Source organism: Mya arenaria, chromosome 12, assembly GCF_026914265.1.
Source record: "Mya arenaria isolate MELC-2E11 chromosome 12, ASM2691426v1".
In the NCBI taxonomy this organism is placed as follows: domain Eukaryota; kingdom Metazoa; phylum Mollusca; class Bivalvia; order Myida; family Myidae; genus Mya; species Mya arenaria.
Window position 1 is genome coordinate 40592644 of NC_069133.1, and position 144179 is coordinate 40736822.

Here is a 144179-nt window from a genome sequence, read left to right on the forward strand (position 1 = left end):
ATAATCACCTTATGAGTGTAAGGTTCAAGCCCTTGCTTTGATAATCACCTTATGAGTGTAAGGTTCAAGCCCTTGCTTTGATAATCACCTTATGAGTGTAAGGTTCAAGCACTTGCTTTGATAATCACTTCATGAGTCTAAGGTTCAAGCCCTTACTTCGATAATCACCTTATGAGTGTAAGGTTCAAGCCCTTGCTTTGATAATCACCTTATGAGTGTAAGGTTCAAGCCCTTGCTTTGATAATCACTTCATGAGTGTAAGGTTCAAGCCCTTGCTTCGATAATCACCTTATGAGTGTAAGGTTCAAGCCCTTGCTTTGATAATCACTTCATGAGTGTAAGGTTCAAGCCCTTGCTTTGATAATCACCTTATGAGTGTAAGGTTCAAGCCCTTGCTTCGATAATCACCTTATGAGTGTAAGGTTCAAGCACTTGCTTTGATAATCACTTCATGAGTGTAAGGTTCAAGCACTTGCTTTGATAATCACCTTATGAGTGTAAGGTTCAAGCCCTTGCTTTGATAATCACCTTATGAGTGTAAGGTTCAAGCACTTGCTTTGATAATCACCTCATGAGTGTAAGGTTCAAGCCCTTGCTTTGATAATCACCTTATGAGTGTAAGGTTCAAGCACTTGCTTTGTTAATCACCTTATGAGTGTAAGGTTCAAGCCCTTGCTTTGATAATCACTTCATGAGTGTAAGGTTCAAGCACTTGCTTTGATAATCACCTTATGAGTGTAAGGTTCAAGCCCTTGCTTCGATAATCACCTTATGAGTGTAAGGTTCAAGCCCTTGCTTTGATAATCACCTTATGAGTGTAAGGTTCAAGCCCTTGCTTCGATAATCACCTTATGAGTGTAAGGTTCAAGCCCTTGCTTTGATAATCACTTCATGAGTGTAAGGTTCAAGCCCTTGCTTCGATAATCACCTTATGAGTGTAAGGTTCAAGCCCTTGCTTTGATAATCACCTTATGAGTGTAAGGTTCAAGCCCTTGCTTTGATAATCACTTCATGAGTGTAAGGTTCAAGCCCTTGCTTTGATAATCACCTTATGAGTGTAAGGTTCAAGCACTTGCTTTGTTAATCACCTTATGAGTGTAAGGTTCAAGCCCTTGCTTTGATAATCACTTCATGAGTGTAAGGTTCAAGCCCTTGCTTTGTTAATCACCTTATGAGTGTAAGGTTCAAGCCCTTGCTTCGATAATCACCTTATGAGTGTAAGGTTCAAGCCCTTGCTTCGATAATCACTTCATGAGTGTAAGGTTCAAGCCCTTGCTTTGATAATCACCTTATGAGTGTAAGGTTCAAGCCCTTGCTTTGATAATCACCTTATGAGTGTAAGGTTCAAGCCCTTGCTTTGATAATCACCTTATGAGTGTAAGGTTCAAGCCCTTGCTTTGATAATCACCTCATGAGTGTAAGGTTCAAGCCCTTGCTTTGATAATCACTTCATGAGTGTAAGGTTCAAGCCCTTGCTTTGTTAATCACCTTATGAGTGTAAGGTTCAAGCCCTTGCTTTGATAATCACCTCATGATTGTAAGGTTCAAGCCCTTGCTTTGATAATCACTTCATGATTGTAAGGTTCAAGCCCTTGCTTTGTTAATCACCTCATGATTGTAAGGTTCAAGCCCTTGCTTTGTTAATCACCTTATGAGTGTAAGGTTCAAGCCCTTGCTTTGATAATCACTTCATGATTGTAAGGTTTAATCACTTGCTTTGATAATCACTTCATGAGTGTAAGGTTCAAGCCCTTGCTTTGATAATCACTTCATGATTGTAAGGTTCAAGCCCTTGCTTTGATAATCACCTTATGAGTGTAAGGTTCAAGCACTTGCTTTGATAATCACTTCATGAGTCTAAGGTTCAAGCCCTTGCTTCGATAATCACCTTATGAGTGTAAGGTTCAAGCCCTTGCTTTGATAATCACTTCATGAGTGTAAGGTTCAAGCACTTGCTTTGATAATCACCTTATGAGTGTAAGGTTCAAGCACTTGCTTTGATAATCACTTCATGATTGTAAGGTTCAAGCCCTTGCTTTGATAATCACCTTATGAGTGTAAGGTTCAAGCACTTGCTTTGATAATCACCTTATGAGTCTGAGGTTCAAGCCCTTGCTTTGATAATCACCTTATGAGTGTAAGGTTCAAGCCCTTGCTTTGATAATCACTTCATGAGTGTAAGGTTCAAGCCCTTACTTCGATAATCACCTTATGAGTGTAAGGTTCAAGCCCTTGCTTTGATAATCACCTTATGAGTGTAAGGTTCAAGCACTTGCTTTGTTAATCACCTTATGAGTGTAAGGTTCAAGCCCTTGCTTTGATAATCACTTCATGAGTGTAAGGTTCAAGCACTTGCTTCAATAATCACCTCATGAGTGTAAGGTTCAAGCCCTTGCTTTGATAATCACCTTATGAGTGTAAGGTTCAAGCCCTTGCTTTGATAATCACCTTATGAGTGCAAAAATTAATCACTTGCTTTGATAATCACTTCATGAGTGTAAGGTTCAAGCCCTTGCTTTGATAATCACCTTATGAGTGTAAGGTTCAAGCCCTTGCTTCGATAATCACTTCATGAGTCTGAGGTTCAAGCCCTTGCTTTGATAATCACCTTATGAGTGTAAGGTTCAAGCACTTGCTTTGATAATCACCTTATGAGTGTAAGGTTCAAGCACTTGCTTTGATAATCACCTTATGAGTGTAAGGTTCAAGCACTTGCTTTGATAATCACCTTATGAGTGTAAGGTTCAAGCACTTGCTTTGATAATCACCTTATGAGTGTAAGGTTCAAGCACTTGCTTTGATAATCACCTTATGAGGGCTATTTATACTTTGCGGAACGGAACGAAACGGAACGGAACAAACATTGAGGCACCACACGGGGAACAGCATTTTTTTACTAATATGTAAATATATTAAATAATAATAATGATATATTGAAACTGCCTAGCGAACAGTCGATCAAGGGCTTTTTCGAACTGAACCGTCTGAAAACCCACTTCTAAATGGATATTAAAATCTTCGGGACTGCAAACAGTTGTTCCGTTTCGTTCCGCAAAGTATAAATATCCCATAGAATAATGATATTTAGCGGAACGGAACGGAACAAGATTTATTTTTTCTTGTCAATGGAATTTTTCATCCTGATATATTACAGGTACACGAATTTATTACATGCAACCTAGCTGTTTTAAAAAAACTATGTTCTTGACTTAGTCAATATAGGAAATCCTATCGCCATAAAATTTATATATTTAAATGTTTTGCACTTGTTGCAGTAATTTAATATTTATTATTCATATAAACTGACGAATGAAAAAAAAATGAGTAGACAATCTAAATATTTTTTGGCGATATCAGGACCTCTTTAATATGTATCGAATGGCCGTCATATCCAGTACACTCATTTTGTATTATATAAAATTCTAAAAAATATTAATAATCATCGTAAACAAATTAAATTTGAAAACATGCTTGCCATATATAAATTGATATTAATAATTAATATTAATAAAGTTGAAATATCACTATTACAGTCGGCATTGTGTACAAACCATGTCTTCAACTTTATAAATTGTGATTCCGTTTCGTTCCGCAAAGTATAAATATCCCCTAGGATAATGATATTTAGCGGAACGGAACGGAACAAGATTTGTAGCTGCCAACTTCCCTACATGAATCAGAGGTGGAGGACAAATGATGTCAGACTAAATGTCTTATCAAATCGGCACGGAGAACATTGCCCGCCCAAGGATCGAACTTAGTCACCGACGCTCCTACTTATTGATCTAAGCGGGCGGGTTGGAAACTTCTATAATTATCGTAAACAAATTCAATTTAAAAACATATAATTTGAATGTGCATGCAGTAATAAAGCTGAAATACATGTATCACTATTACAGTCAGCATTGTGTACAAACCATGTCTTCAACTCTATAAATTGTGATTCCGTTTCGTTCCGCAAAGTATAAATATCCCCTAGGATAATGATATTTAGCGGAACGGAACGGAACAAGATTTGTAGCTGCCAACTTCCCTACATGATTCAGAGGTGGAGGACAAATGATGTCAGACTAAATGTCTTATCAAATCGGCACGGAGAACATTGCCCGCCCAAGGATCGAACTTAGACACCGACGCTCCTACTTATTGATCTAAGCGGGCGGGTTGGAAACTTCTATAATTATCGTAAACAAATTCAATTTAAAAACATATAATTTGAATGTGCATGCAGTAATAAAGCTGAAATACATGTATCACTATTACAGTCAGCATTGTGTACAAACCATGTCTTCAACTCTATAAATTGTGATTCCGTTTCGTTCCGCAAAGTATAAATATCCCCTAGGATAATGATATTTAGCGGAACGGAACGGAACAAGATTTGTAGCTGCCAACTTCCCTACATGAATCAGAGGTGGAGGACAAATGATGTCAGACTAAATGTCTTATCAAATCGGCACGGAGAACATTGCCCGCCCAAGGATCGAACTTAGACACCGACGCTCCTACTTATTGATCTAAGCGGGCGGGTTGGAAACTTCTATAATTATCGTAAACAAATTCAATTTAAAAACATATAATTTGAATGTGCATGCACTAATAAAGCTGAAATACATGTATCACTATTACAGTCAGCATTGTGTACAAACCATGTCTTCAACTCTATAAATTGTGATTCCGTTTCGTTCCGCAAAGTATAAATATCCCCTAGGATAATGATATTTAGCGGAACGGAACGGAACAAGATTTGTAGCTGCCAACTTCCCTACATGAATCAGAGGTGGAGGACAAATGATGTCAGACTAAATGTCTTATCAAATCGGCACGGAGAACATTGCCCGCCCAAGGATCGAACTTAGACACCGATGCTCCTACTTATTGATCTAACCGGGCGGATTGGAAACTTCTATAATTATCGTAAACAAATTCAATTTAAAAACATATAATTTGAATGTGCATGCACTAATAAAGCTGAAATACATGTATCACTATTACAGTCAGCATTGTGTACAAACCATGTCTTCAACTCTATAAATTGTGATTCCGTTTCGTTCCGCAAAGTATAAATATCCCCTAGGATAATGATATTTAGCGGAACGGAACGGAACAAGATTTGTAGCTGCCAACTTCCCTACATGAATCAGAGGTGGAGGAAAAATGATGTCAGACTAAATGTCTTATCAAATCGGCACGGAGAACATTGCCCGCCCAAGGATCGAACTTAGACACCGACGCTCCTACTTATTGATCTAAGCGGGCGGGTTGGAAACTTCTATAATTATCGTAAACAAATTCAATTTAAAAACATATAATTTGAATGTGCATGCACTAATAAAGCTGAAATACATGTATCACTATTGCAGTCAGCATTGTGTACAAACCATGTCTTCAACTCTATAAATTGTGATTCCGTTTCGTTCCGCAAAGTATAAATATCCCCTAGGATAATGATATTTAGCGGAACGGAACGGAACAAGATTTGTAGCTGCCAACTTCCCTACATGAATCAGAGGTGGAGGACAAATGATGTCAGACTAAATGTCTTATCAAATCGGTACGGAGAACATTGCCCGCCCAAGGATCGAACTTAGACACCGATGCTCCTACTTATTGATCTAAGCGGGCGGGTTGGAAACTTCTATAATTATCGTAAACAAATTCAATTTAAAAACATATAATTTGAATGTGCATGCAGTAATAAAGCTGAAATACATGTATCACTATTACAGTCAGCATTGTGTACAAACCATGTCTTCAACTCTATAAATTGTGATTCCGTTTCGTTCCGCAAAGTATAAATATCCCCTAGGATAATGATATTTAGCGGAACGGAACGGAACAAGATTTGTAGCTGCCAACTTCCCTACATGAATCAGAGGTGGAGGACAAATGATGTCAGACTAAATGTCTTATCAAATCGGCACGGAGAACATTGCCCGCCCAAGGATCGAACTTAGACACCGACGCTCCTACTTATTGATCTAAGCGGGCGGGTTGGAAACTTCTATAATAATCGTAAACAAATTCAATTTAAAAACATATAATTTGAATGTGCATGCAGTAATAAAGCTGAAATACATGTATCACTATTACAGTCAGCATTGTGTACAAACCATGTCTTCAACTCTATAAATTGTGATTCCGTTTCGTTCCGCAAAGTATAAATATCCCCTAGGATAATGATATTTAGCGGAACGGAACGGAACAAGATTTTCGTTTAAAATGCTTAGTGTTAATACAATATCGTACTTGAAATGGACTGACGATCTTTGGACAGTAGTGGCAGTATCAGCATTAACAACCGTAGCAGAAATTGTATCAATTTTAAAAAAAATGTGACTTGTTATTCGCGTGAATCATGGTGGAAAACTGAACAAGACAAGCTTTTAGTATTTACAAAACAAAACTGACACCGTTTAATTTGTTAAAACCATGAAAACGCCTATTTCCAAACACGACATATTCAGTGGAGTTATACATAACATAAAAAATTGCAACATTACTTACTATTCAAACAGTCCTGATCTACCCCATTACATAGGGCTGTTATACCAAGATTGCAGAATACTGCATTTAGAAGTTCAACACCCCACCCCACATGGTTAAAGTTAAAATGATATTACGTTGATACATTTACAGCTTCCACATTTCTGCATACTTTGCGGAACGAAACGGAATCACAATTTATAGAGTTGAAGACGTGGTTTGTACACAACGCTGACTTTAATAGTGATATTTCAGATTTATTAGTGCATGCACAATCAAATTATGTATGGCAAACATGTTTTTAAATTAAATTTGTTTACGATAATGATATAGTTTCCAACACGCACACTTAGGTCTGTAGGTAAGAGCGTCGGTCTTCGGGTCGTAGAGTCGCAAGTTCGATCCGGGAAGTTGGCAGTTACTTGCGGAGAACAGGTAAGTACGGGTACAGAATCCAGGAACACCGTTTAGGTTAACTGCCCATCGTTACATGACTGAAATACTGTTGAAAACGGTGTTATATAAGTTCCACATTTCTGTATTTTATTTAAATGTTGTGATTTATAAAAGTGACGAGTCTTCATTAGCAGGATATGTAGCCTGCGATTTTGTTTATGCATCATAAATGATTATTTATATGTGAAGTTTATACAAGCATTATAAAGGAGGAAATGGATATTAAATAACAAATCTTGTTCCGTTCCGTTCCGCTAAATATCATTATCCTAGGGGATATTTATACTTTGCGGAACGAAACGGAATCACAATTTATAGAGTTGAAGACATGGTTTGTACACAATGCTGACTGTAATAGTGATACATGTATTTCAGCTTTATTACTGCATGCACATTCAAATTATATGTTTTTAAATTGAATTTGTTTACGATAATTATAGAAGTTTCCAACCCGCCCGCTTAGATCAATAAGTAGGAGCATCGGTGTCTAAGTTCGATCCTTGGGCGGGCAATGTTCTCCGTGCCGATTTGATAAGACATTTAGTCTGACATCATTTGTCCTCCACCTCTGATTCATGTAGGGAAGTTGGCAGCTACAAATCTTGTTCCGTTCCGTTCCGCTAAATATCATTATCCTAGGGGATATTTATACTTTGCGGAACGAAACGGAATCACAATTTATAGAGTTGAAGACATGGTTTGTACACAATGCTGACTGTAATAGTGATACATGTATTTCAGCTTTATTAGTGCATGCACATTCAAATTATATGTTTTTAAATTGAATTTGTTTACGATAATTATAGAAGTTTCCAACCCGCCCGCTTAGATCAATAAGTAGGAGCGTCGGTGTCTAAGTTCGATCCTTGGGCGGGCAATGTTCTCCGTGCCGATTTGATAAGACATTTAGTCTGACATCATTTGTCCTCCACCTCTGATTCATGTAGGGAAGTTGGCAGCTACAAATCTTGTTCCGTTCCGTTCCGCTAAATATCATTATCCTAGGGGATATTTATACTTTGCGGAACGAAACGGAATCACAATTTATAGAGTTGAAGACATGGTTTGTACACAATGCTGACTGTAATAGTGATACATGTATTTCAGCTTTATTACTGCATGCACATTCAAATTATATGTTTTTAAATTGAATTTGTTTACGATAATTATAGAAGTTTCCAACCCGCCCGCTTAGATCAATAAGTAGGAGCATCGGTGTCTAAGTTCGATCCTTGGGCGGGCAATGTTCTCCGTGCCGATTTGATAAGACATTTAGTCTGACATCATTTGTCCTCCACCTCTGATTCATGTAGGGAAGTTGGCAGCTACAAATCTTGTTCCGTTCCGTTCCGCTAAATATCATTATCCTAGGGGATATTTATACTTTGCGGAACGAAACGGAATCACAATTTATAGAGTTGAAGACATGGTTTGTACACAATGCTGACTGTAATAGTGATACATGTATTTCAGCTTTATAAGTGCATGCACATTCAAATTATATGTTTTTAAATTGAATTTGTTTACGATAATTATAGAAGTTTCCAACCCGCCCGCTTAGATCAATAAGTAGGAGCGTCGGTGTCTAAGTTCGATCCTTGGGCGGGCAATGTTCTCCGTGCCGATTTGATAAGACATTTAGTCTGACATCATTTGTCCTCCACCTCTGATTCATGTAGGGAAGTTGGCAGCTACAAATCTTGTTCCGTTCCGTTCCGCTAAATATCATTATCCTAGGGGATATTTATACTTTGCGGAACGAAACGGAATCACAATTTATAGAGTTGAAGACATGGTTTGTACACAATGCTGACTGTAATAGTGATACATGTATTTCAGCTTTATAAGTGCATGCACATTCAAATTATATGTTTTTAAATTGAATTTGTTTACGATAATTATAGAAGTTTCCAACCCGCCCGCTTAGATCAATAAGTAGGAGCATCGGTGTCTAAGTTCGATCCTTGGGCGGGCAATGTTCTCCGTGCCGATTTGATAAGACATTTAGTCTGACATCATTTGTCCTCCACCTCTGATTCATGTAGGGAAGTTGGCAGCTACAAATCTTGTTCCGTTCCGTTCCGCTAAATATCATTATCCTAGGGGATATTTATACTTTGCGGAACGAAACGGAATCACAATTTATAGAGTTGAAGACATGGTTTGTACACAATGCTGACTGTAATAGTGATACATGTATTTCAGCTTTATTAGTACATGCACATTCAAATTATATGTTTTTAAATTGAATTTGTTTACCATAATTATAGAAGTTTCCAACCCGCCCGCTTAGATCAATAAGTAGGAGCGTCGGTGTCTAAGTTCGATCCTTGGGCGGGCAATGTTCTCCGTGCCGATTTGATAAGACATTTAGTCTGACATCATTTGTCCTCCACCTCTGATTCATGTAGGGAAGTTGGCAGCTACAAATCTTGTTCCGTTCCGTTCCGCTAAATATCATTATCCTAGGGGATATTTATACTTTGCGGAACGAAACGGAATCACAATTTATAGAGTTGAAGACATGGTTTGTACACAATGCTGACTGTAATAGTGATACATGTATTTCAGCTTTATTACTGCATGCACATTCAAATTATATGTTTTTAAATTGAATTTGTTTACGATAATTATAGAAGTTTCCAACCCGCCCGCTTAGATCAATAAGTAGGAGCGTCGGTGTCTAAGTTCGATCCTTGGGCGGGCAATGTTCTCCGTGCCGATTTGATAAGACATTTAGTCTGACATCATTTGTCCTCCACCTCTGATTCATGTAGGGAAGTTGGCAGCTACAAATCTTGTTCCGTTCCGTTCCGCTAAATATCATTATCCTAGTGGATATTTATACTTTGCGGAACGAAACGGAATCACAATTTATAGAGTTGAAGACATGGTTTGTACACAATGCTGACTGTAATAGTGATACATGTATTTCAGCTTTATTACTGCATGCACATTCAAATTATATGTTTTTTAAATTGAATTTGTTTACGATAATTATAGAAGTTTCCAACCCGCCCGCTTAGATCAATAAGTAGGAGCGTCGGTGTCTAAGTTCGATCCTTGGGCGGGCAATGTTCTCCGTGCCGATTTGATAAGACATATAGTCTGACATCATTTGTCCTCCACCTCTGATTCATGTAGGGAAGTTGGCAGCTACAAATCTTGTTCCGTTCCGTTCCGCTAAATATCATTATCTTATGGGATATTTATACTTTGCGGAACGAAACGGAATCACAATTTATAAAGTTGAAGACATGGTTTGTACACAATGCCGACTGTAATAGTGATATTTCAACTTTATTAATATTAATTATTAATATCAATTTATATATGGCAAGCATGTTTTCAAATTTAATTTGTTTACGATGATTATTAATATTTTTTAGAATTTTATATAATACAAAATGAGTGTACTGGATATGACGGCCATTCGATACATATTAAAGAGGTCCTGATATCGCCAAAAAATATTTAGATTGTCTACTCATTTTTTTTTCATTCGTCAGTTTATATGAATAATAAATATTAAATTACTGCAACAAGTGCAAAACATTTAAATATATAAATTTTATGGCGATAGGATTTCCTATATTGACTAAGTCAAGAACATAGTTTTTTAAAACAGCTAGGTTGCATGTAATAAATTCGTGTACCTGTAATATATCAGGATGAAAAATTCCATTGACAAGAAAAAATAAATCTTGTTCCGTTCCGTTCCGCTAAATATCATTATTCTATGGGATATTTATACTTTGCGGAACGAAACGGAACAACTGTTTGCAGTCCCGAAGATTTTAATATCCATTTAGAAGTTGGTTTTCAGATGGTTCAGTTCGAAAAAGCCCTTGATCGACTGTTCGCTAGGCAGTTTCAATATATCATTATTATTATTTAATATATTTACATATTAGTAAAAAAATGCTGTTCCCCGTGTGGTGCCTCAATGTTTGTTCCGTTCCGTTTCGTTCCGTTCCGCAAAGTATAAATAGCCCCTTATGAGTGTAAGGTTCAAGCACTTGCTTTGATAATCACCTTATGAGTGTAAGGTTCAAGCACTTGCTTTGATAATCACCTTATGAGTGTAAGGTTCAAGCACTTGCTTTGATAATCACCTTATGAGTGTAAGGTTCAAGCACTTGCTTTGATAATCACCTTATGAGTGTAAGGTTCAAGCACTTGCTTTGATAATCACCTTATGAGTGTAAGGTTCAAGCCCTTGCTTTGATAATCACCGTATGAGTCTTATGAGTGCAAAAATTAAGCACTTGCTTTGATAATCACTTCATGAGTGTAAGGTCCGAGCCCCTGATTTGATAATAACCTCATGATTGTAAGTATTAAGCCCATGATTGCTGAGTGAGTTTAAGAGTCCTTTTCTGTATTCACTTCATGACTGTAAGACTAAAGTGTTCGCTTTGATAATCACCTCATGATTGTAAGGTTTAAGTCATTGCTTTGATAATCACTGTATATGTGTAAGAATTAAGTCCTTTTTGTTGAATCACCTCATTCGTGTTAGAATTAAGTCCTTTCTTGGTTTATCAGGTCATAAACCATCCAGAATAAAACAACCATAACGTGAATTTCAAATCTTTAATAAAGAAAAAATCTTACACATTTATTTACTACAGTGTACAACATACACCATTCGTACATGGAAAAGTTCTTCAAACAGCTTTGACATAGAGAAATACTACAACTACAATGATAAAAATGATGATGACAAATTATGGTAATACCAAGAACAATATAAAATCTCTTGTGCAAATCGAGCACTCAAAATTCATTAATCATACATATAGCATGAATGAAATGCCCGTCATTTCCGCTTCACTGTCAATTGTTATGACAGTTGCTACAATGTATACACTTAACCACAAAAAAACAATCAGTTACATAATACAGCTTTTCATACAAAATATCAGTACATTGTGGATGTTGCACTCGACAAAAAGGACATGAAAGGCAAAATGTGTTTGTTTACCATTTCATTGGCAAAAAATATATAGTGCAAATATCAGGAGATGTAAAAATGAATTTTATAAAGTTGTCTGAATATTAAGTTCACAATGAAAACTGGCAACAGTTGGTCTACATTCGTTCACACATCATTCCGTGCAATAAACTACCAAGAATTTATTGCAAAATGAGACGAAAAAAAGTAGTGGTGAGTTACAGCTAAGTTCAAATATAAAAGGTGTTTATAATACTGTTCATCCCCTATTATTGCACCCTGTCCAATATTGTCAACAGCTTCATAACTACATAGCATGTTTAAAACAGCAAATAACTGAGTAAACACCTGAATCAGAAACCGGTTTGATTACCGATTAATTTTGTTTGTGATTTAAATAAACCTGCACAAAGAGTACCATTGCATATATGATCACAATCACTTCAATAGCTTTCATATCTTGCACTGTACAGTGTTAATCATAAGGTCACCAATTTGCTAGAGCTCTAGAACTGCTTCTTTTTCTATTCTTTATGCACTTACAGGGTTCTTGCACCAAATTGACAATATTTATCAACCACTCAGTGTCTTGCCAACTTCTGACGTAAATCAACATTCATAAATGGCAAAAGAATTTATTTCTGGCGCTATTTTTATTCTTAAAAGATCAACTTAACCTTTTGTCATGATTAAGTGTTTGATGTTGGGTAAACAAAATGTAAAATATCATTTACTAGGATAGTCTGAAACTGAATTAAACAGTAGTACAATGCAATGATTAAAACCATAACCATTTTAAGACTTTAGCAAAACCTCTACATGACAAAAACATGTTGTATGGTGAGTAACATTTCTCTAGAGATTCATATTATAATGAAGGTTGAGGCCAAGAAGTAATAGGGTGCTGTAAACTTCCCATGTTGAAGCACCCTTCTGCCTTCAAAGAATTAAATGAGTTGGTCAAAAAATATCATTATTATAATAATAACGGTTCAAACCAAATATTATTTTAATTAGACACAATTCTTGACATTTTCTGCCAAACTCACTATGTTCGCTTTTTTTAAAACTTGACCACCGTAATAGCACCCTGTCCCTCTTCCGCAGCACCCTGTCCTTTTTAAATCCTGCATAAACCCTACATAATGAGAGTAACATTTCTCTAGAGATTCATATTATATATCAAACAAAATGAATAAAGACAAGGTTGTGACGAACAAATGAACGTGGCTCGCGACACTTATATTGTACAGGTACATATGGTAATAAAAAGTGATCTGAATAAAAATGCATGGCCTTGTTAACCTCCCGTTAATTGCCATCCTTTATGGACAAAAAAGTATATATTCTCCCTACTGTTCATTCGTCTTTTGCAAATTTGGCAAAATTACCTGTCCGACTCACTATTGACCACATTTGTGGCTCTGGTCACCAAGGTCAGTCAGGTATTATGAACTTGGATCTTAGCTTAGTTGAATATTTTGACCATTATATGCACTTTAGCCAAAATTTCAGATTAATTGGACCAGCATCAGGACCATCAGTGACATGCATGACATGGGCAGTCAGTAGGGTTTAGGCCATGTTTTAACAGGACAGGGTGCTAAGGATTAAAGTCACTTTGTATCAGGCTGTGAAGAAGTATTAAAAATCTGACAATAATGTTACAATGTTTTAAGCTGTAAGATTACAACTGCCAGGTATAATTATATGGTTTGTATGCATTTTTAATCATATAATCAGCTTTCAAAAAAACAACATACAAACTAACTAAAGACAGGGTCCAGCACCCTTTTATAACCCTTAAGCTAAAACCCTTACACAGTTAAATGACCTCACAATGATAAGAGTTCAAGAGTTCAAGCCCAAAGTTTGAACCAGTTATCAGTCCAAGGTCATGATACACCACAAAAGCATGGTAAGACTGGCAACAATGTTTACAACATTTACAGGTGTCCGCAAACTGGGCTTCTAATAATAGTAGCTTTATCATTGAACCAGTCGACTTACAAATCGTTTATAGACTATTTACAAAATGTTTGAACGTCATTTAATAGGACACATTTATTTTAAGCCAACTTATTCAAGGTTACTGATCTGCTGAGGTAGCTTAAATTGACGAGTGAAATGTTGCGTTTTCATCTATTATTAAAATCATTCTATAAATTACATGAATAAATGATGTACAAATTTTACATGAACAATAGTGAAAACACAAAAAAGGAGACTTCTGTGGACTATTGATGACATACGCTTTAAATAAAATGAAATCAAAATTCACATATATACATTGTTTGAATCGTCATCTTGATGTAACACAATTATCAAAAACTTTTGGTGGTGTGTTCCAAAAAAACACAATGTACATGAACATGTTCATGAATAATTATGAACAATATCAAATAACACAAAATATGTCTTCTACAGGAAGATAAAATACATATTCAAAAAATATAATCATCAGTTCACAATCAATAAAGACCTCTTTGTCTTTCATACCAATTTCAATGCCGCACACCAAGGCAATAAATGTATCGTACACAATCAAGGTTTTTTGTAACTCGTCCAGCAATACCCAGTATTGTAGTTTAACATGACGCATACAACTAATTCATTATTGGCTGATACAGGTCTAGTACAAACTGGCTCAGACCGGTCTATAAGAAACTTAATTCATACATGTCGTGTGTAACATACCAGTACTGCATTTAACAGCCAGTGGCAAGTACAATGTACATGTAAATAACCGTTGAGTTCATACATATAAATTTTGTCATGATGTGGCATGATATTACTAGCAAAATCTGGAAAAGGCCAATGAACTTTCCTAGTTTAATGGCCACCAGTAACCATGATTATATTGATATGAACCGGGCCGCTAAGGCCAAGGTCTTTAAACTTTGAGAAATAACCTTGCATAATGGCAAATTTTGATAAAGGTTTTTAAGTGGAACAGTTGAAGTAGCATTATTCAATTTACAATGTCAAAAATTCTACCAAAAACCTTCTTTTGATTAGTGGATTAAACAAATAATTAAACAAGGGCACATTTTATCGGACTGTCAAAAAATTGGTCTGTCAAAAAATTGTATAAACTGTATAAATTTGACACAAGGAATTGTGTTTAATTGAGTTACATAAAGTTTCAAATGCCCAAAATATGTAAAGTGGGATTGTTTTTATAATTGAATAAGTTAAAATCAAAACAAAAGATACATTTGGCATTTATAGCGCTCAAGTCTATGAACACAGAATGTAGGGTTTAAACTAGAGGGTTCGGGTAGGGTGCTGCACGGTGCACCCTATCCTTTTTTAGAAACACCCTTCCACCCTCGTGGAGACCAGAATGGGCATCCTTTTGGCTTCTAAGAATCAAATGCAAAAGATCATCAAATGATTCCTTTGGTTGATTAAAACTTAAAATGTGAATATGAATTCAAACAAACTTTACATATTTGGTAGTTGAAACCTAATGCTACTTCTAACAAGCACATTTTTTTTTAACCTTTCCCATGAAATTCATAATGCTTTAATCATTCACTGCCCGATACAATGTGCCTTTGAAGTTTTGCCCTTCAGCACCCTGTCCATTTTCTGCAGCACCCTGCCCTTTTTAAAACCTGGGTTTAACCCTAAAATGTATCCACATGGGCAGAAGGGTGCTACCGAAAAAGGATAGGGTGTAAAAACTGCCATAGTTTTTCTAACTATAACCCTACAATTTTTATACATCTTGAAACACAACATATAACCACAATAAGCACAAAAAAAGAATTTCATAAAAATACAGATATGGTCATTTTTTTCACAACTGAAAAATAAAACAGCTGTATCCATGTCATCATGAGATATATTTTGAAGATAATGAATATATATAAAAAAACAATATTAAAATTTGCAAGATGTAAAGAAAACACTTAAAAGACTCCTGTATGCCAAACTTATTACCAAACATGTACTAACATAACTGCTCTAGAAAGATGTCGGTGACCACATATTACTTTCCTTCCGAGAAACATCTACCTGCTTTTGTGTGCTCCAATTCATTACATTTGTCAAAAATGATTTCTTCGGGGGACTTTTAGATTGAGTTTCATTGACTTTTTCTGACATGTTTGAATTTAATAAAGTATCAACTGTAGCAGTTTTAGAGCTTGTTGAAGCCCCAGCCATCACAACTTGATTTTCTTGACGTGGGACAATAAGCCCTGCTTGGTCACTTACTACTTTTTTGTCATGTTGTTTCTTTTTCTCTATTAAACGTTGCTCTGCATCTTTCCTTTGCTGTTCTTGTTTCGCTTTGGTGACACGCAACCCACCTATGACACTAGCAAGGAACGAATAACCTGCTCCATGATTTTGCGAATCTGATGGACTTTCTAGCTCATTTGAGGTCCGATTTTTGCGTAATAGTTTTGGCGACACCCTAGGCGTCGTTGGCAGAGATTTAGATTTCCCTAAAGCATAATTCTCAAACAAATCTTCACTATTGTTATCACCATTGCCTTTCAAGTTATCTTGAGCCATCAATTCCAGTTCATCCAATTCTGGATGACTACTTATGCGGCGCAATCCACTTTTTTCCACATGGTCAAGCAACGTGACTGGCATTTTATCTGTTTCAGGCTCACTTTCATATCCTCGATCCAGATTTGGGGGATTTTTATTCATCACCGTACTCATTTTCAGTTTTCCATAATCATTCTTTCTAGTCAGCCGTCGCATCGTCTTACTGATCCCCATGAGCGGATCTACAAGAACATTTTTGCTTTGGGGTTCATCATCTGAAAATGTATAAATAAAAATTACTATAAAATGACATTAAGTTCTATAAATTTGATTTCAGATTTTCAAGCGAATTAGGTCAAATTGGCCAGAATCAATAAATGTAAATAAACGTGCACATGCTCAAACGAGCAACTGCAAGAACAGGGAATTTCTCGTTGGTTGTCAGTGTGCAACATTAAGGGTAGCCCGATCGCCCGTGGCGACGAAAAAATGACCCAGGCTACAAAAATTCCTGTAAGATCACCCTACTGGCAATGAAACCATCGGGCTTGACGGTTAAAAAACAATTTTCAGACTCAATATTTTTTTGATATAGTGAGATATTTAAGTTTGGGTGTTGTCTTTTTTTTTTAATAAACTTGGTTTATTCAGGCGGCAATTGACGACTGAAAAATTATCAATCTTAATTTGAAGGACGAGTCGAGTCATACCCGTTCTGAAAATCTTAAAAAAAAGATTAACACTTTTTAGAAAAACGACCCCTCGAGACCAGGAATATCCGGCATATATGCCAAAACACTTTCACCCATGTAAATTTACTAATAACTGAATCTCAACAAAAGTATATTTAATACTTGCATGAAGGGGCTTTCATGATTGAAAGGGGAGTGGCTAATAGAGAAATTGCAATGAATCCTGTAAAATATACAATAATTAATGATGTTCACATTTTGAACTAGATTATTATCAAACTTTCTATATACTCTAAACTGTTATTCCGTTGATTGAGACCCAAGCTGGCATCCAAAAACTCTAAAACATTCCTTTGTGTCTCTACTGCAATCTTGTCAATCAGCTGTGTAAAGTTTACCTGCAAATTTTGGTCGATTACTGCCATAGTCCATTTCATCATCGTCCTCCATCAGAGTGAAGAACTGACGACTTCGACGTTGAACTGACAAGACATCGGATCGCATTGGGACAAGCTCTGTTTCAATTTCACGTTTGCTCGTCCCTGCCTCATTTTTCCAAAATTCTGCCCCTCCGCGAGAAACAATCTCCGACAATTTATAATCACTGTTAACAGTCACTGTGGACGTAGCCATTGTTGAGGTATGGGAAATCGACACAGGTAGTGAGTTTGTGGTTGATACAATCACCATTTCGATACCACCCGCACTGCTAGAGGAATGTTTACCAGGAATGCTTGTTGTCATGGTGTCACACAGCGACGAAAACTGGGCTCCGGACATGGATACGAACACCATACTTGAAGCGGGCTGATGCATGCTTATGGAAACAGATGTATGAGTCATAGTTGTGATGGGATCCGGCATCTGATGCATCGTCAGACCCTCGGTTATTGGGAATCCCTGTGGCATTGTGACAGGTTTTATGGTGCAAACAGGAGAATACAGCACTCTAACAACAGAATCTGAAAAAAGACAAATAATCTTGTACATCTTAAAGTGTTTAGAATTTCAATGTACAAGGGCTTTAAATTTAATTCGGCCTAAAAAGAAAAATGTCTGTTTCCTGTAACCCGACAGACCGTAATTTTTTACCGCTGACCGCAATTTTTTTAGGCCCCAAAATTCGAAAAGTCAGATTTTTAGCGATCTCTGGTCTGTGGTGACAACGATAATTTAGTCGCCTCCGAACTTGTCGCATAGTAACAAACGTTTCCGGTTTGGCAAGTTGAAACAATGGCAAAAAGCTTATTGGCTTATTCTGACAGGGCTTTCAATTGAACCGAGCTCCTGGGTTTAACGCACAGAAATCGTAAAATACATGAAATTGACGTTTCATACATTTGTAGTATGCATCAGTTTTGACCCGGGAGAATTTTAGTGTGAGAGTCATTATCATCTGAAAGGAGCCTCAATGCATGACCTGAATGTTTGTTTAACACGCAAGAGCAATTAACACCCGAAGTAACAAGTGAGTTTTTAGTGAGTTAACAGAAGCACATGGTCTAAAAAGCGCAGGGAAACAGGTGCACGCTAACTTCCTGTCAATTTGAATGAAAGTGAAAGGAAAACTGCGTAAATCGTTGTCAATGTTACAGTTAAGTTCTATAACAAAACAGTATTGTATAACAGTTATGGTTATACCATTTATCAGTCAATGCGAATGTCCGTCGGACAGTCGGTCATGTCCGGTAATTTTCGGTGATGACCGGCTGAAATTTCTGTTTTTGTCGCACAAAATGTCCGACAAAAATATTTCCAGTGAAAAAAATGCAGTGAAAAGAAATCAAAATCGGACATTTATTGTCAGGAAATTTTATAAGTACTGATGAAAAAACCCACTTTTATTTCAGTGAGATTTGCATTTTACCTATTTTTTCACTCTGACACATGTTTACATTTGCGATAAAGCTAGCTCTGTTTAAATTACGCTCACATTCGGTTAAGACTAGCTCAGCATGAAAGCGAAAGCGTCGCTGTATTTCATTGGTTCACGGACATTTCCTTGGCCAATCGTTATTTTTATTACATATGCGTTCCGCTCTGTTTGTCCTTGTCAAAAACAACGAGGTCACATCAAGTGAAGTAAAAGGTTGTATTTTTAGACCTGTTATTAGTCATTTTATATTGGGTTTGTTTTGATTTGTATTAATAAGCAATTATTATTTGTCATTAACTTGTCTTAATAGAAACAATCACGTTTTAGACGCAAGTGACAATTTCTCCAGACAAACTTTTTGACAGTTCTGAAATAATTATATTTTAGTATTTTCTCAAACTACGATTACAATTAAGCATTCCAGATGAATTTTTTATTTTTTTTATAAAAGATGCTCAGCCAGATTGCAAATTTCATCTGCAGAGCAAAAGAAAAGACCCCTTGTAGACAGAAAGTTTGTTTCATCTTGGAAAGAAGGCAGGCCATGGCAGATCTGTTGGAGGATGAAATCAGTGACATGTTTGGGGAAACAGACTCAGAGGATAAGATTGCGGACTATCAATGTGTTGAAGAAAATCGTAGGAACATTGAGTTTCTTTGTCGGGACATTTGAAATTATGTGTATATGAAATAAATGAAATAATTTAGAATAGTCTATTTTTCTTTGTCACTGTAACTGCTACAAGTGTAAGCAATGCATTCAGTATTGTAAGAATTAATTGTATTGGGTAGAAGTTGTCGGACCGGGTAAAAAATGCCGCGATAGGTTAAAAATGTTGCGACAGGTAAAAAGCTGTTGCGACAGGTAAAAATTTGGTCCTTGTCTGTCGCAATGTCCTATGAGCTAGAAAAAGTTTTCGCATTGACTGCATTTTTGAGAAATACAATGTTGCAATATGGCAATAGGAATGTAGAATGTTTTGTTTACTTCCGGAAAAAAAGAAAATGTGAAAGTGAAACTGAAAGTTAAAGTAAGAATGATATCGTTGCAACTAAACAATCACTGGTGCATATTGGATTTTGACAAAGATGCATTGGGTTACATAACGATCATGCATTAAATAAAAAATATGTTTGCCAGAGTCAGAACATATTTTTCCAAGTTTTGACTCTGGGAAATTTTTTAACCACCTAAAAAAATGAAATAAGACAAGGTATTCTATTAAAAGTTATATTGATTCTTTTTCGTCACGCTTGAGATTTTTACAGAATGTACAGTGGATCTAATACAGCAGATCTTTATAAAACGCTGGAAAATGTTATTATTTTTTTAAGATTTGGAAACTAATGAAGTATAAATTATTATGTACCTCGCAATGCCATCTTATGACAGATGAGACTTACTATTTACAAAGAAAGACAACGAAATTAAAAAAAACAACAACAAACAAACAGACAATGACTCTTGAAAAACTGATTTTGACTCTTGAAAATCAGACCTCAAGAGTCATTGACTCTTGGGTTTCAGACCCTGTTGAAAGCCCTGAAACAGTAATTATAAATTCAACATTGCTTTCAGCTCATTCAATTAAGGAATGAATTGCGGGGTTGATGTCATTATCGGGGTATGAACGCAATTGGGTTGGTCAATGTGTGACGCGTACTTTGACCAACTCAACTCAAGGAATGAATTGCAGGGTTGATGTCATTATCGGGGTATGAACGCAATTGGGTTGGTCAATGTGTGTGGAGTCCGAAGGACTCCACCCGTACTTTGACCAACTCAATTGCGTTCATATCCCCGATAATGACATCAACCCCGTAATTCATTCCTTATATTTACACCAATAGTTCATTATTTCATTCAAGAATTGTTAAAAAAATTCTTCATTTCATTTAAGAAAACCTTTAAGTAATCCGTTCTTACCCATTTTGTAAATAGAACGACCCGACTATAACCGGAAACATTTTTTTCAAATGAAGTCACAATAACGCGGGAAAGATCAACCACTTGAAATCACTTTAAAACGTAAAATTGAAACATTTCTGGTACCATTATATTTAAAATATAATAAACTAACACTTTTTAAAATGTTGATCTATATTTTACTGGACCTTGTGGACAGACACAATACAACCATTAACAAGATCAATAGCTTTCATATATTTTGTTATGCAATGAATTACGATCCGAATATATCCGAAGATGTTGCTTTCATCGATTGATGAACGCAATTGCCGAAAAGCAGTTCATTTAAGGAATGGAAGTTGAGGTGTAAATATTAACAACTTCGCACATCTTAAACCTTGCCAAATTGGCTTACCAACAAAGCTCTAAAAGAAGGAACTGACAAAATAGGTTTAACAAATTTAATTTTTCAGAAATTTTAACCAATCCACAGTAAGAACTGCAAAAACAATTACTCCAGTACATTTTTTGCTCTAAAATTAGTGTTGAAATACTGGTAAAATACTTTTATCAACACATTCATGAGAAAATGCTTTTTTAATTTTCAACAGGATTAAACAAGAGCTGTCAAAGTATGTGACGAATGCCCCCGAATGTGACATTGACCTACGAACAAGGTCAGTACATGAAAAGTTTATCTTGCCTTTATGTGTCAAATACATATGGCAAGTTATTTTAAATTGCCTCTGAACATAAAAAAATACCACCCATACTTCACAACCTACACTGTTATGTCCTTATATTCAGAATTCCCTTGTGAATAAACACTAAGTGTATCTTTCACCTTAGAGGTAGGGACATGGGTCTTGCACACGACACGTTGTCTTCGTATGTGGAACACATGTAGCAAGTGATTTTAAAATCTGTCCATACAAGGGAAAGTAACAGCCCTGACACGACAACCTATACTCTATGTCCTTATATGTAGCACTCCATTGTGAATTAACACTAAGTGTGACCTTGACCTTGACCTTTGAGGTAGGAACACGGGTCTTGCACGCGACACGCCGTCTTGGTATGTGGAACACATGTGTCAAGTTTTTTTAAAATCTGTCCATACAAGGGAAAGTTACAGCCCGGACACGGCAACCTATACTCTTATGTCCTTATATGCAGCACTCCATTGTGAATAAACACTATGTGTGACCTTGACCTTTGAGGCAGGGACACGGGTCTTGCACACGACACGTCGTCTTGGTATGTGGAACACATGTGGCAAGTTATTTTAAAATCTGTCCATACAAGAGAAAGTTACAGCCCGGACACGACAACCTATACTCTATGTCCTTATATGCAGCACTCCATTGTAAATAAAAACTAAGTGTGACCTTGACCTTTGAGGAAGGGACACGGGTCTTGCACGCGACACGTTGTCTTGGTATGTGGAACACATGTGGCAAGTTATTTTAAAAACTGTCCATACAAGGGAAAGTTACAGCCCGGACACAACAACCTATACACTATGTCCTAATATGCAGCACTCCATTGTGAATAAACACTAAGTGTGACCTTGACCTTTGAGGTAGGGACATGGGTCTTGCACGCGACACGTCGTCTTGGTATGTGGTACACATGTGGCAAGTAATTTTAAAATCTGTCCATACAAGAGAAAGTTACAGCCCGGACACGACAACCTATACTCTATGTCCTTATATGCAGCACTCCATTGTGAATAAACACTAAGTGTGACCTTGACCTTTGAGGTAGGGACACGGGTCTTGCACGCCACACGTCGTCTTGGTATGTGGAACACATGTGACAAGTTATTTTAAAATCTGTCCATACAAGGGAAAGTTACAGAGCTGGACGGACGGTGCGATTTTAATATGCCCACCTTCGGGGGCATAAAAATAAGATTATAAGCGTATAACAATATCAAATAAGACAAAAAGCCTTCACCAGGGAAAACAAAGTGTTTTCCGTACCTACCTAACCTATCCTGTTGCTGTTGTTTTTTTAGCATGTACCGTAAATGACTGGGTATTAGACACACTTTTTCCCCCTCAGAATTTGGTGTAAAAAAAGGCCTGCGTATAATACCCAGTAACCATTTTTTTTTTAACTTTTTTCTGAGGTCAATTTCAAGCCGAGAGTTTGTTTAGTTTTATGTAGAAAGGGATGTTACTCGCGTCATATTGATCGAGTATATACGGGTTAAAACGGCAGTTGAAGATCGGAATACGGTATATCGTAAGACGTTAATAATTTAAACAAAAATATTTTCCGATTAAAGTTATTTAATATTTTTTTGAATAATAAATTGAATTGAACATGCATATAAAAAGCAAAGTTTCGCACTGTCAAAATATTTTTTTGTCAGTTGTATGATAAGGTGTGAAACTCGCATTGCCTTTTGTTCTGTTTAACATACCAATACTACAAATTGATGTGATAATGGTCTTGTTTTTTTTCACACATTTATGTGAACTTTATTCTTTTCTGTAGGTGTTGACATTTTGAGAACAAACCTGTACAATATAAGGTTTATGCATAACTTAACTTCATTCTCGACAGGTTATCGTTTACGACATACTATTCATAACAGGCACCTTTCAGTGCCATCTAGAAACAAATGGTCACAATCAGTTCTTTTAAGTGCATTTCCTAACAAAACAAATTAAAATGAAACGCATTTAGCATTATCATTGTATGGTTTTAAAGATAACCATGGCCATTTTCACGAAAAAAATATTTTTCTTTACTGTCAACAAACATGGTGGCCGAAATTGACAGACGTTTTTGACATATTTTCTATGCGTCCTTTAACCCAAAACATAGATTAAATGTTTTTTCCTCAGATTTTTCATGGATTTTTTTGTCTGCGTCTAATTCCCCCTGTCGTCTTTTACCCAGTCATTTACGGTACCAGGAACCACAAAATTATACAATTGGCCTATTAAAAACATTGCTTTTATGGGGGAGTAAATCATGATGAAATAGGTAAAGATGTAAAATCACATCTGTTTGAAACCTCTTACTCAGAACAGGCAGTTTCAGCATGCAAGCATGAAATTATGGATTATTATGGACTTTGGTTGATTGTTCAGAACTTAGTTAAAGTAAACAGCGTTGTTCAGTGTTCATGTCATTGTTATTTTTCAATTTTTTACTGTTTAAAGTCAGGGATGTAATTGACCTGGCAACTGGAGGGCTGAAACCATTTTGGCCCTGTGTTGATGGGACACTTTTGGGGTCAAAAGCACACTGCCGTAGAAGATAAACTTTTTAGAAGCTCTTTTGAGGGTTCTTCTGACTTTTAATTTGAAGCAAACTGGAATATCAACTCTAACAAGCGAAAGCTCTCTAGTAACTTTTAAAATCAGCTTTTTGGGGGGGGAGCGGGGTCCCTGGGGCCATTAGATCCGTGGACAAATCACATCCCTGAAAGTGTAATGGATACACTTGAGATCTGCAGATTTTCTTATAAAATTTAAGACATATTTTGGATGAATTTGTTTTTATTTAAATTGATGAACACATGTCAAATATTTCAAAACTTTTAAAATTCGCTTGTTAATCATGAAGTTAACTTTAAAAAGTTCTGAACAATCAGCCCAATGTGGATTAGTTGAATAAATTAGCGTTAGTTGTTCGAACATTTTTGTGAGCAAAACAAATGGGTGATGTAAACAGTTCTACCTGCTTTAAACCTCTTTTTCAAAAGTGGCAAAGAATTGAAGAGTTTCATGTTTGATAATTGTGTTTCAGGGAAATCTTTACTCTGCTCTCAGCTTGTTTCTAACATGATATGAGGGTGCTGTCTGAAGTTGAAATAAAACAAAGCTGTGAAAGTCCATGGTTATCTAATCTTCACATTATGATTATGAATTGAAAAAGTGATCAAAATAAGTACAAGCCCAAATAGAGCCAGGATTTGTCGTCTTAAGGCAATCTGCTTACATAACAAGAAACATAAAAGGGTGTCACAAACACTTTTGTTACAAAAAAACAATGAAAACACTTTGTTTTCTAATAGATGGTGTTTTTTGCCGTATATTATATTGATAACTTTTGTTGAACTATTTTTTTTAACTGAAATCATATAATGGTGAATCAATTGATCCAAAGATTAACTTTAAGTATACTGCAGTAATTTTTTAAAAGAAAATCATTGTGTGCACTCAATAAAAGATGACTAGGTGAAGTTAATTTCATTAAAAGCAATAATGAATTGTGCGCACACAAAACAATGAAGCCTTTTACATAAAATATTGAGTTTTGTGATTCAAATGAAGTTGGCTCAGAAAGCACAAATACAAGAAAGGTCCACTTTGAAATTAAAGAAAACACCTATTTGTTTTGGAGCGGTTTGTGTCTTTAATGAGTTGATAATGATAATAATTATAATGTTCAACTACTCATTACTTTTTTGCCTTTGTTGTTTTATTAAGTTTTGTTAGGTAACGATAAATAATATTATTTAGTTATTACATGACACTCTAAATTGAGTAAAATGTGCAGTAAGTGTATTAACCAAAAATGTTACCAAAAATAGAAAAACGTTTGAAAGTATTTTTTATTCTACCTAGATGCATAATATATATCCCAATAAATGTATATTTTAATCAGGGCCTTTTCTATAGTACCCATGAGTCCGACTATCGGACCCATTCCCAAAGCAAAATATATTTTTACCCTATTTTTTGAAAAAAATCCCAATCAAAAGTAAAAAAAATGAGTTTTTTTTACCTGTACTGGTTCATTCAACATACAAATAAATTGTGATGTTAAATTTTTGGGTTGATTGAATTCAGAAATCGTCGATTTTAATCATTTCAGAGATAAGTATGAAATATTAACCATCATGATTTATTGCAACAGATATTTACAACCCAAGGATTGATATTTCTGACGTTTTAGGAAGGGAAAAGAAACTAATATTGAATAATTTCCTCATTTGCTGGACTCTTAAAAGCTTGTTCTTTAAACTGTAAAATTTCTCAATTTAGGCATATTTCGCGACGCAAATTTTCCCAAAATGGGCAGAAAAGGCCCTGTTAATCAAAGCTGCACTCTCACAGGTTGACCGTTTGGACAACTTATTTATCTCTGATTGAGCCAATTTTTGCATAAATGTCTGAAAATCAGTGATACAAGACTGCTGACAAAAGATCTGATCACAGTTTTTCATATAAAGGTTCAAAAATTGATATTTATGGCTAAAAGCGTTACTATCGCTTTAGAAGAAATGAGTTTTTCGGCAGTTTTCCTAACAATTGAGAACTGTTTCATTGTGAATCATCTTATATGACTAAATTGAATGCATTGATACCAAAAATCAGCTGATTCCGAGACAAAACTGAAAAAAGTCATAAGTGTCATTCTGTGAGAGTCCAGTTTTAAGTAACAAGTTTCATACCAACGATTGTGCATTTTAACGATTACTAAAAAACATCTGTCAAAGACAGTCATTAGAATTGGACCTGGTATTTGAGTTTCTTCAAAAGACTAGACTAAGAGTATGACTAGTCCATATAAACAGCCGCTTCAGAGTCTTTGACAATTTTTTATTTGGGGACTTTACGCGTCCATATCCCACTTGTTGTTTTCCTAGCCAAGAATGACAAATCCCAGCGCTAAGTATATTGAGTGGAAAGATAATGAGCACCTGCTAGATGGTTTCAAAATGGCGATTCTTTATTGACAGAAGTCGGTCTAAATTAAACTAATTATTTGTGTTTCATTAAAAACTTATGTGTAATAAGTAAAAGGTATTGGCTAAAATAATTAGTGTAACTTTTGTGTTTTTATTTAACAGTGAAGTGTTTAGTTTTGTGGAGTAGCAGTTGAAGTCGACTTGTGGCGTTTAGGGAACAAAATGAATATCCAACTGTTAAAAAAGTTCCCTAAACGCGCATTATTGTGGCTAGAGTATGACGTCCAAGCTAAGCGAGTTCGACTTCGAGTGACACCAGAATTTTAAAGACAAGCGATTAAAAAGTTGTTATTTATAACAATTCTATGAAAGGTCTCCGCAATAACTTGACGGCAACTTTTGTCTAATCAATGATTGTTGAAATCATCTTTACGATGACCTCAACCATTTTCCGACCGCCATTTTCTGAATTTCGTTGAACCGGTTTACAGACAGCAAATGTTTTAGCTTTAGAAACATGAAAATGTTGTACATACCTTAGCACGGTTTTCTTTCCTCTATAGCATGTGATAAGAAATAGGAACATTGTGTCCTTCATAAATTTTTAGAGCCATTTTGTTGTGAGTTGTTCTGAAATATGTCTTGCCTCTCTAAGCAGCTGGCATAAAATAATATCTTCGTAAAAGCGATAGCCAATCAAATTTCAAGAATGTCGTGCACCCAATTTTACCGAAGACAAACGGTGGGGTTTGATTGGTTACGGGGATGAAAGTTGAACACCGGAAAATACCGAGATAAACAGCTAACAAATCTATATTTAGAAACAGGCGTAAACAATAACAAACTTAGTTACCACGTGGTAATGTGGCAATCAGCTGTTAGTTTACTAAGGTCATGATATGTCGGGCGAAAAATACATTATTATCACGAAGGGAATTGGGGCGGCTGTAGTTGCATATGTCGTGTACAAACTAGTTAAAAGATGTTTATCTAAGGAAGATGATGACGAGTATTTCAAGTACATAAAATGGAAGGTGAGTGGTGTGCACGGGAACACTGATTGCACGGAACATGCATGAAAACACATTAAGCATTGGACCGATATGAATAAGTTTTTGATAATACCAAAGACAGTTTAGCTGTACGTACGATTAAGCTTATGAGCAACGAAATTGATGCCCACAGCATCTTATGATAAGATCAGATAAGATTTTTAAAGATTTTTTTACATCACATCTATGACGACAATCATATATTCAGTTTTTATGATCTGCTATGTATGTACAATGAAGATGTTATTTAATTAAGGACATGAAACCTACTCAATATTATCATAATAAACCAGGTTTTCACATAACTTCTGTTATGGTTGACATATATATATATATATATATATATATATATATATATATATATATATATATATATATATATATATATATATATATATATATAGGAAGAGTTTATGAAGACCTTTAATGGGATTGCTTTTGGGACCTCCGGGGTCAGGGTCACTGTTACCAAAAATAGAAAAACGTTTGAAAGTGAATAACTTTAGTTAGAGTTGACATATCTTCACTAAACTTGGTATTTAGGAAGGGTGTATGGAGACCTTTCATGGGATTGCATTTAGGGCCCTTAGGTCAAGGCCAAGGTCACTGATTCTTAAAATAAAAAAAAAATGGTTAAAACTGAATAACTTCAGTTAGGTTTGGCATGGGATTGCGTTTGGGGCCTCTGGGGTCAAGATCAAGGTCACTGTTACTAAAAATAGAAAAATGGTTAAAACTGGATAGCTTTAGTTAGACCTATCTTGACTAAACTTGGTATTTAGGAAGAGTTTATGGATACCTTTCATGGAAATGCATTTGGGATCCTTAGGTCAAGGCCAAGGCCACTGTTACTAAAATAGAAAAACGGTTGAAACTGAATAACTTTAGTTAGGGTTGACATATCTTGACTAAACTTAGTATTTAGGAAGAGTTTATTGAGACCTTTCATGAGGATGCATTTGGGGATAAAGTCAAGGTCATTTTTTCTAAAAATATAAAACAGTTGAAACTGAATAACTTTAGTTAAGTTTGAGTTGACATATCTTGACCAACCTTCATATATAGGAAGAGATTTAGGAGATATTTCATGAGATTACGTAAGGGGCACCTAGGGTCAAGGTCAATGTCACTGTTACTCAAAATAGAAAAACGTTTAGTACTGAATAATTTAAGGTTGACATATTATGACTCAACTTTGTATTAAGGAAGAGTTTATAGGGACGCTTCATGGGGTTGCATTTGGGGCCCCTTGGGTCAAGGTCAAGGTCACTGTTACTTATTATAGAAAAACGGTTGAACCCAAATTTTTTTTATTGGGGTTGACATATCTTGACTTAATTTGGTCTTAAGGAAGAGTTTATTGAGACCTTTCATTGGATTGCGTTTGAGGCCCCTGGAGTCAAGCTCACTGCTACTGAAAGTAGAAAAACGGTTGAAACTGAATCTCACAACGAAAGCTGAAGTTCTTCTGTCAATCATTGAAAACCTGATTTCATTGCATTGCGGCGTTTCTTGTTTATATAGTGTGTTCACTTAAATACCACATAAAAATAAATTTTACTATTTTCTCCTTTTTGTATACAAGGGTGGCGAAAAAGAAAGGCATATTCTTGTCCTGGGATTGCCGAATGCAGGAAAATCCCGGCTTATCCACTGTTTCCAACCAAACCTATGCCCTAATGACCTACTTCCACAACCATCACCAACACTCGGTTTTTGTGTCAAGACTGTGGGTATTGCTGGAGTAAACTATCACTTCTATGAAGGTTAGACCGAGTCTATTTCTTAAACAAGAATATAAAGCAAGAAAAACTACAGAGACAATAACCTAACTAACATTTCAAGAGACAATCATATTTAAAATCAATACATAAGTATGTAAAAAAAAACCACATAAGTTTTGATTGATAAACATTTAACTTCTTTCGAAATAATGCCTTTATGGAAAATGATAATTACTTATAACAGGATTAAAACCGTAAACTAGTATATATATATATATATAAAATAGCTGATTACCGGTACGCCCACATATTTAAATGACTGGTGGGTCCAAAGAGTTTTACAGTGATGATCTATCGTCTTATAAGGTAGAAATACAGTGTTTTCTGCACCTTTCTTTCAAATTTAACACGGTATCTTTCATAAGAACGATTGATTTCAATATTAATTCATCTTTTTCGGTAAATTAAAACAATTGTATTAATTGTGGTACTGCTTATTTGGGAGTAAGAGTGCATCTGCAGGGGATATTTTTTTAAAATACAGTATATTATACTAGTATGTAAACATTTATCATCTCAATGTAATTTTCTGTCATTTCAACATTGTTGTTATTAACATTTTTTCAGGCAGCTATAGCAGCATGTGGCACATATCTGCAGACATTATTCTATGGGTAGTAGACAGTTCTGACCATGCCGCTATTTCACAATCAACGGAGGCCCTGCATCAATGGATTGTCAAGGTTGATTTTGTTAGCAGGTTGAAATCAGAGGATGGTCTAGCAAAGAGTTTGTATGGAGTTCCTGTAGTCATTGTTGCAGCCAAGCAGGTACATGTAGATACGAAATTCTTACGTAATGCAAACAAATGTGTGTTTCCAGTTTTCTGGCCTAACCTTACTTTTTCAACCTAACCCTTATTTTAGTAATTGTAAAGTTTCTTAATTAGAAAAGATGTATTGTTTATATAACGCACTCTTGTAAATGTTAATCCAAGCCCAAAAAAGAGACTCTGGGGCAGTATTCATAAAACTTCTTAAGTCATTTTCTAACTGAAGTCATTTTCCTAATTTTTTTATCTCTTTAAATCATGTGAAATAAAAAATAAAGAATTTCTAAAATACATTATTTCTATTAAACTTGTTTCAAAAAAGCATTCGTTAATGTTAAAAACACTCATACTTTTCTTTTCATTTGACTTTGCAAGTTAAGAAATTGACTTAAGTTAGGAAATTACTTCTATGAATACCACCCCAGACCTGCCTACCCTATGATTTTGGAGCGATGAAATTGGAAACAGTGTATTGTTTTGCCTTATGGCTTCAGCTTATTTAACTTTTTAATAAATGTGTAACCGGGTATATCATTTATGGATATTGCAGCACTTGCACTGTCTGTCTCATGTGTAACCGGGTATATCATTTATGGATATTGCAGCACTTGCACTGTCTGTCTCATGTGTAACCGGGTATATCATTTATGGATATTGCAGCACTTGCACTGTCTGTCTCATGTGTAACCAGGTATATCATTTATGGATATTGCAGCACTTGCACAGTCTGTCTCATGTGTAACCGGGTATATCATTTATGGATATTGCAGCACTTGCACTGTCTGTCTCATGTGTAACCGGGTATATCATTTATGGATATTGCAGCACTTGCACTGTCTGTCTCATGTGTAACCAGGTATATCATTTATGGATATTGCAGCACTTGCACTGTCTGTCTCATGTGTAACCGGGTATATCATTTATGGATATTGCAGCACTTGCACTGTCTGTCTCATGTGTAACCGGGTATATCATTTATGGATATTTTAGCACTTGCACTGTCTGTCTCATGTGTAACCGGGTATATCATTTATGGATATTGCAGCACTTGCACTGTCTGTCTCATGTGTAACCGGGTATATCATTTATGGATATTGCAGCACTTGCAGTCTGTCTCATGTGTAACCAGGTATATCATTTATGGATATTGCAGCACTTGCACTGTCTGTCTCATGTGTAACCGGGTATATCATTTATGGATATTGCAGCACTTGCACTGTATGTCTCATGTGTAACCAGGTATATCATTTATGGATATTGCAGCACTTGCACTGTATGTCTCATGTGTAACCGGGTATATCATTTATGGATATTGCAGCACTTGCACTGTCTGTCTCATGTGTAACCGGGTATATCATTTATGGATATTGCAGCACTTGCACTGTCTGTCTTATGTGTAACCGGGTATATCATTTATGGATATTGCAGCACTTGCACTGTCTGTCTCATGTGTAACCGGGTATATCATTTATGGATATTGCAGCACTTGCACTGTCTGTCTCATGTGTAACCGGGTATATCATTTATGGATATTGCAGCACTTGCACTGTCTGTCTCATGTGTAACCGGGTATATCATTTATGGATATTGCAGCACTTGCACTGTCTGTCTCATGTGTAACCAGGTATATCATTTATGGATATTGCAGCACTTGCACTGTCTGTCTCATGTGTAACCGGGTATATCATTTATGGATATTGCAGCACTTGCACTGTCTGTCTCATGTGTAACCGGGTATATCATTTATGGATATTGCAGCACTTGCACTGTCTGTCTCATGTGTAACCGGGTATATCATTTATGGATATTGCAGCACTTGCACTGTCTGTCTCATGTGTAAACGGGTATATCATTTATGGATATTGCAGCACTTGCACAGTATGTCTCATGTGTAACCAGGTATATCATTTATGGATATTGCAGCACTTGCACAGTCTGTCTCATGTGTAACCAGGTATATCGTTTATGGATATTGCAGCACTTGCACAGTCTGTCTCATGTGTAACCAGGTATATCGTTTATGGATATTGCAGCACTTGCACAGTCTGTCTCATGTGTAACAGGGTATATCATTTATGGATATTGCAGCACTTGCAGTCTGTCTCATGTGTAACCAGGTATATCGTTTATGGATATTGCAGCACTTGCACAGTCTGTCTCATGTGTAACCAGGTATATCGTTTATGGATATTGCAGCACTTGCACAGTCTGTCTCATGTGTAACCGGGTATATCGTTTACGGATATTGCAGCACTTGCACTGTCTGTCTCATGTGTAACCGGGTATATCATTTATGGATATTGCAGCACTTGCACTGTCTGTCTCATGTGTAACCGGGTATATCATTTATGGATATTGCAGCACTTGCACTGTCTGTCTCATGTGTAACTGTGTATATCATTTATGGATATTGCAGCACTTGCAGTCTGTCTCATGTGTAACCAGGTATATCATTTATGGATATTGCAGCACTTGCACAGTCTGTCTCATGTGTAGGTATGACGTCACCATTGCGTCATATGTACTTCCGTTGTGTGGAAAATTCTCAATAAAAAAAATAATGTTTTTATGACTGATAGACATGTTTTCACATGCTCAATACACTGTAAATCAAAAATATCATTATTCCTGAAACTTTTATACCTTGAGTATCTATTATTGCTTGATTTATCATTTAGAATAGAGATTTAAGCATAAACTGCTGCCCTATAGTTGAAAGGTCATTCTGGAAGAACTGTCATGGCGGACTGTGCAATTTATAGAGTTTGTTTTTTTAAGTGGAGAGATTTTTCTTAGGAATAACTTGACCCCCCTTTTTTATTGGCTTGACCTGTACAAAGAGTGAATGAGTCGCTTAAAGCTGCACTCTTACAGATCCAACATTTTGACAATTTTTAAAAAAAATTGTCTTGCAAGGAGACATTTTTTGAGAAAAATGCATGGAAACCAGTGAAACCAGTGATATAAGAAAGCGGACAAAAAATTAGATCGCTGGTTTTCATATTTATGATATTTATTATATACATACAGCCATGAAACAGCAGCGGAAATATAAAAAAATGTGATCTGATCTTTTGTCAGCAGTCTTATATCACTGGATTTCAGATTTTAAGGCAAAAATTGGCTCATTCCAAAACAAAAAATAAAAAAGTTGTCAAAACGTTTCATCTGTGAGAGTGCAGCTTTAAACATAAATTATTGTTTTAATTCCAGGACATTTCAGACAGCATTTCCCCCGACGATGTTTTACGTGAGCTCAATGTGGAAAAACTGAGGCTCAAACACAGGGTATACATTGTGGGCACCCGCATACCTGATAAGGGACATCGACAGGGCCTCTGGAGGCTGTATGAATTAATTACTTACATGGAAAAAGAACGCTTTTTTGAGAAAAATTAAAAAGGCAGACAACTTCCTCTCATCTTAAAAAAATTTGTCATCAATTTAAACAATAGAAGTTTAGCATATTTTAAGCATTTGTTTGCAGTTGTTTTTTTATATTTTAATAATTACATGACTTCTATACAGGTAAAAATAAAAAGCTGAATTATATTGCTTATTTATAAAAGAAAGCACTAATTCATTTTTATGAAGGATTTTTATTCGTAGTTTGTTTTTCATACCTCACACAATAAATAATATACATGTAATATTTACAAATCCAAACAGTTAACAAAGCATATATTTAGAAAGTGAAGATTTTTCGTACAAATACGTACCGTAATTCACAACGGTCAACTATATATTTATAACAGTCCACGACCAGTTTCAATAAAGATGTCTAGACGTAACTTCATTTATTATCTAACCTGAAATAAGTATATATGTCACAAATGGCAATACATAATTATTATATTGTTTCAACTTTGTGTTTACTTTCAATGCTGACTAAAGTTCAATTCGCACAAATATGCATCGTCGGCAACCACAGTACTTTCTACCATTATACTTCATGCATACCGTGGGACAATAGACTGATAAAATCTCGTTTTCATGAATATGCATGAGGCAGGAGAGACAACTCTTCTTCCAATGAATTCGCATGTTACACTGAAATATTATTCAATAACTTTAAATTATCAGTAGCCTCCGTGGTCGTGTGGTCTTGACTACTGCCAAATATTATTGTGCTGAGAAGGCGGACCCAGTTCAACTCTGGCATTCGCCAGAATATTTTCCAACCGTTAAGCAACTGGTAGTTTGTGGAACCAATGAAACTGCCTCATTAATTATTCATGAATACGAGATTTTCCTTGCCAAATTGCCCACGGTACACAACGAAGCATAGCATTGTGTGTATCAGGGGTATCCAATGATGACAAATACGTAGCGAAATAATAAAATTACTACACTAAGATCATTTCAATATACAACTTAAAGCGACAAAGATCTTTATTGAAACAGCCCTAAGTAAGGCATAGCAATTTACAGAAACCAGATTGAACAGTACTTATAATTCTTATATAGATGAATAGGAGCACAGCAAACACACGCAATAGCTTGTCCATTTTCTCTTGTGACCAAGGGGCATTACTTGCCCATAATTGAAGCCAGAGTTATCTATAATCATTGCTTCATATGTGCGTAGAGTCAATAGTAACATGTGCAATAAGTCTTTAGCAGATATTTTTATTTAAATACATTAAATTACCATAGGTCACTATCGTACAGGCACACTTTTTGAATTGATACAAGTATGGTAGGGTCCTTTCCAAAATCATGTAATGACAGAAGAAACTTGACAACATATAGCCACAGAAAATAACGTTATAAGAAATAGCCATTTCATTTCTTTCAACTCAGCATGCATGAATGTTTGTAAACAAGCAGTCGCATCATCATGATCAGTTGTCAGCTGAAATTCTGAGGTATTTCAAAGTTGTTTGTGATTTTATAAAAAACTGACAGTATAGATAGAACACTAGAAGTGCCGTGGATGGGGAAAATTTATTTGGCAGGGCTGACCTGATAAATTCCTCCGCCTTGCCAGATAACCTCTCCATACACTAACCTGTATACACAGGCACTAACCTAGTAATCCCTTTGACTACAACATCAGTGAAATCAGACAAAAAGGGTCATAATTCAACAATTAAACAATCCAGATTTATGGCCCTTGCAAAACATGTGTAATGAACAGTTTTTTGAAGAAAAAAAAGGCCTATGTTTAAGTGTTTTCATGACCAAGACTATGACAGCTCCTCAGCCCTTTTCTTAAAATAAAACCAGACAAGCTAAGAAAAATATGGTACATGTTCTCAGTAACTGTACAAACAGGCATTTATGACACATTAAAAAATGATGAAAATTTATTCACATCCTGAATAATTTAATAACAAGTCCCTGTGATAAAACTCAAAGCTCAACAAATTACTGTACATAACAACAAATATTTACACATTTTTTGCACAAAGTCCACTATGTTTACCTCTATTCTAAATATAGAGTGCTCGATGCCACAAATGTAACACTATTTAATCTTTACGTGAATTTCTTAATGATTTTTGTTGAAGCGTTTAGATTGTTCAGAACTTCGTTAAAGTTAACAACAATGTGAACATCATCATTGTTAACTTTCAAACCTTTAATGCTCTTAAGGTTTAATCAATACATTTGTAACTTGCAGAATTTTTTATAAGATTTTAGTCAACTGTTTTAGGTTTCCTTGTTTAATTTCAATATATCAGCACATCCTCAAATATTTCACATTTAAAAATTCTTTTGTAAATCACTCTATTAACTTTAACAAAGTTCCAAACAATCGCCCAATATGTCTACACCAGCTTCCAAGCTTGACCAGCAAGCCTGAATCATATACACCTAGCAAAACATCACTGTGTGTCTCCTCTTTAGAGGCCTGCCCCAGGAGACACATCCACTGTTCGCATTCTTGACCTCCACTGATTAGAAGGTCAAAACGTGACTATTTTAGCTTCCTCAGGATTTTGTTCGACTGGGCAGTAGGGGCACTTGACCCTGAAAAATAGACATGCATATTGCAATCCATGCAAACAATAGACAAATTATGTTTATTGACATAATATGACAAATTTAAGGACTTTTTATCCAGCTACCTAAAATTAAAGTCTTTTTTAAGTCTGTTCAAACTCTGTAAATACTCTAGAAGGTTTGAACTTTGCATGGCCTTTATTCCAGATTGTAGGCCCGTGATATTTTGACCCAAATACAATTTTGACCCAAATATAATTATCAGCAATTCTGAATTGAGAAACCACTAAATTCTTCTTGTTTTAACCCAAATAATATCATCCATACTTGTTTGCGGAGGAGAGTTTATGCAGGGCGTCTCGCGAGATCACATGACCACAAATAAGCCGAACGGGAGGGTTGTGTTCCGTGCTCTGTTGTCGCAATATAGGGCACGCGAATATCGAGTGGTAGCGATGCTCACTGCCAAGGTCAATCTCAACCTGTTGAATAGGTATAATAAATGAAATACAGTTCAATAGTTTCAAATGGGTAATTTCAAGGCCATAGGCAAACTTCGATGAAATACATAGATATTGTATACACTATAAAGTCATTCAAACTATCACTACATAGATGCAACTGGATTGAAACACATGAAGTTTAAACATATTTAAAAGATATGAGTCATCCAAATATCATTGAAAATTGCAAAATAATTTAATATTTACAAGGTCTTAATCAAAATATCTCAAATTTAGTGTGCATAGCAGCGTTTCATCACTTGTATTTTTGTACATTATAATCTACAATACCGCTATGTGTTTAAAATGCATAGTATCATGCATTAAACTAAATGCATATTATCATGTGTTTAAAATGCATATTATCATGCATGAAACTATATGAATCGAGAAGATTCACTTCAAACATGTTTGATGAGTTGACTGAACTGTTTAAATGACATGCTTAAAAGTACACTATTGGATAAAATTATTCATTTTTTACATATCTTTACTGCATGACAAGTACATCAATGCAATAAAATGCAAAACCGCACAAGTAAGCATGCTCCAAATAAACTGTAAATATTGTGTTTTTCTGTCTTTTATCATTCAAAATCATGTAAATAACACAGTGTACTTGCAGTTTACTTTCAATGTATTTTCTTTTTAATAGTCTTATAATAAAAAAAGGACTTATGCATCAGAGTTTAACATTCAAAATGCCTGCATAGAAAATAAATAATGTTCAATTGTATTTTTTTGTACAAAGAACAAATTCTCAATCTGATTAAAAATTTTTTATAAAAATCTGAAATGACTAATTTGTGCAGTTTTTTTGTTTAAATAACATCTGCATATGTTATTTAAAAGACGCATAAATGAACCAAGACAAAACGGCAACAATCTTACATGTGGAAAATCCCAACCTTTATACCCTATAATTATGGGCCAAAGAAATCAGAAACAAGATATGTTTATCAAAATTATTACACCTACAGGTAATTCATCCTTGTTTGTCCAAACTCCGGCAACCTGTCTCTGCTGCATCACTTGCCGGATATTCAAAAGCGGGGGAAGGGCCTTGCATCCAGCACGAATACTGCAAAGAAAAAAACATATAGGAAACTTTAACATACAGGCATAAATTTTACACCATGAAGTTATTCCATGTTCTGGCAACTTCTCTTTCTTACATAGCGTGCCTTATTACCGGTATGTTAAAACCTTTTGGTTAGGTCTTACATATGGCAAAGCCAAATTATACTGCACAGGATAAACATACAAAAACGTTAAAAATAAGGGCAGTTAATCTTTGTTTTGTCCGACTCTGGCAACCAGTCTATGCAGCATTGTTCGCCTGATGTTAAGAAGAGGAGGAGCCTTGAATCTGGCAAGAATACTGCAAGAAGCAGGTATATATGTATTATGTGATCGTCTAACATGTACCACCGATGCAGCCCCGTCCAAAACTCAATACCAGTGTGCAAGAAATTATCTTTGAAGCACACGCTAGTTGGTAATGTGAAAATTAGCAAATTCAAAAAGAAACAAACCCAGAAAATTAGGTCAAGACAAAACATTATTACCTAACACTAAGTGGACTTTCCACGGACATTCCCATAAGAGCGCAGGCGTCTCTTGTGAAAACGTCACAAATTTCATCCCAGTAGATCGGGTCGAGAAGAAAAGCGTACGGAGAGTTCTGTAGGCCCTGGGGCATGTACAGAAGGCTGCCCATCAACACTTGCAACTCTGAAATATAAGATAAAACTTTCAATGGTTTTGTAGCTTAGAGGTCAATATTTGCAATGCCTATGTCTTTTTCAAAACAAAACAAGAGCTGTCACAGTATGTGACGAATGCCTCCGAATGGGACATTGACCTATGAACAAGGTCAGTACATGGAAGTTGATCTAGCCTTTACATGTCAAATACATATGGCAAGTCATCTTAAATTGCCTCTGAACATAAAAATACCACCCATATTTGACAACCTACACTCTTATGACCTTATATTCAGAGTTTCATTGTGAATAAACACTAAGTGTATCTTTCACCTTAGTGGTAGGGACATGGGTCTTGCACGCGCCACCTCGTCTATGTATGTTGAACACATGTGGCAAGTTATTTTAAAATCGGTCCATACAAGAAAAAGTTACAGCCCGGACAAGCAACCTATACTCTATGTGCTTATATGCAGCATTGTGAATAAACACCTAAGTGTGACCTTGACCTTAAAGGTAAGGACACGGGTCTTGCACGCGACACGTCGTCTTGGTATGTGGAATACATGTGGCAAGTTATTTTAAAATCTGTCCATACAAGGGAAAGTTACAGCCTGGACACAACAACCTATGCTCCACTGTGAATAAACACTAAGTGTGACCTTGACCTTAGAGGTATGAACACGGGTCTTGCACGCGACACGTCATCTTGGTATGTGGAACACATGTTGCAAGTTATTTTAAAATCTGTCCATACAAAGGAAAGTTACAGCCCGGACACGAGTTATTGAGCCGGACAGATGGAGGTTGCGATTTTAATATGCCCACCTTCGGGGGCATAAAAATGGGATTCATTATGGAGTTTTTCAAAGCTGCAAACATGGAACTCCATCCACTTTAATAAAACATGATAATAGAACTGTCCTTACCATCAAATGCAAGGACCATAATTCAAAACTGCCAAATTTTGAAATTTGACAGGCAATTACTCTCTCCAACACTGCAGCTGCTAACAAAACCCCAGGTGCACAACCTATTCACCCCAACAACATTACCCTCAGGTATCAAGACTCTAGGTCATATAGTTTTTGAGTTTTGAATGTCACAAGTTTGACAATGTCAATTTTCGGTAAATGAAGGGCCATAACTCTCACCTTACTATGTGCAGCTACAAATGAAACTCATGTGCACAAATTCATCATAACAACAACATTCCTCTATTAAAATGTTTTAAGGCTCTAGGTCACCTTCTACTAATTGTAATGTACATAGAGGTGCGCCTCACCTATTGCATTATATATCATCATTCCAGGACACCATCTCAAGAATCTTCAGTTGATGAAGATTGACAATGACAGTAGAGTAATAGTACGAAAACTTATCAAACAAACCTACCCCTTGTGTGTTTGTGAGCAAAGCGTGCAAACTGTCGAGCTTGTTGGATTATAAAAGCGGGGTCATGAGCGTTCGAAGACACCATCTCCAGAAACTGTAACTGTTGCAATTTGAACTCCAGAGAGCTGTTCATTTCCAACAATCGATCACGATTTGCTGCTACCCAGCTGTAGAGAGGGATAAAATATTACTGACATTCATATTAAAGAATATGTCACTACATGGTTTTTCCCCATTTTTCTACATCTCTAACCCTTAAAATACTTTATACTTTTAAAGCCCAACCCCCAACCCCTATCCTTGAATTGACAAGCATGACAGTCGGAGAACCCCCCTCTCCCCACTCCCGAAAATAATGAACCAATTGTATCACCCAAAGGTTCATGGCTTGAAAACATCTTCTCTGCTTATAGAAATTTGAGGGTTCTAACACCTGATAATTGTCAATCCTGAAAAAAATAGCCAGGGATCTCTGAGTATGGAATTCATGCCAAAAGCAGAGTAAAACAGCTTTATAGACATTTAAATTGTCTCCAAAGTAATTTATATTCGTTTCGAGGTACATTGTACTTTCAACTGTTTTTGGTGAAAATGTCCAATCTTTACAACTGTACAATAGCCCAAAGATAGAAGCTCTCAATCCTGATTTCAGCAATAATCCTGATTTTTAGAACCTCAGATTCTAAAAAATGTAATTTCGAAGACTGCAAGCTGTTGACAATTAAATGAATTTCAATGTTTTTGAATTGTTTTTTTAACTGAATTGACTTTTGAATTTTATGCAATATTCTCTAAAAATGTGAGCAAGTTCATGTCTTCAAACCTGAGAGCAGGTTGCAGGTTTTTGCGCTTCAAAGCCTCGAGGATTCTGTGAATCTCCAGAAATGGTTCCATCTGTGTGGGGTCCAGGTTTAAGCCTGCCTCCTGTAGAGATTCATAGAAAATAGTCAAATACGGGACTCCAAATAAAACCAGTTAGCAACAAAAATGAAATGTTACATCTCCTAGCTACCAAACCTGTAAGAGTCAATATCATTTTAGCCACCCACGCTTAAATGGTATATATAAGTTCATTGAACCATTGTTAATGTCTGAAGCAGTGAAAAATCTGTTTAACTTAATATGTTTTACCTCACAACAAAAAAATCGTATTTTTTTATCCCTAGCATACCCAATATACAAAAATGTGAATTTTGTATGCCTGGTAACCCATGTTAGTTTGGAATCATTAGAAAGGGTTTAATGTGCAGTGGGGGGGGGGGGGGGGGGGGGGGTCAACCTAAAATGGTGCCAATTTCGGCCCAATTTACAATCTTAAAAATAATTCTTTTTTCACGTAAATTAGGACTCAATTTCACAATCCTAAAATATAAAATGCCTAAGCTTCATTCACAAAAAAGTGAAAAAAACACTGATGTGTAGCAGAAGTTAATGGAAAAAATTATCATTTTTTTTACAAGCCTGTTTTTTTTACCCTGAAAGATTGCTAAATAGAACATTTCAAGCCCATTCTCATTTGAAATAAAACACAACCATGACTTCATGCTGAAACCGCATTTCAGCCATATTTCTCAATTTTGCAGCAAGGTATATGTTCACAGAGGGAACAGTAAATTCTGCAGACCCACAATGACACTGGTCCAACCTAGTTTTTGACCCATGATGACCCATATTCACACTAGTCCTAAATTTCATGCGGAGAAATATTCTGACTGAGTTCCTTGAAGATTGGATAAATGAAAGGAATAAGAAATCATGACACAAAATTTTGCCTTATTGGTATAATATAATTTCTTCTTCACATCAGATCCTTTTTGGTCATCCAGTTAGCGCAGTGGTTAGCCCACTCACTTCCCACATAGGCGACCTTGGTTTCGATATCCGGCATGGGCCAATGTGAGTTTGGTTTGTGGTCACCAAGCCGGACAAATGGGTTTCCTACGGATACTTTGGTTTCCCCCACAACACAAGACCACACCCTCTCGTAAAATCGACCAAACGAGAGTGATTAATATAATGTTGCAATAACTTGTTTCAAAATTGTTGTAAAATATAAAAGTTTAAACTATAAGCTACTATAAGTTTAAACCAAACCCTTTCAAATGATACAAAAATAACAAGAATCACCGCAATGCGACAAAACCAGGTTTTCAATGATTGACAGAAGAACTTCAGCCTGTGTCTGTTTTTCTATTTTTAGTAACAGTCATCTTGACCCTAGGAACCCCAAATGCACTCCCATGAAAGGTCCCCATACACTTCCTTTATATCAAGTTTGGTCAAGATATGTGAACCCTGACTAAAGTTATTCAGTTTCAACCATACATGTGATAACGTCCCGGACGTCTGGGATTGTCCCCGAAATCGAATCTCTGTCAAGGTACCGGAAAGTCATATGAAAAAAAATCTCGGAATCGATTATCTTAATTTTACCAATGTAAGTCAGCTATTTTGCCTGTCCGGGACACTGGTCATAAAACACAGTCAATGTTGACACTAATTCGTTAATTGGTACGTGTGTCGTCGAGGTCATCGTCAATCACCCGATAATTGATCTATTGGCCTATTGTTGTGCTTAACGAGTCGGGGAGGGTTCTTGTATACAAATTCATTGTTTTCATATGGATTTGTTTGATCTTAGGAATGATTTTAATTGATGAATTGATATTTTTCACACATTTTACCGACAAACAAGCATGAAGGTACATGTAAGTTCAAAGAAAGTGACAAAATGAGTAAAAAAACAAAATTAAAACACGGAAAACACCCCATATTCAAAGTCAATACGTCGTTATACTTTAAACAACTTACGCGTCCATAAGGAATTTTAGTGTTTTGAAACTTTCAACTGTTTTTCTATTTTTAGTAACAGTGACCTTGACCTTGACCCTAGGAACCCCAAACACAATCCCATGAAAGGTCTCTATACACTCTTCCTATATACCAAGTTGGGTCAAGATATGTCAACCCTAACTAAAGTTATTCAGTTTCATAGGTGAGTTTGACGCCGCCCAGCGGCTCGCCCCAACAACAACGTTTGTCATTCTAATAACCAGGTTTCACTATGTGAAAACCTGGTTATTAATATGTGAAAACCTGGTTATTAATATGTGAAAACCTGGTTATTAATAAAATGGGGAATCACTAGACATAAACATTTCACATAATTGTACAGAGGATGCCTTAAACCACTTATAATTTTGTTGGTTCAGAGTAAGGCCCATCAAACATCTATGTTACCTCATTAAGAGTTTCTGCAATGTCCAGTTTGCCCTGACGGAGGAAATGTTCACAGACAATCTCATTCAATAGCTCTCGACAGTCTTCCTTCTCGAAAGCACTCTCCGTAAAAACAGCACTGAATTCGGCTACAAAGTTCTGAAAATAAATATTGAAGGCTTTTTTATTTTTAAAACTATAAAAAATCATTGTCATATGTTTGAAAGATATCTGAGCAAATAAATTTAATTTGGGGAAATTCTTGAGACTTGGGTCATGAATTTAGGAAATAAAACTCAGACAAACCCCAAATTGACTAAGAGGAAAAAAGGTTTTCTTTTATATTCATTGCTTTTATTATTGTGTTATTTGATATTCTTCTTTCAAATGATATATTCAACCACCATTTTAAAAATATATCTCATTTTCATTATATATGGAAAGAAAAATTGCCTATTTATGGGAAAGTTTGTGTTGCCTTTTTTCGAGCCCTACCATATCAGGTAAAAGAGCCTTGATTTGTTTTCTGGTCTTGCTGACTTTCTGTACTTTTGAACTTCTGAATTTATTTTTTATGCTTACTGAGATAAAAAAAAAAAAAATGCTTTATAATTAACAAGGTCATCAAAAAAAAAAAAAAAATTATAAAATAATTTAGTCCAATTAACCGTCCTGAGCAATTCAGCTTACAAATAGACTGTAGATATGAATGGATGCAATAAATTTCATCACATTAAGAATTCACCATCTCTTCCACACCAAATCAGTTTGGGTTCCTTTATTTATTTAAGAAAAATAACAAAGATCTATAAAAAAAAAAAAAACACTTGGAAATTCATGTTCATGTTCGGTGAAAAATATATGTTTTAGCGTTGGGAATGTGGCTAAAATTCAATCCCAAAAGATCAATTGTAAAACCCACCCTTTTGTCCTTATAATTACTTACTCTATCAATGGTTTTGCCGACTTTCGAGACAGTACTGTGGAGATCCTTGTGTTCCTGTCCCATCCTTCCCGTGGCTTCCTGCACACGGTGTAATGCCTGGTTCAGCACGGAAGACTGGGTCATCTGCACAGGTCCATCTGCGGGACCTTTAAATCATAACTTGAATGTCAATCAACGTAATTTCTTTTGGGGGGTTATGAGTGATTTTTTTGTGACATTGGCAAACCCTGTGCACCACTTTGTCAGAAACATGTAAAGATTGAATTCAGGTGTTTTAAGTCAAAATGCATTGATAATTACCTGCAAAAAAGTGAAGAAAAACATAATTGTGATTTAAATTGCACACTTAGGACCATAAATATTCAGTTAAACTTAACCTGTACACTATAAAACAGTAGACGACCCCAATTTCTATAAAGTCAGTAGGTCAGAGACATAAATTGTCATATCCCTCTAGGATGAAGAGAATACATGTACTTCATACATAGTGTTTGGTGTTGAAAATGTGTTTGTGAACTACATTTTACTTCATTTACCTGAGGATACAGTTATTTTGTATGTTCAATGCATACAAGTGAAATAACAGCGTGACATAAAAATGCTTGGATACGGCGTTCTCTTCAGTGAACACATCCAAAACGGTAATATACAATGTGTTCGCTGAAGTTGTTTAGCTACTTCATACAATGAATTTACATACAACACATATACTCAATACACTTCTTTTTAGCTAAAAAGAAATGCTAGTTTGAAAGGTACTAGTGTTGGGAATTGGTATCGAATTGACTATCAATAATTGGTTCCACTCAAGTAAAACAATTTGCCGCTTGAATTGATGATGATGAACAAGTAAAATCAATTTCAGACCCAACCATTCATTTTTCATTATAATCAATCTTCGGAACATCACTAAAATGTACACTTTTAAGGAAAATCATTGACTGAAGTTTTAGCACAATGATGACAAAGCTAACAACACTAAGGCTACAACAAAACCCCTATCTTAAAAAACAACAATTCAGTATTTATACTGTATTATGTAGTCAGTAGGCTGAAATGGACCAAGCCTAAAAAGGTAGCTATGCTTAACTAACTTAAATGGCATAAGACGGTTAGACCCAAGCAGACATCGTTTACAATTGCGTTTGGGATACTTAATTATGGTTTAACAACTCCACGAGTAAACAAAGTAAATAGTGTAAACAAAGACAAACGCAATTTCGCAGAAGAAAGACTGACAGATTTCTCAGTGTATTGAATATTAAGAGTACCTTCCGCAAGTTCTTTACGAAGACTTTCAATTGAAGAAATAAAATCATCTATCGTATCAACAGAGTGGTCTTTCAATTTGGAGAACTTCGTCAAAACCTTTTCAACTTCTCTCTGAACAGACATACAAGAATCCATTTTGATTGGTATGGTAAAAAAGTCTGATATTGCACGAAACACCGCTAAATGCCAAAGAAATATTTCACAACTAGAACTGTAATCTGCACTACCATCATCACAACTTGCATCACCACCACCACCATCATCATAATAATAATCATCATCATCATCTTCATCACCACCACCACCGCCAACACCAACAACATCATTAACATCAATAATACCAACACCACCACCACCATCATCATCATCATCATCAATGTTGAATTAAATAGGTTTTGGTGTCGGCATCGTGCAAAGCTTTAAAAGTATCATACCATATTGAATTGACAAAACGTTGCTCAAATAAAAATAAGATTTTCTAACATAAGACAAGAGAAGTTCAATTAACTCCAATCATTGGTCGAGTAATATACGATCTTTCCGCGTTTAAGGACTTTGTTCTCTGGAGTTCGACTCTCAAAGCCACCGGTCGTTTGTGTGGTTTTGAAAAATACAATATCGGGGGGGGGGGGGTCTCCTTGGCTCTCAAATCCGCAATTGCGAAAGCGTTTGTGCTCGTGCAAGTTACGAGAACAAAACTGTGTCTTTTTTTCCATAACTACCGGCAGTCGTTTAATCTTATTAAAGACCATCGCTCCTCCCCTTTTCCGCCTCTCATCCCTCTCTCATACTCTTTCCCGCTCTCGTTATACCACTTTCCCTCTCCGATACTATCTCTTCTTCGTTCTTCCCTCTCTTTTCCTTGTCTTTCCTCTCTCATAACTCTCTTATTTCCCATTCTCCCTCTTTTATCCTCTCGATTTTCACTCCCCTCTTCTCTTCCTCATCCCTCTCCTCTGCCTCCTACCTCTTCGTCTTCTTCCTTCCTATTTCTATCTTTCTACCTATATTTCTCTCCTACCAGTTTTCCTTCCGCTGTTCCGTTCAACTCAGTATTCAAACAATTATATATTTCTTCCTGCCACTCATTGTCCTCATTCTTTAAGATCACACCTCCTTCCAGCCTATCTTTTTCCGCTCCGTATTCCTACCTCACTTTCCCTCATCTCTCAGTCTTTTCACATCTCATTTCCTCCTCTCACAGTAATCGAATCTCTCTTTCACTCCTCTCTCCGTATTCCTACCTCACTTTCCCTCCTCTCTTTGTCTTTTCACATCTAATTCCCTCCTTTCACAGTATTCGAATGTTTCTTTCACTCCTCTCTCCGTATTCCTACCTCACTTTCCATCCTCTCTTTGTCTTCTCACATGTAATTCCCTCCTTTCACAGTATTCGAATCTCTCTTTCACTCCTCTCTCCGTATTTCTACCTCACTTTCCATCCTCTCTTGGTCTTCTCACATATAATTCCATCCTTTCACAGTATTCGAATCTCTCTTTCACTCCTCTCTCCGTATTTCTACCTCACTTTCCATCCTCTCTTTGTCTTCTCACATATAATTCCCTCCTTTCACAGTATTCGAATCTCTCTTTCACTCCTCTCTCCGTATTTCTACCTCACTTTCCATCCTCTCTTTGTCTTCTCACATATAATTCCCTCCTTTCACAGTATTCGAATCTCTCTTTCACTCCTCTCTCCGTATTCCTACCTCACTTTCCATCCTCTCTTTGTCTTTTCACATGTAATTCCCTCCTTTCACGGTATTCGAATGTTTCTTTCACTCCTCTCTCCGTATTCCTACCTCACTTTCCATCCTCTCTTTGTCTTTTCACATCTCATTTCCTCCTCTCACAGTATTCGAATCTTTCTTTCACTCCTCTCTCCGTATTTCTACCTCACTTTCCATCCTCTCTTTGTCTTCTCACATATAATTCCCTCCTTTCACAGTATTCGAATCTCTCTTTCACTCCTCTCTCCGTATTTCTACCTCACTTTCCATCCTCTCTTTGTCTTCTCACATATAATTCCCTCCTTTCACAGTATTCGAATCTCTCTTTCACTCCTCTCTCCGTATTCCTACCTCACTTTTCCTCCTCTCTTTGTCTTTTCACATCTAATTCCCTCCTTTCACAGTATTCGAATGTTTCTTTCACTCCTCTCTCCGTATTTCTACCTCCTTTCCATCCTCTCTTTGTCTTTTCACATCTCATTTCCTCCTCTCACAGTATTCGAATCTCTCTTTCACTCCTCTCTCCGTATTTCTACCTCACTTTCCATCCTCTCTTTGTCTTCTCACATATAATTCCCTCCTTTCACAGTATTCGAATGTTTCTTTCACTCCTCTCTCCGTATTTCTACCTCACTTTCCATCCTCTCTTTGTCTTCTCACATATAATTCCCTCCTTTCACAGTATTCGAATCTCTCTTTCACTCCTCTCTCCGTATTTCTACCTCACTTTCCATCCTCTCTTTGTCTTCTCACATATAATTCCCTCCTTTCACAGTATTCGAATCTCTCTTTCACTCCTCTCTCCGTATTCCTACCTCACTTTCCATCCTCTCTTTGTCTTCTCACATATAATTCCCTCCTTTCACAGTATTCGAATCTCTCTTTCACTCCTCTCTCCGTATTTCTACCTCACTTTCCATCCTCTCTTTGTCTTCTCACATATAATTCCCTCCTTTCACAGTATTCGAATCTCTCTTTCACTCCTCTCTCCGTATTTCTACCTCACTTTCCATCCTCTCTTTGTCTTCTCACATATAATTCCATCCTTTCACAGTATTCGAATCTCTCTTTCACTCCTCTCTCCGTATTTCTACCTCACTTTCCATCCTCTCTTTGTCTTCTCACATATAATTCCCTCCTTTCACAGTATTCGAATCTTTCTTTCACTCCTCTCTCCGTATTTCTACCTCACTTTCTCTCCTCTCTTTGTCTTCTCACATCTTATTCCCTCCTATCACTGTAATCGAATCTCTCTTTCACTCCTCTATCCGTATTTCTTCCGTACTTTCCCTCCTCTTTTAGTCTTCCAACATCTATTTCCTTCCTTTCAATGAAGTCAAACCTCTCTTTCCCTTCTGTATCTGTATTTCTATCTCTATTTCCCTCCTCTCACAGTAATCGATCCTCACTTTCACTCCTCGTCTTCGTAAATCTCTTCCCACCCACTCTTAGTCTTCTTACCTCTGTTTTCCTTCTCACACAGACTATTTTCCTCTATTTTCATACACTCTTAGTCTTCTTAACTATCTTTCACTCCTATCTCAGTATTTTTACCTCTTTTTTTCCCCATTCTTGGTCTATCTACTTCAGCATCCATACTCCTTCCTACCTCTCTCTCTCAATCCTCTCTCAATATCTCCACCTCTATTTCCCTTCGAGTCAGTTAATATCTAACTTTCCTTCCTTTCCTTTTCTTCTCACCTTTATTTCCTTTCTCTACTTTGATCGACCATCTCTTTCACTTCTGTCCCCGTCTTCATATATCTCTTTCCGTCCGCTCTTAGTCTTCTTATCTCTCTTTTCCTCACTCTCAGTCTCCGTACCTCTATTTCCATACACTCTTAGTCTTTTAACTCTCTTTTCTTCCTATCCAAGTCTTCTTACATCTTGTCTTCCTACTTTAGCACCCATCCTCCTTCATACCCTTCTTTCCATCCTCTCTCAACATCCCACCTCTATTTCCCTTCTGCTCAGTAAATAGTACTACTCTTAGTATTACTACCTCGCTCTTCCCCATCTCACAGTCTTTCCACCTCTTGTTCATTCGTCTTATCTCTATTTCCCTCCTCCTTCTTACCTCTTTTCCCTTTCTCTCTTAGTCTTCTTACCTAGGGGGTATATTCTAACCCCCCCCCCTCCCAATCGTAACAACTCGACCATCTTCGGCAAGTTTCAATATTGTTGGATAATGGCCAAGGTTTTCCGATTGTTCCCCTCGTCTGTCAACATTTCCACCTGCTTTTCCTCCTTCGGTATGTCTACCTATTCCCTCTCTCTATCAGAGTTCATACCTTTCATTCATTCCCCCTCTATCTTTCCCCGTAACATTATAATGTATACCCTCCTATCCCACCTCTGTTTTATCACGAACCCTCTGTAATGTTAATCTTAAGTAATATTTAGAAATCTTAATTTTTAATGCACATTCATTTTCTAAAGACGAAGGGAGCGTACACTTATCATTCTATTGTTAGAATCTTTTAGTCAATAATAAACTACATTACAATTTACAAATGACGCTAAAAATAAAAAATATAGCTTTAACTGCAGTCTCACAAACTATTTGCAAAACTAATTCCATAAGCGTCAAAAAAGCGTCCAAAAATGAATATTATTTTATATCAAAGAAAGGAATGTGGCGATGCCTGAGAAACTAAACACTACCCGTAGTATACCTTATGTGTTTCAAGCATTTTTAAAACAACAAAACAAATATTTTGGATATTTTATTATTCAACATGTTTGATCACGTAACAAATCAGTTGGCGTATTAACACTTATATGTATCGATCTGGCCCCAAATTTTCGAAACTGCTCAAGTAACTTCTGCTTAGCTCACCATTTTGTTTTGGTATATATTTTTTAATATTTACATCTTTAAGAGTATTGGGTCTTTATGATTATAACGAGAAACTATTTTTTATTCTGTTAAGTCAAGATAAAGTAAGAAATTTGGCTTAATAAAATAAGCTGTTTAAGCTTGTTAGCAAAGAACTTTCGTCAAACGGGCAAGTTTTATCTTTGTAGGTTTGTTTCCTTGTAAAAACACTTGTGGACACATGACGGTAAAGTTGGGAGGTAGTATGTAGTTGTTAGTTAATTATTCAAATCCCCAACTACCATCTAGCTCACAACGTTACCCTCACTGTGCATACATATAAGCCTTTTAAGTTTGTAATCATAAATGATTATATACAGTGTTTACAGCAAATATTGAAACGTGCCTACTTTTGCAGAACATCAAAATTATTAAATATCAAATTATAGTATAGTATAATGCATCTGAATTCCTTAGTTTTGCTCGGACATATAGGGGCACAAAATACCCTCAATTTTAAATAATATACAACCTAAATCCACCTTATGACAATCCCATACGCACTATCCTACAAACGAAACCTTTTTAGATTTACTGTTGTCAGTACTGTTCGAATTTGACGATTTCAGACTAGAACGCAGACCAGGGCGGTCCGAGGTTATCATTGCAACCTTTGACCTTGTCCCTTTTAAACCCCGCGACCAACTGCCAGTCGTTGATCGCGAGAGAATCCGAGTAGGTGACTTCGAAATCGCGCGCATAGATGCCAGCCGCTTTGTTAAGTAGTGTCTGTTTAGTATTGTATCAACACTATTATTATGATGATCAGGAACGGCGTTTTGTGTACGGTCTTGCTTTGCTACGATATCTGGTAGCTTATATCCCTCTCTTCCATGTTCTTTTTCGCGTTCTTCAATAGTCTCTAGCAATTTAGTCTCGGTTACGCTACGTTTAAAATCATTTACATCACCTTTGTTATCAACGTCTTCAACAGTGTCATCACCATTTGCATTATGAGTATTTAACATAGCGAAGCGTTGACCTCCAGAAGTATGGCCTATAATTGAATGGCCGTGGCCAAAATCGCTCCGTTTATGAATAGAATGATGGTGATTATCAACCTTATTTTCTTCGTCATAAAGAGCTGCGTATCGTTCTCCAAGAGTTTCTTGAGCTAGTTCAAGAACTTCAACTGACGGACTGACTAAAACAAGATGGTGGTGTTCGCGATGGTAGAGAGGCCGGACCACATATTCTTGTTGCATCTTGGTGATCAGAGACATGATGCCATCCGGAAGTTCTTCCAGCTTCTCAACGATCTCTTCCGGGATCTTTGTCTGGAATAGCTCACGGTACATGTTCCACTGAAAAAGTACAAAAAATAAATAAACTTTGTGTGCATGCGCAATAAACAAAAAATACAAAATTTCAAATTTTGCTCTGGAATCTAGATGCACACCAATAACAACAACAACAACAACAACAGCAAATACAACAACAAAAACAACAACAGCAACAACAACATCATCAACAAAACAGCGATGAGATCTAATCACAGAAGAGAGAGTTAGTCCAATATATTTCGAACATGTTGTGCCCGAAGACAAACTATTTACAAATTCAGCAGTAGACGGCTCCTCCCTGACCGCCAGTTTCCGTTCATGCTGTAGGTCCCCTATCGCATGGCGGACAGGAAGCTCGTTCCGCCCCCATGCGGTCACCCGTCGTGACCGCTCGTCGTAAACGATTAAAACGTCAGCGGAATCGGCGTACCACAGAACCGTCGTCTTCACTCGTGAGACTTGCTCCGCGTCATCTGGCACGTCCAGGTGCATCTCAAAGAGATTATGCAGTTGTCCGACCACTTTTTCTATTTCCGCTTTAACAATTTCAATTACACGTACACTGCAAAGAACGCTAAGACACACCGGCGCCAAACGCGAGGGCGTCGCTTTGATGTTGACGGTCTGTATTCGACTAATACGCTTCAGCTCCTTCGCAAACAGATGCGCAACCTTCTTAGCATAGTTGCCGTTGAATTTCCAGACGGCGTTTTTGCCCTGAAGCTGCCCAAGGACACCGTGTTTTGGCGGCGTCCGGAGCACGTAGCGATGAATAAGTGTTTGTACAGCGAGCTCCAGGATGTCCAGATGAGGGCCGAATATGATCATGTGCTTCCGACGTACGTACGCCACCTTAAAAGAAGGACAAGTATATGTTCAGTGATTTTTATACAGCTGAAAAGTGTATCCTTTAAATTTACCGTGTTCTAACGATTTGAACGTAACAACATTGACGTTAACAACGTTGTTAACTCTAACAAAGTTCTGAACAAAATATAACTGAGGTTCAGCTATACACAAGGTACATGTAAACGTTGCAGCTATTTTTGAAAGTTGTTTCGTCCGTCTTGGTAGATTTGCCCTTTTAGGCTAGGTGATATTCCTACATGCCATCGAGAAACACATTCGGAGCTCCTCGGCCATTTTATCGAAAACAACCTCGGATGTATTTGGACGGTTTACATACTCGAAAAGTGGTACGTTTAAGTCCGCTGCAAGTAGATCGCGCAGTAATTTTATTTAGCAGTTAAACTTTGTGACATTAGTCTTGGGATTCTTAAATATGTTTGCAATAATACAATTCAATGGCAATCAATTTAAACTTAGATCAATAAATACAACTCTAAAACACTACATTTAATTAATGATATAATTCAAAATTTTACGAAATACTTCAACTGATGTACCTGCATACATCCGAGGTTGTTTTTGAAAAAAATGGCCGAGGAGTTCCGAATGCGAGAAACACAGGCCTGGATGACGTAATGCACAAAAAGTAGTCCACTCGTACACGCACCCATACAAGCTGTCCATCAGTACAATTTATTTTGAGATAATTTGTTTTTTCACATGCGATTTGAGCACTCAGTTATTAAGATGTACAAAATGTATGTCGGTATACATTTATGTGTTTTATTGACAATTAATGTTTACTTATTTATCTATATATACAATGTTATATCAAATATAAAATCAAATATATAATACAAATAAAGCCTGATATACCATCTAATCGTATACTCAGTATTATAAAACCTGATATTTTCAAAGCTGCTTTTTTAGATCTGCTTTCCCACCTTTAGTCCGAATTCCCTCTCAATGTCGGCGGAAATGGATGCGACCCCGCACCGTTGGCGCTCCAATTTGCTAACAATGCCTGCTGGAATTTTCATTTCTGCTCGCCACTGCGGGTAACTTCCGACGGTGCTCTGATATATACAATTTTGCTAATAAGTTACAAATTCGTGATGCCTGCTGACAAAATGAATGACATTTATTTTCGACAATCCTACAGTACATATTCATATGAAGTATACAAGGTAAAAACAATAAACACATTTTGTTTATGCAATTATCATTAAATTAACACTTGTATTATCAATACTATCAAATTGAATCTTCCACTTACGTATGAGAAACTAGGCGACACGGATAACATCCTGTTCGGCGAGGCGCCGTGGGAGCGGCTAGCGATCGCCCACTCGTCTACAATGCGTTTGACCGTCTCTTCCGTCCGTCCGTACACAGTCACTGACTGGTGGCGTTCGTCCGGCACGAAGATCACGGTGTAGTCGTATTTGTTCTTCCTGAAATAAAGAGTCGCTTGAAGATGATGATGATGATGATGGTGATGATGATGATGAGGATGATGATGATGATGATGATGATGATGATGATGATGATGATGATGATGATGATGATGATGAGGATGATGAGGATGATGATGATGATGATGATGATAGCTCACTATCCAGCGCCCTTACCTCTGTATAAATTGTCGAAGACGAACGATCTCGGCATGCGATCCCTTGATAGACATCCGGTGCTCGTGCAAGGCGTCTATCTGCAGCTCAAGCGACTCCACTTCCCCTCTGACTTTCTCCGTCTGTTCGTACCTGTATACAGGATACATGACGGCTAGAACCGGTGTCAATAAAGCATGTAAAAGGTGAGAGAGTGAATTAATGAAACGCGGACTGATCTTCCTTGATCTTTTTAACCATAGCAACGCTTCAAAGAGTTGTCGCTTTATTTACATGAAAACATATACTATGAAAGCAGTGTAGAGTTTTCATCTATCGTTTTACTTCCATTGGCACAAATATATGAGACATCATTTATTTGAAGTAAATTAAAAAAACGAAACGCTCATTGTTACGCGTACTCGATTAACTAATTGGCAGCGTTTAGAGTACAGTATATGCACCTACTGACATTCAAAACAAACTTTTACGGCCAATTGACGCCGGTTTTAATGCATCACAAAACTCTTAAAACAAGTCGGTTAGAAACATAGATTTTCTTGACATTTCCTACTAGTACTTAAAAAGTGTAACTGTTTGTATTGAAACCTTTTAACGATAATGTTAACGGCATTTAAATCAGAAAAATATACCCTGCAGAAATTTCGAGCTTCAGTGGCGATACATTTAAATGGACGCCTGGTAGTTTATTTATAGCCTCCAGTTCCGGTTTGAAGAGGTGAGCAGCCTTGGATGCATAATCCCCTTGGAGCCGCCACACCGCGCGCTTCCCCTCTATCTCACCGGAAACTACTGACTCCCTCTCCTCCTGGGCAAAATACCTGACCGAAAATGTGCATATCATTTACTTTTCGTACACAAATAAGTATAACACTAGCATTTAAGTTCGATTAAGATGGGCCGTTTCCCGTGCAAAAAAACAGTACTGGTTTCTAAGTCTAAAAAGGATAAAGCGACTCCAAAATAAAAACGTAACTAAAACGGCATTGCCCACCTCAGCATTACTGTTAAATTGATATTTCTGGCTATTTGCCTTACTGATTCACATAAATTTTGAACTGTTCACTTTAACATTGCATTGTTATTTATTTGGTTATATCCTCGTTATCGTGCACTTAAAGCTGCACCCACACATATTGACCGATTTTTTTTGTCATAGAATCATCTGATTCATGGCATCAATGCTTTCAAATTAGTCTATTATTAATCAAATTATAAGATAAGCCACAATAGAACAGATCTCAATTGTTTGGAAAACTGTCGAAATTTTCATTTTTCTTAAAGCATTTGTCACCATTTTTTAGCCACAAAACATCAATTTTCGATCGTAAATATTTTTAACTGAGATCGGATCTTCCAATCGGCTGTCTTTTATCACTGGATTCCAGACATAAACTCAAAATTTATCTCATTCCAAGACACGAAAATAAATAAAAAGTAGTCAAAACAGTCAATCTGTGAGAGTGCGGCTTTAAATCAGATTGAATAAATTGCGTTCCGCTTTGTATAGAAGCCTTGCCACGGTACCTGCGCTGCAGAGTCTCCACCGCCAACTCCAAAATATCCGGGTTTGGGCCCACAATGGTGTACTTCCGGCCTCCCACGTGCGACACGGCCGTGTGGAGCCCAAACTCCCGCTCTATCTTCGTTAACACGGAGCGCATCCCACCCGGAAGTTCCTCCAGACGCTCGACTAACACTTCCGGTAGCGCTATTTCGCACATGCGCGGCATGGCGAAGGTTTGTTGCAGGTTAGTAATCGTACACTGCGGCTCTGCAGGAGAAGTCAACAAGGTAAGCTATTTTTTTCATTTGGGTAGCTATCATTGCCGTAAGATACGACACAACAACGAAAACAACAATTAAAACTACAAAGACGCAATTTAAGGCTTCTTGTTATGAAAGAAATGAATGCCAAAAAATACAACTTTACTTACAATTTTCATATGCATTAAAGCTTCACTCTCACAGATAGGCCGTTTTGTTTACATCTTTTTGAATACGCCAATTTTTTTGTACATGTCTGGAAACTGAATTCTGACTGAATAAAGATCAGTTCGCAGTTTTTCATCATATGTGATCGAAAATTGATGTTTTATGTATGGCCAGAAGTGTTACTTACGCTTTTAGGAAATTGAAATGGTCGAACAACTGAGATCTATTCTATTATGAGTTTTCTTATATGATCGATAAGAAGGCACTGATGAGCTGATTCTCAGACAAAAAAGGTCAAAACTGTCAATCTGTGAAAGTTTCCTGTAATTTTAATGCTTGCTTTTTATATTGTGTCAGTGTGTCATTTCTACTTTTTTGTCTATATTTTTATAATATCTTTTCTTATTTGTTGTCTTCATACTATGTGCAACTTATATAATGTTTACGTCGGGTGAAAATTTTAATATCACCTTGGATCAATAACAAGAGTGAGTGAATACTTAGTTACGATTAAACGGGTATCGAAAGCGAGTTAAGAATGTTTGGATATTTGCAGAAGTTGTAGAATTTTTAAAAAATAAGATACTTCATTTTCGTATAAATGTATTTTTAATAATTATTCAACAACACCATTTATATATTTTATAACACACGAAACAAATGCGTTTACCTTATAATAAATGCGTTTTAAAATCCATATATTTAATTTCTCTTTGGCGTTCCATGTTTTAAAACAATACTAATTGTCTTTAAGAATACGTTTAATGTCGTAAGATACGCAAAGTGAATTGTTTTAAAACCGTATCATATATCAACCGAATTGAATGCCAGTAGAAGTAAAATGCTGTTTGAAAAGTATATCAATTACACGCCTTGTGTGCTGTCGAACCTTTAAATTCCTCTCTTAAAGGGGAACATTTTAGATTTACACTTGGTAGATGCATTTTTGTTTTGTTTTTAAATTTAAATGCATTATTATGTTTAAATCATTTGACTGTACTTATCAAAGCAAAAAAAAAATATGATTTACGTATAGACAAAAAAATATTAGCCTTATTTAAGGGTGGTTTTCATTTAATGGATCATTGGCCATTAATTCCCCAGTTAAAAAAAAACGCCCAAATATCGCTAATCGTATACTTTTATTTGTTTTTATCGTTTACGTCAAATGAGTTTAACATAATAATGCGTTTAATTTAAAAAAAAAAATAGTAATATATTTAGTAAGTATAGACCTTAAGTGTGCACCTTTAAATTTCTATTACGTATGCCCTTTTTCAGTCTGAGAGACTGAGATCCACGCTTGAGGTAATGGAAATAAAATGCATTTCGCCCCGGGTGACTTCAAATGCCACTCGAACTAGCCAGTTTTTTTCGCTTCAAAAATTCTTCCGCAAAGATGTGCATTTTATGTTGAATATAAATGAATACAATCCTTTTCTGACGTGCATGTCTGCCATAAATGGACCAACTTTATTAAATTGTATTCCGTTTAAATGGTGCTACTGATTCACGGTAAGGACGAAATAGTTGAACAAATAATATATTCATGTACATTTAACAGTGCAGTATAAGAAATATACATTAGGATCAAATCTGAAAAATCACACAAAAACTGAAGAAATAAAAAAAATCGTATTACAAGAGCTGACCATGCATGATTTTGGGTGTCCGTTCCATATACGTAGGACTGGAACAAGTTTTTTGATATGTGGTATTTAGAGTTGTACTCGGAACTCAAGTGGATGGTACGTGGTAAACAAAAATGGCGTTATTAATAGGTCATTCTCGTACACTAAGGGGATGACGCTACGCATACAATGTAAATACATGTTGATCACATTTTGTACTAACCAAGGTCAACGTGCAGCATTTATGTTTTAACCTTGCAGTGTCAAGATATTGTGGTCAAAGTCATACTATTAGATAAAGCAGTTGCGCCATGAATGAATGTCCTGCCCTGTGCACTGTTTAATGAATCTTATAGTGCAAATGATTTTAAAGGGGTTTGTAAACCACTTCTTAAAGGCTGTAATGTATATGAAAAAGTATAGTAAAAACCCTATATGCGACAACCCCGTTTTCACCACCAACCCGCTAAAAAGACCGACTTTTTTCAGACCCGAATGTTTCCTCTATAATTCAATGGTCGTAAATCCGGCGAAAAAAGGGGCACCCCAAATAGCACCATGTATTACCATTACACAGTAATACCTGCACATGTACATGTACGGAAATCAGCACAAACTCAGTAATCAGACCACCCCACTATTAAGACCATTTTATCAAAGTCCCATAGGTGGTCTGAATAGAGGGTTTTTACTGAAATATGAACATTCACCTGTCCACTGTCTTTATACACAAGTGCGTACCTGTACGTTGGTCATATATGAATTCAAATAAATATTTTTGCTAGATACGAACTTTTGAATATAGTGCGATGTTCTACTTGCAACACAGTTAAAAATCTCATTTGTAACCAAAAGTACATCATCAAAAGTGGCAAGTTGAAGTTCAAAGCAGCGCATATGCATGGACGCCCGCAAAAAAAAGTCGGTTTTTTATTTCAACAATTAGGCACGGAGTCATGTCAGTTAAAATAGTTACTTTTATGTGTGAATCAAAGTAAATATATGTTTTAGGCAACACATCTGCACGGTATAATTTTCACCAGTCGCGGCGACAGTAGAGATCACTGCGTTGAACTATTCAAAATTAAGTGTATTTGGTATTTTGGGTTTTGCGTTGTGCTATCATAATTCGTTATATTTTTGCCCGTTCCAATCAAGCAGCCCGTGACACTGATTATTTCTCGAAGTCTGTCAAACCAAAACAAAATTTGGATGTGAAGTTGTAATTACACTTACTTCTGTAAATTTATTTGGTGAGTATTTGCATATTCGTCTTCAAAATTTGTTGTGAACTTGATTCATGATTAACACGATGAATATGTGTTTGAATTATAAATTAATGTGTTCCTCAATTCAGTGCGTGTTGAACTTTTGTCGGCTTTTTGGGCAGGTCATTCCACTTTTTATCTCTACGTCAGATTATCAAAGTTTTGACATAGGCTGTACAATTTGTGGTTTAACCATCATATCGAATGATATGCACAGTCTACAAAGTAAGCCAAATGCCTTATGCCTGTAGCGTATAAAAATCAACACAGGTTTGTCAAAAAGGCCATGTACCAGAAAGGCCCACTTTAAAATAAAAGGATACACCTGTATTAAATTAAGAACCGTGATTAGAAAATGAACATCAATTATTTCCTATTGACATTTTTGGGTCAGATACTTAATTTCAGAAATAATTGATGTTCATTTTCTAATCAAGGTTCTTAATTTGAACTCAATAATATCCAAATGGCTGAGGTGTTTCATTTGCACAACCATGTACACTGATTGGCTTTCAGGTTTTAGGGAATAATTTGATTGACGCTAGTTTTGCATCGTCTTCGGATTTTTCAATTGTATCCCTTGCGAGCCACGTTCCTATTGTCTGAATATGAAACTTTTGAAAAGTGTGACACCACGGACTTTCAAAATTAATGTGAGTAAGTGCAATGATGGTGTTTTCTGACTGAAAATGGGCCTGATCTTGGCCCATTCATTATAGAAAAAAATACTGTCTTAGAAAATAGAAAGTTCTAATGAGTCATTTTCAAAACAGTCTTATTCCCTTAAAGATTCTACAATATTAAGCTCTTAAAGAGGACTTTTTGACACAAATTTCACAATCCTAAGGGAACTGCTGCCATTCACATAAAGGTGGAAAAAACACCGAAGTAAGAACCCTGCTGTGACTACCAAAAGTGAGAAATTGTCATAAAAGTCGTGCAACAAATTGGGAACAAATTGTCTGAAATCACCAGTATAATTTGACAATCATATCTTCATGCACAAAAAACCTTGCTGGAAATTTGACGGGCTATCACCATCTTTTTCAACCTAGTGTTTTATCATTGATAGCCCTCAGTTACAAAATGTATCAAAGGTTTTAGCTAAAAGAGTTTCTTCAAGGCCTGTTGACAATGGCATCGCGCAATGCTGCACTAAGCACTGCAGGAAATGCACTTTGTTGAAAAATTTGTTTAAAAAATTGTAGATTGTAGTACAGTACACTCAACGAGTTAGACCCACTTTCCGTTTTGCTATCGCGGCCAACACAATGATTTTATCGACTGTCCGCGTTCCTCGGAGTTTGAATTTAAGGCCCTTGGAGGGTGATCAGTCGACCGAAGAATAACGAACTCGGAGGGGTTAACTCTGCGAAACTCTGCGGACACTAGATAAGAATCTAGCTAAAGTTATATTTATTTTATTAAAATTTTCAACCAATTACGACGGCTCCAGTAAATTGCTATTATTCTTTTTCCTCTGCCCGTTTTGCATGAAGTTAGCTTACCACAAGAATGCAGTCGTATTTCACTAGTTGCACATGCATCTTATAATGCATCTTATAAACGTGTTTTTGCTAATGACTGATAAACACATTTCTTCCGAGAAATTCTAGGTTACACATCTTCGGAAAATCAGGAGATCAAACACGCGTTCAAAGTTCACAGCACATGGTTTTGAAAGCCTTCTTGCCTCGTTTTCTGTGGAAAATTCCATGAAACGTCATAGCTATTTTAAACCACCAATAATAAATGGTATATTCTACATTGTATTGATCACGCGCTTGACGTCAGAGGTCATGGTTCAGAATCGTGTAAATAGTTGGCTGCTTTATGATGCAATAACTTAGTGGATATACTTTAATGATTCAATGTTTATAATTCAAGACAATATTCAATTGGCGTTTACGGACATAAATATAAATTAAACGCTGGTACATGTAATAATCTTTTACGCTTAACAATGTTATGCATAAAAATAAATAACTTCTAAACAAGAATGATTTCTTGCTTATCTGATTAGACTCGGAGTTCCACCGCGGGATCATAAAATCGGACGATTCTCAACGCTATTGTTCATATTAAACTCGGCGATTTTAGCGAGGGCAACAGTTTTACCCTCGGAGGAAACCCGCGATCATCGACTTTATCCCTCGGAGTGAGCGAGGAAAGTGGGTCTAACTCGTTGAGTGTACTGTAGCTGAAATTAAAGGGGTATAGCTCTTTTTTTCAAATATGCTCTGATAAAAGACACATTTTAAACCATTCTGTGCCTGGCCCAGTTTATTTTGGAAAGAGGGATGGGTTTACACACCAAGTTCAAGACGATGACATGTCTTATGACATTCCAGGTTGCCCTTTTAGGAAAGTGTTTACCGTTGTCGCTTTATGGTTGTGCCCTTTTAAGAAGAAAAATACCCTGCCCTTTGTCAATCCATTAAAGAAACACTAATGAGGCAAACAGCATGTACTTATCCAAAATTTTATTTGACATTTTTTTTCAGACAAATTTTTCATTATGCACAGTTTCTTTTTTCGACTAGTAAACTAGTAAGTAGTCAGACTTTCGCAAACCATTGCACGATGGCCTTGAACCAGTGTTACACCATTAATGATTTTATACTCTTTGCCCTTCTCGAAAAAAAATAGTGGCATTTTTGGAAAGTTGTTTGGATACTGGAATCTTTTTTTTTCAAGAATAGCCAACACCATGTTTTCACTGTCTGAATGAAATTGGCACAATTAACCACAAAATGGGGGCAGGGGGGCTTTTTTCCCCAGCCAAAATCTATGAAAAGAACACAAACTTTTACCAAAGGGGAGCAAACTTGGCACAAGTCTTTGTCACACACTTGCCTTGCCCCTGTTGGTATTTCATGTCATATAAATGCTAAAGATGGATAGCCTGCAGCGCATTTTTGATTTTGGCGAAATTCTTTGGTAAATTATTAACAAATCAAACAATATAAAGAATGAAAATTGCTATCCTATCGAACTTTTTATTAAATTTCTGGTTTGACCGTTAGGACTACAAAGGACTGAAAAGTTTGAAATACCATGTTTATGTCTGTTTAAACTATTTTGTTACAAAGTTTGGCTATTTGGTCTTTCTTTGACACTCATATGCTATCAAAAAGTGAGTGCCTATCATTCTAAATACATTTAATTAAAAGCTATCATACTCATATTTCAGCTGATACTTTGAAGATAACAACTTTAAACACATACTTGATACTAATCTTGATTATAACATGTAACAAATATGAGCACGTACAGTTTAAAAGTTTTCTGACAGTCTGAATAATATTTCTTCTTAGTGAATAAGAGTGATATAAAGTACAAATATTTCTGTGGTATGTTAGTAATAATAGCTTTATCAGTATCTGCTTTTCAACTAAAACAATTGGTTTTTCTCGATTGACATATAAATGTGTCCAAAATATACCCCAGGGGCAAATGTCTGGCATATAAAAGCTGCATTAAACAACAAACAAAGTGATACATTTTAAGGTTTTGAAGCATAGAATGATAAAATGATCATGGCTGTTGCTCCAAATAAAGCCTGTCAATCAGCTTAACACATCAAAGTATGACTTTTTGCAGATGTCAGCAATTTGGCATAATTTCTTTTATCTAACAATCAAACCAACTTCTGAAGAGGATGGCTCATAATACATTAACACGCAAAGCATTCATGAATGATTATAGTGCTCCAGCTAGACCTAAATAGCAGGTTGGGGCACCCTGCTGCCTTTTTCCAGCACTCTTTCAGCTGCCTTTTCACTACACCCTGCTGTGCCCTTTTGTTTGACAGAGCCGCTTTTCAGAAATAAGTTTAAAAATAATAAATATACCTATTTTTTATACTCAAGTACAGATAACATCTACATGTATTAAAGGTATTCACACCGAACTATTGGTATTGAATATAGTTACCGCACATTTACTATAAGAATTGAACATTGGCCTTTAAGCAAGTGCACAATTAAGGCTCATTTAATCCACATCAAAAGTGCCCTTTCTGACCTTAAGCTCCCAGTCTTTTTCAAATCCTCGTTGGAGTACTGTCATGAACATTTTGCCTTGGTTCCACTTTAATCGGCCAATTAAAACATAGCTTTTGATTATGCTTGCTAGAACATAGAACATATGTTTTGAAGAGTCGAAACTAACTGTCTAAGCCTTTGTTCAAGAGGTGGTACAAATTGCCGGTTTCCAGTGCAAAATGGCATTGCAATATTTCTTTCTTTAAATGACCAACAAGCATGTTTTCCTAAGTTAATTTACAAACAGTAGTTATGTGAAGGTTATTTGTGGTGTTAATGCCAGAAGCCACATTAAAATGAATTATTTGGTACCTTCTTGTGTTAAAGGGACTAGACACCAGATGGTCCCAAAATTGGCCATTACAGTATTGACTCAAAACAAGTCTAGAATTGTGAATGCTAGCAAGTGGGATGGTAATAATGCAACATTTAACATGATTGAAATAATAAACACAGCAATCATCTTGCAGTCTCATCTGTGGTTCCCAGTTTAAAAATAGTGCAAAATGTTTCCCCATTTAACGCATATCTGATTATGAGTACAGATAAATATACCGACACTATTTTTAAACTAACTTGGATTTACCTGGTAGACAACATCAGTAAATTTCCAATTGGAAAAATGCACAAAAACTGCAAAAGATGCGTGTGTCCTAAGCGATGTAATTCAAGAGTATGTAAGATTCAATGTGTTGTATACAAGTGACAACAATGTCATTGTATGTAAGTTTGTGATAATTTTCAATTTTTCTTGCAATTTTATCATCTGGTGTCTGGCCCCTTTAACCCCAAAGAATACTTCAGTCCATATTTGACAAGAAATTTAACTTTTGAATAATTGTAACACTGTTTTTAGGGACTCACTCCTAGTGATCATATCCTTAAATCTGATTATTTTGGCTCAATTTTGAGTTTTGTTGTAATAAGTTGTAGACGATGCTGCTAAACATAAGATGATTTTGGCATGGCCTGGTGTTGCAATTCATAATTGAGAGTGGAACCAAGGTTTAAACAGCGATGTATATCTTCAGTAATCATTATAGGTTATGAGCTCAAAGATTCTGCTACTTCAGATATAACTATTAGGTCATTGTCAAGTCTTTGGCAAATTATGAGTGAAATGTCTGTCATTTTACTTAGACCAAAAAATATGGTTTGGTTAGGGTTACATCCTTTTCTAAAACAGGAAGGGTAGGATGTCTTTTTGTATTGTTTTTACTTGATTATCATTATTGATTTAAACTACATATTGAAACATACACATTTTTTTTCATTTTTTTTTCTGACTAAAAAACAGTGTTGGTGCCTTTTTCTTAGGTAGGGTCGAGTAACCCAAACAAAATGTGTTATTTTTTAGGCCTTGATGCTCCATCCATATCATAGACATTTGGCTTACGGTATTTTAAACCGAAGTAAAGTGATTGGTATGGGTTAGGGTGATTCATTTTGTTGAGTATCCTGAGCAGGGGCTGATCACGAATTTGCTGTTAAAGGGGTTACCATGTATCTTAGGGGCCTAACCTCTTGACTAGCGGCCCTAATTTATTTGGTTTAATATGTTGGCAGGGTGGTTTATTGGCCTTCAGAAAAAAATATTAATTTATAGTCTGAATTAGTGCATTGTGGACATTTTTTATCATTTTTTTCCCTGTATTGTAATATAAAACTAACTTGGACAATTTTAGGGGTGGGGGTGGGGGGCACCTGGTGACTCTGCTTAAACAGTGACAAAATATTATTTAAATCATGTAAAATGATACTCAGCTGAAACAGTGACTAAATATTATTTTAACCATGTAAAATGATGTATTATCGGCCTCGTACTATAACATATTGACAAAGAATGATACTCAGCTACAACAGTGACTAAATATTATTTTAACCATGTAAAATGATGTATTATCAGCCTCATACTATAACAGATTGACAATTCTAGGCTTGTTTTGACGAAATAATGTATTTGCCAATTTTGGGACCATGTGGACTGTCTAGTCCCTTTAAAATTAACAATTTAGATTAGTTTACAATTATAGCAGAGAGATCGAGTCCCTTTAAGATCTGGAAATGAGTCACTGCACTGCATGATATGATGTCGAAGTTTTTAAGGCGACCATTTGTATTACATTGTATGCTCAAAAGTTTGACACATTTTTTTCTTATTGTGGCAAATGATATATATTTTTGCTATTTTATATTTGTCTGTTTATGACACTTTAAAGGTGGTTTAATCCAGCTTTAAACCCTTTTCAAGATGTTAAGTAAGTTGCGAGGATTTAAACAAATAAACCTATTTCTGAACATTAGAACATATATATATATATATGCAAATTTGGCAATCTTAAAAAAAAAAACAGTCTGAAGCAATACGTACTTATTTCTTTTAACTGAGTGATAACGTTAGGGGTAAAAAAAAGTGCTCAAGTTGTGCTATTGTGATAGGGTGTTTGTCCGTCGCCTTGTCATCTCTCAGTCGTTAACATTTTCCTTCAAACAACTCCTAAACCACTGTGACAATTTCAACCAAACTTCACAGGAATGCTTGATTCTCTTCCAGATTCCTTCAATAAATGTGGTTCCATGCAGAATTGCAACTAAAACGAAAAACTTTGAAAATCTTCTTCTCAGAAACGGCTGGAACGATTAGTTCACAGAAATATTGCTTAGGTGACCCTGTATGATATCAAACTCCTTCACCCCATGTTGAAATTGTAAAAAAACATGGGCGCCAGGGGGTGGGGATACTTTTTATTATACATTTGTATGTCTTTACAGAAAACTTTGAAAACTTACAACCAATGGCCTGATAAAATAAACAGCTCAATTGTACATTGGATGTATAAAAGGGACTAAGTCACCATATGAAACACTTGCAAGAATAAAAGACCATCACTAAGCACACAGGTATCTTGTATTTTATTCGAAATTTACTGGTAGTACAGTGTACATAATGCAGTATTGTTGTTTTTACAAAATTTGGCCACATTCCTAATGCTATAACATAATGTACACAACAAACATATTTCACAAAAGAAAAAAAGAAAATTCTTTAAAAAAAAATCTTTTAATAAAAAATGGATCCAAAAACGAATTTGTATTGAAGATTTTTTTTTTTTTCAAGAAACAAACTTTTGTCACAATTTTTGAAATCTTTCTTTGTCTTTTTAAAACTGCACTCTCACAGATTAAATGATTTGACACCTTTTTTTATTTATTGTCTTTGAACGAGCCAATTTATGTGAAAGTGCATGGAAACTGCTGACAAAAAATTAGATCGCAGATTTTTATATATATGTTCAAAAATTAATGTTTTATGCATTTTTCTATAGCTATAAAACAATAATTTTCGAACGGATATATGAAATTTGTGATCTGATCTTTTGTCAGCAGTCTTTTATCACTGGTTTGCAGATAATTACGCAAACATTTGATCATTCCAGTTCATTCCAATACAAAAAATAAAAAAAAGTTGTAAAAACGGTAAATCTGTGAGAGTGCAGCTTTAAAAGCATTCTTTTTTCATTTATTGTAGGCAAATTTGGAATTTACTATTTTAGTGAAAATAATGCATTTTCCCTAATAATTAAGGGCCCTCACAGGCCCCATCCCCAAAAAGGTGGAATACACTGATATACATTAATTATTAATGTTAGACATTAGCTTTGACTGTATGGAAATCATTGTATTTGTATGCTACCAACTTTTGCTGGTCACTGAATAATTGATGACCACTCAGTAGTGGTCAGTTAGTCGTTGACTTCTGGTCTGCAGTATGTATGACCTCAAATTGTCAACTGGTCAAGTCATTAAACCCACATAGTTCCAACTTGGTCGTTATTTGATGATAACGATTTTCAGATTGTTAAAGCTTTTGTTCTGTTTGTATCCTGAAGACTCGAGGTAACGGCCATACATGTACCTGGCACAATGGAATCATGATATGAAATAAGCTCAGGCCTAAAAAAAGTTGTATGGTTAGGGTAACATCCTTTTCAAAAATAGGTAAGGTAGGTAGGCTTTTTATTATTTTATTTTTTATAAGGCTTTATTTATATAAGAATGTAATTTTCATCATAGCGGAATGGTGTTAAAGTTATCTTCTGTTTAAGCATTTAAGGTTTTAAACTACATATTGAAAAGCAATTAAATTTTTTTAATTATTTTTTAGTTTTTTTTAGTTGTTTTTTTTAGTTTTTCATTTATTTTTTTCAAATTGACTATAAAAACGGTAGGGTTGGCGCCTATTCCATAGGTAGGGTTGGCTTACCCTGACCAAATGTATTTTTTTTTTGGCCTCATATAGCCTGCATGATAAGGCCTAAAACAAAAAACATTTGGTTTGGGTTACCCAACCTTACATGCACCTACGAAATAGGCCCTACTGTTTTTATAGACAGAAAAAATTTGTATAAAAAACTTTTTTTGTTTTGAGTGTGTGTTTTAAAGCTGCACTCTCACAGATTTACCGTTTTTCCAACTTGTTTTTGTATTGTCTTGGAATGAGCAGTTTTTTGCGTAAATACCAGTGATAATCTGCGATCTGATCTTTTGTCAGCAGTCTTTTATCACTGGTTTGCAGATATTTACGCAATAGATGGATAGTTCCACGACAAAAAAAAAAAAAAAATTAAAATGTTTAATCTGTGAGAGTGCATCTTAAATTTGTAGTTTAAAACCTTTTAAGCTTTATACAGAAGATTACTTTAACACCATTCTCCAATACTTATATAAAGCCTTATAAAAAAGCCTACCCGTTTTTGAAAAGGATGTAACTCTAACTAAACACATTCTTTTGGCCTTATTTGATTGTTAGTTAATTTTCTGCAAATTGATCATAACTTCTTAACAGCCTATTGAATATCTTGTTTTGTAAATTTTCTCAAATTACATTTATGCTGTTATAGCTACATGTAGCTTATCTATAACAATTTTATGTCATGTTTTACTAATGTTAATATAGAACTTAACTTATTTAAAGCTATTTTACATGTATACATTATGTTAATGAATTTAAACAAAAGCACTCAAGACGCTATAGTTGAACAATTCATTTAATTATCGCAAAAAGGTATTGTCCCCAGTGTTTATTGCTATAATTTATTGCCATCCAGACAGAATTTACATTTTGTTGTTATGTTTTGCTTGAAACAGACTTTTACCAAAATTAATTGTTGTCTGCGTTTTTTGCTTGGGACAGACTTTTACCAAAATTAATGGTTGTTTGAATCAATTTGATTTCATGTTTCATTGATAATTTCTGAAGTTGTGGCATGATGGTCATGATCAATTGATACATGGTGATTGTAATCTTGATAACCTTGACCTTGAATAAGTGAGGGAAGTTTATATTATGATCTTGATAACCTTGACCTTGACTAAGAGAGGGAAGTTTATATTATGATCTTGATAACCTTGACCTTGAATAAGTGAGGGAAGTTTTTATTGTGACCTCAGTCAATGCGAATGTCCGTCGGACAGTCGGTCATGTCCGGTAATTTTCGGTGATGACCGGCTGAAATTTCTGTTTTTGTCGGACACAATATGTCCGACGAAAATAATTCCAGTGAAAAAAAATGCATTGAAAAGAAATCAAAATCGGACATTTATTGTCAGGAAAATTCCTGATGAAAAAAGCCACTTTTATTTCAGTGAGATTTGCATTTTACCTATTTTTATTCACTCTGACACATGTTTATGTTTGCGATAAAGCTAGCTCTGTTTAAATTACGCTCACGTTCGGTTACGACTAGCTCAGCATGAAAGCGAGAGCGTCGCTGTATTTCATTGGTTCACGGACATTTTCTTAGCCAATCGTTATTTTTATTACATATGCGTTCCGCTCTGTTTGTCCTTGTCAAAACACCGAGGTCACGTCAATTGAAGTTAAAGGTTGTATTTTTAGAGCTATTATTAGTCATTTTATAGTGTGTTTGTTTTGATTTGTATTAATAAGCAAGTATTTTTTGTCATTAGCTTGCATTATTTATTAAATTAAAAGGATCTTAATAGAAACAAGAAGCAAGTAACAATTTCTCCAGACAAACTTTTTGACAGTTCTGAAATAATTATATTTTAGTATTTTCTCAAACTACGGTTACAATTAAGCATTTCAGATGATTTTTTTTTAAATATTCAGACGGCTGACCTACAAGAGTCAGAAAAAGGCTAATTCTGTCGAGTTAGTTGAGATTGATGAAGGAGAAGACGAGGAAGAAGAAGGAAAAGAGGAAGAAACAGATCTGTTGGAGGATGAAATCAGCGACATGTTTGGGGAAACAGACTCAGAGGATAAGATTGCGGACTATCAGTGTTGAAGAAAATCTTAGGAACATTGAGTTTCTTTGTCGGGACATTTGAAATTATGTGTATATGAAATAAATGAAATAATTTAGAATAGTCTATTAGTCTTTGTCACTGTTACTGCTATAAGCAATGCATTCAGTATTGTAAGAATTAATTGTATTGGGTAGATGTTGTCGGACCGGGTAAAAAATGTCGCGAGCATAGGTTAAAAATGTTGCAACAGGTAAAAAGTTGTTGCGACAGGTAAAAATTTGGTCCTTGTCTGTCGCAATGTCCTATGAGCTAGATAAAGTTTTCGCATTGACTGTGACCTTGATAATCTTGACCCTGAATGTGTGTGGGATGTATATTGTGACCTTGTAAATCTTTGACCTTGAATAAGTGAGGTAAGTTAAGATTGTGACCTTGATAACCTTGACCTTGAATAAGTGTGGGAAAGTTATATTGTGACCTTGATCATCTTGACCTTGAATAAGTGTGGGAAGTTTATATTGTGACCTTGATCATATTGAAGTTGAATAAGTGAGGGAAATTGATAGTGTGACCTTCATCAGTTTGACCTTGAATAAGTTAGGGAAGTTAAGATTGTTACCTTTAAAATCTTGACCTTGAATAAGTGAGGGCAGTTTATATTGCGGCATTGATAATCTTGACCCTGAATAAGTGAGGGAAGTTAAAATTGTGACCTTGATAATCTTGACCTTGATTGAGTGTGTAAAGTTAATATTGTGACCTTGATGATCTTGACCTTGAATAACTTCTAACTAGAGGTCAACCATATCAAGGTCAGAAATTGTGACCTTGATATGGTTGACCTCTAGTTATTGATTGATTAATTATTTTATTGTGACTTTGATAACCTTGATCATGAATAAGATTGGGATTTATTTAATGTGACCTTGATAATGTAGACACTGAATTATTTTCAACCTTGATTAAGTTGAAGTTGAATTAGTGTGAGATTTTTTTTATTGTTGACTTGATAACATTGATCTCAAATAAGTGTAGGAGTTATTTTTGATGGGTGAGTGGGATTTAGAACATATAGCCAAAAAAACACAAATTGTTTAGATTCTGAGTTTAAAATCTTCTGGGCATTTCATTTTTGTGGTGTGAAGTTGAGACAAAACTATTTCACTGAAAATACAGCGTAAAATATTTTGATTTCCAACTTTTTGTTTAGAATACAGAACTGTACATAAATGCCTTGTTACACTCTTCTGTCTAGCTTTCTATATATCAGGGTTTTTTTCTTCATTTTCCAGTTCTTTGTATTATAAGTAGCTTATTTAATGACTTTCTGGTCAGAATTGGCTGAACACATTCCCATTGGAACCAGCATTTAAATACGGAGCACTTTTCCATTGGCCCAGTATTGTTGAATCTCGATTGATGTATGGCCTTTTCCTTCCATCAGGCATTTTGCCTTGACTATCTCCTATAATGCTGTGCCATACAGGATGATATGCATTGATCAAGCCTTATTTGCTGGATGTTTTCATAGACAAATATAGATAATGCAAATCAATGGGCGAATAAACCAATGTCTCCGTCAGCACAAATTGTGATCTATTTAGACTAATTTTCTCTTTTTCTATGAAATCTTATATCTACTTTTGCAGCAAATTGTTTTCAACAATATGTTTTAGTACAAAAGACCCGGTAGTGGTTTCATATTTCTTGTAAAAGTAGAAATTCACACTAAGCAATTTCATGCTTTATGAATAATTCTCTTTTTTTCTAGAAATTCACAATTTTACACTGCACAATTTGCATTTAAATAAATTGTTGTGGTTTCAAAATAAACACCATTTTTTAAAACCTTTCACTTTTCCCACTTCAAACACCCATTTGAAAAACAAAACTTTCTTCTATGAAATTTGACAGTTAAAAATCTTTGTTAGAAACTTTAAGGTTTCATATTTTAATTCTAGAATATTCATTAAGCATAAAACTTTCTACCAACGAATTACAACACTTGAACAGTTAACGAAATTGTTGAACCTAAAGAAATGTGCAACTTTAACTTAAAATACTCCTGTTATATATGACACCAAGATTTAATTGTACCATTAATTGGCTGAGTAACATAGATTTTAAGGATTGTAATTTTGCAGCAACAGAAACAGAACATATGTTTGATTAATGCTGGGTGATGTTTGCTTTGACTTTACCAGTTTTAACCGGATAATTGTAAAACTGTTGCAGGATTCAAAGATCGAGCTCTGTGGTTGGAATTTGTGAATGACTTTACCATAAGTGCTGCTGCTTTTTTCAGGATCAGTGTTTAACAGTTGTGCTAAATGTCAGATAACCTTATCAATAAAGGTATTTAACCTGGATCATTTTTGTGTGCTACAGTATAATAGGAGCTTATTCTATGATAATTTTAGCTCACCTGAGCAAAAAATGCTCAGCTTGAGCTATTGTGATAGGGTAATTGTCTATCATTTGTCCGTCATCCGTCTGTCGTCAACATTTTCCTTTAAACATTACATCTCGTCCAAAAGCACTGGGACAATTTCAACAAAACTTCACAGAAATGTTCCTGGAGTGGTCCACTTCCATATTCCCACAATGAAAATGGTTTCACAGTAACAGTGCTCTTTTTTAAAAAGTTATGTATCTCCAATTTAAATATTGTAAAAGTTATGGCCCTTTGTAACATTTTAAACAAATACGTAATTTTCATGTTTTTATAAGCCTGTTTAAAAAACGAGACGTATAAGCTTCACCTGCGGCATATTGGCAGATTGCTGCCAGTATGTTGTCCGATTAATAACTTTAGAACCCTTTGTACAATCAGGTGAGCAATATAGGGCCAGTTTGGCCTTCTTGTTTATATTTGCTTGCATGTTTGCAATAGATATTTACACATTCTGCTGTCGCTTGTTCAAGATTCTGAGAAGTGGTGCCCAGGTTTATTTAGTTGTATTGTGTTATTAAACAATCTTTGTAGGCATTTTTTGCTTTGTGGACAAGGGTCGGTCGATGTTATTAATTTTTTCTTCTATTTCAAAATCCATTATGTAGCTTGTCCCTGAAGGTTGAGGTTTTTATATTGTTTAGAAATATTTTGGCCGAATTAAGTATTTTCTGTGATATTTTCGAATATTTAAAAATTTAAAAACAAAATAACTCTCAAGCGACTATAAATTAATTACCAGATTTTTATCTCTGCCCCCCCCCCCCCCCCCCCCCCCCCCCCCCCCCCCCCCTCTTTTCTGCTGCCACTGAAATTTTATGGAATAAAATATAAATGTTGAACTGGATGGGCACTGTATTAATTTTGCTTATCAGTCAAGTCACAGGTTTATTAACACCCTGCAGCTGTGTCAATGTAAACATTCACCTACAAAAAAGGAGAAATGTTATGATGGTGTTTGTGGTTATCATAACACATGTATATATGGTCCCTTATGCAATAAGAAAGAACATATAATCAACGATGAAACAGTCGTTAAAAAAAATAATAAAATTTACCTATCGCCTCCATTTAAAAAAAAATGACTGAAAAAATCTAGCAATTAAATTATATTGGCCTTATCTAAACTTCAAATGCCTATTAACTATGGTTACAAGCAGTTTTTTCTGGTTACTACAACATTAAACTATTTGATGTTTGACACTCAAAAATGTGTGAGGTTTTTTTTTTAAGTGGCTTTGGTGACTAATTGTATGACATGTCAATAAAACGTGGCAGGGCAGATGGAAGACTGCAAATTTTTTTTACAGTTCGAAAGGACATTAGATTATAAAAAATGTGACCACCTATTAGCTTCCAGTAAGAACAATGCCTAATTTCTTAAAGGGACAATTGTCAAAAAAATTGCATAAAATTTGTTGTGTATATATCGATGTGTAAAACACATTGAATCTTACTTGCTGATGTATCACATCGCTTATGACACATGTATCTTTCATGGTTTTTGATTATTTTTCCAATTCAAAATTTACTGGGTTTGTCTACCATGTAATACCAGTAAATCTAAAAAAAGGCGTTGGTAAATGTATCTGTCCTTTTCAAGTGAAATTCACATGCTACATATACACACTATAAATTGGGAAAGCATTATGCGCTATTTTTAACACGTAAACTCAGCTGAAACAGCGACAAAATATTCTTTTTGTCGTGTAAAGTGATGATTTATTAGCCTCATACTAGCTGGTATTGACAATTCTAGGCTTGTTTTGAGGAAATACTGTATTTGTCAAATTTGGGACCATCTGGTGTCTAGTCCCTTTAAGACTTGCAGTTTTAACAGATATGACATCATTGATAAGTTCCATGCCTGTAGAAAACATAATATAATCTACATGTATGTCTAAGACCTTTTTCTATAGTTCCCATGTGTCTGACTAACAGACCCATTCTTCTAGTAAAATATATTATGATATATATATTTCCCAATCTGGAAAAAAAATCCCAATCAAAAGTAAAAAGTAAATTAAAAAATTAAGTCTCTGCTTGTATTTATTTATTCAGCATCCTAAATTAATGAATTGTGTGATGAAATGTTTTGGGTATTGGATTTAGAAATCAGTTTTTCATCACGTTAAGAGATCAGTATGCAATATTACATGTTTATTGTAACTGTCATGATTTATTGCAATATATATCTATGCTCACACAGGTTGAATGACAGCCATATCTCAGGTCTATTTAGAGAGAAATGAAACTGATACCGATATTTACTTTCCTCATTTGCAGGAGACAGAACAGCATGTGTTCTTTTAACTGTAAAACTTCCCAATTTTTTATGTAAAGTGATGATTTTTTTCTCAAAATGGCATTTTTCGCTACGCAAATTTTCCAAATATGTCTTCAGTTTTTTTCCCAAAATGGGTAGAAAAAGGCCTGAAATCAGTTTGAACATTTCGTGTAAAGTCTTAACGACTAAGGATTATGAGGCTCACTTCGCTCGATCATTAAGATTTTACCCAATATGATCTAACTATTTCTTCAACAGGTATAAGGACCACATTATTACTGTCATATGGTTCCAAGTAAATGGGAGTTAATTTTTTCCCAATGGAGTTTTCAATAATTGACAACCTCTCCTACATGGAAATCACAGCGTTCAAGCTGTCATCCATGTTTAACAGTGCTTTTACCTCAGGCATCAGATTTATGTATGTTTTAGTATGACTTGTTGGAATTATTACAGCCATGAGGTACATAGTGACATAATGATGCATCTTGTTTCAGTACTTTCTGGTGTTAACTCTACAATATTTGGCACAATATGCTTCTTGATAAAATATGAATTCATACACTCATTGTCTGTACAAATGTTTGCCATGAATCAAGTGATTATTTTAATCACTCTGTGTGGTCTTGTGCTGTGGTTTTAACCAGAGCACCGTAACAAAACCAGCTTGTATGGCCTTTGGCAAACCAGACAGGGAATCAAACCCCAGACATCTGGTCCAGAAGCGGGTGCACTAGCTAGACCACCAGTATTTTGGGCATTTTTCTATAAAAGACATCAACAGACTACGGTTTGCATTTGCTCTGCGACATTCTTGTTAAGAATGGCTTAATTATAATTTATTCATGTGTTTCACTTATGTACTTTCAGAATTGAAGGTGAAATCCCAAGCATGAAAGAGAATCCAAATCCACCGAAGTAATGAAAGGATTTTTCCATTCATCAACTTAGTGGTGTGTAACCTTAAAGTGCTCATGACTTTGTATAACAGTAGTGGTGCAACAATTGTGGATGTAAACCTGAACTTCAATATTGCTTGGAGAATTGAAAGAAACTCACTCTTAAATTGGTAAGTACATGCAACCTTAAAGGGACTAGACACCAGATGATACAACTGCAAGAAAAAAAGGAAATGGTCAAAATCATAAATGAAGTTGATATCATTGTGTTCAACGCATTGAATCTTTATTACTGATGTATCACATCGCTTACGACACATGCATCTTTCGAAATTTTTGTGTATTTTTTCAATATGAAAATTTAGTGGGTTGGTGTACCATTTAAATCCCTGTTAATTTAAAAATAGGGATGGTATATTAGTATCTGTACTAATTATGTGACGTTCACATGCTAAACATACACACTTTAATCCGGGAAACCATTATGCGCTTTTTTTAAACGAGACAGCAACGAAATATTCTTTTAATTATGTTAACTGATGCACATGTACTATCGACCTCATTCTAACTTGTATTGACAATTCTAATCTTATTTTGCGGAAATACTGTATTTGCCGATGTTGGAACCATCTGGTGTCTAATCCCTTTAAACAAAAGGGAGACAAAGGATGCTGGTAACTTGTAACCTCTTGTCCTGTAGTTTGATTAAAGGCCTAAAAAATATATGTGTTTAGGGTCAAATCACCAAATATTTTAGGTAGGGTTATAGGGACTGATTTTATTTTCTTTCCAAATATATTGATCATTTTCTTGCAAATGGCACTATTTCTTGCAAATGTCACTCATGTTATTGCTGTTGTTATGGAGCTTTATTCTCTGTCAAAAATTAAGTTTGTATTTATTAAACTAATTTGTGTTTATGGCAGGAGGACCGTTTTCTTTTGTGTTTTTTTTAAATATGAGGGTCGACGGCATTTATTAGGTAGGGTTGGGTAGCCAAAACAAACATTTTTTTTTGTTAGGCCTTATCGATATCAACCAAACCTTGGTGGTTTGCTGAAGACCTACAATGAAATAATATAGCGCTTCTGACTGTTACTGAATGACTAGGGAATTTGCCAAGCCTTTTGTTGAATTATTTAAGTGATACTTGTAGTTTCGAGGAATTAAATTTGTCATTTACAAAGCTAATGAAGACAAATGACTCTGCTGTTTACAAATAAAAAGTAAGACAAAAAAAAGTTCTTGGCATAATGAGATAATTTTCCTCTCTGTGGAAAGACATTGGAAAGTCTGGATGAGAAATGTGTCTATCTGAAGTAAGAGATGGTAATGTTAGAGCATTTTAGTGACATACGGATACATTTTAGGATTATTGAACGTGCTAGTATTGTTATAATTGTAATGATGGTGGGTACTATGTATCGTATTTCATTTGAAACTTAATTCTTCCTGCTTCTCATGTCTGTATCAAATGCTCAAGTTTCAGTATATAAATAAGCCCATTTTAAGATTTTATGACGGATTCGTGTACATTTTATAAAGTCAATAAATAGAGTGCTTATATAGTAAATGCATGACTCCTGGGTTTATAACTTACATAAACGTGCATAGTTAACTTATTTTGAATTGGAAAAAAACGAATTGTTCTTTTTCAAGGTGGTTGTAAAATACAGAACAAAAAATTGTGATAAGAGCAGGGTAAAAAGTGGTCAAAATCGGTTATCAGAGTGTAACATGAAAGTATTTGATATGTGTATATCTGGAGATTTCGTACTTTTTCCATACATAAAAGGAGATAATTTGTGTACGGTCAGAAAATGATTGGATTATTCAGGAATGAATTAAACTTTGTAAATCTGAGTGACAGAAGTATTTTCCAATTCAATAAATAAAAGTTAGCTTTATTCACACTAAGATAAAACATTATTGTTACTGTGTTATAGAATGGATTGATTTCAGATGATGAGACTTCAGGTGAGAAAACGCAGACAAGGAACAGCGATGCATTAGGATGAAATGACGGAAAATATAACGCCCTCAGTTATCAGGACTTGAAATAACATTGTTAAAAAAGTGTTTAGGTGAGATTAAGCCATCAATCATTTGCCGCATGATGTGTCAAAATGGTTACAAATTTCATCTATTATGATTCAGACGGCTTCATAAATAATGAATGGATCTCGAACTATGTTAAAGAGATATATCAGACATGAAAAAAAATGTTGTGTGAATAATTACTGCACCTTTGATTTTCAATGTTAACGTTAATTAATTACCAGGACTCATTTAAGGATTACTTGTGAGGCTGCGCAGCTCCCCTGTTTAAAAATGCGAGTTCCAAGAATGCGGAAGGTGCTTCGATACTTGCTGATGCTCGTGCTTGGAATGTTTGTTCTGCTCAATCTCAACATATTGGTCAACTTTCATCCAGAAAATAGAGATGGAAAGATGCTTGAGTACCAAGAGGTTGGGAACCACTTATCGGGCGACATTCCGCACGTGCAAACTGGGGACGCGGCAAAGAGATCGATCATCATCTCAAAAAACAACAAATCACAATTCATCATACCACCGAATTCCTTTCATAACAGCAGTGATGATATACCTCAGAGTAACATTGATGCAGAAAACCTCACACAGATCGAACAGGAAATTACTCGAATAAATTCGGAACAAAATATTCGGAACTTATATCGATATGGGTTAAAACTAAACCATGAAAGTGTTGTGGTCCTTGTACAAGTTCATGATAGACTGGAATATTTGCGTATCTTGCTGGATTCGTTACGCGAAGTTCGAGGCATTGATAAAACATTGCTCATTATTAGTCACGATGTGTATTTGCCTGCGCTCAATGCATTGGTTAGAGAGGTGGATTTTTGCCCAGTAAGTGCTGTTTAGAAATCATGATATCTTGATGCTATAATTGTTTAATAATATTCATAAAGGATTGTGGACATCATTCCACTTGCTGGGATTTTCGAGTTGATTGTGACGAAACATCGAAGTGATTTTGCTGGAGACTTGATAACGCGATGGTAAGACTAAACATGGCGTTATCAACAAAGTCCTCAGCGAATGACAGGCTTATTTCTCGAATCATCAAAGTGATTTTGCTGGAGACTCGATAACGCGATGGTAAGACTTAACATTGCGTTATCAACGAAGTCCTCAGCGAATGACAGGCTTATTTCTCAACAAATTTACAAGTTATTTTGTGACTTTAAAAAAAGCGTAGTTCTATTTATAACAAAAACTGATAATACATTGGTCTGATTGTTCAGAACTTTGTTAAAGTTAACAACATTGTTAACTTAATTGTTGTTAACGTTTAAATGTGAAATGTGTTCTATGGGTTTATATTTTTTAATTCAAACAAGTACAAGCTAAAACAGCTGTATCAAATCTTATCTAGAATACCACAGATAAGAAGTGTAATCTTAAAACTTTCACAGAAATAATGTTTTGAAAGTTAACAACGATGATATTAACAACGTTGTTATCTTAAATGAAATTCTGAACAATCGGCCCATTGTGATTAAATAAATTCAATTATATATTTCTACAAAATTAGATGTACACATCAGCAGCCAATTGTATACAGCTGGTTAAGTCCTTGGTTTGGTAACAGTTGCCTGAAATATATATAGATAGGTCAATTATTATATATTCCGAAAAAATAAGATAAAGTCCAGTCATCTAATTTAGACTTTTGGATGAGCAGGCCCAAATTCTTATACTTTTGCTTGGGATCAAATTTTGGAACAAGCCCTGCTATATAAAATTCAGAATTAGAGCAAGTCTGGAAGACATTTTACCAGTGCAGGGCTTGCTGGCTTTTGTTAATTTCGACCACTGATAAACCTACGAAATCATTAATACATGTGCAAATTGCCTAAAGATAACTTTAAAGGACAACTTACCCAAGTTTAATACAATTTGCTGCATTTACACAGTCATGTATCTTTGTATCATTCTGTAATTACAAACAATATGTATTTAAGGTGCTGCAAATCTTTTTCCCACACTCGCTCCAACTTCACCCAAAGTCATTTCCGGGTGAAGATCCAGATGATTGTTCTCGGAACATGAAAAAGGAAGAGTAAGTCTAATCCTGCATATTACATGTATAAGAAAAGTAAGTTTATTCCTGCATTCATTGTGGAAGAGAAATAGTTCTATTTGTGTTTCTTTAGTCTTTCAGACCCTTGTGCTCCGATAATGTTGTCAAAGCTTGTCAGTAAAAAAATGGTGGTGTGTATCCAGGCCCCAATTTCTCGAAACTTCTTAAGCTTAACAGGCTTAAGTAGCTTATTTCAATTAGCCAAAATACATACTTAAATTGAATCTTGATAAATGAAAAATGGTTTAATGTGATTTTCGTAATGATAATTCCTATCAAAAGTATAAAAACTCTTAAAGAAGTTAATTTTACACAATTTATTGTAAACCAAAAATAGTGAGCTAAGCTTAATCTTGTTATAAGGGACTTAAGACCACCTGCATGTCTTTAAAAAAAATATAATTGGTGCTTGTCCGGGCCATAACTTCAGAACTACTGATGGGATTTAAATATAACTGTTTAAAGATACCCTGGATTAATCCAGATGCAGCAAAATCAATTACTCATCAGCCAACTATAAAAAGTTAATGTCTTGCTGTTGTAAAACAAACACATTTGAAGTATGACTGATAGTGGGCGCATAAAGATAAATACAAATCTATTTAAGAATGATTGATCAAGTACAGCGTGACAGAGGGTGCAAGGAAAGCTTTCAGAAAAAATGAAATGATGTAAGATTTTTTCCAGTTGATTGAAAATGTTGAATGATAAGTTAATGTGTAATAGCTACTTTAATATGGGAACTATTTTTTGTTTGAGTTTTACAAATCTATTCTTATGATTTTGTTTAATTAAACATAAACCTCTTACGTTTTTTAGGGCAGTAAAAAAGAAGTGCAAAAACGCTGCGTATCCAGACAAGTACGGTCATTACCGGGAGGCACGATATTGTCAGACAAAACATCACTGGCTCTGGAAGGTATATATGCAATATTTTTTTTATACCGTGTTAACAGAGCTGTCGCGACTTATGTCAGTCATATTGTGGGTGGCACGATATTGTCAGACACATCATCACTGGTTCGGGAAGGTATACAAAATTTGTTTTTATATGTATTAAATGACGTTATCACAACATATTTCGGTTGTGATGGGGGTGGCACAATATTGTCACACATTTCGTCTCCAGTATTCCAGCTAGCCTGTATTTTTTAGGGCGGTCTGCCGTTGACCCCTTTTCTTATCGCCCTGCCCCCTTCAGACTTGGTAGTGACTTTTTCGCAATTGCTCTATTATCGCCTTTTATCCCGTTAATACCATTTTTATTATTGGAATAATCACTAAAAGATTGGAAGGCCCTGTAATAAGCTGTCATAATTGAGACAAATTGCGCAATACTCATTATAAAAGTGTTTCCGCTAGGTGTTTTGAGCAAGGCACCAACACCATGACTGCAATAAATTCATCGTATTGACTGCTGAAAATGTGCCGTTCTTCCGTTTCATCTCCCAATGTGCCTTATCATTGTCATATGACAGCTTATTGTGTTTTTCTGTAATGAGCAGACATGTGTTTTCATAATCGGTAATCTCCTAAGCAAAACAGCCAATTAGTGGAACATCCCCAGTAGGGGGAGCTATTGAACATCAGCCAATAAGAATATACATTCAGAACAATCTCATTTGATGACGAAAGTTCATTAAATGCGAAAGAAAAAGTGAAGGGATAATGAAAAATGTTGTCAAGCACTAACAAAACTATTGAAAAAAAGAAAAGAAAATTGTGTTGTACTAAACAGGCACACCATTTTAAACATTGTTGCTTTCGAAGCAGATGGTCATACCAGATTTGTCAACATTGGCAAGGGGGGGGTTAATTAAGACAATCAAATACATTGCTTTTTAAAATATGTTGGATAGTTTATTTGTGAAATATTTTTTGATAAAATTTGCTTTGTTACCCACAAACATATTATTTATGCTTTATGTACCATTTACTAGCATGGATACGATGTCAGAAAATGGAAGATGAACGATTTTTCGGAGTTTATTTTCTCAACATTTGAATTAGTGATTTTTTCAGCAAGGACAATGATTTTAAATGTCATTTTGTTCGAAAATTTCAGATATTTAACATAATTAAACCAAAGACATTAAAATAACAGCACAGCAGAGCTGAATGTAACATTTGTACCCTATCCCGATTTGTACCAAAATAAGATTTGCCCCATGCTCATGATTTTTTACCAATCATTTCCTTGCTAACCATGTCACAGTGTGACTGCTGCTGTTATCAACAAAAGCTGACTTTGATTTTGACATTTCTTAATGAATAAATCTAAGCTTTTATTGGCCTTTCTGGTAATTATACACAAATAAATCATTAACCGTAATTTGAGGGAGGGGGATGTAGGAAAAAAGATTTGAGCTTTTCAGTTGGTTGGTCTGTTAGTTTTACATACGGATTTCATCTCATAAATGGTTGACAGATTTAAAAAAAAAATGGTACTCATGTTTAAGACCATGGAATACAGGTTGTGGTCCACTTTGGGTATAAACCACTTATTTTGAACACAGTAATGGCCCCTTTTCAACTCGGAATTTGCTAAAAATATGGTGTCTAGACAAAAACTCATGGAAAGGTTGACTTATATTCTTTGGTACACATTGTTTAACACCATAAAGTTCAGGTCATGTTCAGCTTTGGTTACAAACCACATAATTTTACAGAGTAATTGCCCCTTTTCTGAAAAAAGTTTGCCATTCCTGTGTCCAGGCTGCATAGAGGGATATTTGTGACCCCTGTGACAGCTCTAGTTTGTGGTTAAGTATGGTTTCATACAAAAACATTCAAGTAAAATGATACAATTGATTTAGGTCAAGTTGACAATGATGAATATTGAATTATTTTAACTGGATTTTATATTGACCAGAAATATTGTAATTCAAAGGGAAATATTTCATAATAATATTGATTCAGTTCTTGATTATTTAGCACATGTAGACACAGTTAGACCTTAAATATTCTTATATTTTATTTTTTTACTGAGGATTGTTTAATTCTATGATGAGTTTATAATACACTGCACATGTTAAAAGAACCAGTGTTTACAATCTCAAACCAGGGGTGAGATCGAAACCAATGAATAGTCAGTGGTTGTGTGATTAATTAATATGTTAATGGACACAAACATGTAATTGGTGATTGTGTTACTACTGATGAAATTCTGTATTCAAATTAAAAAGTATCCCAAACCTCCTTTATATTTTAACGATACCCATAATATTATGTAATATTGTTTACAATGACCAGGGTTCCCTCTGGGTTTTGAAAAGTTGTCGCCACTTTCATTGTATGTTCAGTGGTTGAAATTAACTGAAGCCCACAGGCCCTGCACCTAAAATGTTTCATTAGGCAGTTGCTCAAATTCTGAATTTATATAGCAGAGCTTGTTAAAAAAATTGATGCCAAGCAATAGTATAAGAATTTGGGCTTGTTCATCCAAAAGTTGAACTCCGATAACTAGGGTTTAAGGGAGCAGCTGTAGGCCCTCTAATGGGTCTAGGGCAGTGCCCATTTGTGGGTTCAGAGGTCACCTTGGCAATGGTCATCTGCTGCCAAAGCTTCACAGCCTTTGCAGCTTTCTGATGATCTGAATATACGTAAACAAAATGGTTTGATTAGGGTTTCGTCCTTTTCAAAAACAGGTTAGGAAGGAAGGACTTTAATTACTGTTATTTTATTTTCGGCGCCTAATTTGTGCATACCCAAACCAAAATGTGTTGTTTTTTTCAAGGCCTTAACCCCCCCCTCCCATGTAGTATTTAATGAGTCTTGAATAAACAACCATTAAAAGCATTTGCATGCACGCATACCTTTTGTCTTGACACCATTGATATGAGACTGCTTACAAAAGATTAGATAGCAATTTTTATATTTACTATCAAAATGCACAACCAGAGTGGTATTGTTCATTTTAGACCGCCAAACAGAGATCACAGGACATACCGTAAATGACTGGGTATAAGACGATAGGGGGTATTAGACGCAGGGAAAAAAATCTGTGAAAAATCCGGAAAAAAAAAATTAATCTATGTTTTTGGTTAAAAGACGCATAGAAAAAATGTCAAAATCGTCCGGTATTTTCAGCCACCATGTTTGTTGACAGTGACAAATTTTTTTTTTCGTGAAAATGGCGATGGTTATCTTTAAAACCATACAACCATACTGTCGAGAATGAAAAGTTATGTTATGCAAAAAATATTTTGACAGTGCCCATCTTTGCTTTTTTATATGTAAGTTTGATTATTGTTTAATTCAATTTATTATTCAAAATAATATTGAATACCGTAATTCACAAGAGTTCGGACACCATAAATTAATTATTTTTTTCGCTCTCCGAATACATAGAAAATTATCATTTTTACATTTTATTTCCATGTTTGTTTAACCTGCCTTTTTTCTTCATGTTTGCTTTTTACCACTTATTAATTTATCCGTAGTAATCAATGGTCATAAACTTATTTATTACGCCTATAAGTGTAAATCCTTCATGAAGTTAATTAAAACACCATTTTATACATGCACTGAACTGAATAAACACATTCTATCGGCTTCAGATCAAAGAGTCACACTGTGTGACGTCACATAACTTACAGTTATACCCACGAGGATCTCGTGGAGAGCATGGACATTGCTATGCAGGATTAATGTATAACTGTACGATTATTGCTTCATAGAGTCTATAAGTGTGGTACAAGTTTGAAAGCTTATTGGCAGATCGTTTTACAAACATGCCGTGTCGATGTTTTCTTAATCCCTTGATTGCCCTTGTTGTTTGTTTAATCCTGAAATTAATATATCACACTTCCTTTTCAACAGGCAATAAATCGTTTAGGATGGGTAGTAACTAATTAAATTGTCACAGTGGTGTATACGGTTAGGTAATCTAGCCAGGCATTGTAAAGATAATAATCTTCGTCTGTGAAACTTGGTAACTATGAAAGTTATGATTGATGTCCTTTGGGTGTCCGAAAATTAGGTACGCAAAATAAATTATTTTGGGAAATAATTATGGGTGTCCAAATATTTAGAGTGTCCGAACTCTTAGGTGAATTACGGTCACTTTAATCGAAAAATATTTTTGTTGAAATTATAAACGTCTTACGATATACCGTATCCCGATCTTCAACTGCCGTTTTAACCCGTATATACTCGATCAATATGACGCGAGTAACATCCCTTTCTACATAAATCTAAACAAACTCTCGGCTTGAAATTGACCTCAGAAAAAAAGTTCAAAAAATTGTTACTGGGTATTATACGCAGGCATTTTTATGCCCCCACAAAGTGGCGGCATATAGGGTTGCCCTTGTCCGTACGTACGTACGTACACGTCCCGAAGATTGTTTCCGATCTAATTCTTGAAAACCGTTTGTCCAATCCTCACCAAACTTTAAACACATGTTTGTGACCATAATATCTTGATCAAGTTCGATAGTCATGGAAATCGCTTTAGTCATTTAGGAGTTACGGCCCTTTTTTGCCAAAAATTCCCGAAGATTGTTTCCGATCTAATTCTTGAAAACCGTTTGTCCAATCCTCACCAAACTTTAAACACATGTTTGTGACCATAATATCTTGATCAAGTTCGATAGTCATGGAAATCGCTTTAGTCATTTAGGAGTTATGGCCCTTTTTTGCCAAAAATACTTCAAAAATATATGTTTCCAATCTAATTCTTGAAAAGTATGTGTCCAATCCTCACCAAACTTTACATACATGATTGTGACCATAATATCTTGATCAAGTTCGATAGCCATGGAAATCGCTTTTGTCATTTAGGAGTTACGGCCCTTTATTTGCAAAAAAAGACTTGAAAAATACGTCCCGAAGATTGTTTCCGATCTAATTCTTGAAAACTGTTTGTCCAATCCTCACCAAACTTTTAACACATGTTTGTGACCATAATATCTTGATCAAGTTCGATAGCCATGGAAATCGCTTTAATCATTTAGGAGTTAGGGCCCTCAGATTATCCTGAATAATCATTATGGCTTATTTTCTGTGACAAAAAATCGAAGTGGGGGCATCCGTGTCCTATGGACACATTTCTAGTTTTGCATCAAAATCTGAGGGAAAAAAGTGCGTCTAATACCCAGTCATTTACGGTAGATATGTTTCTGAGTCTCGAAAGATGGGTCACGGAAGCTGATTAAAGAATTAATGGTATATCTGTTTAATTAAAAGATCATACCACAGAGATGAATCAGTTTGTCCACACTTTCATAGCTGTTTTTGTATGTCAGTCTGAGCATAATTATGACAGTATTTATTCTTGTGAACAATTTATTGAGCAAAATTAACTGACCTTTTATACATTGTAATGGCTATAAGTTATTTATAGCTTTAACTTGACAAGAAACCTGGTTTATTTCAGCTTGTCAGGTTTTGTGAAAGATGAGCTAATGCGATTGCCTTGAACATGTGTACTATGTTTCATGTGAATATGTTGAATGTTATTTTGGCCAAGATTAAAGTTTTTGCATGATGACAACAATGAGGCCACCTTTTTATCCTTGTGCAAAAACCTTCAACTTGGCAAAAACACAGTAGATATTCGCATGAAACTTAAACTTAAGTGTGTTTTTTTGGAATTGTTATCACCGCTTATGCCTTTCAAATTGGTATATTTTTTTGAATTTGGGAAAAATACAAATTTGTGCCAAAACAGTTATATAAGAGCAAATACTGTGAAATCATTTATATTCGTTGGCATGAAATTTCGTGGTTTGCCGAAAAAATACAATTTCGTGGGTACTTGAATTCGTGGTTTTTCAATTTTGAAAAAAATAATCGAATATGCCATCGTCCTAGATCGTCTGCAAAACCTCCACGCGCTGGCCCGTGATTTCCGTCTTCAAGGTCACACGGTTAATGACACTCGCTAAAGTGGTACTAGATGCCAATTAGTGCATATACCCATGTCAATTATTGATTTAATTGGGAATTAAGGTCATAAAAGATGTTCCATGATCATGAATAAAGAAAGGGGAAGCCATTGAATACCAATTAAGAATTTTGCAAACTGTGGAAACACCGAAAAGGTGCGCATATTTGAGTAAACAAGATCATTCAATATTTATTTTTACGTTTTTGTTTAATAAATATATTGAACGCGTTGTTTTGTACTTTGTCACGTTGGGTGCTCAGTATCCTCCAAAGTAATCGAATGATTTCATTAAATAACAAAATCGAGTACCGACACACGTCACGCACATCTTGTAAACCTGGAGATTTTCATGAACAGCACACGTTTAAACACGTGCTTCTATCATTTGGTTTATAAAAACACATTTAATTGATTTGGTTTATATGTGTTAAAGGTAGATATAATATATTAACAAAACAATGATAGTAAAATATACAGTGAGACAGGTATAAACGCTGTATAGTGCGACTTCTGTAACGAATAAACTACTATGTACATAACATGGGAGTTGAAAAAGTAAAAAAAGGGTCTATATTTCGTGGGATCTTAAATTCGTGGATCACCCTACCCACGAAAACCATGAACATTAATGCCCCACGAACATTAATGATTTCACAGTATACTTTTTACTTTTTTCTGCGTACATTATGCTGTAAAAGAGCTACCGGTAGTCTTATCAAGATTTTGTTTATTTTGCAAGAAATAAATTGCTTTTTTATTATTTTAAACTTATTTAATTTTACAACGATTGTGAAACAAGCTATTGCAACTTAGGCCTTAAAAAAAAATATGTCTGTTTCCTGTAACATGCAGAAAAAAAGATGGGTCGGTAGGTAGGGATTTTTTTTTTTTTTAAATGTCAGAATGATCCAATATTCAAGTTTATTTCAGGTGAATTATTTTAATAAGAATTCAGTGTGATATATAGATTCAATCTTTCTGCCACTTATAAGCTAAATCTGCTAGCTTGACAGCCATCAAAACATAAAATACATCATCATTGTAATAAATCAAGACTAAGCGATTTTTTCACATCTATATATAGGTGAAGCTTGACAAAGAAACAGCATTGTTTATCAGTTATTTTTAGCCATGGTACATGTATTTCAGTTGTAGAATGCATCCTGTTGAAGGGCAAGCCATGGGTTCGACTCCCAGCGGTGGCAACATTATGTGCAATTTTGAGCATTGTCAGTATGTTCACCAGGGAAGCAGTTCATCTTTAGACTTTGCAAATATAACCCAGTGAAAGAGTGAATCAAAGAACATTTAGACAATTTATTTTTGGCAAATGTTTTAAACAAAACTTTCAAAATGCATACATTTTCTAATAATAAAACATGATATTATTGCACAGACTATTTTAAGATAGACTGTGTAATAATATCAAGTTGTATTACAATTAAATGTACATGACAACTATTATAAAATAAAATGCTGTTACAACAAGAACAGGCAAGAATCTCCACAAAACATAATTTTATATAAATCAATACTTCGATTGATAAATGACTAGAATCAATGACTAAACCATTTAACTCTTAAAGGCTGTCAGAATTGTACAGATCTTTGGGACCAGTGTAGACCCATGGTCTACGCTGTTCACTGCTTGGACACTTAAACCTTACCTACTGACTCGACAGCGAACAGTGTAAAATAACAGATTGGACTGGAATATGTTTAAATAGACTAAAATCAGTATCAAAAAAGCTTAGACTGACTAATAAAAAGTAATACCATTTTCTTTTTTAAACAGTAAAACAGCAAAACTAGTACACGTACAGTACCTTAAATAGTTTCCATAACTTATTTTTTTTAACAATTTTCAGTGTTTTAAAAAGATCTGCTGTATTAGATCCACTGTTCATTCTGTAAAAATCTCAAACACGATAATCAATGTAACTTTCAATAGAATACCTTGTTGTTTTTTCCTTTTCTGGACTTGACTGGACTACGGGGGTTAAAACATTCCCTGGAGTCAAAACTTGGTAAAATATGTTCTGACTCTGACGAACATATTATTTAGTTAATGCATCTTCGTTATGTAATCCAGTGCATCCTTGTCAAATTCCAATATGCACCAGCGATTGTTTAGTTGCAACGACATCTTTCTTACTTTAACTTTCACTTTCAGGTTTATCTTTTTTTCCGGAAGTAAACAAAAACATTTATCGTTCCTATTGCCAGTATTGCAACATCGTATTTTTCATAAATGGCAAAACCATAACAGTTTTGTTATAGAACCACGGACCTATAAACCAGGTCCGTGATAGAACTAAACTATAACACTGACAACGATCTACGTAGTTCTCCTTTCACTTTCATTAAAATTGACAGGAAGTTAGCGTGCTCCTGTTTTCCGTGCTTTTTAGACCATGTGGTATGAAAAATGTTTATTTTTCTGTTAACTCATTAAAAACTTATAAGAATATTTTTTAATTAACTGGAGATATAATAAAAAAAACTTAAAATAAATGAACAAAATATATCCTAGCATTGTTGTTTTTCAAAACCATTGCACTTAGCGAAAAAGCGGAAGGTATCCGTTAATTTGCATAATGGGCGGCGTTAATATTATGTCATTGAGTTTGAGTGCTGCTAATTGACAAGGTTACCGATCAGATTCCAGATCGATAATCACTTGTCACTTCGGGTGTAAATTGCTCTTGCGGGTTAAACAAACATTCAGATCATGCATTGAGGCTCCTTTCAGATGATACCGACTCTCACACCGAAATATCCCGTGTCAAAACTGATGCATATTACAAATGGATGATGCGTTGATTTCGGGTCATTTACGATTCCTGTGCGTCAAAACCCGGCAGCTCGGGTCAATTGAAAGCCCTGCAGTTTAATGTCACAGCCATTAAGGTTTTTGCCATTGTTTCAACTTGCCAAACCGGAAACGTTTGTAACTATGCAACGATTCGGACACTACCAAAATATTTAAATTATCGGTGTCATCATAGGCCAGAGATCGCTAAAAATCGGACTTTTCGAATTTTGGGGCATAAAAAAATTGCGGTCGGCGGTAAAAAATTACGGTCGGTCGGGTTACAGGAAACAGATATTTTTTTTTTTAGGCCTTATATTAATCACTCTTGTTGGCACAATGTTATGCAAGAGTGTGGTCTTGTGTTGTGGGGGAAACCGGAGTACCCAGAGGAAACCCCCTTGTCCGACTTGGTGACCACAAACCAAACTCACATGTGCCCAGGAATCGAACACCTAGGTGAGAAGCCAGTGCACTTTAAACCACTGTGTGTACCCGACAACCATTATTTAATTCATTCACAGCATCTGTATTAATTGAATTGGGAAAATATTATGATTTTGGGGGGAAAATGAACTGGTTTTAGCAAGGGGAGAAAGATGGTAGAAGGCAGTAAATTGCATTAAGAAAAATCATAGAACACTATTCATATTGGCAATAGGCCCATAACTCTGGTTTTAATAATAATTGAGTTATGCCCCTTCAATTGCAGAAAAAACATCAGATGAGCACTGAAATCCCCTTGTATGCTCTTATTGAATATAATGTTCTGCATTTTATTGTAGATCAGAAAAAAAACTCCCATTAAGTTGCGGCTTTTAATGTAATGACGTGGATTTTTTGCATTCAGGGAAATGTGTGCACTGTTTATTGAACTGTTGGGTTAGAGACCATTATAAACATATGTCACAGATTCGTGAGAATAAGATAAAACAATACAATCGGCTGTGCAATTACAACAATAAAAAATCAGGTAATTTTCTCCCGAGTCATCAAAAGATCATTCAATCTGTTTCATGTAATTTGACATGTAGGTTTTTTTTAATGTGACTTGATAGATGACTATGACGCTGTTTTAGTGTGTATCAGATTGCTCTTGCTCTTTTAAAGTGACTCGCTCATGTTTTTGGACCAAAAATTAGTTATCCCGGTAATGCATCTGAAAACACTTATTTTATCATAATTTTACTCTATGATATTGAAATTGCAGAAAAAATACAGTTATAGCATAAAAAAGTATTTTGGTTTTAGTTGGGTTCGAACCCTTGCGGTTAAAGTCAAGAAAAAAACAGAAAACAGCCGGCTAGTCCACACAGCCACTGGACTTTAACAAAAGTGGTGGATATGTTGACCTGGTAAGGATGCATTGGTAACATCACGTGATAATGTCAATCAACCAATCACGCAACACCACAGCTGTTATTAATTTTCAATCGCGTTATAAACGATAATGAAAATTGTTGTCTTCAATATGATATATTTGAGCAAATACCAACAATTGCGGAAGGGTTCCAGCTTTTGGTATATTTGTTTTAACACTCCTTATGATTTGCCACACTTTATTTCATTTAAAAAAGTGCTTTTTACAAACCATGAGCGAGTCACTTTAAAATTTAGCTAAGTTTGGGCAGGAATTTAGTAGGGGTGGGGGTGGGTGGGGATTTCGACCTGAGCCTGGTGAGAAATAGACTTGATCAGATCAATAAAAAAAAATTAGGTGCCTAAAAACTGTGACCTGCCAGCTAGGGGACTTTTAACCTTAATACAAATTATGGCCCCTTTTAAAATTTATTTTTTCTTAATTGTATTGGACAGTCACATATAACATCATTAATGCACACATTTCTAAGACAAAGCCCTGTCTAGTCGAGCGTACTGTCTTACGACAGCTATTGTTTGAATTAATAGCTACGTCACAGGCCACAAAATCCCGAGTTAGAAAAGAGCTTAAATGTTGCATACACATGTATATCTTTTAATCATATGCATTTTTGTTGATTTGATCATTTAAGTCAAATGAGTTGAACATGATACATTAGAATAAAGATGTATTAATTTTAGCATCAACCTAATTTGTGCGCCTTGAATAAGCAAGGGTTTTACTTACTAAAGGTCATAATAAGGTGATACCATAGGCTGAAAATGTAGGTCTTTATAGTAAGGCAAGATTTGAAAACACAGTGTGTCAAAATACTTTTAATACCTCAGCAATGTGAAGTTGACATTTGTAATCCAATTTTTTGAAAAATTACCTTTTATGATTTAGTTATCTTGTTAGGTAGTCTTTTTAAACTGATTTTAATCCATTTAATGACAGAATGTCAACAAAGTGTTTTTCTGTTTTAATCTTTTCTGTAAATATTCAATCACCTACTTGAAGGATGATTATACATATTATACAATCAGATATGTACACACTAGTGAGCCCCTCCTAAAACTGTCCAAGTGATCTTTTTTATGTCAATATTGCAGAAAAATATAAATAAAATGCGCAAAAATGGCAAGATTTCAGACTTGATCCCTTAAAAAAAATACCAGGAGAGGACCGCACAACCATGCCACCCATATTCAGCTCTGAGGTAGGGCATGGCCACCCACAATGTCCAAAGATGCACCCCCTAGTGGCACCCCTCTTACATCAAAACCTAGATACACCTCTGGTACACCACAGGGGCAGGGTGCATTGTAATGACACACCTCTATGACCATGTCCCATCACCTCCCCCCACCCCCTCAAAAAAACAACAACAACAACAAAATTAAAATAAAGAAAAAAAAATATTCTATATAATTATCTATACTTATGGGGAAACTGTAACTATATATAGAATAATGGTTTAAAAAAAATATTGTTAGTCATTACTAGTAACAGATGGAGGTTCGCCCCAAAAAGTCTGATTCTCATTTATAATAGCGTCACATTTACTTCTGTCTTTAAGATTTTGTCAAAAAATAGGACAGTCTATAACAGAGGTTGAAGGGTCTTTATATTTGTTAAAATTTACAAAATAAGGGGATTTGAAATTAAAATATACACAGAAAAAAGGGGTTTGTACAGACTCAAATCCAGACTCCCTGCAAATATTCTATGCTTTATATTTCATGAAATAGTATATAAAACAAGAACCAAGGTAGAAACGTCTTTAGAATTGTTTTCCTGGTTTTGAAGGAGTTGTGGATGGAACATTTAGATACTAGTTTTGGAGTTTCTGTTTTAATTGTTATGACTGTTTCTTTTCTTTGTTTTTTTATTAAAAGTTTATGTTTTAGGTTTCAACACTTTTGTTTAATCTTATTTTGTCATCTACTTAAAGATTGATAAATCAAAGTTTTAAAAATAATACCTTCAACTTTGGAAGGTTTCTAAGAAGTTATGAAAGTTTTTTGTACTTCCAATGCATTAATTTTGGAAGTTTTAGTCCATTTTTAGGGAGTAATATGCTTCCAGACTTTCTTTAATGGAAACTCTGGCATTCGTGTGCTTTTGCATCAATTGTGAATGAATAATACTATAAAGCTCAAAAGAGCCATGCTTAAAAGCATTACTTGATACATTCCCGTCAGATTTGCTTCTGTAAACAATATCTTGCAGTTGCTGAGGTAAACAGGCATTTCAGATAGAATGCGCAAAAATGTTTGATGCCTGTACAGAAATAACGTCAGATGCATGGGAATAAAATCCATTCTTTGAACTTCTGTTTCATGATTACATGACCACAAAAACAACTCTTAGAATCTAGATTGCATCAATCAAATACTTATGTTACATATTGTTTTGACTTCTGTGAAAAAGCCATATTATACCATTTCTTTAAATATTATGCCTAATGTTATAAGAGTAACCCCTAAGTCTTTACCAGTTCTGGAGTGATTTACTGGTATGTATTGACTTTGGAATGAGAACACCTGGCTAAAAGAAAATAAATCTTCCCAAAGTAGTCCTTCATAGTTGATAATGTAATATATCGCAGACATAAAAGAAGAAGATATTATAAAGGGATCAAACTTTTTACGCAGTGATCTCCCTTGGTGAGCAGAAGATCTCTGCCACCATGTAAAAAAACAAGTGGATTTAAAAAAAATCTAATTTAGATAATTTTGAAACACATCAATTAAAAGATTTTGAATGCGGTCACATAGTTTTGATCATGACGATGTTATATGTGTGAAGGCAGTGTTTACTGTACAGCAAAGGGAAGTAACTGCTGTGTTGTGTTTGAAAGGGATCATGTTGGCAGGCGTGGCGTCAAACTTTCGTGTCTGCTCTCTTACTTAAGTATTTCATATCCTATGATTACCGAAATTGATTACAATCATAAATGTTAGCATAATATCTTGACTGAGTTTGGTCAACAACCAGATCATGCCATGGTAATAATTCTTGAGTTACAGCCCTTGTATTTTCAAAATTTGACCCATTTCTTCTTTCAATTCCCTTACTTGAGAGTTTTTCTCCATTTTAACCAAACTTGGTTATAATGTTCATGGGCATACAATCTAGATTGATGTTGATTAGTCAAAATATGACAAAATTCATTTTGTCTACTCTTTACTTAATAATTTCTTATCAAACAATTATCAAACTTGGTAGCAATGTTTATTTTAAAGTTTCATCAACAGTCAGATTGCCTAATTATCTCTCAAGTTATGGCTATTGATATGACCAAATTCACTTTGACCACATTATAAACTTAAGTATTTGTAATCCAATCCTATTCTGGGCAACATTCTGTTTTATGATATAATATCTTGGACAAGTTTGATCAACAACCAGATCACATGAATTAATCTGGAGTTATGACCCTTAGATTTGACTAAATTCACTATGCCTTTTTTCTAACTGAAGTATTTCTTACTAAACCTATAGCAATGTGTTGCAATATAATTATTGTAATTGTTACACCTATATCAATTTCATTTCCAGCTTCACCATGTGTTCGAGCATGTACAAGTGATGTCGAACTACGAAGGCCTGTTGTTACTGCTTGAAGAGGATTACTATGTGACGCCGGACGTCATTTCCATCCTCCAGATGATGTGGAATCTGAGAAAAAAGTAAGGCATATTTTATTATTAGCTCTGTTATAAGAAGCAAAAAGTTAGATGTTATGTGATACTCTTGGTGTCGATGTTGTCATCAAAGTTAGTGTAAGCATTGAAATTTAGTTCAAAAACTTTACCCTAAATGGCCACAACTCAAAAAATGATACTAGGTTAAAGGGAGTATTTCATGGCTTTTAAAATGCACGTTTTACGGGTTACCGGAATTGTGGCAAATCATTAGAAGTGTTAAAACTAAGATACTGACTGCTGGAACCCTTCAACAAATGTATATATAAGCTCAAATATGGTCTTTGAAGTCCACCATTGTTTTTATTTACTTGTTGCCAGAAACATTATACACACACCCCATTTACTCTGGTTTTAATAATTAAACGAATTATGCCCCTTGTTCGAATGAAAATAAACCCAGACTCGTATTGCTGCTTTCTCTGGGTCACTTTTGTTGTAAGTTGAACTAGAAATGACTGGCACTACTGCTGCATGATGCCAATTGTGGATATGATCCTTCAATTGTTCTGGAGTCTAACTAGAAAAAAAAAGGTTGAAATTTCATCAATTTGTTTTGTATGGCAAAGTACAGAACCTTTAAAAAGAGTAAGGTCCCATGTAAAACAAGTTTTTTTGTTTCTCTTTTTTTCAGTTTTTATGTCATATATATACATAAAATATATTTTTGTGAACTTTTACTCATTGATTACCTGTTTTGAAATTGAGAAAAAAATCAATAAAATGAAAAAAAAATAAGATAAAAAATCCAAAATAATCTGAAGTCATTGATATTACCTCGCTTTTGGCATGTACATTTAGGGAACCTGTACGCTTATATACAAGGCTTGTGAATTTATATTCAATGAACATCGTAATAAGATGATAAGCAGCACTCTCACCTATGGACTATTTTGACAGTTTTTAGCTCGACTATTCAAAGAATAAGGAGAGCTATACTACTCACCCTGGCGTCGGCGAGCCTATATTTGCATAAATGTCTGTAGATCAGTAATATAAGACTGCTGACAAAACATCAGATCACAGTTAATCATAGTCATGTTCGAAAATTGATGTTTTATGGCTAAATGCATAACTTCTGCTTTAAGAAAAATGCATTTTTCGGCAGTTTTCCAAACAATTGAGGTCTGTTCTATTGAGAGATATCTCATATGTGACTTGATTGAAGGAATTGAGTCCAAAATTAGCTGATTCTGAGACGAAACGGTCAATCAGCGAGAGTGCAGCTTAAATGAAAACTAGTAATTGCTGACAAAACAGCTTTTATATTGAACAATGCACACTTCTCTTAATATCATGTATAAGACATTGATTTGTTCTTTTACAGAGATTGCAAGGAATGCAAAATTCTCGCGGCAGGAAACTACGATAAAAATCAAAACTATGGAGCCAATGCAGGAAAGGTGGGTTAAAAGAATCTATTTTAAGCTTGTCTGTTTTTCTAAGAAAACCCCCCTCAAATTGTCATCAAACTTAACTGGCATGTCGGTATGGGAAGGTGTTGCTATTGTTTCGGCATTTTTGCACTTTTTGTTTTATGTGTTTATTCGAAAATTTCTTATTGCAAGACAGTTTCTGTTGCTTTTACGTTAAGGGAACTTGCTGACAGGATTTATGTTGGGAATTATTTTAGAAATTTGTTGGAATTGACTTCTGAACTAACAGCAACTGATATATTTTTTTGAACAGATCCTTTTCTGAACAGATACTTATTTGAACAGATACTTATTTGAACATATACTTATTTGAACATATACTTATTTGAACAGATACATTTTTGAACAGTTACTTATTTAAACATAATTTTGTAAATCAATGCCTAATATTATTTAAGTTTTTAAGAATGTTACTAACTCTTTTTTTGGCAGAACAATGAAATTTCTGAATTTCTGTTACATTCTTAAATATTTATCAACAATAGATATCTAATTTGAACTTTTCATAATAATTTATTATTGAAAACAAGCAATTTGTTCATTTTTCACACTAAATTGATTGCCCTCTTGTCCGACTATAAAAAATGAATCAGTCTCTGTATGTGAAATATTTGTTACCATGGAAATATCAAGAAACTTCTTGTTTCAAATTGAATTCTAATTCATTATTAGACTTAAAGAATTTCAGAAAATTTGCAGCATTGTACTGATTTAAAGTGCTATTAAGGTTCTGACATTTATGGAATTCATTTCATTAAATATTTATCATATTGACATCTGTATAGTAGCTTGTCTTTGTAAAGATATTGGATTTAAGAAGCCTGGCTAAAATCTTTGGCAAATTGAATTTCATTATAAGATAAAGAACTCTTTAAAGCTGCACTCTCACACATTGACCATTTTGACAACTATTTTGTCTTGGAATGAACCAATTTTGGCACAAATATCTGGAAACCAGTGATATAATACTGGTGACATAATATTAGATTGAAGTTTTTAACATTTACATTTGGAAATGAAGTTTTGTGGCTAAAAGCGTTACTAACACTTTAAGATAGACTATTTTTTTGGTATAAAACATCAATTTTTGAATCTGTGAGTATGCAGCTTTAAAACTATTTGGGGTGTAGCCTCAATCCCCACTTTCATACCAAATAACTCTTTAATTATCTTCCAGAATCCTGCGTTACAAATGATATTGAACTATTTTGAGTGTCTGTTAGAAATAATGCTTTATTATGCCCCCTTTTGAAAAAAGTGGGGTATATTGTTTTGCACATGTCGGTCGGTCGGTCGGTCGGTCGGTCTGTCTGTCTGTCGGTCGGTCGGTCGGTCGGTCGGTCGGAATACCAAATGGTTTCCGATCAATAACTTGAGAACGCTTTGACCGAGGGACCTCATACTTGGTATGTGTATTGGTCATCACCAGCAGATGAACCCTATTGATTTTGAGGTCAGTGGGTCAAAGGTCAAGGTCAGTGTGACCTTTACATGAAAAAACGGTTTCCGATCAATAACTTGAGAACGCTTTGACCCAGGAACCTCATACTTGGTAGGTGTATTGGTCATGACCAGCAGATGAACCCTATTGATTTTGAGGTCAGTGGGTCAAAGGTCAAGGTCAGTGTGACCTTAACATGAAAAACGGTTTCCGATCAATAACTTGAGAACGCTTTGACCCAGGGACCTCATACTAGGTAGGCTTATTGGTCATGACCAGCAGATGAACCCTATTGATTTTGAGGTCAGTGGGTCAAAGGTCAAGGTCAGTGTGACCTTTACATGAAAAACGGTTTCCGATCAATAACTTGAGAACGCTTTGACCCAGGAACCTCATACTTGGTTGGTGTATTGGTCATGACCAGCAGATGAACCCTATTGATTTTGAGGTCAAAGGTCAAGGTCAGTGTGACCTTAACATGAAAAACGGTTTCCGATCAATAACTTGAGAACGCTTTGACCCAGGGACCTCATACTAGGTAGGCTTATTGGTCATGACCAGCAGATGAACCCTATTGATTTTGAGGTCAGTGGGTCAAAGGTCAAGGTCAGTGTGACTGTAAGCTGAAAAAAGGTTTTCTGATTGTCCATATTTTATTTTCTTATATAGTAGACAGTAGAAATTTATATGTCACTAAATGCATGAGTTGAAGTATCAGTTTTCAGTGAACATCTAGTTTAATTATGCCCCCCTTCGAAGCAGAGGGGTTATATAATTGCTTTGCACATGTCGGTCGGTCTGTTGGAAGACCAAAGCTTGTCCGAGTGATAACTCAACAATTCCCGGACCTATGGTCATCAAACTTGACATGAAGATTAGGTATGACCAGTAGATGACCTGCCTCATATGCATCCAATGACAAATCAGCTGTCATTTCAGTCCATGCATATTTCATTCAATTGTCCAAATATTTCTGGCAACTTGGCGCTCAGGGGGCATAATGTTTGACAAACATCTCTTGTTTTGAGTGACTACATTCCACTCTCCTGAGTCTCTGCAGGAACTCCTTAAAGGGACTAGACACCAGATGGTCCAAAAATTGGCAAATATAGTATTTCCTTAATACAATTGCAAGAAAAAAAGAAAATTGTCAAAAACTTGAATAAAATTGACATTGTTGAATCTTTCTTACTGATGCTTACGACACATGCATGTTTCATAGTTTTACACATGCGTCTTTCATAGATTTTGAACATTTTTCCATTTCGAAATTGACAGGATTTGTAAATACTAGCAAATTTAAAAACAGTCTACCTGTAAGTTTGAAAATAGTGTTGGTATCTATATCTGTACAAGTGATGTGACTTTTACATGCTAAAAATACACACTATAAACATGGGAGACCATAAATATGCGTTATTTTTAATTGGGTAAACTCAGCGGAGATAGCAACAAAATATTCTTTTGATCATGTAACGCGATGTATTATCAGTTTCATAATAGCTAGTATTGACAATTCCAGACTTGTTTTGAGAAAATACTGTATTTGCTGATTTTGGGACCATCTGGTGTTAAGTCCCTTTAAAGGTGAAAAAAAAATTAAAATTAATAGCTACATATGGTTAGTTAAAAAAGCGTATTTTTTTAAAAGTACACATCATATACTTTTTGTTTTGTTTTGTTTGATCATTTGATAAAGTCAAATAAGTTAAAACATAATGATTTAAAAGTTTTTTTTGCATCAACCTGTTTTGTGCCCAGTTAACTTGTAAGGAAATTGTACATCTCTTTTATTTATTTATTTATATTATTTTTCAATTTTCTGAAATTTCATTGTTAATTATAGATTTTATGGACATTTAAAAATAAGGGGTTAGGTATGTTTTAGTGATATGAAATAAAGGCTTGTCAACTTAGTCACTATAGCATTTGTTATGTATATTTCACAGAAGCTAAGATAGGTTTTGATTATCACTGTGTGTTAGTTAAAATAAAATAGTGTTTTTTTTATTGCATTTTATTTTATAACTTAGTTTTAACATGAAAAAATAGGCAGGAAAACTGTGTTTCTGCTCTAGAACATAATGCAGTGAAACTGCTCTACACACAATTATTATGTCTCCCCCTCTCTGGGGGAGACATATTGTTTTTGCCCTGTCCGTCAGTCCGGTAGTCCGTCAGTCCGTCAGTCCGTCCGTACGTCACACTTCGTTTCCGATCGATAACTGGAAAACCGCATGACCTAGGATCACCAAACTTGGTAGGGAGGTTGGTCGTGAGGTGTAGAGGATCCCTATTGTTTTTGGGGTCACTAGGTCAAAGGTCAAGGTCGCGGCGACCCCCAATGTAAAAAACATTTCCGCTCAATAGTACGTCACACTTCGTTTCCGCCCAATAACTATAGAACTCTTAGACCCAGGAACTTCATACTTGGTATGCTAGTTGGTCATGACTAGTAGATGACCCCTATTGAATTTGGGGTCACTAGGTCAAAGATCAGGGTCAACGTGACCTTGAGGTGAAGAAACGGTTTCCACTCAATAACTAAAGATCCTTTGGGTCCAGGAACTTCATACTTGGTATGCTAGTTGTTCATGACTATTAGATGACTCCTATTGATTTTGAGATCAAAAGGTCAAAGGTCAAGGTTACCTTCAGGTAAAAAATGTTATGTTGGCGACCTTAAGCTTAAAAATGGTTTCTGCTCAATAACTAAAGAAAGCTTGTACCCAGGAACTTCATAGTTGTTCATGACTAGTAGATGACTCCTATTGATTTTGAGATCAGTAGGTCAATGGTCAAGGTCACCGTGACCTTGAGGTGAAGAAACTGTTTCCGCTCAATAACTAGAGAACGCTTGCAACCAGGAATTTCATACTTGGTATGCTAGTTGGTCATGACTAGAAGATGACCCATATTGATTTTGAGATCACTAGGTCAAAGGTCAAGGTTGCCATGACCTTGAAGTGAAGAAAAAGTTTCCGCTCAATAACTAAAGATCCTTTGGTTTCAGGAACTTCATACTTGGTAAGCTAGTTGTTCATGATTAGAAGATGACCCCTATTGATTTTCAGATCAAAAGGTCAAAGGTCAAGGTTACCTTCAGGTAAAAAATGATACGTTGGCGGTGACCTTAAGCTTAAAAATGGTTTCTGCTCAATAACTTAAGAACGCTTGTACCCAGGAACTTCATTCTTGGTACGCTAGTCGGTCATGACAAGTAGATGACCCCTATTGATTTTGAGATCAGTAGGTCAAAGGTCAAGGTTGCCATGACCTTGAGTTGAAGAAATGGTTACCGCTCAGTAACTAAAGAACACTTGCACCCAAGAACTTAATACTTGGTATGCAAGTTGGTTATGTAGATGATCCCTATTGATGTTGTGATCAGTAGGTAAAAGGTCATGGTCACGATGACTGTGAGCTGAAAAATGGTTTCCGATCAATAATTGAATAACGCTTGCGCCCAGGAACTTCATACAATGCAAACTTCGTTTACATTTTCCATGATTAATCAACAACACTTTCTTCTCTTCACTATTTAATATAATCGAATAAACCAAACTTCACTGTTGGTTTGTCTCCAGTCCAAAGTTACAAATTTCATGTCCATCATTTATTTTTTCTCAGCTACGACCACACAATAGGGGAGACAAGCGCTTTTTCAAAAAAGCAATCTCTAGTTTAAAGATGTTTAACAAGTAACTCTGTCTAAAATATTTTGGATTATGCCCCTTGATAATAAGGCAGCCACTTTCGGGGGTTTTCAACCGCAATTATGTACCATATAAGTCTAGTGATATTCCAAACATATTCTATGACTTCTTTTTTTAATATTTTTTCAAAAAAATATAACTTGAGCACAACTTTTTGAACATAATGCAAATGATTTAATGTTGATACTCCACAAAATATTTTTGGGGGACATTAAGTTGCCTCTTTGTCCATGCGTCTGTCCCAATTATCCTGTTCGGGAATTTCACAGCAACCACTGGTTCATTTTCATTGAAACTTTACAGTAATATATGTTAAAAGGAGCAGATTATCAGCCCTTTCTGGCTCAGTGATTTTTCACAGAGTTATGACCCTTTTTATTTCTATTAAGGTCCACTTTAATCTAAGCTATTTCACAGCATACTACTAGCTTGAATTCAATAAAATTTTATATGAACAACATATGTTACAAGAATCACTATAGTGATTGTAGAAAGTGGCATTTGATCTTTGTAAGCCCATGATACCATAACATATTTGTTGTTGTTTTTACTAGAAATTGAACATCCAGTCAAAAAACGGCTCGGAAGTCATAGGAGCTTTCAACTCACAGCAGGTTTTTGGTTACGCACAGCAACTAACAGTCTCCGCTGTCACCTTTTGTGGGATAGAATTAAATCTAATTTTTCCTTTATGGTTCTTAAAGGCGCACAATATAGGTTGAAGTAAAAAAAAATAGTATAATTTTAAATGCATTATTGCGTTTAACTCATTTGACTTGAATGATCAAAACAAACAAAAAAGGTAAATGATGTACACAGGTACAGAAAAAAAAAATTAGCGATGTTTTAGGCACTTTTTTAACTGGGGAACTTGTAGCCAAGTAAGTAGCTATCAATTAAAAAAAAAATTGTTATGGCTAATATTTTTTTATCCGTACCATAATCATAATTTATGCATATTGTTTTAATTATTATTAAAGTCAAGAGAGTTAAACACGATAATGCATTAAAATAAAAAAATCGCATCAACCTATATTGTGCGCCTTTAAAGGAATGGCAAACTTATTCTTTCTAACACAGAATAATGTGTACTGTACAAGTAGCTTTAACACTTTTCTTTTCAGTGTTCAGAAATCAATTTGAGTATTGAACTTAAACTGTAATTTAAGAAGTATGATAAAAAAATTTATATTATTTTAACCTTTTTTATCTTCTCTCAGGTTTAACTTGCTTCTATTACAACTATTGTGAAACAAGTTATTACAACATTAAATTAATCACTCTAGTTACCACGATGTTATGCAAGAGTGTGGTCTTGTGTTGTGGGGAAAATCGGAGTAGTCCTGACTGTACCTGGTGAAAACCCACTTGTCCGGCTTAGTTTAAACTTATTTCATTTTACAATGATTGTGAAACAAGTTATTGTAATTTATATTAATCACTTTTGTTGGCACGATTTTGTGTGAGGGTGTGTTCTTGTAGTGTGGGGGAAATAAGAGTCCCTGGAGGAAAATCACTTGTCCGGCTTGGTGACTACAAACCAAACTCACATCCGCCCAGGCTGAGAATCGAACCCTGGCCAGCTAGCTGAGAAGCCAGTATGCTTACCACTGTGCTAGTAGACAACCTTTCTTTCTTGCATACTCATATTAGTCACACATTCTTAAAAAAATAGCATGATATTAATATATACATTTAGAGATGATAACATTGTTCCCTGTGTCAATGTTCATATGATAAATCATTTGTGTTTAACATTCATAAAATATTTACTCTATGAAATATAAGCTTGACGTAAGACACCAGATTCAATTGCAAGATAAAAAGAAAATACTCAAAAAGTTACATAAAATTTATATCGTTGTGTACTAGGCATTGAATCTTTCTTACATCACATTGTTAACGTCACACATGTATCTTTCACTGTCTTTGTGCGTTTTTTTCAATTAAAAATTTACTGGGTTTGTCTACCTTGTAAGTATCAATAAATTTGAAAAAAAATGTCGGTTTATGTATCCATACTAATTACGTGACTTTCACATGCTAAATATACACACATTTAAATGGATAAACACAGCTGAGACAGAAAACAAAAAACAAAAAACAAAATATTCTTTTAGTCATGTAAAGTGATCTAGTATCAGCCTCATTCTATCTCTTTTTTATAATTCTAGGCTTGGTTTGAGGAAATACTGTATTTGTTGATTTTGCAACCATCTGGTGTCTAGTCCCCTTCACAAAAATTGTGGGTACTGTGGTTGCAATCCTTTCGTGTCCCAGGGGATGTGATTTGTGTGCGGATTTCAGTGGATTGAATGGCTAAAGGGACTAAAATGACCTTTTATATATAAAAAAAGATCTGATTGCTTCTGGTTGTTATTTAACTTATTTCATTTGTTGTTGGTATTGACACTCCAGTTTGCTTCAAATATGGAGTCAGGAAATGGCTTCTAAAAAGCCAGTTTAACTTCTGCAGCAGGCTGCTTCACCGCCTTTGTCTCCCACAGGGGCCTTGAGTGCCCCCAAAACCCCTCGCTGAAATGGTTTCAGCCCTTTAGCTGCCTGATCAATCACATCCCTGGTCTCGGTTCAATAATGTCTACAGTTGTAATGTTCATTTTTTATCAGCCATCAATGTTTGCAAATGGACTTAGCTAACTTGTCAATTTGTTAAAAAAAATCACTTTTTTAGCAATGAAATAATGGTGTGTTTGTGGTGTTCTCTTAAACATAATTTGAAGCTTTAATTTTAATGGTACATCATACAATATTTTCTTCAACACAGGTCGAGGTAGCCAACTGGATCTCATCTCGACACAACATGGGGATGGCCTTCAATGCAGACCTATGGAACCAGATCAAGGGTTGTGCCAAGGTAGGGCTTTGACTCTTGCACCTTATAGTATATGATAGATTCTTTTGTTCATATGGCCAAAGAAAACATGGTTTGGTAAGGGTTACATCCTTTTCAAAAATGGGTTTGGTAGGTAGGCCAAAAAAATGGTTTGGTTACATCCTTTTCAAAAACAGGTAGGTTGGTAGACTTTTTTTTATTTTTACTTTTTTATTAGGCTTTATGTAAGAAATCTTTTGGCATCATTGGATAATTGTGGTAAAGTAATCTTCCGTATAAAGCTGTATAGGTTTTAAACTACATATTGAAACACATACTTATTATCATAAACAAAGCTGTAATGTGAATAATATAACATACCTAACATCACAAAAAACACTGATAATACAGTCCATTTATATCACTTGCTTTCAATTCTTTTTCACCAAATGCCAACCACAAAAAATAACTAAGTTCAATTTTTCACCAACTGCCATATCCAAATATTAAGTAAGTCCAACTTTTTCACCAGATGTCACTTAAAAATACGGAGTTAAATGTTCGGTTGATGACTAACGGGTGCCACATTTTAACATTTTAATTGAATGCCACCCAATTCCATGGTATTTGGTTAAAAATGGTGGCAAATTTTGGTAAAGGTTTATGGGCTTTGGTAATTTTTAGGTCAACTCTATATGATGTCTTTTTTTCAGAAATGTAAAGATCAATGTAAAATAACTTTTATGTTTTGTCTCTTATATCAAAATCACAATCTGATGGTTAATTTGTTATACCCCCACAAACGAAGTTTGAGGGGGTATATAGGAGTGAGCTTGTCGGTCGGTCGGTTGGTCTGTCGGTCGGTCGGTCTGTCGGTTTTCATGGTTTCCGGACGATAACTCATGAAAGGCTAGACAGATTTGAAAAATTTTTGGTACACAGGTGTAACATCAGAAGATACAGGTCAAGTTCGATATTGGGGCTGGTGGGGCCAAGGTCAATGTCACTGTTACTAAAAATAGAAAAACGGTTTCCGGACGATAACTCATGAAAGGCTAGACGGATTTGAACAATTTTTGGTACACAGGTGTAACATCAGAAGACACAGATCAAGTTAGTGAGCTTGTCGGTCGGTCTGTCGGTCGGTTGTTTTTCATGGTTTCCGGACGAAAACTCATGAAAGGCTAGACAGATTTGAAAAAAATTTGGTACACAGGTGTAACATCAGAAGATACAGGTCAAGTTCGATATTGGGGCTGGTGGGGCCAAGGTCAAGGTCACTGTTACTAAAAATAGAAAAACGGTTTCTGGACGATAACTCATGAAAGGCTTGACAGATTTGAAATTTTTTTGGTACACAGGTGTAACATCAGAAGATACAGGTCAAGTTTGATATTGGGGCTGGTGGGGCCAAGGTCAAGGTCACTGTTACTAAAAAAAGAAAAATGGTTTCCGGACGATAACTCATGAAAGGCTAAACGGATTTGAACAATTTTTGGTACACAGGTGTAACAGCAGAGGATACAGATCAAGTTCGATATTGGGGCTGGTGGGGTCAAGGTCACTGTTACTAAAAATAGAAAAATGGTTTCCGGACGATAACTCATGAAAGGCTTGACAGATTTGAACATTTTTTGGTACACAGGTGTAACATCAGAAGATACAGGTCAAGTTCGATATTGGGGCTGGTGGGGCCAAGGTCAAGGTCACTGTTACTAAAAATAGAAAAATGGTTTCTGCTTCATAACTTTAATTGGGCATGAGATATTGTGATGAAACTTGCTGTATAGGCAGCCTCTGTGAAGACAATGCTTGTGATTGAAAATGGGGCCAGTGGAGTAAAGGTTTTGTGCACTGTTACGAAAATAGAAAAACGGTTTCCGGACAAACAATACATGCATGATAAAAGAAGATGCAGTGTGCAGTAACCTTGGAGTTATGGCCTCTTTTCAAAGGAATGGTTTGCCATTCCTGTGTCCAGGCGGCATTTGGGGGTATTCGTCACTCCTGTGACAGCTCTAGTTACTTTTATTGGGGCATTTTGGGGATATGTGAATGACACACCAGGTTTGTGTAGTACAATTTTTACCAATTAAGCAGTTTTGGCCCGATTTCAATCCAATTTTTTAACCATTTTCTGTTACTGAAATGGGTACGGCGTCCAGACCAGTAAATTGTCAGTTTTTAAAAGCCCTGTGTGTAAGAATCTATTTATAAGCTAAATGGTCATTTTATGTAAATTTCAGGAGTTTTGTGAATTTGATGATTACAACTGGGACTGGACTTTGCAACATTTAAGTAGCAAGTGTATTCCCAACCAGATGAAAGTGCTCAAGATGAAGGCTACACGGGTGTTCCATATGGGAGAGTGGTATGTAACCTAGAAAATGAATTTGGGTAGAAAAAGTGGCATGTAACCTAGAAAATGACTTTGAGGAGAAAAAGTGGTATGTAAGGTATGTAAAAGGGAGATCCAAAAATGGAAATAAAACTTGTAAGTAAGAGTTAGATGTAACCAAGATATCATACTTGGAAGACTGGTATGTAACCAAAGGATTACATTGATAAGAGTGGGAAGTAACCAAGGGATAACACTTGTAACCAAGGGATTACATTTGTAAGAGTGGGATGTAACCAAGGGATAACACTTGTAAGAGTGGGATGTAACCAAGGGATAACACTTGTAAGTGTGGGATGTAACCAAGGGATGGCACTTTTAAGAGTGGGATGTAACCAAGGGATTACACTTGTAAGAGTGGGATGTAACCAAGGGATTACACTTGTAAGAGTGGGATGTAACCAAGGGATAACACTTGTAAGAGTGGGATGTAACCAAGGGATAACACTTGTAAGAGTGGGATGTAACCAAGGGATTACATTTGTAAGAGTGGGATGTAACCAAGGGATAACACTTGTAAGAGTGGGATGTAACCAAGGGATTACATTTGTAAGAGTGGGATGTAACCAAGGGATAACACTTGTAAGAGTGGGATGTAACCAAGGGATGGCACTTGTATGAGTGGGATGTAACCAAGGGATTACACTTGCGAGAGTGGGATGTAACCAAGGGATTACACTTGTAAAAGTGGGATGTAAGGAGATAAGCAGATTTGCCACTCGAGTCTGAACTCCAGCTTGAGACTTCCCTAATTATGGCATCTGAACTACGCCCCCCCCCCCCCCCCCCCCCCCCCCCCCCCCCCCCCCACCATATAGACGATTTAGATTTATTTAACCTTTTTTCTTTGTTTCAGTGGTGTCCACCACAAGGGAAAGAATTGCAAACCAGAGGAGAAAAAGAAAACTATCCAAGGGATAATTGAAACAAACAGAAAGTACCTCTTTCCAAACACCGTTTCTATAGGCGGGTATTCCGGTCTACGGCTCCGCGACCCGAAGCCTAATGGTGGCTGGGGAGATCTCAGGGACAGACAACTGTGTTTAAGCTTTGTAACGAATAGTTCGGAAAAGGTTCCTTGACCTATAAAAAGGTTTTTTTAGGGGATAATTAACTGTTATAGGCCGCAGACTGATAGATCGGTACCTTGACTTATAACAAGGTTTTTTAGGGGATTATTTACCGTTAATTAAGATACTTGTTCGTTCATGTGTGACAGACTGATACAGTAGTCCCTTGATTTTTTAGCAAGGGTTATAAGGGGATTATTAACAGTTATTTAAGATACTTGCTCGATTATGGGCGACAGACTGATAGATCAGTTCATTGACCTTTTTAGCAATGGTTATAAGGGGACTATTAGCTGTTAATTAAGGTACTTGTTCGGTCATGGGCGACAGACTGATAGATCAGTTCAGGTCTTTAACAAGGATTTTAGGGGTCCATCTACTAATTAATTGTTCAATCATGGGTGATAGTCTGATAAATAAGTTCATTGGCTTTTAAAAAGGGTTTTAGGGGTCTATAAACCTAGTCATTTTTTAATGATAAATTGTGAATTTACCCTTAGCTTTTTGGGGTTTGAAACCGAGGATATCCGTGCGGTTGACGACCATGTGGAAGTGTGACCTAAAAAATTTAGCATTTATTTATGTTTATTTACATACAAAAACCATTTGAATGAAGACTGCTGTTAGAAAGGGCGTACGGAAGTAGGCTTGCTCATGCCTGATGGTTATTCAATGACGAAAAGGACATTGTAAAAGCATTGATAGTGTGTTTGAATATCTATACATGACATTGTATGTTAAGGCACCAACCAAGTGTGACAAAAACCAGTTTTGATGAAAACCATGATTCAAGATGTATTCGGCTAATCAAAACCTGTTTATTTATAGCTTTATGTTGTCAAGGTAAACCTAAGGTCCAGTTGTAGATAGTGAATAAGGGTTTTAGCAAATTTTTGAAAAGGGCAGGGTGCTGCCAAAAAGGGTCGCTGGGGTAAAAAAGGTCACATTGTATCAGGCCGTGAAGAACTGACATATTAAAAACTTGGCAAAAAAAAGTTAAAATTGTATTTAATTGAAGTAGTTTACGTTTCAACTGTAAGATATGTTAAGGTTGTGTGTATATATAACCACATAATAAGCTTTTAAACAAAACAAAGCAAAACAAATGATTATCTAAGGCATTCAATAATTTTAAGGCAGAAGGGGGCCCATGCTAGTCGCCATCAGGTCAAAAGTTAAAAATGGACAGGGTGCACCACCATTCTATATCTCTTCAGCTAAAACACTACCTACGCTTGAGGCAATCCTTTGCTGCAATACTGTTGATTAATGGTGACAAGAGGGCAGAGAACAATGTACAACAAAATACTGTTGTTCGTACACATGTATGTGTGTTGTGTTTTAAGGTCTGGTTCAGTTTAAATTTATCTTTGTGTGATATGAATGCTATATTGCAATGATTTATTATATGCCATAGTCTGTTCAATTACCGGTAGTCAGCTGTACATTTAATTCATTATATGTTTAATTAGTAATGAATAGCTTTAAATTGGCATATCTGTGATATGATATGACTTACACTCTGTGTGTTTGTTTGTATAATAACAAAACTTCAGTGTAAATTCTGACCACCAAATGTTGCAAAGACAGACACATAATCCGCTGAATCCATGTTCCATGTTATTCCAAGTTTAAAATGTATTGCGATGAAAATAGGGGGGCTTTGTCCGCCTATTAAAAAAAATTGTCTTGGGGGAGAGAATATTGTCCGCCTTCAAGTTTACATTGTATTACCAGTATTTAAACATAAAGTCTTTCAAAAACACAGATTTGTTTATGTCCAAGATAAACATAATCATGCTGCAAGTTTTAACGTCGTGAATGGAAATATGTCTGCCCTTTTCAGTAGCAAAGTTTTTAGTATTTAATCTTGGTAATTTGATAAAACATTTTTTTTACAAAATGCCAAAGATACCATTTTTGTAGTTACAATTTCTGTAGGTTCAGCATTTTTGCTTCTATGTGAGATGTCCAATCATTGCTCGACATTTTGATTAACAACATTATTTTCTCCTCATAACTATTTATTCGGCATTGTGCATTTAGATGTGGCTCCCCTTTATGATTTTAGTGATTTTAAAATTCCAAAACAGAAAAAATGCAGCTTTGGCTTTCAGAAGTGAGGGCATTGTTATATTTGTAGTACCATGAAAAAAGGCATTTTTTTACCACGGCTTGAAAATCAACTGCTATTTTCTAATCTGTTCAGTATTTCTCATGTGTTTATAGCGTTTTAATCAATTTGTTCAGAATTTTTCCCTGAGCTTAAAGATTTCAGAAATGGTACATTGATTCAAAATTCATAAATATTTTAATGCACTAGAATGCCATCTCAATGCTAATCATAACAAAATAAATGCTTGTGTTTGGTTTCCCGACCTACCCTAACTTTTTTCTGCCAACCTTATTTTATCACTGCCAGCAGACAAAAAAACTCAAGTTTTACGGTAGTTTCTTGAACGGGAAAGATGCATAAATGGACGACAAAATGGTGATGGTTTATAGTGTGAAAATATTATTAAGACACAACTTTACAAAAAATATTGGGAATACATTTTTGACCTTATTACTTTGATCAATAAAATCTACATATTCTGGTCTGAAATAACACTTAGTCTAACAACCTCTTTGACGATATTGTTTTAATATTTTATAAGAGTTATCGAGCAGTGTGATGTTCTATTTTAATTGATATTCATTGAATGATGTAATTGATACCACATTTTTCATCATCCTCATTTGTTATGATCAGGTACTTTGTGTAAACTGATATTTGATAGTAAACTCGGATTAGGTCAAAGCTGCATTCTCACAGACTGTTTCGACAACTTCATTTGTTTTTAGCTCGACTAATCGAAGAATATGGAGACCTATACTACTCAACCCAGCGTCGGCGTCACACCTTGGTTAAGGCAAGCACACATAGGTTAGTATCTCAGCAAGTACTTGAGGTATTGCATTGAGACTTCATATGATTGTACTCAACCAACCATCCTACTTAATTAACCAAGTTATATGAGGTATTGCATTGAGACTTTATACAATGGTACTCGACCATCCAACCTACTTAATTAACCAAGTTAGATAACTCTAGTTTGCATTTAATGCAAATAATAGGCACTTATTATTCGACTTAGAAATTCTGGTTAAGGTTTTGCATGCAAGCACATATAGGTTAATATCTCAGTTACTACTTGAGGTATTGCATTGAGACTTGATTCAATGGTACTCAACCATCCAACCTACTTAATTTTCCAAGTTAGATAATTCTAGTTTGCATTTAATGCAAATAATTGCCCTTTATTATTCGACTTATAAGTTCTGGTTAAGGTTTTGTGTGTAAGCACACATAGGTTAATATCACAGCAACTACTTGAGGTATTGCATTGAGACTTTATACAATGGTACTCAACCATCCAACCTACTTAATTAACCAAGTTAAATAACTCTAGTTTTCATTAAATTCAAATTATGGCCCCTTTTTTATTCGACATAGACATTTTGGTTAAGGATTTGCATGTAACCACTTTTAAGTCAATACCTCAGCAAATACATCATGTATTGCATTGAAACTTTACACACAGGCTCCCAACCATTTAACCTTCTTCTTTAATCAAGTTGGATTACTCTATATTTCATATTATATAATTTTTGCCCCTTTCTTATGCGACTTAGAAATTCTGGTTAAGGTCTTGCATGTTAGCACACATAGGATAATATCTCAGCAACTACTTGATGTATTGCATTGAGATTTTATACAATGGTATTCAACCACCCAACATAATTGAATAACCAAGATAGATTACTGTATTTTGCAAATAATGGCCCTTTATTATTAGACTTATAAATTCTGGTTGAAATTTTCCATGTAACCACATTTATGTTAATATCTCAGCACATCATGTATTGCATTGAAATCTAATCTTAACAGTGATCCATGCATGTTTCGCCAAAACTTTTCAATCCATACACTGAAAAGCGGCGGAATAGTCGAGCGCGCTGTCTCTGTGACAGCTCTTGTTTGTCTTAGAATGAGCCAATTTTTGCTCATATATCTGAGAGCCAGTGATATAAGACTACTGACAAAGGTTCAGATCGCATTTATCATAATTACATTTATGACGTTTTATTCCGAAAAACTCAATTTTTTGAAAGTGTTATTAATGCTTATAGCCACAAAATTCAATTTTAAAAACAGTCTCATCCGATATCACTGGTTTTCAGATATGGACCCAAAGATTGGTTCATTCCAAGACAAAAAATTAAAAAAAAGTTATCAAAACAGTCAATTTGACAATGCAGCTTTTAAGATGTTTATATAAAAGAACATATTTTTTTTGGGGGGGGGGGGGGGGGGGGGTGAGGGTCTCAAAACTTTATCACATTCAGTTTTGTTGTTTTTGTAACACTACATGTAATTTTATAAGTTTGTTGGTCTCTGGATTCATTTTGTTAATTATAAATGTGTACATGTACATGTATACAAATAAATGATAAAATGACAGGTTATACATTTTTGAAAATGTTACGGTGAAAAAAGTAATTATTATTGATACCATATTTGTGCTAATAGATGCACAGGGCAACTGTCAAATTTAATCTCCAGTGCACTTACTTAGAACCAAAACATGGTATTAAATTTTATGATATTAGTTTTGTTTAACCTACCCTAGTACAATAGGGAAGTGGGTTATATAAATGACATTGATGATGTGCACTGGAAATCAACACATTTTCTGTCTGGTTATAAGCGTTGTACATACGCTAGAATCAAACAAAATAAACAAGTTCTTATATAGTCAGGAAATAAACATTGTAAATATGCTAGAATCAAACAAAATAAACAAGTTCTCAGTCAGGTAATAAGCATTGTACATAGCTGTAATCAAACAAAATAAACAAGTTCTTTGTCAGGTAATAAGCGTTGTACATATGCTAGAATCAAACAAATAAACAAGTTCTTTGTCAGGTTATAAGCATTGTATATTATATGCTAGAATCAAACAAAATAAACAAGTTCTTAGTCAGGTAATAAGCATTGTACATACATACATTATGCTAGAATCAAACAAAATAAACAAGTTCTTTGTCAGGTTATAAGCATTGTATATTTGCTAGAATCAAACAATATAAACAAGTTCTCAGTCACGTTAAAAGCATTGTACATGTGCTAGAATCAAACAAAATAAACTTAAAAACATATGTCTGTGATGAGTCATTTCACCTCTTGAAGTCATACACATGTACACCACATTCAGGTGAGCATCGGTACCACCTCGTGGTGTTCTTGTTATTTGACTACCTCTTGTATACCATGGATATTACAGGCAGGAATCGTGGGGCACAAAGAAAATGTCTTATTAATGCTCGCACATCTTAAAATACATACCATACTTTTATCTTTGACTATATTGATGTAGGATCATTGTTGATAAATTATCATGCCCCCCTTCAAAGAAGAGGGGTATATTGCTTTGCTCATGTCGGTCGGTTGGTCAGTCCTTCGGTAGACCAAATTTTGTCCGAGTGATAACTCAACAACTCCTGGGCTTATGGTTCTCAAACTTGACATGAAGGTTGGGTCTGACCAGTAGATGACCCTTATTGATTTAAGGGCTCATCGGGTCAATGGTCAAGGTCACAGTGACAATGAATGGTTAAAGGTTGTCCTTGTGATAACTTGACAATGCCTGCACCCATGGCCCTCAAACTTAACTTGGAGGTTGGGCCTGACCAGTAGATGACCCCTATTGTTTTGGGGGGTCACTGGGCCAAAGGTCAAGGTCACAGTGACCTTGAATGACAAAAGGTTGTCCATGTGATAACTCGACAATGCCTGCACCCATAGCCCTCAAACTTGACTTGGAGGTTGGGCCTGACCAATAAATGACCCCTTTTTAGGGGTCATTGGGTCACAGTGACCTTGAATGATAAAAGGTTGTCCAAGTGATAATTCAACAATTCCTGGACTTATGGTCATCAAAATTGACATGAAGGTTGGGCCTGACCAGTAGACGACACCTTATGACTTTGGGGGTCATCGGCCAAGGCCAAGGTCACAGTAACTTTTAACACAAAAAAGACAAAAACAATTTTTCTCCCAGTGATATCTCAACTATGCCTGAACCTATGAGCATCAAACTTGACATGGAAGTTGGGCCTGACCAGTAGATGACCCTTATTGATTTTAGGAGCCATCGGGTCAAAGGTCAAGTTCACAGTGACCCTGAAGGCGAAAATGTTTCGAGTGATAACTTGTCAATGCCTGCACCCATGGCCCTTAAATTTGACATTTAGATTTTTGGTGACCAGCTGATGACTTATATGGATTTTGAGGTCATAGAGTCAAAGGTCATGGTCATAACACACTCTATCCTCACACTTTCAATGGTCATAATCTTAAAACTGCCTCAACGGCATCCAATGTCAGTGACAAATCAGTTGTCATTTCGGTCCATGCATATTTCATTCAATTGTCCATATAATCCTGACAACATGGCGATCAGGTGGCCATAATGTTTGACAAACATCGCTTGTAAAGAAAATATCTGATCCATTCATGCATTTATATTTTGCAATATAATTTTATCATAATACACTTTTTCAGATTTTGAAATGAGTTTCTCTTAAGCAAAACGATTCTCTGTTTCTTGAGAAACCATTTCTGGCTAATAATTGTTCAAGTACTGTTTAAGTTTAAGTACATTTATTGGGACCTCACTCATGTATGACGAAATAAATGTGGCAAATTATTAGAACCGTTAAAACTAAGTTATGGACGCCTGGAACTCTTCAACAAATGTTGATATATGCTCAAATATTGTCTTTAAATCAACAATTTTGAAAAGTGTTCATTAGTAACACGATTTAACAAAAAACTTGAAGGTTAAGTTATCCTTTTGTCTGTATATGAGTCCTTGTTGGTGTGAGGTTTTGTTGGCAGTTTGTCATTTTTTCCTTAACTGTACCAGTGTGAGTTGGCACTCCAACTAAAGCCAGCATATTTTCTTATACTTTAATTGTTGTTGTTTTCTGTATTTGGTATCAAAAAGTTGTAATATAAATGTTGTCAGATGCATTATTTTGAGGGAAAATATTGTGACAAGACATGAGTGAGTTCCGTTCAAGAAATATTTTTTTGCTACTATGTGCTAAAAATGCAGCACAATATGGTTCATTCATATTCATTGGAAATCAAACACAAGGATAATTTACAAATCAAATATTCATGTAAATGTACCATTTTAAAAAATGAATATAGAATATGTTTGATTTAGTCGTTTATTTGCGTCCATGTTTTACATTGCAGTTGTGCAATTATTATATGTAGGCTTAGAGTATTATTATTTAGAGTATGACTAATTTTCACATCATCGCTGGGTGTTTTCACATGGTATTGTCATTGCTAAAACCATTTTATTTAAAATAAATGTCTTGTTTTTGTTGTTTAAATATGTGTAAATGGGGAATTACTTGTATATTAATTTATATTTCTATGATGATGTTTCTAATTTTAGTTTGTAAAAAGCAACAACTAATATATTGATAAATGATGAAAACTAACATTTTGTCATTTTTATGAAGCCCATGTGAGGTGAGCGAGAGAGGGTTGTCAAACCATGAACCATGACTTAACCATGTCCTGGCTGTATCTTGATCATACATTAGGAATTATAATATAACTTGCCTTGAAAGTTTACCATGATGAGTAGGCGTGTCACACACAAGGCCAAGGTCATGTTTAAAGGTCAAAGGTTGAAATGATTACTGTTGATATGACTTGACCTTGTACCAGCTGCCTCTTAAACGATCATGATAAGACCTTCAGGAAATTTGACAGGAATGTTTATCAAGATAAGGCTGCATGTCGCTTACAATTTTAAGGTATGTACTTTAAAGGTCAAGGTCACACTTAGAGGTTTAATGTGAAAATAAGTATTGAAATGCTATTGATAGGACTTGGGTCAGGACTGAACCTTGTACAGGCTATCTTTACCATGCATTATAGGATCTTTAAGAAACTTAAATGAATACCATGAATGTTCACCATAATGAGCTTGCATATATATCAAAGGTCAAGGTCACACTTAAGGATACTGTTGATAGTAGTGTACCTTCTCTGGTCCTTTATCTTACCATGATTTATAGGTTTTTTTTTAAAGAAAGTTGAAATGAAGTCACACAATTTCCAGTTCTTTTCCTCATAGGTTAAGGTCATTCATGTCAAAATGAGTACTGTTGTTAGAACTTTCAGTAACCTTGTCCGATCTTCATCTTAACCCATCCTAGGAATCTCAAGTAGCTGAGCACATATGTTTCCCATGATGAGGCAGTGTGTTGGATATAAACTCCTGTATCTCTAAGTTCAAGGTCACACTTACAGGTCAAAATGAGTTTTGTTTAAAGGCAAGTAATTTGTCCAAACTCCATCTTAACCATGCATTATTTGATTAACAAGCGACTAAGAACACATAGTCACAATTATTAGGTTGTGTGTCAAACGCAAGATCCAGGTCTGTACCTGAAAGGTCAAGGTCACAAAAAATAAAGGTTCATATTTTGAGATTTTTTTTAATTCCTCGGTTGAAAAAAGTACACATATATATTTCGACCTACACCTCTAAATTAAATTAGGGTGTGTCTGCTATCTATTTAACTCCATTCTGTGTTGCAATTGCATGGAAGAGCATTATGTAAAGCTCATTCGATGGGCCGACATGTCACCTATTAGCGTCTATTGTTTGAACTTGATGCACCCGAAGGGTGGCATATATTAATCGGGCTGTCTCCCTGTATATCCTTGCTATTTGTCTGATTGCAGTTTACGATCAATAACTGAAGCACTTATAACTGGGTAGGCAGGTTGTTAATGGCCAGCAGATGACCACTTTTGGTTTGAGGTAAGTGGGTCAACGGTCAAGGTAGAGGTGACCTCACGCTGAAAATCCATTTCTGATAAATAACTGAAGAGGGCTTAGGACATGGCACCTCGCACTTGGAAGGCAGGTTTATATTGACCAGCAGATGAACCTTATTGGAGGTCAATGGGCCAAAGGTCAAAGTCGTTGATATCTCTGGCTGAAAATCAGTTTCTGAACAATAACGGTAAGCCCATAGACCTCCATCTTGGTAGGCAGGTTGGTAATGACCAGCAATGCACATATTGACTTTTAGGTCAGTGAATAAAGGTCTAGGCCGTGGTGACCTCACGCAGAAAGTTCGTTTTCTATCAATAACTAAAATAAATATACGGCCAAAGACCCCAATCTTGGTATGCAGGTTGGTTATGACCAGCACATGAAACCTATTTATTTTGAAGTTTGTGGGTCAAAGGTCAAGGTCGTGGTTCCCACAAGCTGAAAAATTGTTTCCGATTAATAACTGAAGAACGTTTAGGCACAGAGACTTCAAATTAACAAGGTAGGTCGGTAATTACCATCAGATGAACCCTATTGACTTTGAGATATGTGGATAAAAGTCGTGGTGGAGCCGAGCTGAAAATCCGTTTCTGATCAATTACTAAAGGCCCAGTGACCTCAAACTCGGTAGGTATTGATCAGCAGACGAACACTTGTTTATAAGGTCAGTTGGTCACTAGTCAAGGTCGTGGTGCCCTTTAACTGAATATCCGCTTGCGATCAATAATTGAAAACCGCTTAGGCCTAGAGCCATCAGAGTTAGTAAGTAAGATGGTAAAGACCAGCAGATGAACATTAATGATTTTGAGATCAGTGAGTCAAGGTCGTGGTGACCTCAGTCTGTAAGTCCGTTTCGATAACTGTAGAACTTGGTAGGCAAGTTGGAAAGGACTAGCACATGAATCCTATTGATGGTGTAGTCAGTGGGTCAACGGTCAGGGTTGTGGTAACCTTAAGCTGAAATTCCGCTTTAAATCAATATATGAAGAACGCTTAGGCCAAGAGACAGGCTGACATCCACCCCATCTTGCAGTGACTTTCCATTTCTTTGTACATAATTTGGTCTTTTAAAAAGTCTCAGATGAATGTTCCAAACTCCAATGTAAAGTAAGTCATCATGAACATATGTTACACAATACAGGCTATCTGTCCATACAGGCCCAAATACTAATGGCTGTCCGTCCAATGAGGCCTTTCGGTGGCATTGTATAACGCTCCCGTGACAGCTCTTGTTAGTTCACCTGGTCGAAAAGTGTTAATGTTGAGCTTTATCATATCTTTGACTGTTCGTTGCCGTAAGCAGCGATACTCAAACGCATTTTTCATGAAGCTTTATCCTAATGTGCGTCTCATACAAATCTAGATAACATTTGGTCATGTTAAGTCAAGAGGTAGGTCATCAGTATGATGTATAGTGTAAATGCGAGTCAAAACATTATATGTCATTTGGGGTAAAGTAAGAAGGTAACCATTTTTATCCTCCGCCGACATATGAAGGGAGGTAGCGTGTATACATGGTTGTTTGTGTCCGTCACATTTTGTCAAGATAATTTCTCCGTAAAACCATTTAATCCTGGGTAATTGATTGATGGCAATGGCGAGAATGACTGAATGCAAAAAACATAACCATACATTCTCTTATTGGAAAGCTGTAAAAGCTTTTTTATTTTATGTATAAAAATTGTCCTGAGTATAACTCTAAAAGTCTTAAAGCGAAATTAAGGTATTGCTTTCAATCTTTATTTATAGATGGATCTCATGAAGGAGGAGTGCAGTACACAGGAACCATAACTCTGTCTTTGGTATTATACAGTTAAGGCCCTACGTTTTTTATCCTTCTTAATTCTTTGTTTATTTTCACTTATGATAATAACTCAAAAAGCTTTTGAGCCCCCTCTGAATCCGCTAGTGATTACTACAACTAATGTTAGCCCCAGCTTTACATCTTCGATATTCTAATACATACCAATTTCGGTGTATGTAAACCGTCCAATATATCCCAGGTTGTTTTCGATAAAAATGGCCAAGGAGTTCAGAATGCAACGAATGCAATTTGTTCTGGTACTGGGGTAGGTACCTGGAAGCTTAACAGCAGTGATTGTTATAGACAGCCAAGCGAGTTTTCAAGTGTCTATAAATGTATTAAAAAAGCTGTGCGAAATTGGATAATCTAAAATAAATAAATACTGCATTTTTTTAAAAATATCAAGGCTGATAGTTTAGTCTGTGCAGGCATATATGTTTAGCGCGTGATCACTGCAGACGGTATTGAGAAAAAGCTATGCGACGTTTCTGTTGGCGATGTTATGTCATTACGGACGTCGTCAATGGAATTAAAGATCGAGTGCCCCATTTCAAATTAGTGATACAGTATAGCATCAATTGAATTCGAGACCGCTCCAAAACATTTGGAAAGCTATACAATTTATTTGAAGATATTTCCAAATTAACCGAATTGAAGTTCTCCAATTTAACACCTTCCAAAATTGTATAGTGTTTTCAAATGAAGCCGAATTGTTGCTCTCAGCAATTGGTTTATAGAGCTCGTTAATAAAATAAGAGCTGTCTTCAAATCAATTACATGAGTTTGGATAAGTAATGATTTGTAAAATGGGAGCTACAAACTATTTGTTACCCTCAGTAATTGAATTAGAGCTTTCTTCAGTTGAGTTGAAGAGCTATGTAATTTAACTAGTGAGGGCAACAGTTGCATTGTTGCCAACAATAATTATATAATAACAGCATCAAATAATGACAGATCTTTTCAAACCAATAAAAGATGTCTTTAATTGATTTGAAGAGCTTTTCAAATCATTTGAAGATGTCTCTAATTGTTTGAAGAACTCTTCAAATATTTGAGTTAACATGTAAATAGATGTGGCGTTACATATTGTTGGCGATTTAATACATCGATAGTAGCTGCGAATGTTAAAGACTGTGAAAATGGTATTCCTGAACACTGATATTGTCCACTCGCATACAATACGTCAGGAGATCCCCAAGAAGACGGGAAACTGGTAACGTTACGACGGTTTACACACCCGTTCAGACATCAGAAATTGGTGGTTTGGCCAAACAAAATAATATGTATGCGTCCGGTGTGCGACCCTAAACTTAAACCGCTGACCCTTCTTTTTCATTGTTCTGAAGGAAAAAATTGGTCCGAGTAGATACGAATCACGGGTTAAAATTTGAGTGGTACGAAAGTAATGTGCACGAATCTACAGGATGTGTTCGCATTTATCGCCTTCACGATGGCTTCATGTCGTTCAGCTGTAGTTTCAAAAGTGTTTATATCTGGAAACTTCACATGAAATGGGATCATATCCCAAAAAATGGACATTTGTAGAGATTTTTCTTAACTCCCATCCTAAAAGGATACGTTTACAATCTAAAACTAAACTATAAAATGTTATTTCCCGGATAAATTACCAGTTTATATTTCAGTATTTGCTGCTAAATATTTCATGCGTATCTACTTAAGATCTTATGTAACAAGCTGCTTCCCTAAACCCTGGGGTAGTGCACATAAATGGCTTATGTGGGAAATTGTGCAAAAAACACACTCACATTGCAGCTATGTTACAAAGCAGGTTTAATAGCTTGCTTTAGAGCGTGAGTAAAAGTCAAAAGGAAAATAAAAGTGGTGTTAAGTGTACTTAAGAAGTACAGCCAGAAGTTGTAGAAAATGCTTGCACAAGAATTAGATAAAGGGCATGCTACTTAAAAAAATAAACGAAGACAAAACCGACTTACCTACCCTATTTTCTCAGACATGTCACAGAAACCAAATCAATATTATTTTAGTTTGCCTTTGCTAAAAATTGTAGAATTTATTGAAAGTGCATATAGTATGTTGACGTGCACTTTGGAGGTAAAAGTTAAAGTAGCACCAACGAATCTGATAATCACTGGAAATGACAAAGACCGTGTTAGTGAGATGAGATATAGCATATATTGGGTGGGGTTGCCACTGACTATATAAAACATTCTAAACACCTTAAAACAATGTTGGTCGAACGTAGAAAAACCTCGAAGTGAGAAAACTGCTGGTGGCTTTGTTGCTGTAAGACAATTGCAATCTTACTATTTAGTGATAACGATTTTATGAACAAGTCAGTTTGGAGAAAGGAAGGGAAAAAGAGCCAAAAAAGAAGACCATGTAGAACCAGGCCAAGGCCAGGGTTCATGCGACGAAGGATAACAATTAAGTTTGACGCGAGATGACGCCAGCAGACACGAACATATTTCGACGTAAATGAAATTTTCAGAAGAGCATTTTCGTAACAGGCTTTGGTATGCTTTTCGGGTGGAACTTACTGAAAGAAGGAGATTACAAGAAAACCTAGTAGTGTATGCGGATGGGATGGAAAGTTTGATTAGACGAGCTCACCAGCAGTACAATAGTGGTGCAATTAAGTATTTTGTGTTTTCAAAGTTAATGAATGGCATCGGAAAAATTGGGCCTTACGTGATAATGATGATAATGATGATGTGAATGATGATGATGATGATGATGATGATGATGATGATGATGATAATGATGATGATGATGATGATGATGATGATGATGATGATGATGAGATGATGATGATGATGATGATGATGATGATGATGATGATGATGATGATGATGATGATGATGATGATGATGATGAGATGATGATGATGATGATGATGATGATGATGATGATGATGATGATGATGATGAGATGATGATGATGAGATGATGATGATGATGATGTGAATGATGATGATGATGATGTGAATGATGATGATGATGATGATGATGATGATGATGATGATGATGATGATGATGATGATGATGATGATGATGATTGGTGTGTTACTATGCAGATACAGTAAGAAAACGTGAAGACACAATAAGCACAATTGTCCAAATCAGGATGAAAGCACTTTTCGAGGACAAAATCGTAGAGGGCTGACTTGGGGAAAAAGTAGGATCTCAAAGGAACAGAATGAACTTTTAAGCCACTGTGAGAAAGAAGCGGACGGTATAGTTGTTAAACATATGCATATACACAGGTGCAGGTATATCACATTAAAGTGAACAGTTAAGAAAATCTAGTGACTGCGAAAAAAAGAAAATAAAACCGGCCCAAAAAATCCGAGCTGTTTCTATCAACAATCAATCAGTTGAAATACTTTGCGTTGTTAGGGTAAGATTACTATTAGAAGAATTCGAGATCTTCAATTGCCCTGCTTTTTTTAACAGAATACATGTACATAAAGTTGTGCCGGACAGACACCAGGGTGTGTAAAACCGGACACTTCATGTAACCATGGACTTTTGGTGACTAGGAATGCATCGTTCGTAGTTAATCAGAGCATATATGCCAAGTCTCAAGCCTAACTCGTCAATCTGAGGCTCCTATGACAGTCAGACCGGGAAGTGTTTAAGCGGCCGTGGAACAAGGTGTTATGTTGGCTAGGATCGGAATTTACGAGATTTCCATCTTAAGATGTAAATGGAGTGCAACCGGGAACGAACAAACGCAGACCGGTTGAGAATATTCCAGGAACAGATTTGTCCGCCACAGTCTTATATGTTAACACGACATCAAAATATCAAATATGTTGCTCAATGCATTTTTTTTTTTCAAAAAGCCCAGCAAGTACTCACACATCAAGTATATATCACAAGCTATATCGGCCGAGCACCGGATTATAATTTAAGGTTGGTCGACATCGGGCGATAGTATTATTTTTATTATTTCATAATATAAATATGGCGGACACATGTGTGATTTCAAAGTTAAAACAGACCTTGAAACAACTTTGCTGTTTCAACGTTGAACGAAAGCCAAAGTCATACATTAATTGGCGTTTTGAAAACCCATTATCATGACACAGTTACATAATTGATATGTTATGTTCAATAGTTATTATACAATGTCACAACAACTTAATGTCAAAAATTAGTGTAAATACATTTCAAATGAATAATTATTTCAAAGGCAAGCCGTTTGGCATGAAAAATGTCCCGGCTTCCTTTCAGAGATTCATGAGTATTGGGTTTTCTGGGTTGAGCTGGAAGAATTGTCTTGTGTTCCTCACGAGATTTGTAGTTTCTCGTAGTCTTACAACACTTAATGATGATTAAGTTAAGCATAGGCATTAAGATCTGAACAACAGACGATCAGAATCATAAACCGTCAACATCGTTACCGTATATCAATGCTACCGCATTTCTCCGTTCAATTATGTCTCTTATTGTCAGCGGTGGTGTCCTTCGGTGGCGCACAGCTGGCATCCTGGGAATACTTCCAGCGGATAAATGGCTACCTGAATGGGATTGAGCGCCGGTGTAACGTTGTAAAGTGACCCCCATAGAATAATGACCCCCCGGTCATTATTTTATATAAAATAATGACCATTTTCTATAAAATACTGACTCCCCTTATAAAATAATGACCCCCCGATTTTATCTGTAAAATATTGACCCCCCCCCCCACTTAGCCTGTTACTAACATATCTATATCAATTCAAGTCACTGTCGTGTTTCTATGGCTTTTATATTTGTTGTTGTTGTTTTTGCTTCTGGAGCCGCTGCATGTTACTGCTGCAGAAGCTGCTGTGTCTACATCTATTGAAATGAAATATAAAATTGCTTCCATTTGAATTTCATTTAAATTATCATCAATGTAATACAATATACATAAGTCGCTTTAACGTAGCTGTATATGATTCAACTTCAAAGACAACATTGTTCTACTTCATCTGACGTTAGATAGCCTTTGTTCATACCGTGGAGGCATTGCTTAAAACGAATGTGTTAAAAATGCAAGGCTTTGAGGAGCTATTTAAGCAGTCACTGTTCGTGCCATGACTTACATCAAAGTCCATGATGTCACTGAGCGGTGTTTTTTATGTTTTATGCAGACTGCATCATTTCTAAAAATAGTTCCTTTGATTTACCTCAGAAAAGCCGCTCGTTCAACATCAAAGAAAACGACAGCGACACCGAAAGCAGTTCTACGTAAACGCGTGTATATATAAAGGTCTGTGGTAAGCAGTCAGTCCAACCTTGCAGCATGGACGAGAAAGATTACACAGATGTTGTAGAGTTTGTAAAAAATGGGAAGTATCCCGTTTCTGTAAAAGACAAGAACAAAAAGAGGAATTTTCGTAGAAAGTGCAAACCTTTTATTTTTGATGACGGGTTGTATTATAAGAAAACCAGCTCATCAAAACGTTTGCAAGTTGTTAAGAAAGGGAAGACAGATGACATCATTCAGAGCATGCATGCATCAGATCACGGAGGACATTTGGGAGTTTCAAAAACGTAAGTTTGATATAATGATTTCATTATCATGACCAAAAAGGAACTTGTGATTCCTGTGAGCCTGTGTTAGATATGACATTTAAGATTATTTAAATTAGTACGAAAGCTGAATAACAAAAGCGTCAAAACGTGACTGAACTCGTAATAACGAGATAAATATCTCGTAAAAACGACTAAGTATCTCGTTATAACGAGACAACTATCTTGTTATTAGACTTGTACGGATTATGACGGACACGGACACTGAGAGCGAACAACCGACAGGCAGGGGATACTCTCAAAGTTATTTCATGCTTTAAAACAGTCATGTATGTATAAATAAGGCGTATCAGATGAGTCGTTTTACAAACTAACATTAAGCTCTAGATCTTTGTATCAGTTATGATTAATTTTCGATTATAATAACTGTAAATATATTGTGAGAACAGTCCGAACGCAATATTTTGGTTTTCGCTGACAAAACCATTATACTGAAAAAGGTAAAGAATATATAACGGTACTTGATTTTAAAGTTTATAATATAGGTGAACAGGTCTTTGGATCATTCCATTATTAGATAAAACTGAAATAAAGTGTTTTGTCTATATATTGTCCGCTTTTCATGCCAATAGTAAATGATACTGGTTTATTTTGATATGCAGTGTGCAATATTAAAGTATAGTCCGTTTAAAAAAGCTGATTATGAGATACGAGTTTATTGTCAATAAATAGGGGTGTAATGATCGGATGACTCCAGGTAAATGTTATTGTTTTGATAAGTATTTTATTTACTTGATGCATTAGCATATTCACTTTAATTTAATTGTCCTCTAAAATGCTCTGTACTTAATGAAATTACAGATATTAATTTCTCATATAGAGTCGCTGGCCCAGTGGTATCGTTCAGATCTATGACGATAGCGGTTGTGGGTTCGAACCTCAAGTGAGGAAGTTTTTTTTATGCCCCCCCCCCCCCCACAAAGTGGGAGGCATATAGTGATTGCACTGTCTGTCCGTTCGTCCGTTCGTTCGTTCGTCCGTCCGTCCGTCCCGTTTCGTGTCTTCGTCATAACTTCTTAACTGTTGAATGGATTCGAATCAAACTTCACAGAATTGTAAAGCACCATGAGAAGGTGTGTCGCGTCCAACTCTCAGTTCCCCAGGTCCAAGGTCAAGGTCACACTTAAAGGTCAAAGTTCAAATCTTTCGTGTCTTGGCCATAACTTCTTTACTATTGAATGGATTTGAATCAAACTTCACAGAATTGTAAAGCACCATGAGACGGTGTGTCGCATCCAACTCTCGGGTCCCCCAGGTCCAAGGTCAAGGTCACACTTAAAGGTCAAAGTTCAATTTTTTCGTGTCTCAGCCATAACTTCTTTACTATTGAATGGATTTGAATCAAACTTCACAGAATTGCAAATTTTGAGTTCAAACATTTCAAGGTCAAGGTCATCCTTCAAGGTCAAAGGTCAAATTAAGGTCAATGTGCTAGGGGGGCATTTGTCTCTTACAGTGACAGCTCTTGTTATTTCATTTTTGGAAAGAATTACATAGTTTGTATTTAGTAATGTTATGTAAAAATCTAAATCACGAGAACCTCACTTATCTCGATTTTGCATGTATAATTCAAATAAGGTCCGAGTACACATAATAAGTAGACAGTATCCTCCAAGTAAACTATAAGAATGCCAGGAAAGTATTTGAATTCCGCCGAAAAGGAAAAGGTTGTATCTGTGCACTTATGAGGATCGAACCCATGATCATAACATGTGTAGTGTTCCGCATTCTTCCATTATACCACTACGCCACAGTCATTGAAAGTTGCTTATGTAAACTCAAAACTAATTCTAATAATTCTATCGTCATTTAGAACATTTAGAACAACATGTATTGGATTTCAACTTGTCTCAGGTGCATCCATGGCTAGCTTTATTTTTAGTAATGATACTACAGTGAAACTTGTAATAGGTGACTTTCCGTGAGACCTTAACAAAAAGGTCACGTATGACTGGGAGTCTTTTAATTCAGGTCCACTAACGTCAAGTGTTTCAATTTATTATTTGTTCTTGTAAATCCTGATGCCTGTCTTTTTCTTGGATTATGGTATTTAAATTGATATAAGATATTCCCTATTTAGAATATGTATACGTATTTGCATTATTATTTGTCTAATTCCTTTTTACTTGTTTTGCAAGCCATTTTGTCTGCCGTGATATCATATTACTGCACATCGGTTGAGTTTTCAAATCCCGCGTTTATTCATCGGGTAATGGATAGGTTTATATGAGATTATATTTCCATCATATTTTATTATTGTTTGGTAATACTAAAAGGAGCAGGGATTTTGAAATTTCGAAATTTTAATTAGGTTGGTAGCTCCAATTCGATTTTCTCACAAGAAAAGTTGTTCGTACGGATTATATAAAATGAACTCGTGCATCCACAGATCGTCCAATTTTGGACATATTAGAAGTTATGGTTAAATTGACTTAACTCAGATAATAAAAGAGAAAAATAAACATTTTTGCCATAGCACACAGTAAAGTTAACACGCTGGTAAGAAATCCAAGATCCGAAGCGCTATATGTTAATGACTGAAAAATGCATGAAATTCGTTTAATTAAGCCATATTATCATCACGGGGTGCAAACATTACGGTCGTTTGTGGCGTCAGACAGGGAGTCTTTTAATTCAGTCAGTGACTTTATATAGATTTTTTTACGTCAGGCGGTCGTAAACAGGGTCGTATACGGCAGGAAGTTGTCTAAATCAGTGAGTCGCTAAGGCAAGGTTGACTGTATTTTGGTAACTTATCTGGACTAATAGTTATGTTTGCTTTGTTTCAGATGGGAAAAGATTTCGACTAGGTTTTACTGGAAAGGATGTTTCGAAGATGTACACACGTTTATACAGAACTGCGACAACTGTCAAAGAAAGGTGAACCTGAAGAAAGCAAAGAAGCCACTGCGACCTATCACAGTTCCCGCCGAGGCTTTCAAGCAAGTGGGCATGGACCTTATAGGTCCTCTAGAAACCTCTTATCAGGGTAAGTTTTGTCTGTCGGTTTGTTGGGCTGCTTTGGTAGACCCTGGTGACTTTGACTCGTAGACAATATATGTCGGGGCATTGTGGTGCCGCATAGCGGTGTTGCTGCATAAAGATGGTCAAACAAAATTATGCGGCGATTTTCAACGCATGCAGAGGGCATGTTTAGGCGGCAGAAAGGCCCCCTTTCGCCGCATAAAGAAACCCATTAAAACATAAACGATAATTACTAGTTACTTCTATGAAGTTTCAACCAGACCAGGATCTAGTTTTATGTACTCACTCTCTCTTCCTCTGAAAAAGTCTTAAGTTCCGAAGGTCATTCCATCTTAAGTGGGGGCATATTTTATTCACTATACATTATATAGGGAAAAAAATTGTGAACGCAACTTCTCCTACACCGCTTGGTGGATTTTGTTCAAACTTTCACAGATGATCAACCTTAATGTGTAGATGATCGTAAAGACAGGAATTTTGGCTGTGATTGGTTTTAGCAAAATTATGGCCTTTTGATGTTTTATTCACTATACATTATATATGGAAAAAAAATTGTGAACGCAACTCCTCCTACACCGCTTGGGGGATTTTGTTCAAACTTTCACAGATGATCAACCTTAATATGTTGATGATCGTACAGACAGGAATTTTTGCTGCGTTTAGTCTTAGCAGAATTATGGCCCTTTGTTGTTTTATTCACTATACATTATATAAGGAAATATTTGTGAAGTAATAATTTTGGTATTAATATACTTATTAATTTCATATTTGAACACAACAAAGCTTTGAACTGGACCTTCAAAAAATTAATATGAAGATAACCTTGGCCTCTGAATGACCTTGACCTTCAAATTTAAAGCCTCATAAGGCCTTTGTGTTTGGAGTGGCTGCCACTATTTTTGTGACTAAAGTATACTAAAGAAATTATATATTTTTCAAGTTAAATTATATAAGAAATAACTGTTTTCTTAAAGCTTTTTAACAGATTTGTATATCCAATAAGCATTATAAGGAAAACAAAATATTTTATTACCTCCCTTAATTCTTTTTACTATATGTTTACATGTAGGATAATTAAAAGTGAGTGTTTCTTTACGTTTTATTGTTGACATTCCCTATTTAGACAAATGTTAAACCCATTTTTAACATAAAAATAAAAGCCTTATGGGACTTTAAAGTTTGAAATTTCCCAAAAGTGACTAAAACTTTGCTATTTATTTATTAGTTTTCTTCATGCTTGAGCACAACAACCTTTTTAAGACAAACTTAATATGCGCTAAAGATCAAATGATATAACATGTTACTAAGCATCATGTAGGGGTGCACCAGTGTCCTATGGACACATATCTAGTTGTTTTATGCGTGGCATGTCGCCGCATAAAGGTGGTCACCCTCTATATGCGTTGAAAATCACCGCATAAACGAGTCCGACCACCTTTATGCGGCAACACCGCTATGCGGCACCACAGGGCATAATAATGTTATGACCCCCGTAATAATACTATGACTGGGGGTCATAATACTATGACCGGGGGTCATAATACTATGACCGGGGGTCATAATACTGTGACCGGGGGTCATAATACTATGACCGGGGGGTCATAATACTGTGACCGGGGGTCATAATATTACGACTCCTCCACACATAGGAAAATGAGTCTCACACAAACCACTATATGAGGGTTATTTTCTGTGTGAGGCAGAGTCATAATATTGTGCCCCCGGTCATAAACTGTGACTGGGGGTCATAATTTTACATCTCCCCTACACATAGAAAACGCCCTTCACATAGTACCAACGGTTGCACTGCTCATTTTTAGTCACTATTATGCATAAAAGTAATGATGCGACTCATATTTCTATAAGGATCAGTTTGCTAAGTTACAATATACTTATATTGATAAAATCACCATGTCCAGTCTTCACGTGGTTTGACGGTGAAGTTAATGCTAAATGATGGTGGAAAACAACCTACTGGGTATTTCACCTCTGTACCACCGTACTCATTTGAAACGTTGTAATACATTGTAGTCAGTTTAACTTGAGATTTTTAGTTACTGGAGCGGTAGAGACGTATCGGTAATGCACCTGTTGAGTGGTGGTAAACTGAAATAGATTTTACGCAGTTTACGATTAGTTACAAGCAAAGCGACCGCCCATGTGAAACAGGGCCATGTGCGAAAGCAACTGCATTTCTTTTTAAGCACTGTAAATATATGTCGTATTTTTACGGGAAAACCATAGTTTATTAAATTAAATTTTGATAGTTCTGTATTTTTACGGGAAAACCATAGTTTATTAAATTAAATTTTGATAGTTCTGTAACTTAAACGCCGTCGACGGTTGCCAGCTGATATGTCAATGTACCAGCTGTTTATGACCTGTCAGTCAAATATGATCAGGCTTATTAGTCCCCTACGAGGACTATAGGAATGCCCTCCGTCAGTCTGTCCGTCCGTCCGTCTGTCCGTCCGTCCGTCCGAAAATCTGGATCCCGCGATATCTTCAAAATACTTAAAAAAAATTCATGAAACTTGGAATAGTGATAAAGGGCAATATGGAGATTATGCACGTCTTTTTATTTATTTATTTTTTTCGTTTTTGCGTCCGTCTGTCTGTCTGCTTTAAAAAACATTCAACACATCTTTAACCTAACTGGATTCCACTATATCTCCAAAAGTACATTGAATTTTTTTATGGAACTCCCCTACCGGTGTAACCGAGATAGGATTGCCCTCCGTCCGTCTGTCCCGTCTGTCCGTCCGTCCAAATTTTGTTTCCGGGCTATTTCTTGAAGACTATTGGCCAGATTTCAATTATTTTTTTTAAGAGTTATAGCATTTGACTAGCAATTTGCAATTTTCAAGCGAAATGAATGGGGGATTTTTTTCTTAAAGTAGTTTGTATAGAACATATCAACTGTAAACTTGAGAAAGATATTATTAAGAAACAGAGTAGTGCTTTTTTATTTTCCTTCCATTTTTGTCGAGCCCACCTTCGGTGAACTCGACCCTTAGTCGCCAGGTTTTGATGTTCGCTATATGTGCGTGCATGTGTCCGTCCTGATTTTTACGGACCATAACTCCAATTTGAATGAAAATGGAGGAATTTCTGTAAAAACTTCACACAAGTGATCACCTCCATGAGTTCTAGTTCTGCGCGCATGAACTGGGTTTATGGGTCAAAGGTAAAGGTCTTCTTAGAGATCACTGATAAATGCTTGTGCAGGGCATATCTGGTAACTGCATGAAGAGATTTTTTTTACTATAACTTCACACAAATGTTAACTACCATGAGATCTAGTGTCGCACGCATCAACCAGGTCTCCAGTTAAAGGTAAAGATAACAGAGGTCATTAGAAGTGCTTTTCTAGAGGATATCCTATATGCATGAGGGAATTTTTATGCAACATCTTAAAACTGCGATGCTGGCCCGTAGACATGCAGAATGAAATTCTAGTTTCTATGCAAACTCAAACTTGAAAAGAAACATCTATCGGCTGGGGATATACTAGTATTGTCTTTGACAATGCATCGTTGATTAAAATAAGTATTGTAAAATGCTTACATTTATACATTTCAGGAAACAAGTACATTGTCGTTATAACAGAATATTTGACAAAATGGGTAGAGGCAGAAGGGATTCCAGACAAGTCATCTGAAACTGTACTATCAGTATTCACAAAGTTTGTCACGACACATGGTTGCCCCAGCGTATTAATAACGGATCAGGGGAGAGAATTCTGCAACGACTTGAATGAAAAGTTTTGCAAGCAGTTTGGGATAGAACATAGAATTGCATCAGCATATCACCCACAAACAGGAGGACATACTGAAAGATTTAACAGGACTTTGTGCGATATGCTTGTGCACAGTGTAGATTTGTCGCAGAAAAATTGGGACATTAAGTTACCATACGTACTGTTTGCCTATAGAACGTCTAAACATGAGTCGACGAAACAAACACCATTCTATCTTGTGTTTGGAAGGCACGCACGCTTACCAATAGAACTAGACTTAGCAATGCAATCGGATGATAACCAAGACTCTGAATTGTCACTAAAGGAAAGAATAGACTCGTTCATTAAACTGTCGTGCAACAGAAAAGAAGCATCGTCCAATATTAAAACGGCACAATCGAAGCAGAAGAAATATTACGATTCTTCACTACCTAAAGACGATACAGCAGGTTTTGAAGTCGGCGACCAAGTCCTTCTTCATAACACCAGAAAATTGACGAGAAAAGGAGGGAAATTGGGTCTAAAATGGAAAGGACCATTCAAAATAACAAAAGTAACTGGAAAAGGCACTTATTTCCTAGAAGGAATGAAAACAAGTGTAAGTGGGAACAGACTGAATCGCTATAGGCAGAGTAATGACGATGCTGCTACAGATAACACAGAAAAGCGACCAACTGAAGGTCCAAAAGATGACCACAGTCTAATAAACAAAGAAACAGGAACCCAAGCAAACGAGAAAGCGTTTGAAAGACCTGCAAAAAGAAACGATAAATCTGACGACTGCAATCTCCCTCCAAAAAAGAGAAGAGTATCGCGAGAAGATGTTGCAACACAACCTACCAATTCTACAGAATCTACTAATCAAGAACCCCAACCATTTCAATTCAGACCATCTAATCAAGAATGGCAGGAACAAATCTCGAGTGTATTTAAGTCGGCAGTCAAAAACACGTATGCATCCGGTCCAGACAAATATATACGACGAGACGCCAAACCTACTAAAACTGTAAACATGCGTGGGGATGGCAATTGTTTGTTTAGAACATTCAGTTATTTAGTTTTTGGCGTACAAACACACCATAGCTTGATAAGGCAAGCGATTGTTGACTTCATGAAAGAAAACGAAACTCTAATGAAAGGCATTACACGTGATTCGGTTTCCAGATATCTAGACACGTCAATGATGGCCTCCGAAAACACTTGGGGAACAGAAGTGGAGATATTTGCTTTTGCAACTCTCACCAGAAGCGTTGTGTATGTTTATTCACAGTATGGCAGTAAGGAACAGTGGCGTTGGTTAGAATACAAACCGTTAGGCCTCATTGGTGGTAATTTAAGGGGTCGAGCAGTGTACATTCAGAATTCCAGCGACCATTTTGTCCCGGTGCTAGAGGTAGATGGCGAAGAGTTCTCAAGAAAGCCATACAAACGAATTCGGAACCACATTCCAGAAAGATACCACGCCCTTATAAGTGATGACATATTAGATGCTGCTTTAGTGAATTGTTACGCAGACGAAGCCTTGCTATTAAAACTTGACAAAAGTGTAAAGACTGTATATGTGAAGGCTTTTACTAACACGCCTTACAATGTAGAAGGGCTGCGTGGGTTATCTGACGAGGTGGATGCAAATATTTTCAATATAGTATGTGACTGGAGCGATGTCGAAAACATACTTAATTGATAAGTGACACGTGCAAGAATAAATCAACAACTCAGTGGAGAACGATACAATTTATGCTAAATTTGGTTTAACATATTGCATCTGATGAGCATAACAATGCGTGCTAAATATACCTTGTGTGATTTACTAACTAAAATAATAGCTTAAGATATAAACATATGTGACATGTAGTTTTACCAAAGCACAGGTCAACACCCTGGGACGTTTTGTTGGATTCGCCTCTATATTCCATACAGTTTTAAATAAAAAGTCCTTTCGTTTATGAAATTGTCCTTATTATATACCGAACAACACTCCCGAACCACGGATATATAGGATCTCACATGAGTTGTCATATGATATAAGATTTTATTAAACGAGCTCAAGAAAATGTTACATAGCGAGCCTCGGGCGAGCTTTATAACATTTTCTTGAACGAGTTTAATAAAATATTATATTTTTTGACAACGAATGTGAGATTCGTTTTATCACATGACTTAAAACATAAAAATAAAACATATAAAATAAACCCTTTTTAACGCTATGAGTACGCACGCTTTTCACGCCTTTTTTCTATATGGAATGTATTGGCGGAAATGAGTCACGTCAAAGTTATATTACACGTGTTAAATATAAAGAAATTCGTAATGATTATATTACATGAAAAACAAGCGATGTCATGTGATAAAATCAGATCTAGCAAATTCAACGATAATGCTACCAAGACCCGTATCTATATTCACACAAAAGTAAAAACACTCTAGAGGCCACATTTTTATATGAATCTTTATAAAATTTGGTCAGAATGCTAGTTAATTCGAGTGAGTTTAAAACTGAGTCATATTAGGTCAAAATTAGAAGTATGTCCGTCCGTCTGTCCGTTTGTCCGTCCGTCCGTCTGTCTGTCTGTCTTCCGGTAATGTCAAACACCCCCGGGGACGTAGACATGGTTGCGCGTCAAAATCGCAAGAAGGTTTAAAGAGTAGTTTAAAAAGATTTAAAAGAATGTTTAAAAGGGTTAACTAGAAATACATTCTGCATGCCCACGGGCAGATGTCGAGCCCGCTTTGTAGGTTTAAATTTTCACAGAAAGATTCATAATGGACATTTGTGAAGATGAAAGAATGATAATGACCTTGACCTTTGATATTGTGACCCCAAAAACAATAGGGGTCATTTACTCAATATGGGTGATCATCCTATCAGGTTTGGCAGCTGAAGGTTGAACAATAATTAAGTTATTGAGCGGAAACCGTTTTCAGTTTTAAGGTCTATGTAACCTTGAACTTGTTATTTGACATTTGACCTCTAAGTGTGACCTTGACCTTTGCCACAGAGACATAATTTTTTCGCGCGACACACCGCCTTGCCATGGAGAACATTTATGCCAAATTATATTAAAATCCCTCCATCCATATAGAAGTTATGCTCCGGACACGGATTTTGCGCCGACTCCAAGTGTGACCTTGACCTTTGACGAGCGGATCTGGGTGGTGTGCGCGACACGTCTTCTAATTAAGGTTAAAATATATCTCAAGTTAATGTTAAATTCCTTCAAAAAATGAGCGAGATATTTCGTCACGCAATCTGATTGGCACATACGAAATAAACAAGTCTCCGTGACGTCATATGGGCTGGCCACCGCTCTTCCGAATAACGGACGCGATCGTCGTGTTAATAAGATGCAATCGATTTTCTTAGAAGATAATCCAATAAATCGACTATTATTCTTTTGATATAAGTAGAAATAATATAAATGATAATATAAATATAAGAAATGAACGCCTTCTCGCTATAGTTCAACGGGTATATGAATACAACAAGTAGCGTGCATAGTTAACGTAAACCCCTTCGGGGTTTACGAACTATGCACGAGACTTGTTGTATTCATATAATCGTGAACCGACGCGAGAAGGCGTTCATTTCTTAAATATAGCTGCACTGAACTGCTCAGGGGTAGGGAGGAGGGCAACAGTAAGTGGTAGGTTGTTCCAATGGTACACAGTCCTGGGGAAGAAAGAACATTTATGATAATAAGAGGTTGCTGTAATTAACCTGTAACTCAGATCTTTTGCATGAATTGCTTATCCTTTTTGTGCTAAATGATTTCTAAAACCACTTTTCGAATGGTCATGAAAAGAAAAAAGGGATAATATTTTTAAGTCATTCATCATTGCTAGTTCCATTAATCTGTGTGGGACGTTTAATCACTATACAACTTTGATGACTACGAAAATGATTCAAATCACTAACAAACACTTGTCACTTACAGTGCACTTACAGTGATTCTGCTTGTATAATTAATAATTATTTAATTTCAATCGCAGAGAGGTTTATATAGTTGACTCCTAATCCAGTTGCACAGATTCGATTCTTAGGCGAGGAAGCTATCGAAGTATGTTACATCAGATCAGGATTAGACGAGTTCTGGTAAGAAGTCCAACGATACTAGATTGAAATCCAGCCACCCTCGCCCCCTGAAAACTAGCTAGTTCTGTGATTATAAATATTTTTGATTGTTGATATTCAAACAGGCCGTAAATTACAACAAGTAGTTGCGTATTTTGTTGATGGAACGTTCCTATGCAGTCCATCGCCTATGTTTTAAATGATAAACTGAGCAGCGCACAGTTTGTATGCCTGTCACCCATACACGACCCTGGTAGGCGTCGAACTCACAACGGTGAGGGGCAAGTGATTCTCGGTCGGAGACTTTAACCATTTTTTCTTTCCACACAAATAGGCATCGGTAGTGGTAATCCCTGAAGCTTGGATCAATTCCATCTAACTGCGGTCAAAAAAAAACGTGCAGTATGGACGCATGCACGGACGGGTGCCATCTCTCCTCCGATGTCTATGGATGAAGATAATTATGTTGTGCAAGTGTACCTTAGATAGGTTAGGTCAAGGTTTGGATTGGGGGGGGGGGTCCTTATTCTATAGGGGGTCACATTTCTACGTGAGGGGTCATTTTTCTACGTGTGAGGAGTCATAATATAATGACCCCCCAGTCATAATATAATGACCCCCCGGTCAATATTTTATATAAAATAATGACCGGGGGTCATTATTTTATATAAAATAATGACCGGGGGGTCATTATTCTATGGGGGTCACTTTACAACGTTACACCGGCTACAGATCCTTGAGGGACTCATCGGGCAATGTTCGAGGTGGGTTTGATATTGACTGCAGTCTTAATTGCATTTATTATCTTCTTTCTTTTTAAGTGTTAAGTTCTAGAGTTTTAATTTAATTTTAGATGTGTTCCTCACGAGATTTGTAGACTATCACTATAAAGTTCGCTTGTTCTAAGAGTTTGACTGTTTCAGAAATGCAAGTAATTGTAAATTATTCAGAAACAGCGTCACAATCATTTAACTTGATTTTGTTTTAAGTGATGGAATAAGTTCTCTCCCAGCTACCATTTAGAAGAATGTGTCTTTTTTAATTCCTTGCAATCCAACAGAGGTGAAAAGTTTCCTTGATTTGGCCTCGTATGACAGAATATTCTTGTAAAACTTTTCATCGATAGCAACTCCACTACGGGGGTTGACTGTAAATAGGGTACGTGTCCAATGATGTCAGCAATTATTTGACATTCTGAAAGGGAAACTTGTGGTGTATCAATTATTAAAATACCCTGCAATCTGTTACCTTTTCACCCTGTACAACACAAACAGGTTATCTATTTAACCAGTTATTATGTTACTTTCTTTGTGGAATTCGCAAATCTTTACTAGATAACCATTTCCTGATAATATCCAAAAATGCATTTATAGATAAGGGGTAAAGCGAATCTTATCTAATTAACCATCTATTTATTAAATGGAATTCGCAAACAATAACTAGTAAACCTGTTAAGGTAAAAAATGATAATATGGTGCAGTTCTGGCCATTTTTATTCATCTTACAGAAAAAGTTTTGTAAATATTAGATAGCTAGATAATTATTGCGAAAATAATTTGTTAACACGAACAGTTCGCGAACGTTAACAGGTTAAATGATATTCCATTCCAACTTCTCCCCACTGATGTTATTGCTGTGATTTTATTCGGAACTAATATGGATATGATTCCATTACGTAGTTTGCAATGAACAAAGCTTTTTACATCATTTTCTTTCTCTAATGCTGGAGATGAACTGATGGAAGTTGCCAATCAATGATTGAATTCGTTTTAAGTAGCAAGATCATCTCCAGTAGCATTCGCACAAAGTTTTTCAATCTAACTTAGGAAACGTAAACTTAAAAACGAAAATGGCGTCCAAGCGAAATTGCAAATGTCATTTATTGTTTCGGTCCTGATGGTGCGTTTTGCACTCTGGCTGTAAACAATATTATGGGCCTTTGAAGATGGTAACGACCACAAAAAGATATTTTACCCTATATTAGTATGCCACAATCAGATGTAGATGAAAAACGGGAAACAAAACAGCGGATTTCTAATAAATATCGGGAACAGATTGTTTAGACAAATCCCAGATTAACTTCTTATTAGGTCAGGCAATTGTTATTATTTGTTAATACGTTTACTCGAACATTTATAAGACAAACGTATGAAAATAATAGGCAATAGTAGCTAAACATTTACGAACTTATTCTCAATGATGCTATTTGAAAAAGAAATGCATTCACCTTAGTAATTCGAAACATATTTAGTTCTTAAATTTAAAGCAAATAAATCAAATCCGTACATGCATTTATATTAATTTATATTAGTTATTTTAATCGATGATTGTTATTACAAATTAAATAACAGTTAGAGCGATTCCCGTTTTAGTTAAGATTAGTGGATACTGTATGAAATGACTTCTAAGGAGAAATATCATTTCAATTCAATGCCCAATTAAAAGTTGCTATAGTTGGAAGTATCAGTCAGAAATGGTGAAACTATTTTTTGTTTGTTATAATATATAAATCAATAGAAGGTCACCAAGACTATTGTCACCGCTTGCCTAATAAACCTGAACTTTTAAAGTAATAAAAAAGTCAGTGTGCACAAAGCTGTACATGTACTCCTTGAAGAGCATGGATGCTCAAACACTTTCTTGAAAACCGTGTTTATAAATATTAAACAAAAACAACAACATCAACGACCTTTATTTGGTAAAACGGCGATTTTTATATCGCATCAACCAAGAAAAAAAGTATCAATTTAGAACGCGAGGGATCCAAATGTTATTTAGGAATATTTTAACGATGCGATGCCAAAATTTCACCGCGCATACAGCATTGCATCGTTCTACAAAAGTCCGTCAAGTTGAAACTTTGGCCAACGACTGCATCGTTAAAAATACAAGCAAATCTTAAATACAATACTAGTAGTCTTTTATAGGCTAAGAATTATTTTCATATCTTTTCTTTCAAAAAATAAATTATCGTCACTAACTTGCTTGTTTACACCAGTTTTGACCTCTGTTGATCCATGTGAGAACCCCGTTGAAGTCACGTGATTCCTCATTATGCTTGTACTTCCAAAATGTACATGTAAATGCATCTAATAGGAATAAGGTTCACATCATCAATGAATATGCGATCTTGAAGAAGACACTTACACTTCGTTGTAACTATATGGTCAACATTCAAAAGTTTTCTCTCAAGTCGTTAAAGACTATGTTTAAGAACAGTATGTTTAAGTTTCTTGTTAAAACATAAAAAGTTCAAGCATTTATAGAGACCTGTGCCTTTTGGATGTCTTAACAGGTACATTTAATTAATATTTATTACACAATAGAAAACATTTAAAAGGCATATTATAACTGCTTTTATTGAAGTAAGTTGGCGGGATGAACTGTTTGTAAAGAAATAACAAGATTGATAAAAAGTGTTATGTTTCGAAAACCGTTTTTCAGAGAAGTGTTCGTCCATCTAAGCTCTTCCAACAAAATGTATGTATATGCCGTTTTATTTTGTTTGCGGTACGCACTCACTTTTTTAAACAAAAAATGACAGTTTTCGTACGCAGACCATCCAATTTGCTTTATAGTATTTTGGTTTAAACAGTATTTATTCTATATAAGTACATTTAGCAAATACGTACATTACATACATAATAATTAAGGATTGAGGAGATAGCTTAGAGCTAATATTAATACCTCTCTCCTTATCTGTCAGTTTATAGAAGCAAACGTGTAGACAACATTTTACCAAAATTAAATACAATGCAAAGTTGTTCAAAGGTTGTAATAGTTGCGTCTGTTGTAAAAGAAAACAATATGTTTGATGTACCAATAAATGCAAGCATCTGAGGCAGGAAAAAGATATTTTCAGTAACATTCTCCTTTTTTAAATTGGCACAAAGGTATTAGAAACGAATTAGATAAGTGGATTGGAAGAAGAGGAAGAAGAGAAAGAAGGAATCAAGTCTAGACTGGTCATGTCCGAATTTAGGGGGAAATCCCGAGTAGGCCTTTTGTATCTTAAGAAAATCTTTTCGTGTCGGAGATAAATTTATGAACATGTTTGAATATGGCTCTATTTTGAATTTTCGTTTAATTGAGAGTTCCCAAATAGAAGAGTCTGGATAGTTATATGTTCAGTGGGCTGAAAACTTTGAAAAAGGACTAGTCTCTGCTGGTGGTAGAGTTGACAATGAAAGAAATAATGTTCTGTTGATTCGATTTGGCCACATTGACAAGTTGGATCTGGAACAATATTTTTTTATAGTATTTTGAACCCGTGATTTAAAAACAGATACATTCTGAGTACAGTTCGAAGTCGCTTGGTACGATTTTTTCGTTGGCTCTATTATTTTTACATGACCGATTTTTAACGATACTTTCAAACAAATTTACAAACGCATGGCTCGATTTCCACAGTTTTCATTTTACTCCAGCTCTTGGTGATTTTCGCGTGTGTATACCTTTTTGGTTTGCATTGCTCGATTAAAGAGTACATTGGTAGTCAAAAGGTGGCACCATTGGACACGATAATTGTTCAAGGTTTTCGTCTTTTGTGTCCGTCCATAAAACAACAACAACAACAACAATAATAAAAACAACAAGCACCAACGACAACAACCTCTAATGCATTGGTAATATAACGCCGCAACAGCAAGCCAAATACACAATAAAATCAGCATATGAGGATATTAAATAGTGATCATTTATAGTAAGATATATGGTACCGTTCAATTGGCTTCTTGAAAAACTGAAATACAACAATATAATATCAACGGTAAAATCATGAATATATTTCTCGTAGCCTTACACCACTTTATGATGATTATGTTAAGCATAGGCATTAAGATCGGAACAACAGACGATCAGAATCATAAACCGTCAACAGCGTTTGAGTAACCGAATGTCAATGCTACCGCGTTTCTCCGTTCGAGTCTGTCTTTTGTTGTCGGCGGTGGTGTCCTTCGGTGGCGCACAGCTGACATCCGGGGAATACTTCCAGCGGATAAATGGCTACCTGAATGGGATTGAGCGGCGGCTACAGATACTGGAGGGACTCAATGGGCAATGTTCGAGGTGGGCTTGATATTGATTGCAGTCTTAACATAATATATTTTTCATTTCTATTCTTCTTCTTTATTAAAGCGTTAAGTTCTAGAATTTTAATTTTGTTTTCGTCTGTTATTTTTTTGTATGAAAGCAAATGCTCGAACATTCAGCTTCAAAGCTGAAGAAACCGTTTAAAAACAGGACTACCATGTTTCTAATAAAAGTTATGGAACCTATACAATTTTAAGTTATTTTCTTTGTTTCAAAAGTGAAGTGTTTTATATTGATCAAGGGGAAATAACTGCAATGGATTTTAAAGTAGTTCTTAAAGTTGATAAAGTCTTAATTCGCAGTGAAAATATCAAAGTTAATTTTTCAATGCTGTTATTTCACTAATCTAACTCCATATTTTATCGGAAAGCATAAAAGAAACCATTTTAATTTAACATCGAATAACTAAACTTTTTACAGATATATGACCAATGTATCGTCATCGTTGGAGGAAGTGACGTCAGCAGCGAGTGAGTGCGCGGAGAGGACAGACGAATTCACAGATCGAGTCAATCAAGCTAGGCAAAATCTGGAGAACGTCGAAGCTGCAGGTAGGTGGTTAAAACTGAAAAATGGTATCACGCATTTGAACCTGGATAAAATAATATTCCGTCGAAAGCCGTTATTTCGAATTCTATTATCTCGATGTTCTGATTATGTCGAGTTTTATGGTGGTTTTTCCGTTCCGAATGCATTCCTTCTCTTACTACATAAATCAATATTACGTTTTTCGATTGTTCTTTTATTTCGAATATTCGCTATATCGACGTCAACTTTTTAGTAACCATATTTTGTTTATTTGGACAAGTACAATTAGATGAGAGTGGTATATAGCGGTACAACTGGTACACATGAAGGTGTCCGCCTCTCCCTTAAGCGGAAGTGGTTTGAGCCGCAACTGAGGCACGGTATCGTAGATTTAATAAATGAACGTTTGTCTTGTTACATTTTGTAGATTGACGACTTTTTTTAGGGAACGTTTGTTAAAATATTTTGTGTGAAATTGAGGAGTTACCAAGCAAAACAATACCTTAAAGGCAGTAAATTGCAACAAAAAAGCACACTGATAACACGGGTCACGTGTGTTTGTAGGTACATTGTTGGAGCTGGATGATTCCGCGGACGCTGCACGTGTCAGTGTTGACGTCGATCCCCGCGTCATTGAGTGCTTCAACCGGCCTTCCACGGGAAGGGTCGATGAAAAAGCTAAAAGGGTTGGGATGTTTTTAAAACTACCTTACATTACCTTTTATTTCTCGGATGGTAGTTGTAATGTTATTGTCATAATTTTCTTTTTAAATCAATAGTACTGACGATGACAGGAGAATGATGAACGGGGTTGGTCATTTTGGTCAAAACTTATTCGTCTTGTGCTTTTTATTATTTTATTTTATGTTTAAACCCTTTACAATATTCTTATAATACTGATGTAGAATGTAGGTTGGGAAATGTAGTTCGCGGCTTCAACGCGCCGCCTGAATGTGCAACCAACAATTAACCTAATCGGGTTGGTTTACCCGTAGTGTTATTGTCATTAATCTATTTTTCAATTGAAGTACCGACGTTGATAGGAGACAAGTGAATGGTGAACAAGGTTGACCAGTTTGAAAACTATACATGTTGGTTTGATTTTTTTGTTTCATCTTTAAATCCATTTACTGTTTTTTTTAAAATACTGATGGTTAATGTAGATAAGAAAATGTAGTTCAAAACTTCGTCGAACCGACCGAAAGGTCGACCAACAATTAGGCTATTCGGGTTGGTTAAGCCGTTTGTATGCTTCTCTTTGTTAATTCTATCAATGTAAATGGTGCTTAAATACCAGGAAATGAACGCACCAACCGAGGAAATGGTTGATCCACAGCTTATTGGAATGGTGTGTTTTTTTCTATTGATTTGTTTTCATTTTCTTACAATGTTTTTGTTTTGTTTAATTAACGAAAAAAATACAGTTGATGCGCGAAGACCAGAGAGTTCAACGGTTTGAAAAGTGAGATATTGACCTCTGACTGAAATGGATGCAAGTCAAAAACGATAAATAGATTGTGGCAAAAGTAAATTTAAAAGTTGTTTACAAATTCGTTCATAATCTTGATTGCGTAAAAATAATTAGAGTTTTACTCTTTTAATTAGCTCTTATCTTTTCATCGTAGCTAAACTGCCTATACGAGTACTTGTACTGGGAGATGCCCAATATTAAGCTCACACTGAGCCCAGCCGATATGGCCGCAATTCGAGCATCGGTCAACCTTGGCCGACCTAGTCGCCCGCTCTCTGGCCATCGTGTGCGGAAGGAGTACCGAGATCTCACCATCTTCGAGAAGAACAAACTCCACGCAGCAATTCAGAAACTATACCTGGTTTGTTCATATATGCTCATTGGGAAAAAACTGGCCACGCTCTGGGGTTCACAAGTTTATGCACAGTTATATAAGAACAACTTTGAAAATATTCAAGTTTAAAACCGCTTGATAAAGACCCATGACATTTTGTATGTAACGTCATACAGTGGGCCTCCACCAAGTGTATTCAAATTAAGCCCCTGGGGACAAAACTGTCCACACCCTGGGGTTCACGAGTTTCCTAAACACTTATAAATCTTTGATACTCTTCTTGTTGCAAACCGCTAGTTCAAGACCCATGATATTTGGTATGTATCATCATATAGAAGTCCTCTATCAAGTTTGTTCAAATTATGGCCCTGGCGTTTCATAACTGGCCCCGTCCCGGGGGTCACAAGTTTCCTAAATACTTAATAAGAAAAACTGGCCACACGCTAGGGTTCACAATTCGCGTCCTGGGTAAAATTCGTGGCCTAAGCTCATGTGAGTTTAAATTATGGTCACACGGCCGGACAGGTAGGTTTCCTCCATGTACTCCGGTGACCCAAACAACACAAGATCACATGCTTGTGTAATATAATGTCAACAAGAGTAATTAATATACTCTTGTTAAAATTTGTTTCATAATCGTTGTAAATTAAATATATAACCAGTAGTGTGTAAACGATGCATAAAAGTGTTGTTCAGTTATGTTGAGGAAACACGAAATGATAAAATGAAACATAAATGAAATCGTTTTTTTTATATAAACTTTACAACCATAATTCTCAATGAAAAATCTCTATATGTTTGTTTACAACCATTTTTTCATGTCTGTATCGGGGTCGAATTGATAAAGCATCATTGTGACAAGTTCAACCTAGTAAAAATGTTGTTGTTTCTTTTATTATTAATAAGTTGAATATTAATAAAACTAACAATGTTTTTACATCAAAAATATGAAAATCCGAAAGAAAAGGGTCAAAATAATAAATGAAATTATCAATGAGAATAAATGGAATGAAAAATAATGAGTATTTTAAAAATTCATTGTTAAACATTTGAAATAATTCACTTTAAAACTATATGAATATGGCGCCTGGTCTTGTATGAATTGCTTACTGATAATATATCATAATGACCTTTGCAGGATGGCACATTGGCTTCGTTTGGGATCATCCACATGAAATGGGGGCAGCACAACGGAACAGCCTTCCTTCCTTGGCACCGTGCTTTCATATCCTTGTTTGTACATGTATATACATATATTATTAATACACTACATAATACCGATCTAACGATAGTAATCCCTTGTAATGTCCATTAGTTAATGAACTTGAAAGAAGAAGAGCGTATAGCTCAAACTTTTCGGTCATCTCGGATACAGAGTGAGGAATCACGTGACTTCACAGGGGTTCTCACATGTGTCACCACGGGCCACAACCGATGTAAGCAAGCAAGTGACAAAGTCAACTTGACGGAATTTGTAGAACGATGCAACGCTGAAATTTTGGCCAAAGATTGCATCGTTAAAATACAAGCAAATCTTAGATAATTCACACGTATAGTAGGCAGAAAATAGCATAGTTTCGTATAGGCTAAAAATATTTTCTGTAAAAGAAATGAATAAGAAATTAACGTCACTTACTTGTTTGTTTACTGTTTACATCAGTTGCGACCCGTGGTGATCAATGTGAGAACCCCTTTAAGTCACGTGATTCCTCACTCTGGGATATCCTTGTTTACCAGCAAAATGTTTTTTTGGTCGTATTTAATCCGCGGTAGAAGACGTATCATTGTGACCGATAAGCCATTGTCAAGGGTAATCAGTGCGAGAGGTGTCCAATACGTTTTTCAACTGCCTTACGCATTTCAATATGGATGCATTCAGATAAATTATACGAATACCACCTGAAAGTATGCCTTTTCTGCCATATTTCCTGAACATTGCATGTACCTACGTTCATAAATGATGAAGTTACGATATTTTTAATAGGATGTACTCGGAAACACTACACTAATTGTCGCGTCACGCGTAAGTTAGTGTCGTGTTTAAATTAAATTTTGGAAATCAAAAACGTTGTACTGAAATAAGTATTTTTTAAAGTGACACTCTTATTCAAAATCAATACATACACATGTATATAACAAACATCAACTTTGACTGATAAACCTTAAACTAGTTACTAAATAATGCATTTATGGAAAATATTTATTACTGATAACAATATTGTAGCCGTGTATTTAATATTGCAAAAATCGCAAAAATATTAAATGATTGCTTAAAGATTTACCGCGATCTTCTATAGTCTCATAAGTTAGAAATACTGTATTTTTAGCGCATTTATTTCAAATTAAACTCAGTATCCTTCATAAGAACCATTGTTTTCGACATTTATTCATTCTTTTTTAAATATTAAAACAATAATATTAATTGTGGTAAATCTTATTTGGATGTAAGGGTGCATCTTTAAGCAAATCTTATTTCCTGTGTAATATCTGGATATTCCAGTCTGCCATGTATAACGAACTTATCACTCCAACAGGTTTGAGGAGGCATTACGCCAAAAAGACCCGGATGTATCACTACCATACTGGGATACAACCTTTGATTACAATATGGATAACCCTGTCAACTCCATGCTATGGACCCAACCATATTTTGGGACCGGAACTGGGCATGTCACTAAAGGCCCCTTCGCCGGATTTACGGCTCTTGATGGTCCTCTTGAGCGAAACCGAGGAGCGCGTAGTCGGCTAATTTCCGAGGAAGATATATATGATTTTGTTATCACCAGGAACAAGTGTCACTATGCTGTAAGTAATATAGCTCATATTTTATGCGTACTTTACAAAAGACCCATCATGACATTTCAATTTCACGATGCAATTTCTCGATTTAAACTTCATACTTTCACGATTTCACGATTCTATATTGATGAAATCACGAATGCACGTTAACAAGTGCACACGTCTTCACGATTTTCATGAATTTTCGATTAACGCCTTAATAGTTTTCTCTTGTCCATGAATTCACTATTCCAACTGAATGATTTCAAGATTAAAATTGTAGTATTATTTACTGTTTTTTGTTTGTTTTTTACCCTTTCTCTCGAAAAAGTAAAAAAAATACACTTCGAAATATTTTAGCTGATTTTCTCATTGAGTAGACGACAATTTTTTAACAATATGTAGAAATTCCTGCTTTACACATCGTTTCTAATTTAAGCCACAAATAGCTTTTGTTTATGGTATCAAATGCTCCTATAAGATCTATAAATGCACAAAATAAATTGACCTTTGAATTATGAAGGCCTATTAATATATTTATGACAAACAAAATTATTGTCCCCTGTTAAATATCCTTGTCTAAATATTTATGCGAAAAACTGATAAACTGATAGATATTCACTTAATAAATCATGATTCTTGACAAATTTTTTAAATATGTTATTCAATATTAAGGTAAACAATTTACCAAAATAACTAACTAAAGTGATTGGTCTATAATTTACGGAAATCATATGTATCACCTTAATATTTATAAATTGGATGTATAATACCAACGGTCCAGTTTTGTGGTACGAGACCTTTATCAAAAATAATGTTAA

General features: G+C 35.6%; 5 protein-coding genes across 8 annotated transcripts; 2 read left to right on the top strand and 3 right to left on the bottom strand.

Annotated features, from left to right (window-relative positions):
- Window positions 1–11524: 11524 nt before the first annotated feature.
- Window positions 11525–27229, bottom strand: LOC128211420 (uncharacterized). Its single transcript, XM_052916194.1, has 3 exons — window positions 27078–27229; window positions 17499–18062; window positions 11525–16683 (listed from the first exon to the last, which is right to left on the bottom strand). The coding sequence occupies exons 2-3, from the start codon at window positions 18007–18009 to the stop codon at window positions 15872–15874; spliced, it is 1323 nt and encodes a 440-aa protein (XP_052772154.1). The 5' UTR covers window positions 18010–18062; window positions 27078–27229; the 3' UTR covers window positions 11525–15871.
- A 211-nt stretch (window positions 27230–27440) lies between these two features.
- LOC128210697 (ADP-ribosylation factor-like protein 2) lies at window positions 27441–33665 on the top strand. Its single transcript, XM_052915051.1, has 4 exons — window positions 27441–27575; window positions 29179–29359; window positions 29945–30147; window positions 33363–33665. Exons 1-4 carry the CDS (start codon window positions 27441–27443, stop codon window positions 33546–33548), a joined length of 705 nt encoding a protein of 234 aa, XP_052771011.1. The 3' UTR covers window positions 33549–33665.
- Window positions 33666–33728: 63 nt separating this feature from the next.
- On the bottom strand, window positions 33729–45280 carry LOC128212443 (E3 ubiquitin-protein ligase RMND5A-like). The gene is made up of 9 exons (XM_052917905.1): window positions 45139–45280; window positions 43868–44013; window positions 42943–43080; window positions 40526–40626; window positions 39703–39869; window positions 38170–38335; window positions 37580–37682; window positions 36426–36580; window positions 33729–36125 (listed from the first exon to the last, which is right to left on the bottom strand). Exons 1-9 carry the CDS (start codon window positions 45272–45274, stop codon window positions 36062–36064), a joined length of 1176 nt encoding a protein of 391 aa, XP_052773865.1. The 5' UTR covers window positions 45275–45280; the 3' UTR covers window positions 33729–36061.
- Window positions 45281–49671: 4391 nt separating this feature from the next.
- On the bottom strand, window positions 49672–56160 carry LOC128212314 (uncharacterized). Its single transcript, XM_052917709.1, has 8 exons — window positions 56119–56160; window positions 55041–55287; window positions 54146–54334; window positions 53514–53645; window positions 53159–53336; window positions 52827–52958; window positions 51304–51882; window positions 49672–51051 (listed from the first exon to the last, which is right to left on the bottom strand). Exons 2-8 carry the CDS (start codon window positions 55244–55246, stop codon window positions 50251–50253), a joined length of 2217 nt encoding a protein of 738 aa, XP_052773669.1. The 5' UTR covers window positions 55247–55287; window positions 56119–56160; the 3' UTR covers window positions 49672–50250.
- A 2073-nt stretch (window positions 56161–58233) lies between these two features.
- LOC128211154 (alpha-1,6-mannosyl-glycoprotein 2-beta-N-acetylglucosaminyltransferase-like) lies at window positions 58234–113655 on the top strand. 4 transcript variants are annotated; one of them, XR_008257223.1, is made up of 13 exons: window positions 58238–58332; window positions 65166–65294; window positions 74276–74474; window positions 76267–77193; window positions 78312–78409; window positions 79250–79349; window positions 93059–93189; window positions 94532–94607; window positions 100352–100411; window positions 102583–102672; window positions 104877–105001; window positions 105885–111126; window positions 111192–113655. XR_008257223.1 is itself a non-coding variant. In XM_052915607.1 (12 exons), the coding sequence occupies exons 4-12, from the start codon at window positions 76636–76638 to the stop codon at window positions 106108–106110; spliced, it is 1464 nt and encodes a 487-aa protein (XP_052771567.1). In that variant the 5' UTR covers window positions 58238–58332; window positions 65166–65294; window positions 74276–74474; window positions 76267–76635; the 3' UTR covers window positions 106111–113655. The 4 variants fall into 4 exon arrangements, 3 of the variants coding, with proteins under 3 accessions (XP_052771569.1, XP_052771567.1, XP_052771570.1); XM_052915607.1 differs by having other exon boundaries at window positions 105885–113655; XM_052915609.1 differs by lacking the exon at window positions 65166–65294 and having other exon boundaries at window positions 58234–58332; window positions 105885–113655.
- Window positions 113656–144179: the final 30524 nt, after the last annotated feature.

Coding starts and splice junctions, on each gene's coding strand:
- LOC128211420 (XM_052916194.1), bottom strand. CDS start 18,009: ATGCCACAGGGATTCCCAATAACCGAGGGTCTGACGATGCATCAGATG. Junction 16,684..17,498: donor TAATCGACCAAAATTTGCAG/GTAAACTTTACA, acceptor ATACATTTTCAG/ATGATGAACCCCAAAGCAAA.
- LOC128210697 (XM_052915051.1), top strand. CDS start 27,441: ATGTCGGGCGAAAAATACATTATTATCACGAAGGGAATTGGGGCGGCT. Junction 29,360..29,944: donor AAACTATCACTTCTATGAAG/GTTAGACCGAGT, acceptor ACATTTTTTCAG/GCAGCTATAGCAGCATGTGG. Junction 30,148..33,362: donor TCATTGTTGCAGCCAAGCAG/GTACATGTAGAT, acceptor TTTTAATTCCAG/GACATTTCAGACAGCATTTC.
- LOC128212314 (XM_052917709.1), bottom strand. CDS start 55,246: ATGCCGCGCATGTGCGAAATAGCGCTACCGGAAGTGTTAGTCGAGCGT. Junction 52,959..53,158: donor TGTCGCCTAGTTTCTCATAC/GTAAGTGGAAGA, acceptor TGTATATATCAG/AGCACCGTCGGAAGTTACCC. Junction 51,883..52,826: donor AGAGGGAATTCGGACTAAAG/GTGGGAAAGCAG, acceptor CCTTCTTTTAAG/GTGGCGTACGTACGTCGGAA.
- LOC128212443 (XM_052917905.1), bottom strand. CDS start 45,274: ATGGATTCTTGTATGTCTGTTCAGAGAGAAGTTGAAAAGGTTTTGACG. Junction 43,081..43,867: donor TCGGCAAAACCATTGATAGA/GTAAGTAATTAT, acceptor ATTTATTTTCAG/AACTTTGTAGCCGAATTCAG. Junction 39,870..40,525: donor AACCTGCAACCTGCTCTCAG/GTTTGAAGACAT, acceptor CCCTCTCTACAG/CTGGGTAGCAGCAAATCGTG.
- LOC128211154 (XM_052915609.1), top strand. CDS start 76,636: ATGCGAGTTCCAAGAATGCGGAAGGTGCTTCGATACTTGCTGATGCTC. Junction 94,608..100,351: donor ATGGAGCCAATGCAGGAAAG/GTGGGTTAAAAG, acceptor TGTTTTTACTAG/AAATTGAACATCCAGTCAAA. Junction 102,673..104,876: donor AGATCAAGGGTTGTGCCAAG/GTAGGGCTTTGA, acceptor TGTAAATTTCAG/GAGTTTTGTGAATTTGATGA.